At 42.9% G+C, this 144,179-nt stretch overlaps 2 long non-coding RNA genes across 3 annotated transcripts; one reads left to right on the top strand and one right to left on the bottom strand.

Moving 5' to 3' along the window:
• Positions 1 to 30,799: 30,799 nt before the first annotated feature.
• LOC137166069 (uncharacterized) lies at positions 30,800 to 108,986 on the bottom strand. Its single transcript, XR_010923547.1, has 3 exons — positions 108,876 to 108,986; positions 36,889 to 36,946; positions 30,800 to 30,932 (listed from the first exon to the last, which is right to left on the bottom strand). It is a non-coding gene; the product is annotated as an uncharacterized lncRNA (long non-coding RNA).
• Positions 58,629 to 77,908, top strand: LOC137166104 (uncharacterized). Of its 2 annotated transcripts, none has more exons than XR_010923562.1 (3): positions 58,629 to 58,788; positions 76,714 to 76,979; positions 77,650 to 77,908. It is a non-coding gene; the product is annotated as an uncharacterized lncRNA (long non-coding RNA). The 2 variants fall into 2 exon arrangements; XR_010923563.1 differs by having other exon boundaries at positions 58,652 to 58,699.
• Positions 108,987 to 144,179: the final 35,193 nt, after the last annotated feature.

Consider the following 144,179-nt stretch of genomic DNA (forward strand, 5'->3'; position numbering starts at 1 on the left):
AAGCAATGCTAAATTTGGGTGAGGGAGTTTAGGGTGTAGACAGGATGGGAGTTGGAGGCAACACTGGAGACAGAGCCTGAATTAACTTGGCAGTGAAGATGTCAGCCTCCCTGTGTTTCAGTTCCCCATTTGGATGAAAAGAAAATTCTAGTTTCCTGCTCTGTCAATCCAGTGCCTTTCATAAGCCTTCACTTTAGAACACGTTTGACATCAAATCCATAGACTGATATGACTCCTGTAGGCTTATGATACTGAGACATCTTTGAAAGCTTTCACTTTTATGTCTGGTTCAACAGCTCTTACTCTGATCTCAGCTGTGGATCACTAACCTTTGAGTCTGTGCTTTCGCCTTGTATCTCAGAAGTCACAACAGCTTAGTTTGTGTTCCAAGATGATGCTTATTTACTGGCACCAGGCTCAATAATTGCTGGGGCAGGAAAGTTATTTACTGAGTTGCCATTTCCTAATGGTCTCATAATGTAGCCCACTGTTGGCAGTTGGTTTGAAAAGTCACTTTTCATACATAAATATGTTCCAGTCAATTATTATTTGCTTTTCTAACGCCTCTTATCAACAGAATTTAAATGTTCTCCTTCATTAGAAAATGTTGTTCTGGGATAGTTGCGTGTCTGCAAACGATAAATATTGAAATTTCTGCTTTTTATTTTTGTGAAAGGGCAATTCATTTATTCAAGCCCTCAACTTTTGACCCAATGTTTGGAGTAGTCACTAATGCTGGCTGAATTATTCATTGTGAATAAATTATCCCATGAATTTCTTTCCCCCCCCCCCCCCCACTTCCCGGTTTGTGAAGCACACATTGACTGATCCTGGTTTCTGAAAACAGAATTGTTATTCCACTGAATCTGGAATCCGCTGACTAGTTTAATAGCCAACATTTGCTGTAGCAGCCACTGATTCTGAATGCCTCAGTGACTTCATGCCAATGGGTCTTATTTGGCATCAGGGTCCAAAGTCAAATCTCAGACTTTTGGTTACTGAAAATCTAGGGGGAAATGATCTTTTTAGTCACGTAAAGCAAAATCGTCAGATCCCCACAGTCAGAGGAGATAATGTCCCCTGTAATGTACAGTACCTCATTCTGATCCTGCAGTGATTTCAAAGGGATCTATCTGAATACAGCTCATTGAAGGATCAAGGCTATGTGCGTGATGGTGCAGAGCCAGCCTAGAGATTTTTATGTCTCTTCCCACCCCACTGCTGGAATAGCGGGGAAAAGTGGTCAGGGTGCCCCAGTGCTACACCAGTCCTCAGTGGTAGATTTGTCCCTTGGGGCCATTTTCCGCTCTAACTTGGTGTAGGGGGATCAGGATCAGGGCGGTACAAATGTGAGCTTTAAGCTACTTTTGCAAACACACTGACCTGTGCAGATGAGCCTCTCCCCCAAGATCTGGCTCTTTGCCTATAATTTAGGTACCAGGAGAAACTCTTAAGCACAGCAAAACTTTTAAGCAAGACTCCAGGGAATGTTTTTCATCACTCCTAGTGAAACTTTAGGACTTTCATCTTTAAATGGTTACAGAGCTGGAGATGAAAGGCTCCTGCCTGGAAATACTTGAAGGTTTTTCTTTTCTTTTCTTTTCTTTTGTTGTTGTTTTGTTTTTATCTTTCCATTCGCTGCATGCTCTGCTGAGAATCCCTGCTGTAAAACACCACTCCCCTCTTTCTGAAAGACAAGTGTTTTCTTTTTCTTTTCCCTTTTAATATTATTTCAATTACTTTGCCCAAGGGATGGATATTTATGTATTTGAGGGTCAAATATTAGGACAGTTTTGGATATCAACATTCCTGGAATACCTTGGGCAATTTGCTTTCAAAATAATTCCACTAGATTTTCTTATGAAATGAGCTTCTCTTGATAGTTTAATTCTTTGATTCTCAACAAGGCACGTAAGTGCTTTTTCTCTCTCCCTCTGTAACTTTCTTTTTAGTTTTTGGAACTGTCCTGCTTTGTTTCAATGTTTCCAAAAGGGAAATTATGGATGCTTTAAGGAGGGATTCAAAATAGCAATGCAAACAACTATGAATCCCAATTTGGAGACAAATGAACGTGAAGCTGCTGGGCTGTCACATAATGTAAGATTAGAACCAATAGGGGTGAATACTGTAGATAATCCAACAAGTGTTTCTGTGGAAAAGGAGTGTGCATGTGTATATATATGTCTGCTTGACAGTCTCACTCCTTGGAACGGTCCCTCAGATATAGTAGGGTGAGAAAGTATTGAGAAAGTTATGTTGCTGTTCTCTGTGATATCGTCATGAAGCCAAAATAGATGGATCTGATTCTCCACTGCCTTGTGGAGTCATTTACACCTGGTTAAAGTGAGTGTAAATCAGAATTCTCCACTCAATTAATAGTATCAATTCACACCCACTTTGCACTCCATTTGCACCATGTAAATGGCTACATCAGGCAGTGTTAGGCCTTGTCTACTCTAGCACTTATTCTGGCAAAACTTTTGTGGCTCAGGGGTGTGAAAAAACACACCCCTGAGTGACATAAATTTTGCTGGCATAAGCGCGTGTGTGGACACACATTCTCCCGCTGACATAGCTACCCTGCTCGTTGAGGTGGTTTTATTATGTTGGCAGGAGAGCTCTCTCCCGTCGACATAACATGGCTACACAAGCGCTCTTACAGCGGCACAGCCGTACCAATACAGCTATGCTGCTGTAAGTTTTAAGTGTAGACCAGCCCTTAGTGTTGTGTTAGTGCCAGAGGTAGACCAAGTAATTGTGCAGTTAGTCATAATGACCTGGCATTTTTTTGTACTTGTCGATAGAAAACTAATGATTGGCATAGAAGAGGTGACACTCAAGCAGTTCTCAGAAGTTGGGAGATAGCTGATCTAGCCTCAGGATCACTGATCATCCAGTGACAGTTTGTTCTGATGATGCAGGAATGCTTCTACCTTGAATTGCAAAGGTGAAAGAGATCTGTCACTCAATGTGGTGCTGGGAATTGAACTGCTTTATAAAACAGTTCTATTTCTCACTGTCCATTAGACTAAAGCAAAACAGTCCCATACAGTGGGTTGGCGTAAATTAGGATAAAAGGTGTGTTTTTGAAAACATTTGAGCTAATACATTTTAAAATCCTAGCATAGAACCGTACAAGATGTGTTTTAGCATCTGTTCACTGATTGGAGTGAACCCGCTGTTCCCCCTGGGATCCACTTGGACTAGCGGACACACGTGAAAATACATCTTGCTCTGTCTACACTAGGGTTTTTAAGCTGTGTTAATTAACGCATTTAAATAGAAGCATGTTTTCAATGAGTGTAGACAGACCCTGAGTCTCCTCTGGCAGACCTGGCTCCTGGTTTCTAAACCTGAAGATCATCCAACATATAGTGAAGCTAAGGGGCTCCCGAAAAGAGAGGCTCTTGGCCTCCTCCCTCCATCCTGCTCATTTCCATCCTGGAGCCCAGGCTGCAGAACTCCAACGGGGCTTCCCACAGGCCAGTGTCCCTAGAAGGCCCCACAAAGGGCTGCTGGGTAAGTTAATGATCACAGGGTCAACTGTACTTGCCAAACCCCATGGGTTCCAGGATGCAGCAACTGCGCTGCCCCTCCTGCCCCTCTCTCCCCCCCCAGCCTGCCCACTACTCACTTATGGCTTCTCCATGCTATGGAGCATCCACAGAGGGGCTTCTGTAGGACAGGGTAAGGGAAACAATGCCGTGGAGGTGGCACTTTGCCTTTTCCAAAGCCCCCCCGTTCCCCTCCTGGCCCAGGATCTGCCCGATACAAGATACATCCCAGCTTCCCTTCCCCATGTCGCTGATCCTTGCAGGATGCATGGGACGTTGGTCTGGTGGTGAAGGCAACTGGATTGTGACTCAGGAGACCTGGGATCCATTCCTTGCTCTGCCATAGATGTCTCATATAAGCTTGAGCAAGTCATTCAGTCTCCTTGTGCATCATTCCCTGCTGTAAAATGGGGCTGATAGGACTGCCCTGCCTCACATGGGTGGTATGAGGCTAGGTACTCAGGTACTACCATGAAGAGGCCTTTAGCTATTATTTTAAATATAATTCCAGAGATCAATCACATTGTGTCACAGAGGTTTGTTTAAATTCCCCTTTAAGATTTTTAATCCTGACAGTTACCATTTTCTCACAGTCCGTTAGCCATTTGCCAGTCCTCCACATAGAGCTGATTTAACTTTAGAAACAAAGAAAGAAAGAAACCTGAGAATTTTGCCCATGAACAGGATTGGGAATATCATACTTGGTCAGAACCCATGAATCATCTAGAAAAAGAGACAGTGCAACTAAAAAATATCCCAAAAGCAAAAATGGAATTTACTCTGCGAGGAACTCCATTATAGAGCATAATTACAAGGCAGCCCATCTCATCCATCAGTGGCCAACTCAGCGACACTTGTCTGGGTCTCCCTCCTAATGGGATTCGTCATCGCTAATCAAGGGAGAGAAATTTCACCACTTCCCACCTGGCTTTCATATATCATGGAGCCAGGTGCGGCCTATGGCAGAAAACATTTTTGACTCTTACCCCTGAGCAGCTGAGGGGGAAAAAAAAAAGCTGAGCAGCACAATGGTACAGCACCCCCGGGAAGTTGGTGCCTAGAGTGATCACCCTGGTTGCCTGTCCCTAGAATCCTATAACCAGCTCTGCATACAGTACACTAGTCAGACAGAGAGTCTCCATTTCCAAGCTTGAATACGATTGATGGTCTGTGATAGACTCCATTTAGTCCCAAATATCATACACTGTTCTTTCACTAGCTCTGCACTGAGCTCTAAATTAGTGTTGTATGATGAGCTCTCCAAAGGAGTAGCAAAGTCTTTAGCTTTACTATTGAAGATTTTACACTTATTTGGCACATTTTGCCCCATCGCATCCTACATGCTCTGGAAAACTGTACGCACATGGATGGGTATTTAGGTGTATATATTATGTGTGTTTTGACATGTTTGTGTATTAAAATCATGTTTTAAAACAATACAATTGGCTGGAAATAGCCATAATATGGTACAGTCAGCCCATGAACTCGTTGCCTCCTGGCTCCCAGCTCAGTGCACTTTCCCCTAAGTGACAAGGTATTTGGTGGGAGAAGGTACCAGGACACTCAGGTTTGAGGTTCATAGGCACCTTCCAGTACACCTGTTATTGCCCTTGGGCACTTTGAAATTGGAAGCTGCAGTTACAGGATACATGACTAGGAGCAAGCAGGAGATCAGATGTGAAAGGTCCTGCCTTTTAGACTGGTGCAGTTACTGAGAGAGGAGGCAGAGTCTAGGAAGTCCTCTCCATAGTAGCTAGGAAGTAGCTATTCAGGAGGAAAGCTATGTCCTCTCTCTCCCAGTTGCTGGAACTCGGGAAAGGCTCTGATTATTGCTACCCAGTATTTTATTTACTCTTGTTTTGGGACCTTATTTTGACAATGAAGTGGTCCCTGAAGTGCTCCAGAGAGATAGATGGAGCTTTGTTTCCCCTCCCTGGCTGGTGAATCAGCTCAGAGGGAGTCATGCGCTCCCACATACACACAGATCGTGTGTACCATCTTACCTGCTGTGCAGGCAGGCACGGCACAGCAGTGGGTATTTTTCCTTCAAGAAGAATGAAGAAACGGCCCTTGCTTTGTGTTCTGGGAGTCGGACACCAAGAGCCAAAGACAGGCTGGGAAGAACAGTTTATGTTCCTTCCGGTGACTTTTCTCTTTCAAGTCCCGCAGTGGAATTCTGGACACAGCCCCTTGCCTAATCCTGTCCCATTGGGGGTGTGCATTGCATGTCATGCCTCTTCCCAGCTGGTTGGGCAGGGTGTTATGGCTTTCTCTGAGGAGGCAGTAGAGAAGAATCCTCCTTTCTGGGCTAGGGAGCAGCAGCAGAGATACGCCATGGCTGTTGCTCTAGCCTGAGGGCTGGGTAGCCTCTGCAGCCCTTTCAGTCCTCTGTGTGAAGGTCAATGGCTGGTGGCTGTGACAGAGGTGATGGAGCCATCAGCCCAGACCTGCCCTGCCTCCTGCCTGCTTAGACCCCAGTGAGCTGCTGCTGTATGCATGTGCTAGAGCTCTTGTGCAGGAAGATCCTACCTACCCCTAGAGGAGGGTGTGTGTGTCAGAGATGGAGGCATTGTGCATGCACAAGGGCTGAAACAGAGTAAACAAATATACCAAAAAATGACACCATGGGAAACAGCTCCCTGGGGCTTCTATGCAGACAACTTCCTTTGCTGCCTTCTCCCAGAGGAACATTACGGCTGTTGTCTTGCATGTGTTACTGTAGGGGAAAAACAAACAAAAACCCAGCCAGTGCTTTACTTTAGCTAACTGTGTCTTTTTAAGAGTAAGATATTGACATTTTGTTTGAATGGAGACACTGTAGGAGCCCAAGTTTGCCATACAGATATTTCCATAACCAGCACTTTGTGCAGAAACATCAAGGGAATACATTTGCATGGAAATAAATTCAACTATTGCCTATTGATGCAAATGAGTAATTTTGAGTGCATTAAAGAATGCAGGCTGCAATTGCCAGAGACGCTTGAGCAAACAGTCCAGATCACATCTTAATTAAGGTATTTTTTTTTATTTGCAGACTCAATAGCAAAGAACCATCCCAGCACCTAAGACGACAAAATTACAACTCAAGCTATGCAGCCTAAAACATGTGCTTTGATAAACATATATGGACATGCATTTAATTGTGCCTGTGTGCTTTCACTCTGCAGAGGTGACAGCTGAGCCAATCAGCTTACTAATTAACATACACTGCAAATAAGAATCCTCTTTTCTCAGGACCAGGACAGATGGCCTATGCCACTCAACCAACTCCCCTCTCCTAATCCCCCCACTCCTATTTGCTCCAGTGGCAGCAGACATTTGCATTCACTCAACAATAACCCATTCAAACAAATCACTCCCTTTTTCTTTTCACCTCCAAGAAAACACTGCATGCAACTGCCAATGTATGAATGCGGGCACAATGGAGCCAATTATTATTTACAGAAAAATATCAGAAAAAGAAGGAAATATGATCACTATTAAAAGACCCCATCCGTAGAAAAAGGAAAGAAATAAAACAACCAGATGTCTCAGTTTTTCAATTTAGTTTAGTTTTTATAAAGGCTGCACTCAGTGTGGAAGCAAGTCTTCATAATTTTTAGCCTGCTCCCATTGAATCCAATAGCAAAGCTTGCTTGTTAACAAGTTTTACGCCTTATTTTAGATCTGGTTTTCCTTGCTAACAATAGAGATTTGGGTTTGTTTCCTAACAGCCAAACTTTTCTGTTCTCCACTAATTAACTGCCAAGAAAGTGAATACAACTGAACAGATAAGCATGTTTTATTTTAGATAGTATCTTTCAGTATCCCCAGATGCTCCATAGAACCAATACAGGGTTCAATTGTGTGGCCTAAGATTCGGGCTTCAGCAGGGGTGTCGTCCAAGTGAGGATTGCAAGATCAGGCCCACCATTGCAGAATAAGGTTAGAAACTATGAATATGCAGCAGGCCTAATGGGAGAATCCTCCCGTCAACTTAGAGTTGTCTACACCGTGGGTTAGGTCAGGTTAACTGCGTTGCTCAGGGGTGTGGAATTTTCACACCCCTGAGCCACGTACTTATCCCAGCCTAATTTCCTAGTGTACACCAGGCCGAAGGAATAGGCTGCAAGCTTTTCGCTGGAACCTGTGGAGAGTATCGGGCAGAGACATTTAAAAAATATCATTGTCTGAATGCTGATCTAAAGGGTGTTGGTCGAGACATGAAGGCTGCCCCCAGGCAGCAAACAGTGTACTTACTGTTGCTCTTTCAGAGGGCAGCTAGCTGCTCCCAGAGTCCTGCTGGAGAGTGCCTGGAGCAAAGATGAGGCAGTTCAGGAGAGAGAAAGGCAAATCAAAACAGGGAGAGGATGATTTTGGAGAGCAAGGGCAAGACTTTCTGGAAAGTCCTGGTTTCAGTGACACAGCACGGGGAAAAGACAAGGGCTTTTCACCCTCGGAAGATGCACATGAAAGAACTTTCTTACTGATTTAAAAGCATGCTTGTCACTGCATCTTGGCGTGCAGGTTAAGACAATACCAAATTAATACAGAATCAGATTGTAAGATCTTTTGGGCAGGGACCATCTTTTTGGTCTGTGTGTTTACAGTGCCTAGCACAATGGGGTTCTGGTCTGTGACTAGTCTGGGGCTCGCAGGTGCTCCCACAATACAGATAAATAATAACCATAGTACCAGAGATTCCGCTGTAACAACCAGAAGTCTTAGATTCCCTTCTCACCTTGTTAGCCCAAGAAAACAGGATTTGCCCCAGGCCTTGAGGATTAGAAAACAGCCTGTGTTGGACCAACAGGAGAAAAGAATTCCAAAGTCCGAGCTCCACTAGACAATCGAACACTGGCACTGAAACCCCCTAGACAGTAACACAGTAACAACTAGAGAGTCAGCAAAGCATTTAAATGGGTGAGCAATTCCCACCCCTGTTCAGAACAGCACTTGAACACATACATTTCACCCCTCCATCGGGGTCAACAGGACTCCGGCATGTGCTTACGCGCTTTGCTGGCCGTCCTCAACTGATGCATCAGCACACAGTCAGAGAGGCAGTTTCTCTGGGAGGTAGTGGGAAGCAAACCTGCAGCCAGACCAGAGCTACCATTACTCACCCCTCCAACAGAGCCTCCAGTGATGCATCACTCAGGCACGCTGCAGCAGCTTATCCCTGGGCAACGTCTGGGTCAGATGGCCCCCGCCAGTCACAGGCATTTCACCGACCCCACAAGAGCGGCAGGTTAGACTGTACAACAGAACTATTTGGCCAGGAACCTTCCTGCTGCCCCATGGTGTTACAGACTCTCTAGGCTTCCAGCCTGCCCTTGATCCAGTTCTTGTTTTTGACTGAGCCTTGCCCCTGCCCTACTCCAACTGTACTCCAGCCCTGCATCTGCCTCCTGACCCCCCCAGACCCTTGGACTGACTCCCATCCTTTGCCTGCATCTGGTCTCCAACTATGATCCTGATTTGACCTGTCTGTGGATTCTGACCTCAGGTCTGACCCAGGGCCTATCCCCAGACCTCAGTTTCAGTACTGCCCTCGGCCTGGTCCTGACTCTACGACTGGCTTTGGCTCTTGTACCTATTCTTGACTACAGCTCTAACCAGCAGGACTGACTGCCTCAAACAAGAGCCTGACAGGTAGGACCAAAGTCAGAAAGGTTAATAGCAACACCTGGAGTTATAGCCTAAAGTGAATAAGAAGCCAGTGCAGTTCGTGGAGCACGAGTGTGATGTGCTTTACATACATAGCAGCCTTTAACTACCTGAAAGGGGGCTCCAGGGAGGATGGAGCTAGGCTGTTCTCAATGGTAGTAGATGACAGAACAAGGAGCAATGGTCTCAAGTTGCAGTGGGAGTGGTGGGGGGAAGGGGTCTAGGTTGGCTATTAAGAAAACCTTTTCACTAGGAAGGTGGTGAAGCACTGGGATGGGTTCCCTAGGGAGGTGGTGGAATCTCCATCCTTAGAGGTTTTTAAGGTGTGGCTTGACAAAGCCCTGGCTGGGATGATTTAGTTGGGATTGGTCCTGCTTTGAGCAGGGGGTTGGACTACATGACCTCCTGAGGTCCCTTCCAACCCTAATCTTCTGTGATTCTATGGCTAACCTCACCAAATAGTCAGATTACTTCCTTGTCCACTAGGTGAAGCTACTGTTTGGGCCCAAGAGTGGCCCAGCACAGAGATATCTGAAGTGGAGGTCACGAAGGCATGAATAGGTGTGGTTAGGTGCAACTAGGGAGAGACGATTCACAACAGATCCTACCCTGCATAGCTACAAGGACTAGACAAACCCAGCTGGACCAACAGCACCTGCACTGAAGCTGCAGCTGGAGCTCAAATCGAACTCAAAGTGTAGTTTTTCAGTGGGTCAGAAAAGCGAAGTTACTCTTTTGGTTTTCATTTTTGTGCTGCCAGGTGCCAAAGCAACAGGGGAAAGTCTGCTCTCCAGGTTTTTCCAGCCCAGCCAGAAGCAGGAAGGAGCAGCCATCTCACACCACAGCATGCTCTTGTGAAATTGACACCTCTGTTGTGCAGGCTCATTATTTTCAGACAAGCATCCAAGCTTTCAGGTGCTTATCTGACCCAGAACCGTTTGTTTGAGATCTTCAAAGCTGCTTAAAGGATATGGATGTTCAGCATTGGTTAAAAAATAATAAGAAATGGGTGTCCCAATCAATTAGACAGCTTCGAAAGCCTCTGCCTGGACCTCTCCATGGTTCTTCTGCCATTAATACTTTCTCAGCATTCCTCAGTTTGTCTGGCCGTCGACTGGCTGCAGGAGGGTTGATTTGAAGCCTATTTATAACAGTGATAGGCCTGAACCAATCTGTCCATCCCCTCAGCCTCAGTGGTGTTTAATTCTGGTTCTAAATTTTGCACCTGGAGCCCAGCTCGAATGTGTACTGACATTCCCTTTCCATAAGGTGTACAAATTGAATGAATATGCAAGGGGAAGAGGCCACAGCCCCATACAGAAAAGTGATGTTGTGTGTATCTTGACTGACTTTCTGTCTATATATAAAGATAATAGCTTGGAGGAGGATTAAATTTCACTATTTGGTTCTTTAGTAATTTTTTAAAAAGCTTTTCACTTCCAATCAAAGTTATTTTTCAGAGCAGAGCTTTAAAAATCCTTATTAATTTCAGATGCAATTGGCTTCTCATGAAAACAAAAGCGCTTGGGGCTTAGTTCTCTGCTGAGAGCGGAGAAAGTGCCCGTGTAGGAATGGAAGAACATTCAAATGTGCTTGCCCCTGACAGCTTTATAGCCTGGGATACAATGGGCAGAGCCTCAATACTGATGAGTCTAATTTAGGCTGCTCTGGCACCCGCCCCCTACTGCTCTAGTGAACATTAGTGCTGTCTTCTTCAATTCTTCTCTTCAGCTCTACAGAACAAATCGACATATCAGTCACAGTGGCTCCATTCAGGAGGCCCGGACACACCTTTGTGATACTCTGTGAAGAAAAGCTGCTGCTTAGCAAAACAAAAGGAGTCTCATAATCTACTTATTGTGCCTCAGTAGGATTGCGGGCGCCCTCTTCTAATGGGAAAGTTATAGGATCAGGCGGCCATTGCACTTCAAGGTTACCATTCTGGGTAATAAAGACATTTTTTTTCTGTTCATGTCCAAGCATGACAAGACATACCAGCCCTCTCCCAAGAAGCTGCCTGACATCTTTATTGTTCTACCTTCTTTGCTAAAGTTTTATTATTTGTCTGCCGTTTCGTAAAATAATCATCATCCAGTAAAATATAACCTTCTAACGCCACACAAGAGGTATACTTCGCTATCACTTTCATTTTGATTTATTTTAGTCTGTGTTCGGAAAGATCAGATGTTGTAAAAGGGAAACCCACTGTAGCTGAACATGATCTTAGCACATTTTCAAAGGGGGACTTTGGTCAGATCTTATCAAGGATAGTTTATATGAATCCTAGCCTAGGTTAATTCAGAAAATATGCAGCTGTTGTCACAGCTGTAAACCACACAATGTTATCGTGCTACTGATACATGGGTTCTTAGATACCATGACAGTCTCTGGCTGATATGTTCATATCAACCTTTGATGCCAAAACACGTGTAAATTCCCCTTAGACTTGGAAATTGACTTTATTTTCTCAGCCCTGTTTAAAAAAGATACAGTTCAGATAGTGATTTGTCACTATGGTTGCAGTTTCTCTTTCTTGGGGCAGGGGAAGTCTCTTGCATGTTATAGATGTAATTTACAAAATGTTTTTAAAAATAATTCTGATTCATTTTAAGGAAATATATTAAATGGATTTGCAGAACTTTAAAAAAAATACTTGGCTAACTCTAGAAACTGCACAGACAAGCACTTAAATAAAATAAATAGTAGTAAAATATCCAAGGTTACACTGCAGGAAACATTTGCTAAGTGCTGAATATTTGACTTTGGTTTCATATGTAAGATAATAATAATGGGTCAGACTGTGCCATCAATTTTTAAGCAGAATTAAAATCCCTCAAATGGAACCAATGGGAAGTTTGCTAAAAATCAAGTGCACAATATGGACAGCAAAGATTTCAAAACCCTTTATGATTATAAAGGGCCCAATCCTGTGTACATTACTCAGGCAAAACTCCTATTAATTAATTAAATTAAACTAATTAAGCCTCAGAACTCGGAATCATGTGAGGTAAAAAAAGAATTATAGTGGCTTACAGTGATCACTTCACACATAACTAAGATGCCATTAGTTCTAGAGCGAAATGCATGAGTTATCCAGTGGCTCACAATAACACTGCATAGTTTACCACTGAGATTGAAAAATACCATGTCCAATGGAAGTCATGTGTTGAATTTAGGGGGGTATAATATAATCCCCTTATTTTTCCAGGATAAATCTACTCTTTACAACCCCCCCTAATCTCTGCCGTGCTTATAAAAAAATTGCTGTGAGTTCTTCAATGATCACAAGTGGCCGGTACCTTAGTCTTATGTCTCATCCAAAACATGTCTTAGATTGCAAGCTTGTTTGGGAAGGCACCACGTCCTTGTATGTGTTTGTGCAGCCCCTAGCACTATGTGTTCCCAGTCCTGACTGGGAGCTCTGGGTAATACAGCAATGTAAGTGTTAAATAACAATGATACTAATTTAGTTAGTCTGCAAATATTTTGAAGGAGTCACCCTTTTTCTATTTCACACATCTCCAACAACACACGCACACACTCATATGTGCCTTTACTACGCCAGATGTAATATGGATGCCACCTGAGTTTGAGGTTTCTTGGTGTTATCTAGCCCCAGCATAGAGCAGAATGAGGCTTGCACCAAACCCCCAGATCTGAAGACCCTCCAACATCAGGGGATTCAGCATCTAGATTTAGTTGGGGTTGGTCCTGCTTTGAGCAGCGGGTTGGAGTAGATGACCTCCTGAGGTCCCTTCCAACCCTAATCTTCCATGATTCAATGTTTCTATGATAGATCTATATTCATGCGTGGGAGGGACCCTTCTCCCTACCTCCTCCCCCTCCACCTTTTCACATATTTTTTTCTGCAAAGATTAACTATAAGAACAATAGACTGAGATGTTCTTCACTCAGTCCCTGCTAGTACCTGTTAAGTTATTGATTTCAAGTAGAGCTGATTGGAACATTTTTGCAGAAATGAAATTTTGTCAAAATACTCTGTTCCACTGCAACTGAAATGTTTTGTGGCAACATTTTGGTTTGAACAAAGACTTAATTGTAAAGATTTCTTTGGGTCAGAAAGAGAGCAAGACACTGACTGTGGCACATGGGAAACTTAGGTTCAAGTCCCTGCTCTGCCTGGGTCTCTTGTGCCCTTTGAAAATGGAATGAAAATAAATTTCAAAACTTCCAGAGTTGCTGTGAAAGAGAATTGTCATTCTCGGGTCAGCTCTAATTTCAAATACAGAGAGCATGTACCTCTGTAAGCAGCATCATGCCTAAGAAAAAGGACACCAGAGTTGACCTTTATTGATGTTCAAGGAGCAAGGAAGTACATTACTTGTGTTTGTTTATAAACCATCCACGGTTGTGGAACGGGGTGGGGAGGGTAGTGAGGACTAATGCCCCCTGTGTAAACTCGTACATGCATGGGATTGGGATGCAGAGCAGGTAGGAAAAGCTGGGGCCCCCTGTCCTACCAGCTCCCTGTGCTAGCCCTCTGCCCCCTCTGAAAACAGCACAGCTGCAGCAGAAATAAACAGCTAGTGTGAAAGTGTAGGTGGGTACAACTTTGGAAGAACCTTCTCTTTTGGATGAACCAGGTGCATTTTTGTATCTTGTATTTTTAAATCGAGACTCGATGTGCTTCCAAAATATATGATCTGGGAATTATTTTGGGGAAGTTCTATGGTCTGTGTTACATGGGAGGTCGGACTAGATGATCTCAGTGTCCCCTTTCAGCCTGGGAGACTATGAATCTATTTCATGATACTTGGGGAAATAAGAATTCTTCAGCAGTTATTGGTAATATTTCAGCCTGGAGGCAGTGAGGAGACCAAATTGCTTGGAAAGAAAATGTTTTTCATAGGATTCTTATAAACGTGTCATTTTGCGCACTTCCAGCACAGTGTCCCTTCCTAGGAAAGCAAATATACTGGGCAGTTCAAACCCAATCAAAAATCAAGCCAAGCTACATTGGTATTAAGAAACCAACACACCAAATGAACCTGGATTTCTGCCATTTCTCTTAATCTCTTTACGGGAGGCACCTAATGTCCATTTTCTCTAACAAATCAGCAGCTTTGAAATCTCTTTGTAAACAAAGCTAAAGTCAAGTGCATTTGTAATCCGTGTTATTGTCACAAACAGCAAATGGAGAGAGAGCATTGGGAATGCTGCCTACACACCAAGAGAACATAAACCCTGGGTGCATTTATAGCCCAATAATTGCTTGCTTGTGTAAAGTAATGATGTCTCTGTTTGGCTTTTAGGCCAATTAGTGGTGTAAAGGTGGTAAAAACACCAAGGTAATTAGGCTAATGACTATAAAGCACTGACACTAAGTGTAAAATCTCTGGCCTTTTTGAGACCACGCTTTTATGGCACTGAGGGCAGCATTATTTGGATGTGCGAGATCTCCTTTGCTTTTGCATCCTTTATGGGTGCTGTAGCTGCATGATCTGACATATGTAGATCATACACCATGGATGATCCTGGCTTTACATCAAAAACGATTAACGTATGTTCTCTCTGCTAATTATTTCTTGCATCTCACTCTCTTTTCCTTTATTAATGCAGAGGGAATTGCCCATAATTCTTTCCAGTGGTTAAAAAAACCAAAACAGGCTGAAGACAATATTGTTCCCATATCATCAGGAGCTGCATTACTTTATAAATGTTACCAGATGAGATTACAGGAATTTGCTCTAAATAGCTGAAGGCACCATGGATCAGACCTAATGACAGTCATGATGCCAGAGCAGTGTTTGGTGAATGAACAGTGGAAAAACTGGCTGCTTTGCTACTAATCCTGAAGATATTCCCTGATGTAGTTAAGGAGACAGTCAAGTTTGGGAAGCCCCGTATTTGACTTACAGTAATTTTCACCCTTACACCCTCTTTGCTAAACCAATGCAATTCCTTTCAATGAGGTTTCTCCTGAAAGAAAGGCTTATTTCATTTGCTAATTCTTTTTGCTCAAACGTATCCTTTTTTGCTAAGGCCAGCCTGGTCTACACTTGGAAGGCTGACACACCCATGCCATCAAAAGTCTGTAGTGTAGATCTGGCTTAAAAGAAACAAAACTCAATGACTGACAGCAGCATAACAGTGACTATGGAAGAATATGCTGCAGCTACTAACTCCATTGACTCTGACACTGTTGTAAGTAACAGCAATCAGGAGCGACTCCACTTAATCAAATGTACAAGTCACAGCAGTGTATGGCTGGTATAAGAAAGCTCAGAATTGAGTAGCTGGGCCCAATTTCTAACCTTCCTCCTGTGCAGCCCGAATTCAAACAGCTCAGAACAATAATGTTACAACACATACACACTGCAACACAGAGGCACCATCTACACTAAATTGTTTGTAGTTGAACCCTTTGGACAGAACTGGTTTAAATACTCTTCAGTGTGTCCTGGCTGGCTAGCACACTCACACTTTTGCTTCATGCCCACATTAGCGCTGTGCTAAACCATTTCAATTGCAGTGCAGTCTGGGTACCTATTCCACAGCTCCTGGAACAGATGTCAGAGGCAGTGGATTCAAGGACATTTCAAAAGGCCACTGGTGCACTGTGGGCTAGCAGTGGGAGGACTAGCTCGGCTGTTTCAGCTCTATCCTGGCAATAAATTGGCTCAGACTGAATTGGTTCTTAAACCTGCTCACAGCTAATTCAAAGAGCTGTTAGAAAGCATGTAAACAGGTTGGGGTTCTTTTGTGTGTGAGCACAAAGTGTATTAACAGTTGTCCATGGGGTTATGAATGGTTCTCTAATGTAGGCAAAGGTGAATTTACCAGCGGTGTTTGAGTCTTGAGTTTTAGTTTTTAATTTCTCCCTGATGTTTTGGGACTTCAGTAAATGCCTCAATGATCCTGTAATGGAGGTATATGTGTTTTCAGCAGATGGAGAAAAATATCTCGTCTGACTAAAAAGGTAAGAAATCTTCTGGTTGGGCACCTCAGTCTGAGTGTTTCTCAGCATTTATGTTTAGCTGAAGGTCCCTCGTTCTCCAAGCCTCTGATGAAACAGCCTGTGTGCTCTGGCTTGCTCTCTTTCCCCAGGTTATCTCAAAAGATTCTGTCTTACTTCATTCCTCTCAGATCAAAGGGAACATTATCAATTCACAAAGGGTCCCCTTTTGATTCCTATCTCCCAGCACCTCTGTCTCTCTCAAACCCTTCTCCAGAAGGAAGGAATTGTGAGGCAGTCTGCTAAAAATCCTTATGGGAAGATTCTCCTACCCTGACAGACTGAGGAGAAGCAGTTTAGTAAAGTTAACATCTCATCCCTCACAAAGAATGAAAACTAAGGGGGAAATCTGTGCTCAGAATGTGAAGATTCTGGCTTCAGCTTCAAAAATGCCAAGAAAATTGACTTTAATTCTGTTATGCTGGGCCATAATCATTCCCGGTGGAACTTCATTGACTTCAGTGAAGTTCCACAAGGGATGGATTTGACCCCCTGTCCTTAATTTGCACTGTTGAGAAGAAAGGAATAAAAGGCATAAAAATGTAAGTTAAAGACAGAGTGTCACCCTTTGCTTTGAATTTCCTGGCTTTTGTCAGGCTAAGTGCCATCCTTCTTAAAGCTATTTGAATGCAGTTTTTGTATGGGGGAGACCTGTCTTTTTCCCCACCCCCTTTCATGGAATGTTTTGAAATGCACATTGCTTCCATGGTCTGCAGGTTAGGAGAGGGGTCTGAGCCAAACTGTTTTCCTGTCAACTGGCTTCCTCTCCCCCTCACCCCTCATTGCCTTATTTTTCGAACAAATTTAGTTTAGTGATTACAGCAGGGGAAGAAGAGTCAGAACTTCTGGCTTTTATTTCTGGTTTTGCCACCAACTTGCTTTGTCCTAGGGCAACTCACGTAACCTCTTTGTGCCTCGCTTAAATTGATATAACAATGCCAAGCTTGTGGGGCCGTTGTAATTCTTTTATAAAGTTTGTGGCCCTCCATAATTAAACCCCACAAAACCCTTTTGAGTGGTAAGTCAATATTATCTTCATTTTACCTATTGGGAAATGGAGGCACAGAAGGAGATTAAGGCCAAACGTTTCAAAGACGGGTGCCTAAATCAGGCACGTATTCAGGAGACTAAATATGGATGTAAGTTATGGCCTGATTTTTCAGAGATACTGAGCCACACGCGGCTCTCATTGACTTCAGTGAGTTGCATGTACTTAGCCTCTCTGAAAAATCAAGGTACTTACAGTGTTTAATAGGTGTGTAGGTTTCTAACTTAGGCACCCAAGTTGGAAAATTCTGGCTTAAGTGACTTGCCCATGGCTACCTGGTGAAACAAGGTGAGAATTCAGGAATTCCTGCCTTCCAGTCCTACTAGACCATGCTGCTTCCCTAGCGGCCTGCTTTCCCTGTTATTTTTGGTGGTGTAAATCAGGAATGACTCCACTGGAGTCTAGGCAATACCAGTGAAGCAAGAGGAGGCTCAGATAGATGTTCAGACATCCGAAGCATCCAATAGTTCAGGTGCTCATTCAAATGAAACACTCTGAATTGTCAATTGATTTGGAAATCTAATGGAAAAAGGGTTTCTCAGGAGGTTTCCAGTTTTCTGGGTTCTACCCATACCAGAAACACCCCTGGAATAGCCTTCCCTATGATAATTTGTTTCTCTTATTATTAATAGTATTACTGTAGTCAGGGATCAGAACCCCACTGTGCTGTGCCAGGGCAGAGCAAAAAGCTGGTCCCTGCTGCAAAGAGTTTACAGTCTAAGACAAGAAACAACAGATAGACAGACAGAGAGTACAAAGAAACAATGAGACAGTATTAGTCAGCATGACAGGCAGTGGTCTCTGCATACTAGCAGCCTCACCATTGTCAAGTTTTTTGTAAGCGTCACAAAAAAGGAGGGTTTTGAAGGGGAGGCAGTTTTGAAGGAGGCTAATGAGTTAATTTGGTAAGTGCTTACAGTGAACTCTTCCCAGGTACCAGGGGCAGCATAGGACCAGCCCTGGACAAAACCAGGAGGCATGCAGATTTATTTTTAACTTAATTGTGCCTTTACAAAGCTGAGGAAAAGTTTGATTTGTTCAGAGGCTCAGGCAAAAGTCCTTATTTATCTGCACAGACCCGCCACACTCTCACTTTAATCTTTTATTATCTGAAAACCTGCCCTCCTTTGAGAGTTTCAGATTGGCTTTGGCAAACCCCGACTAGGCCCCGGAGCACTGTGAGTGGCAACACAACCTATTCCTTGGTACTGAGAGTCTGCGGCTTGGTTTTAAGCACTGGATTAGCCACAGAATAGCTGAGCTCCTGTCCGGCTTGGGAAAACATACCAGGTTTCCATGCTAGCCGGCTCTGCCAGGCTCTCATGTTGCTTGGAATGAATGGTGAGAGAAATCATTATTTAATTATCTGGGAAGCCCTTAAAGACTAATCGGCAAAGAATTTCACTTCAACAACAACAGCCAGCTCTCCAACGATGAGTCACAAAGAGAGATAGTAAAAGGGTGTTTTTCTTAATTAGCCAGTGTATTAACTGTGCTCTTTTTCCTTATAAAAATAGAATATTGTTTTAGAGCAATGGTCCATAAACAGAGTCTAGGAACACTACTGTATGCTCAAGTGTTCTGGACCCTGGAGGCAGGCTTGCTGTACCATTCCAGTAGCACAATGAGAGGCAATTTTGTCTAGTGGATTGGGTTTGGCTCATAGCCAAGAATCCCAGCCTTCTCATCCCAGTTGTACCACTTGCTTTGTGATTTTAGGTGAGTTACTTTTCTTTGCTCAGCCTCAGTTTCCATTTCTGTAAAATGGTATTAATAATAATGACCTGCCCCACAGGAGAATTGAGAAGATTAGCTAGATCATCATGATTCACACTGGTAAAGCACTTGGGAGATGTAAAGCGATTTTCACCATCATGGGTAAGGGTTTGGTATTGCTCCATGAATTGCTCTGCACCTTGTAGCATCAGTTCTAACAGTACATAAGGAGTGTAAAATGCTGCTGAATCAGAATGGCAGCATTTTAACCCCCTCAGGTTGTGCTGGTGCAAATGACAACCCATAGATGCAAGGTAAGGGAGAATTAGGTCTTATGTATGATTATAGATTAAAAAAGACTAAAGGTTGGGTAGTGTGAACTGGAAATGGTCCTTTTCACAAGAGTAGGGGAGGTCAAGGAGAGAAGGGAAAGAACACTCCCCCAGAGCAAGAGGTCAATAGCTCTCTGTTGCTGTAAAGGCATAGCTGGCAGCTCTGAGTTTTCATTTCAGTCCGGAAAACCCGACACTATTCTTCTAATCTCCAGGAGTCATTCACCAGGAAGAAACAGATTTAAAAAATGCTTTGCCAAATTTCTGATAACATCAATTATATCCTAGGCCTGTATTCTGGGCCCAAGGTTGTATTGCAAGACTAACACAGGAAACCTATTTCTGGAGAGCAAGTGCAACTTCAATATCTTTATATCATAGCTCAGAGAAGATGCTTCAGCTAGAAATATACCCTGGGAAACCTTCACGTGTACACACAGTATATTGATGTTGCTAGATACAAACTTTATCCAATGAAGGGCTGCGTTGGCAACTCACTGGGAGGTTGAGAGCTGGATTTAGCTCTCATATAATGGACCAGATTGCAGCTGCTTTCATCCCCCAAACCCGACAGGCACCTTTAGCTGAGCATAGACTAATGTGACCCAGAGGGAGTATTTTGTGTGGTCTCTCCTTCTTATTTGAGGTGAGGGTGGCCACAGGCAACTCTGCAGGACTTGGAGGCTGCATTTTATTTCACCCATAGGCCTCCACTGGTTACCCTGGTGTCAGAGCTTTCTAACAGATTTTGAACTGATTATGGGCTCCAAATATTGTTTAAACCTTATTGCAATGAAAACAGCTTGTATTTAAATTCAGATCTACCTTGGTTCAGAGGAGTACGTGGTGGGGATTAAGTGAGATTAAATGAAAGAGATGAAGTTTCAGACTCTGATCTCATTTACCACAGTGAAATTCTCAGGTAGCCCCTTTGACACTCCTGGATTTACAGCAGTGGGACTGAGATCAGAATATTAAAAGAACCCTCCAAGTATATCAGTGTCATCCTCTTTTGAAATTCATGGAGACATAATTAATGTTTCAAAATTTGACAGGTTCCTGCTGTCTCTCCAGATCAACCAGACACTTGTTCTTATCAGAGCCATGCAGAGTGAATAGCTAGCTCTCCTCTTAGAGCTTGTCTTCTGTCTCTGATGATTTAAAGGCATAGCTGTCCAAACACCACTGGTTCAACAGTACAATCTAATCACTGTGGGAGCACAGAGCCGGGAAATATATCTCTCCAGTAAACATGGGGCATGAATGCTTGCTGTGGCATTTGTTCTAGGGGAGAACACTATTCTAGCTGGGGTGCACCTGCTTGAATTTACCAAGCGATTCAGGTATGTGGAAATTAAAGTTAACTGAAAAACTGTGTTCCAAATGCAGTGTTTTGCTTTGTTTGCTGTTTTAAAAGTTGTTTTTTTTTAAAATGGTGTTGGGTCTTTAAAAAAAAAAAACCTGTACATCAAACAGCTCAAACATTTAACTCAAAGTCATTTGCGGGGTGTAACTCTGCGGCAAATTAAATTCCTAGCATTCAAGCAAATGCCTCGGCAAGACAGAGCTGAGGAAGCCCTGCCCAAATGGCCCTGGGCTTTCAGCTACAGGAAAAAAAAATGTTTACTTTGCACAGTGGCAACAAAGACATTAACACAGCTACTCTCTGCCTACAGTGGAAACAAGAGAGAACAATCTATCTCCCACAGGGATGTTGTCCTCCAATACGGGGCAGGGCACAGCTAAGGCCCTTAATGAAGGCAGTCAGGAAGCACGGTGATTGAGCAGCGGTAGCCGAACCTCAAAGGGCCCGATGCTCAGGTTGGACGAGTTGGCCTGGCTCCCTAACAGAGATACTCCAGTTTATTACAACTGAGGGTCTGGCCCAATGGGTTCAGAGATTCTCCTTTCCACTTACACTGAGGTAAATCAGGAGCCAGCCTCTGAAGTAACTGAAGTACACCAGTGCTAGAATCAGGCCTATTAACATGGGCATTGCTTCAATTATTTCTGTAGTGTTACTCCTCATTTACACCTGTTTCAGCTGACTCATCTTGCATACACTGGTACAAATCAGGAATAACTTCAGACATCAGTGGAATTATACAAGTGAAAAGCTGGTTTAAATAATAGGAGAAACAGGTTCAATATTTGGACAAACACCACAAAGTCTGGATGCTTATCTGCAACTTCTTCAGTCTTAGAGGGCAAGATTGCCCAGTGGTTAGAGTGTTCACCTGTAACCCAGGAGATCCAGGGTCGGTTCCTTCCCTCCCCAGACTTGTGTGACCTTGGGCAAGTCACTTTGTCTCCCATCTATGGAAATGAAATAGCACCTCCCTACCTCACAGGCAGTTGTGAGGATAAATACATTAAGGATTGTGAGATACTCAGATGCTAAGTAATAGGGGCCATATAAGTACCTAAGACGGAGAGAACTTAGCATGCCCTGTGGCCCCTTTGCACTAGCTAGGTTATTAATGGTAGTATAGTGCTGTGAGAACCTTGGATGGGAGGTACTATAGAAGAGTACAAAGTCTTGTTATTATTAAGGTTTAGATGGAGTTTCAGAAGATGCACCACACACGGTAAAAAGAATTCCCACTTACACCCTCTGCAGGTTATCCAGACCTTGGGTCCAGATGTGTAGGACTAAGTGGGACCATTCATGTGCTTACTTCCTCTATGGAGCAAGTGAGTTATGGTGGGTAAGGTGGGGAATGGGTAGAGGCATGGCTCCATTCCCCCCTGACCAGCGCAGCCGAACTCGTGCAGTGTGGATAGTAATTTGCTGCCGGTAATGATATGCAGTCAGTTACTTTCCCCCGGAGGAAGCAGGGGAGGAACTGTGACTCAGAGGTGTATATCTAAGACACAATCTGTCCTGGGTCTACTCCCAAGGTGGAGCGCCTACACAGCAGCCTTTGCTCAGGGCTGTGCCCGGAGCCAGAATCTAGCCCAATTGCTTTAGCAGAAAATAGAGATCCTAGTACGCAGGTGTTTGTGCCTGTTCAGAATGGGTGTTCGCTCTTCTGTTTCTGCTCAGGTATCAACCACATGTTGTAACATGTACGCTGTTATAGTGCAAGTTACCATATTCTATTGGAAACACATTCAATTCTTCCCCACTCCTTCCCTCCCGATAATTAGATGTTGAGTGCCTTATCTGGGACACTTGGAGAAGGATGAAGCACTACTGTGATAAATTAAAATGCACGCACCACCTGATAGCCACAGGGAAGTCTTCGGCATAGCAGAATTAGAATGGCTTTGCATGTACCTTATACATGTTGACTGACTCTGTGGTACAGATAAGGAGCAATATGCCAACAAGGTTTTTTTTTTTTAAATGTATTCCAAACAAACATTGTTTCCTTCACTTAGGAGTACTATATGCGTTGGTAGCTTGCCAGTCCTGTGGAATCGGAAGGCCCAACAGACCTTTAATTAAAGCACAGGGAAAGTTGCTTCCTATAAAATACTGTTGTTATCTGTATTACGGTAGTACAAAAAAGCACCTACTCAGGAAGGGCCCATAGTTGATGTATGCATAAAGGGACACAGTGTCCCCGAGACCGTACAGTCTAAACAGACAACAGATAGGAGAAAGGAAGTATTATCACCCCCACTTTACAGATGGGGAACTGATGATCCGAGAGGCTAAGTAACTTGCTTAAGTTCACCCAGGAAGTCTGTGGGTGAGCCAAAAATTAAACGCAGGTTTCCCGAGATGTAGGCCAGTGCCCTAGTGACAAGACTGACCAACCTTATCCACAGAACAAAAAAATTAACATGATTGGATGTTGTACAACGTCAAAGGGGCTTTTAGACTGGTCTGCTATGAACGCACTCTAGTCAGATCAGTGAATATGCCTTTATATCTTGGCATTTGATTGTGAAGAGAGAAATTATTATCAGCATTTGTCAAGCTGTCTGATAAATAAATCGTATGAGAGTGTGATGCATTACAGTCTAATCAGCATTGCACAGCTTTGTTAGTGCATGAATTACAGTGACTAGCTCTTCTAAGGCTAAGTTTTGAACTTCTTTCTCAGCATGTACTCAGGGAAAACTCCTAATGAAGTAAAGTATCACTGAAATCAATGGGTCAAATCCCAAGATTCCTACTCAGGTAGATTACCACTGGTAAAAGCTGAGTCAAATCTAATTCAAGATGTGGCCCAATGGGAACTTTGCTCAAGTAAGGATGTCAGGACCATGGTGAACTCATAGATGCCATAGAACAGCTTCATAATGGGCCTGATCCTGCACACTGCTGCATGGACTCATCTTTAGTGGGAGCTGAGGGGGTACAGACCCCCTCAGGTGCTGCTTCAGCTTCCTGGGGGCCTGGGTCTGATTAATAAGGGAGTCTCTACAATCAGAATTGCAATTTGCTCAGTTTGGGGTATTGAAATGATGTGGGATTTTCTTCATATTTCTACAGAAACTCATACTGTGAAAAACTCAGGTGTTTTACGTCACAGGGACCCCTTGCAAACGTTCTCCTTAGTGTTGATCCATGAAGCTTTGCACCCACTCATATGTTTCAATCTGAAGGAAGAATCCGTTGAACCTGCCACGTATTGCCTAGCTTTTCCCTGAAGCCATACAGAATTGTTGAGTTGTCCAGGCTTTGGTTGCAAAGCCATAAATCAGCAAGGTTTGCTTAACTGGTCCTCCAAAGATTCATGACTCTTGGTGAACCTTGGAATTAATTTGGTCTGACTAGTAAGTTAATGACAAAATTTAGAACCAGCTGACTTGCAAGGGGCAGCTGTCATCAATGTAGTTTCATTACAGCAGACTACATCCAAGTTCTATATAAATGGGTTTCCCTGATGCATTTCTCTCTTTAAATTTGCGTTGTGCAAAACACAAAGGGTTTAACTGCTCTTGGATCTAGTTCCACTGAAGTTAGTGCAGTTATGCCAAGGATGAATTTGGCTCAAGTTCCTCTTTTACAAACATTTTATGTATAAGACGCTTACAATTCAGTGGCTCATCCTAGAGAGACAAACACCCCATGAATTCTCAAAATCCAAACCTATCCAAACTTTGAAACTGGCCCCAAACTCTATAATGGCAAACCCAGATCCAAACACCACCCAACTTTGGAGTGTTCAAACTACAGATTGGGATCTGAATTCTGTGGCTTCAACCCATCTGTAATCCAGCTGGCAATTGGTCAACCAAAAACATTTCTGCAGAAGAAAATTTGACACATAAAAGTGACATTTTATTTTTGCACATTAGTTTTTAATTTTATTTGTAGCTTTGTCCCAAGAAGTGATCAGAAGGAGCTTTCCTTTCAGTCTAAAATCTCTTTTTCATGCACTGGCTTTCAGTGCCCCCGAAAAGATTAAATAAGGCATATATAATGTAGATTTAAAGGATTTTCCAGCTGAAGTACCAAAGCACTTTGAACTGAAGAAGAAAGGTTGCCGTGCAAGGGCTTCTTGTTATGTTGGGAAAGACTATGTGGAATTGTTTTGCACGCTGTATTAAAGTAAATATTCCACGTCTTTGGAGTTGCACTCACAGGAAAAGTGCCATTAACTCCTTCGAGTGGAGCCCTTAGCACACTATAGCTGAGCATTGAGATTTCCAAGGAGTGCTAGGGAAGGCCAATGGAATGGAGCATGTTGTTCACTTACATACACGCAGAAAGGAAGGTACAAAACACGACGCACACATTAAGAGCAAGCTCTGTCTAGAAATTCAGCCTCACAAGTCACTTGAGACTCTTTCACCACAGCATCATTTTAGAAACTTAGGACCAGCTTTTCCACCACACTGTGGCTGCACTAGGTTGGGGTGAAGTGCCTGTAAACTAGGTAAAGCCAGCCAATGGAGGATAACTCCTGCCTAGGAGAACTACCATGATGGCTCCTACAACATTCTTTCTTCTGGCTCCTGGCATTTGGCATGTGTCTGGGGTGTCCCTCTGCTCCTGCAATCCCTAGTTGCTGTAATGGCTCTTGGAGACTGTTGGCAAATGGCACAAAAACCAGAAGCCCTAAGGCTGGGTTATTTCACACTAGCCATCTAGCCCTGTGGCTGGAAGGGTCATAAGGTGACTTAAAGGGCTACATGTGCCCACATCCTGAGCTGCAGCAAGCCCATCTCGGATGCAGCCTACAGTTGGCCAAGTTTCTACTGGAACCTGTGGTGCATGACCCTGGGAGTGGGAAATCTGCTTGGGAGGAGGATGCAGCTGCAGCAGAGTAAGGAGCTGCACCTGCAACCTGTCCATTGCCAAGACAGCCAGTGAAATCCCCACATAGGGCGGTGCTGGGTTGGGAGAAGGAGTTGCCAGGATGGCAGGGTGAGACACCGATTCAGTGCATCCCTTTAGCAGCCTCCATTTGACTATAATTCAGAGCTTCACCCACCATCAGAACACCTCAAAGGACAGCAACTGTGTCAGCTCTACCTACTTGACCTTCATTGAAGTCACCCTCTTATGTCTCCATGCAGCAGCACTGGTGAATACAACATAGTATTTCTACTTTACAACTTGAATATAGGAATTGCTGTAATGGATAGACTTGTGGTCCATTATTGTGTCTCTGACAGTAGCAGGCACCAGGTACTGCAGATGGAAATGCAAGAAACTCTGCAAGGACCATTTATGGAGAAACCTGCTCAATAACCTTCCAAGCAAGAATTAATGACAACTTTGGCTGGGAAGAAGATCTACTAAATAATAAGACTTTGCACTTCTGTCACACCTTTCCTCCAAGGATCTAGTGGAGCTTTATGGACACTAATGCCTACAGCACCCCTGGGAGGGAGGGAAGAATTATATCCATTTTGCAGATTGGCAAATTGAGGCTCAGAGACTAAAGCAATGGTCTATGATCACACATGGAGGCAGTGGAATTGCTAGAAAAAGAACCCAAGAGTCCTAAATTCCACTTCTCTTTTCCCTCCTACCTGCAGATCACACACCCACAACAGACTAGTCTGTGGACATGTTTTCCTTTATCTTTAGGGCTAATTTGATCTTTAGGTCTAAGGGTTAGGTTGAGGGGTGCTGTGTGCTCTTGGGGGCTACATTTTCAAAACAGCTCAGGGTCAAATTTTTCAAGTGCTATTTTCAGACCCTACAAAGTGGGGCCGGATTTTCAAGTGAGATTAGGCATTGTAATAAGGACTAGATTGTCTGGAGTTCTTAGCACCCAGCAGCCCCCAGTCCCTATTGTGACACTTAGGGCCAGACCCAATGTGCTGAGATCCGCTAAATCTGGCCTGACTCTGGGTGTTGAACACGTGAAAAATTCTGGCCTTGACATGTACACATTTTAAAGCAAAACCCAGCCCAAGAACGGGGTACATAAACCAGATCCATATAACAAACAGATACAGGATGTATTTAAAATCCAAACATATTTGGATTGTCCTCATCTCCTTCATATGTTCCTTATCTTTGGGGGATACAGCAGCACCCTGATAACTTTGCCTGTATGCTGTGCCCAATCCTCTTCCTCCTTGGTCTGTTCTTTATCTATTTAGCTTGTAAGCTTTTTGAGATACGGACTATCTTTTCTACAGTGCCTACTGCAATGGGGCCCAGATTCTTACTGGAACCTCTGGGCACTACTGCAATACAAATAACAAATAATAAATAAGTGCCTGATTTCCAGGGGTGCTGAGCACCCGCAGATCTCTCTGATTTCAACTGGGGTTGTGGGTGCTCTGCAGTTCTGAGAAATCAGGCCCCCAAAACGCCATAAGCCTGGTCCTCCTTAACTAGTGCAAACCGGGGTTAATTTCACGCAGGTCAACAGAGTTAGAGCTGCATAAGCGAAAGGAGGGTCGAGCCACGTGTGTGGAATGAGGTGACCAGTCCAAACATGCAACGCAGAGTGAATTACAACGTGTGCTGGACTCTAACTTCTCACAAGGCGCCTGTGAACAGATATTCTTATCCCACTTTTTGCTGCATCACCCTCCCCCCCGGATCCACCCTAACCACTAACTTTCCTTCTCTCCTGACAAAATAATTCATGGAAAATTCAGTAGGACAGTTGGCTCTTGTTCTCATTTTTGGTGTTGTATTCTTGACAAGCTTTAACTCTGGAGGAGGGAAAAATAAAAGAGCAGCCCAGCCCCTGGGTTTCACGGCATCCTGCAGCAGTGCCCATTTTACATGGTACAAAGGTCATTTAGCATAGCATGAAGCCCTCAGTGAGTTGCATAAGGCAATTTCAGCTGATCCGTGATGGAATTTCACTCAGCCAAAGTCCTTATTATTATGCATTTTTTACACATTAGGATTTGCCTTTTGTTGGCAGTCAGATCTGTTCACGAGGTGTTAAAAAGTGCATAGGGGCTTTCTGCTCCACTTTGGCCAGCTAATCCTGCTTTTAAGGATAGGATAACTGTTTCATTCCAGGACTGGCTCAGCTTTAGAACCTGGTGACATCTGTTGACAAGGTTCTCAGAAATCAGTATGAAGCTCTTAAAAGGAAGAAACCCCATAGCTGTCTATTCCGGGATGACTGGATCCCCGGAAGGGCTGAGGGTTCGCTACAGATTGACTGTAACTTTTCTTTTTAAGTGCTAGCCCCTACTTTTCTAAATATTTTCTAAGCTGGAAAACCTTTGATGACTCATTTGCCCCTGTTAAAAGAAATCCTCCCGCTTTGATTGATTAGATGTTCCTTTTGTTCGAGAGAAGCAAGCTGCAAACCTTAACTTCTTGTTTAAAATTCTTTGTGTTAAATACACAGATCCCTATAACTCTGAGTTGAACAATGTCACAGGCAGAGCAGATAACTTCTTCACGCCAATCACTGAGTAGCCACTCTGGGCTAGACACTTTATTAGTGTCTTGCTCCTTCTCTTGCCTGAAGTAGTAATTAAATCATACCTGAGTCTAGAAAATTGATAGCTTTTCCCCCCATAACTATTATGAAGTAAATTATCAGAGACCCTGAGGCATTTGTGAAAAAAAACACAGTGCTTTTGGGTAATGAAAAATTTCAGTCATGATTCTGAAATCTATTTTGATGAAAATATCAGTAAACATGTCTTGGAAAATTTGGAAAAAAAAAAAAAAAAACCCACATGGAAAATTGCAGCCATATTGACAATCTTTTGTGACAAGCTTTGTCTTTGGGCAAAAGCCATTTTTTTAACCAGAAAACTGTGTGAGAGAAAACCTGTGACCAGTGATATTTATGGGGGAGGCACAGACAAATAAGCTGTGCCCAGTTGATATAGGAAGCAAACAGCAGAACCAGGAATGGTGCTCAGTCTTCTGTTTTAAACCCCAGGCTAACTTTCTTCCCTCATCTCTAGCAAATCAGGGGAAAAGCTATACAGGGCAAGGTCCTGTAATCTTTGTTTGAGGCAAAACTTCCATTTTTAAACAAATATTTTTTTATATACAGTAAACAAATACTTTATTAAGTAGTGAAAAAACAATTCGTTTTTACTTTCTACCTAATTTTGATAATCTAAGGCGCAAACATCATAGAATCATAGAATATTAGAGTTGGAAGGGACCTCAGGAGGTCATCTAGTCCAACCCCCTGCTCAAAGCAGGACTAACCTCTGCTATATCATCCCAATCAGGGCTTTGTCAAGCCGCAGCTTAAAAACCTCTAAGGATGGAGATTCCACCACCTCCCTAGGTAACCCATTCCAGTGCTTCACCACCCTCCTAGTAAAAAACTTTTTCCTAATGTCCAACCTAGACCTCCCTCCCTGCAACTTGAGACCGTTGCTCCTTGTTCTGTCATCTGCCACCACCGAGAACAGCCTAGCCCCATCCTCCCTAGAACCCCCTTTCAGGTAGTTAAAGGCCGCTATCAAATCCCCCCTCACTCTTCTCTTTTGCAGACTAAACAAGCCCAGTTCCCTCAGCCTCTCCTCATAAGTCCTGTGCTCCAGCCCCCTAATCATTTTTGTTGCCCTCCGCTGGACTCTCTCCAACTTGTCCACATCCTTTTTGTAGTGGGGGGCCCAAAACTGGACACAATATTCTAAATGCGGCCTCACCAATGCCGAATAGAGGGGAATAATCACTTCCCGTGACCTGCTAGCAATGCCCCTCCTAATGCAGCCCAATATGCCATTGGCCTTCTTGCCAACCAGGGCACACTGCTGACTCATATCCAGCTTTTTATCCACTGTTACCCCCAGGTCCTTTTCTGCAGAGCTGCTGCCCAGCTCGTCGGTCCCCAGTCTATAGCTGTGCATGGGATTCTTTCTTCCTAAGTGGAGGACTCTGCACTTTTCTTTGTTGAACCTCATTAGATTTCTTTTGGCCCAATCCTCCAGTTTGTTTAGGTCACTCTGTATCCTATCCCTACCTTGCAGGGTATCTACCACTCCCCCCAGCTTAGTGTCGTCCGCAAACTTGCTGAGGGTGCAATCTACCCCATCCTCCAGATCATTAATAAAGATGTTGAACAAAACCGGCCCCAGGACCGACGCCTGGGGAACTCCGCTTGTGACCGGTTGCCAGCTAGACATGGAGCCATTGATCACTACTCGTTGAGCCCTATGCTCTAGCCAGTTCACTATCCATTTTATAGTCCATTCATCCAACCCATACTTCTTTAACTTGCTGATAAGAATACTGTGAGAAACCGTATCAAAAGCTTTGCTAAAGTCAAGGTATATCACATCCACCGCCTTCCCCACATCCACAGAGCCAGTCACCTCATCATAGAAAGCAATCAGGTTGGTCAGGCATGACTTTCCCTTGGTGAATCCGTGTTGACTGTTCCTGATCACCTTCCTCTCTTCCAAGTGCCTTAAAATGGATTCCTTAAGGACCTGCTCCATGATCTTTCCAGGGATTGAGGTGAGGCTGACCGGTCTGTAGTTCCCGGATCCTCTTTCCTCCCTTTTTTGAAGATGGGCACTATATTTGCTTTTTTCCAGTCCTCAGGGACCTCCCCCTGTTGCCACGAGCTTTCAAAGATAATAGCCAATGGCTCTGAAATCACCTCAGCCAACTCCCTCAGCACCCTCGGGTGCATTGCATCCGGCCCCATGGACTTGTGAATGTCCAATCCTTCTAAATAGTCTTGAACCTGTTCCTTCAGCACTGCGGGATGTTTGCCTCCTTCCCATTCTGTGCCACCCAGTACAGCAGTCTGAGAGCTGATCTTGTCTGTGTACATGAGTAAGGACTCTCTCTTTCACACGCAGACACAAACACAGCCATATTCCTGATGCAAATTGGTATACCCTTTTGTGCCAGTTGAGGTTCTGTCCCATCATTTTTATCTTGACACCAATTACTAAGATAGAACAGAGAGTGTCCATTTTCTTTAGATTCAGAAAAGTGAACAATAGTTAAGAGAGCTCACCAAAAATGTGGTGGCATAGTTTCTCCTCGTTTTTGTAGGAGAAAACAGTGGATCTGATTCTGATCTGTCTTACATCAGTGTAAATCAGGAGTATCCCTGCTGAAGCCAAAAGAATTACAGTGGTGTACTATCAGTGTAAGTGAAAGGAGATTACAGCCTGGTATGGTTAGTTGCAGTTACATTTTTACTGAGTCACTGATGGCTTTGTAATAAAACAGAGTATTTCTCTTAGGATAACTTTCACATCTTGTTTTTCTGGTTTTTCAGGTACATGTCCAACTTTTTTTTTTTTTTAATACAGTCAAGAACATACTGGTCTCCCGTCTGTATAATAAAAGCAAAGAAAAAAAAATGTAAATAGTTACCAATGAAACAAACAAGAAGAGTAAACAGAGAATGACGCCTCTGAATAGCGTTCAACAGACTAGTAACACTGGGTATCACACCTGCAGCATATCAACCAAAACATGCATCCAAGTCAGTCAATATTATACAATCTTTGCTGGACAAAAAAAACCTCACCTTAGTTACAACACACTGTGTCTTGCTTTTTTCCCCCCACAATTCAATTGTTAACTACTATGAGAAATGAGTCAGCCCTGAGAGCGGACACTGAATGATAACCAGGTAGCAACATAGTCCTAATAGTTATACTTCAAGGTCAAAGTCAGGCTTGTAAGGTACATGTAATGCAGGTTGCTATATTCAAATACAATTCCAAATGCACAAACTGACCACTGAAATAACTGTTTGATTGGACCTGTTACTATGTGGGGTCTAATTAATCTCTGGTGCAATTCAACTGACCTAACTGAAGTCACACCAGAGATGAATTGACTGAAAATGTACATAATCATTTATATTATTTGCCACTAGTTGTCTTTATGAGTTTCAGGTCTGGTGCGGACTCAAGTTTTGGATAAGAATGTGGAGACTCACACAAATGGGTAGCCAGTTTTGAGAGACAGTAGTGGCTTCAAATGTAGTTAGAAAACAGCATTATAATATAGTTAAAACAGTAAGTCCTGTGTAAATCCCTCAGGAAAGTCCTCTGACCTGTGTTTACAGGAGGTCAGAGTAGATCAGTGATTTTCAACCTTTTTTCATTCGTGGACCCCTAAATATTTTCAAAGTTTCAAAACTTTGCAAATCTTAGACATAGTCTGTGGATTCAGGAGTCTGCAGACCATAGGTTGAAAATCACTGGATTAGATGATTGAAGTGGTCACTTCTGTCTTTATAATTTATACAGGGCCAAGCTCGATGGGAAATCCACAGTATAACCTTGACAGTAACAAAGGGGAGGCTCTGAGTCAAAGTTTAGAGATGGAATTTGATCCTAACTTCAGTGGGTTTTGGATTAGTTCTTTAGGCCCAATTCATGAAATCTGGATCTGGGTCTGAGTCCAGATGTCCCCCACTTTCCAGGAATTCAAAGCCAGTGCTCTGGTTTGGAGTCACCTTGCTTTGGAAACTGATTCTCTGTGTGTGTTTTGTATATTTTTTGCAATGTTGTCGTGGCAGCGTTGCTCCCAGGATATGAGTGTGTTTTGTACAAATGGGCAGTCAACTGCATAAATGAAACCTAAAAGCATTAAATCAAAATGACCCATCTATGGTAGCTCTATGGCCCTGCCCCTGTCACTATCATCTTTGAGCACTTCAATAACTTTAATCCTCACTATGGAAGTGTATACTCATCGCAGTACCCCCACGGCTGGGCGTGGTGTTGCAGCTCTCCTATTCCTTTGGTACCCCGTGCCGACAGCCACTCTGGCCCTGCGGTGCTCTCTCTCTTCCCAGTACTTGGCTTTCTGGCCAGGTCATATTTAGTCCTTCTGGGGAAGCCTGAGTCCAATATAACACTGGGCTGGTGGCATCATGCCAGTGATATGGCCCAACTTCATGCTTTTATGCCCGCCAGTCCTTGGCTCTGGGTTCTCCGTGCCCTACTTGGATCAGGAGGGGCACCCAGGCTGACCCCGCCCAGGGGGCCCTGTATGAAGCACATGAGGGTGGTCTGTTCAGACTCTCTGCTGTATCCCTGGGCTACTTCCTACTGTAACCTACAGCAAGGCTTCTCAGTCTCTTCCCTGGTCCCAAAACAAAGTGAGCCAAACTTGTGGAATAAAAGAAACAAAAAGGTTCTGCACCAGGCCCACCAGTGCTGCCACTTAGGAGTCTCTCATTAGCGCTAGCCCAAGCTAATCTTTCCTCCCAGGTTGCTTCAAGGCTTTCTCTGGTTAGACTCTGGCCCCAGCCAAGCTCAAGTGGTCTTCTCCCTCTTCCAGTCAGCCACTACTGAACTGGGCTTTTCCTCTTATTTCCTCCCTCCAGGCCTGACACCTTGCACTGGTAATGGGGTGGAGCTGATTGGACCCATAGGGTCTCATTAATCTGTCTTGATCTGTGTGGGGTCACCCCATCATCATGCCCCTGTGAGGTAGGAAAGTGCTATTATCCTCGTTTTACAATGCACAGAGTCTAAGTGACTTGCCCAAGGCCACATGGGAAGTTTGTTGCAGAGCAAGGTATTGAACCCAGGATTTCCAAGTCCCAGGCTGAAGAACCCTTTCTTTCAAAGTAATGATACCAAGAGCGCTCTTGTGGAATATCCAGCCATACTTCTTTGTGGTGTGGTTTTATTGGAACAAGTATGTAATAGCTGCAGTATTCACAAATGGCAAAGCCACAGATAAGTTCTGAAGGCTTTCATTTAGGTGCCTAAATCTGGATGTAGGCACCTAACTCTCAGAACCCATATGTGAAAATGTTGGCCTCAGGCCCTTTAAAGTTTCTGTATGGGGTGTATTAGTACATATTATTTGTATTTCCATCGTGCCTTGCAGCACTAGTCATGAACCAGGACTCAGTTGTGCCAAAGTGAAGAACAAAAATATGGTCCCTCTCTCAAAGAACATATTTAGATCAACTGGTTTGTAAATTCTGACAACACACCGATATCTTCTGTATAGCAAACCCACATCAATCAGTGCAGCACACCTCACTGAATTAATTTAATCATAGCATGAGGAGTGACAGCGTATTTTATTTTAAAATGTGATGGAAAATGACATTGTCACGAAGCTAGCAACTGGACAGCTACAACGAGATAAACAAACAGTGACGCTTTAGATGTGCATGCTGCATAAAAACTATCCACTTGAGGAGGAGATGGTGGAATTAATCTAGCAGTGATGGCAGGATACTAACCCTTTAGTCCCACTGATCCTCAGAATAATGCATTTAACTGAAACAATCTTCCACAGCAAACAGTATATGGAACAGCATAACTTCATAAGTGAATTTCCTATTGAATGTATGTGGCGATAAATGTCATATACATTGATTAGTTATTAGACTGTTGAAGAAATTTGTATTGATTGGTATGTGCGGTGCTTTTTTTTTTTTTTGGTACCAGAAATGTCCTTGCTGCTTTTGTACTTCACTTTAAAAAAAGTTTCTTTGAGAGGAGAAAACCTCAAACTAAATCAGTAGGCAATTTTGAGCTTGTGCCACAAACTTTATATTATTTAAATATAGTTTCCATGTCAATTTTCTTTTAAACAGTAAAAAGAAACCCTCCTGGAAAGTTAAGAAACATATAATTTTATGAGATTTGGCTTTGGGCAGAGAGAGAATGGAAAAGAATAGGAGGAAGGAGAGAGATTAATATAGAGAGGAGAGAAGTTTGACAGAGGGAAGAGAAAAGGAAAACAGAGGTAAGGAATCAAATGGTCAAATTCAGATCCATTTCTGGGACCTGATTTACCTCTGTGCCACTCCAGTTCAAGTTGGTGTGCAGTCACATCTGGGTTTTTGCTTGCGCTGATTATGGCGACAGAGCAAAATTCAGATCAAACTCTGGACTGGGATTTCAAGCATCCCCAAAGCCTAGGTGTGTTCAGATGCAGAATTTCATGCGAGAACATTTTTAATACATATATATATATCTGAGTTAATCCTAAATCACAGTGCCCCAGGCATGCCAATCACAACCTCCACACTCCTGCATGAAAAAATCCTGAATAGGCTCTTACATCCCTTCTTAGCAGTTAAAATTAAAAAAAAAAAACAAAAAAAAACTTGGATGACAGTGTTGCATCCTGGTAATGGACTCCTCCTTGCCCTACTTTCACACATTGTGGGTTCCATGATCTTTGTTAGCTGCTGTGTTTGCTTGCCACTCTCCTACAAAGTTGGCTTTCCTGCAACCGCACTTCTTGTGTCCCCCACACTCAAGGGATGGGGTGCCAGACTCCAAGTTGTTCCTCGGTGATCACTTGCTCCTGAGAACATCCATCATCTGCTGCCTGCATTCCAGGTGTGATGGGGTCCCACAGCAAGGAGTGACCCCTTCCCTCTCACTACCCTGACCTCGGAAGGGCTTTATGGCCTCAATCCACCAAAGGATTTAGGCAGGTGCTAGTAACGCATGGTCCAGTGGATAGGGCACTGCCCCGGGACTCAAGAGACCTGTGCTGGTTTCAGTGACCACTTCCCCATTGTCAGTCATTTGTTATTGTTCTCATCCCACACAGAGTGTCCTGGGGCACAGGGGCCGGAAGCACAGTTCCTGGGGCATGAGTTATACATACATCAGGAATTGCATGCAAAGATTCAGTCTTAGCTCAGCAGGCATAACTACAGCATGTTCAGGTAGGTTCACCTATGCTGTTTCCCTACAGTAATATCTATCTACAGGTCATCAGTCTGTATGTCTGTCTGTCACTATACAAAGGAATAGGGGCTGTATTTAGGTCTGGATCAGGATTAGATTTAGGTTGACTGTTCAGGTTCAAGGCTGAACCAGGGAATATGGTTTGAGTTTGGATTTGACAGCCCTGCAATTCTGCTATCTGTTCTCATGAGCGTCCAGCCTAAATGGCAGAAATCCCACATGGTGAGCTGCTATTGCAAGATTTCTTGACATCTACAATCCGTGAGGTTTTCAGCTACATCCAAACTAGAACCAGAAAATACACCTCTTCAGACTTGAAACCAAAACCAAATAGGGTAGATTTAGACTGTCAAAATCCAAAGGGTCTAGACTTGAAGTTCCTGTTTGGGTCATATATTTATTTATTAAAAATAAGCTGAGATTTAGTGAAAACACCCTGAAAAATGGCTAATACAAATATTAATAAAACATGGCTGCCTGCCTCTAGATGATTATCTGTGAGAGCCTAAAAATGTAATGCTAGCAACATGTATTTAAAGATGAATATCAGTTTTAAACTTCAGTTCTGATCACGCTAGATGACACTTAATAACCATGACCACCTCTCCTCAAATCATTACCATTCGTATAGCCACAAAAGGCAAACTTGATGAGAGAATGAGGAGATAGTAGGAGTCTCAGGCTAAGCACACAAGGATGGGAGAGCTATAAATGAACCTTTTCAACCATGAATTACATTCCCTTTTCTCTCTCTTCACCCTCCCCCCCTTCCACTCTGAAAACCTCAGGACAAAGGCTTGCCTCGCTGAAGGATGCCTTTCTGGAGGATTAAGCGGCTTTTGTTGACAAAATACAAATTACAACTCCTTTACATAGTATCCCGCCTTCTCAGCTGGGCTCCAGTCCCTGAGGGACAGGCTCTATTACGCCTGTGTAGATGAAGAGCTCAGAATGGGCAGATGTAATTATTAACACCATTCAATGGGGTGTCTTTCTGAATTATCAATTAAAAATCTCTACTGTTTTTCCTTGCACTAAATAGAATGCCAATGCCAGATAATCTATTGCACAGTGCAGTGTTACATGCATATTTAAGCAGCGTGCTGCTTTGCTTTTTATTTCAAGGGCAGTGTGGGGTGAGGAGGACTCCCGTGAGGCTGCACAAAGAGCCCCTGTCATTCGTTTAAACCAAAATCCTTTGGAAAAATATTGTCGCCTTCCACCCTTGCAAACAGGTCCTGTAGCGATAGCCAAACAGGCAAGATGTGCCTCGTATCTCCTAAAGCGACAAACGAGCATTCGCCAAAGCGCATCAAAATGACTCTTTTGATGTGGCTCCATGAAACTGCATCGTTCACATTAGAGCTTTTGTAGGCAACAGACACACGAGCATAGAATAAAAACAGAACAAAACCAATGTGATCAAAATTAAACAACAATATGCAAGTGGTGCCGAGAATGATCGCTTCTGGGCTGAGGAGAAGTGTGATAAATTAAGCTGTAGGGGGAAGGGACTGGGTTCACGGTAACAATGGTACACAGGGTTCTGAGTTAGAGTGCTGTTAACTATACCTCTTGAAACTGCATACTTATACTTACAATCTTGCAAGACCATTCTTTCTTGAAAACTTGCTAGGATATATTTCTCCAGTTGCATCTGGAACCCCAAAATACACAATTATGTGAGTATGGGGGAAAAAAACCCCTTATCCAAACATTTTAGAATTAAAAAATTAAAAAAAAAAAAAAGCTTCAGACCCAATCCAATCATATTTTTCTTAATTCTTGTCTCATTGACAACAGTTTAATTTTGGCCAGAGCCTCAGCTGGTGTGAATGGGCATTGTTATTCTCCCTGAGCAATGGCTATTCACAGTATTTGGCCTATTGACTTCAACAGAATTATTCCTGATTCACACAGGCATAACTGAGATCAGAATCTGGCCCAGCATGCGTATGCTTGTGTATGCTGTTTTATTCTCAGCTAGTGTATCAGTCTGTGATTAATGGTCCTTGTCCATTCCATTCCAGTTAGTGTAAAGAAAAGAGGGGTTTCCAAATGATCATTTAAAAGATGACGCTTTCCAGGCAGGAGGAATTGCTGCTCATCAGTTTAGCTTTAAAAAAAGGGAGCAGATGAAAAACCAGCCACAAATATTGGGAGTGCAGCATCAGACTCAGAAATAACGGCTGGGGAAATGGAAAGCACGGTGGACTGGACATGCTCCTTAAGCAGTTTAGGAGCTCATTTTATTAGCACTTAAGGCCTAGAAGTAGCATCGAACTCTTGACATGCTGGATCCTTTCCATCCATTGCCTAACATAGTTCCAGTTCCCTTCCCGCAGCTTTCCAGAATCATGCTTATTTAATAGTAGGCAATACCTGGACTCCTGTTTTGTTTGTGTTATTCTACTCCAACCCTTCTATAAAAGCTTGCTGACCATAATAAACATGTGAGTGCTTTTAAGCTGCATCGCTCAACTCCAAAGACTTTCTCCAAGATGAATAGCAATTGAACTTTATCCAATATTTTTTTAATGTGGTATGTGCCCTTTTCTTACTCCATCATTTATATGTCACTCCATTTAAAATATTCACAGTTTGTTTTTAATACTATCTGGCTGGGCTTCAATCTGGGTTTAACAAATGTTAGATGTTATATTCACTTGCATACTTCAGTTTTTGTCCTGGGGGGAAAAAATTGCCTGCACACTGATTTAAATAATATGTTCACGTCCTTTATTTTTTATTCATTTATTTTTTTGTTTTAAATGCCTTCATCTCTTGACCTTATAAGGTGCAGACTGTCTTGCACTGAACTCTAGCTGGGTGGCCTGACTCAGCCAACAGCCCTGCAAACTCATCCCATTAAAGTCATTATGTTTATTTCTTATTTCAACAACCCAACCTGGATTTCAAGGCAGGAAAAGAAAGGGGGGGGGGGGGAGGAGGGGGAAATGCACTGCAGGTCCATTTGGACACCAAGCGAAGATTTTCATATTTCATGTGTGCAAGTTCCAGTTGCCGATATGCCGCAGAGCAAGAGCCGTCTGCGTTCTTTGTTGAGAATGGGTTTCTCCTGACATGGAGGGCCTGTTCGTTTTCTTACTGTAATTTGGGAAACATTTATTACAGTTAAAAAGAGATTAAAAGAAATGGCTACAACCAAAATGGGGTCATTTCATCAACACCACCACTTAGACCCCCATCCTCTAAACACCGACAGTAGGTTTCCTACAGGCAGCTGGTCTCATTCTCTCCAACAGAACATGTGCACAACAGTGCTGATGATACTTAGCTCTCACTTAGCACTCTTTACTTGCAGATCTCCAAATGCTTTCCACAGTAAGGGAAATGATCATTTCCCCCATTTGATAGATGGGGAAACTGAGGCATGAAGACTTAGCTTGGCTCCAAGCCCATTGCCCTACCCACTGGCACACATGAAGGTTTACTTCCATGAGAATGGGTTAAAATGCAAGCCATTCAGGGCAAAAAATGTTCTTTAAAATTCCACTCACACTCAGGGCAACATAGGAATAGTAAATAACAACCATCATTCCACACAGGGCACAACCGGCATGCATAATGCTTTACGGACATCACAAGACAAGGACCTTGCACGGAAGGGTTTGCAGTCTAATGCAGAGAGAGGACACAATGAATAAAAGCCAACAAACCATCAGTGGTGGGGAAAGTGATAGAAAACAACAGTGGAAAATTAATACAGCTGGTAGGAGAACTGAATGGGAGATAGTGCATGGTCCAGTGGATAGGGCTCTGCCCTGGGACTCAAGACCTATGCTTTGTTCCCAGCTTTGCCACTGACCTGGTGTGTGACCTTGAGCAAGTCATGTCAACTCTGTTTGTCTTCACTTCATCTGTGGTGTTTATTTAAATTGTAAACTCTTCAGGGCATGGACTGTCTTTTATACATTTGTACAGTACCAAGCACAATGGGACTCTGACCTTTGTTAGCCAGTAGGCTGTACTGTAATACAAATGAAAACAATAACACGAATCCTGCTTACAGCTGTGTTAAACTCTGATGAAGATGGACATAGCTCTACCAAGACCCATATTGCTACATGTCTTTTTTCTGGATCAATGATTATATGCCCCTCTTTAAGTTAAGTATATCAATAAAAAGAAGGTGGAGGGGTGACTTGACTACAGAATGTAAGTATTTTCCAGGGGAGAAAATACTGGGTACTAAAAAGCTCTTTAATATAGCAGAGAAAGGCATAGCTAGAGCCAGCGACTGGAAGTCAAAGCTAGACAAATTCAAATTAGACATAAGGCACACATTTTTAATAATGAATATGATTAACCACTGGAACAAACCAGAGGAAGTGGAGGATTCTCCATCTCTTAAGTCAAGACTGGATGCCTTTTTGGGCATTTATATATCTCAGGCAAACACAAGCTATTTGCCTTCAGACAGGAGTAACTGGGTGAAATTTTATGAAGCCTGTGATATACAGTAAGTCAGACTAGATGACCGAATGGTCTCTTGTGGCCTCAACATCTGTGAATCTGCTAGCTTTGTATATTAAAGTTTTTGATGAACCCAGTTTGATCAGTTGAACAGTGAGAAGGGCCAGCACTGTCCCAGCCTGTCACACAGGGACTGTTCTCCTTTTGTTTCTAGTAAGTGTCTCTGTGAACATGCAGAAACTGAGAAAAACAAGGAAAACTAGTGTGACTTAATCACCAGCATTCAAGAACAACGCTAGTGAATGTCTGGAGAAAGGGATGCATGGTGCCAAAGTAGAGAGAGATTGGGAATTGCTTAGCAAACCATATTAGAGTGAGTGACAGAGAAGCAAATACAAATGGTTGAACTGGTTAAACAGAGACATCCCCTATTAAAATGTCTCTAAAATGGGTATCCTCTGTCAGATAATTCAGTGCTGCCGACTGTAGCAAATCTATTATGAGTAACACTGTGGAGTGGTTATAGCAAAGTTTCCCAAAAGGGTCACAAGACTATTGTGAGGGTAGAGAAATCAGGGTCTGCTGGCTGGGCGCCCAGCTCTGAAGGTAATGCTGCCACTAGTAGCCCCGCAGAAGGAAGGGTGGCATAGTATGGGGGGGTCATCACTTTTTGGAGGGGGGTTGTCACAGCCTGAAATATTTTCAAAGGAGGTCCCAGAAAAAAAAAGTTTGAGTAGCCCTAGGTGATAGTCTGGGAGTCTGTCGTCCCCAGTTACAAAAGAGGACCGGGATTAATTGCAACAGGGAGCTTAATGCTCACAGGAACGTCCTCATTGGGGAGTTCTCTGGTCGCTGCTTAAAGCATGGTTCTTTGTGTTTATCTCCTCACTGAACATGGTGTTAGCAGTGAGTGAATCCCTCTCTCTAAAGGAGTAAAGGAAAGAAAAGAGGCCTTCAAATTGCCAGATTGGTGAGTGAGTGGGGAAAGTGGAAAATCAGGGAGGAGACCTGTGACAGCTGCAGCAGGAAGGAGGCAGAACCCTGTCTCAGGGCAGCAGTGGCGCCCATAGACCAAAGAGCTCTGTTACAAAATTTAATTTTGGCAACTCAGGGGGGCCGCGCTGGATCTGGAGAATAGAGTGATTCCGGATGGCTTCTGGTTTAACAGAGAAAGCACAAAAATATGAGGTGAATGCCCTGATATTTGCCATGTGTTATGCTACTGCTGATACCCCTTTCTGATGAGGAAAAGGAAGAATATTTCAAATTGAAAGAGGCTTTTGATGCCCTTGTCATAAGCAGACAGAATATTTTATATGAAAGGGCCACATTTAATAGGAGATGCCAGAAACAAAGGGAAACAGCTGAGACTTTTATTACCGCAGTTCATAGTCTTGCTGTGAACATTGCAAATATGGAATGTGAAAGGAAGAACTAATAAGAGACAGGTAGATGTTGGTATAAGAGACACCCATTTATCAGCACTGCTTCAGTTAGAGCCAGATCTTTCACTAGCAAAAGCTATAGCAAAAGTGAGAATGTGAGAAACCATAAAGAAACAGCAATGTGACTTACGTGCTAACAGCAGAGGGGAGACTGTGTCAAACAACACTGACACGGTAAAGAGAGAAGTCACAAATGTGAAAGGAGCAGTCAGACCAAATTTATAACATAAGAACAGTGCACAGCTAGAGAGTGGGGCAGCAAAGAACCTTAGTAGGAGGGAAGCTTGGAAAAGCAGTGGAAGATGTGGCAAGATGCCAAGCCACTGCTGGCAACAATGTCCTGCAGAAGAGGTGGAATGTTGGAGATGCCACACAATGGGATATTTTTCAATAGCATGCAGGTCACCAAGCGTGGTGGAAACAATCCAGGATAGTGTGTTATCAGATGGCAATGAATCATACTTCCTTAATAGAACAGACAACATCTTGACCCACAAGCATGAATCTAAATGGTCAAAACCAATTAATACTGGAACAGCAGTCACTTCAATACCCTCCTCCTCCTCTAAAAAAAAACCAGATTATAATCAATCCTGGGATAGAGATTGCAAAAACCAAATAAGATTCTATTGGGGCTAGTAACAATATATTGTAGATTTGTGGAAAGTTCCTTGGGAAACTGGAGAAAGGACAAAGTTCTTCAACAAATAATATATGTAATACAAGGACTGACACCCTCCCCCCTTATAAGGGTTGCCAGCATTCCAAGACTACACCTGGTAGAGAAACTGGAATGCATTAAATGGCAAAAAGCAAACTGTATTAGAGATGTATCCACATGTTTTCACAGGGTTAGGGAAGCTGTCAGGGAGTACAAAGTAAAACTGGTGCCACAAGTGATTCCCTTTGCTTTCACAGCCCCATCCCTATGCCTTGCTAGGAAAAGTCAAAGAAGAATTAAAGAGAATGGAAGATACGGGGGGTTATTTACCAGATAGAAAAACTCACTGACTAGTGTGTGGGGATGGTTGTAGTACCAAAGACCAATGTCAAAATCTGGATTTGTGTGAACCTTACACAACTCAATAAAAACATGTGCAGAAAAATACATGTGACATACCACACCCCATGTACACCCTTTTGGTATGATTATGTATCATTCATGTTCACCCTTATAACGTAACCGTGAATTGTTTAATGCAAAGTATGTCATGTCAGGTGTTTTTGGAATGCTCATGACATTGTTATGGTAGTTTGTTTCTTGAAATGTCATATGTGTGGTTATGAAGCTCTGCTATGTAGTATTCCCAAATATGTGTCTCACATGTTTTAAGGCAGATTCAGGCAAACACTAAAAGCAGAGAGGTGGTTCATGCCTCACTAAGGCATGCATAAAACAACCCAGCTCTTCCAGGAACAATGGACTATCCCAAGCAACTGATAAGGCGATGCTCATTGACTCGGGACTATGGAGAAGACCATGCAGGAATACTGTTGGTCACCTGACCTTGAAAGTGCGGGGTGAGGCCCCGATGGTGGCGAATGTTGAATAAGTTGGGATATTTTGTTCTCTCTCTCTCTCTCTCTCTATTGCAACCCAGCTGTGAAAAGACATCAACCAACTGAGGTATTGACCACAGGGGAGAGCCTGGTTGGAGGCCGACCAACCAGCCTGTGATGACAACCATCCAAGACGGTAAGGCTACTGGAAGTGTTGAGCTTAGTTTAGAATGCGATTTGCCTTTTATTTCACCCCGATCAAATCTGATTTATATTCCTCTGTCTTATAATCATTTAAAATGTATCTGTATTTAAAAAACTTTTTTTTTTTACACTCTAAAGCAGTGCATGTAGTTTGGGTATGTGTAGAAACTTCATTTAAAGTGACAGAGCTGGTGAATATCAATTTATTTGATAAATTGATGAATGCATGAGTTTGCAGACTCCAGTGGGCCACACTGAACTCTGTAAGACAGCAGTTCCTGGAGTTACATCTGGGACTGGGGGTGTTTACTGGGTCATTCTAATGCATAATCCCATGAGAGCTTGGCCAGAAGCACTCACTCACTAAGTTAAGGACTGCTTACTTGCAGGAGGCTGTGCGTGGGTTGACCCAGGAATTGGGGGGGGGGTTCACACAGTGGGGGCAAGTGCAAGACAGGCCCCAGAGGTGAGGGATTGGGGTGACACAGTGATACACCAGTCCAGATTGCAGAGGGAAATGTCACAACACGCTTACAATTGACCAGACATTAACTCTGTTATCAGAAGCCAAGTCTTCTCAAAGTCATATGCTACAACAGGCTTCTGGCAAATCCTCCTTGCTAAAAAAATCTATACCATAAACATATTCATAATCTCCTTTGGAAAGTACTTGTTTCAGTTGTCTTCCATTTGGCATATCGTCAGCCCCAGAACATTCCAAAAGGGAATCTCTCCTACGGTGTCTGATTTACTTGGCATCTTTAGACATGCAGATGGTGTGTTGGTATATGGCAGAGATAAAAATGAACATGATGAATGACTACATGCAGTTTTGAGATGCTTTCAACAAGATGGCCTCACTCTGAATAAGAAATGTGAATTTGTAAAAGGAGAAGACCAAATTTGTAGGACACAGTTAGCAAACAGGGAATTCAGATGGATTCAGGCAAACTGAAGGCATTACTCACTTTACCTGAATCCAAAGATCTTTCTGCTTTAAGAACATTCCTGGCCATGACAAATCATTTTTTTAAATTCTTACCAAATTTAGCTCATTTAAGAAAACCTTAAATTAGCCCCTTAATGGTCACAATATGTGGATCTAGGGGAGCACACAACAACATGAATTTAATAAAAAAAAAACGACTGACATCTCCACCTGTTTTGGCAAAATAGTCAATAAAATATCCATAGCAGATGATCTTATGGTTTAAGAGCAGTGCTCACACAATAGCAGCCAGAAGGAGACCAGAGATCTATTGCATTCATATCAAGAAGTCTCACAGAAACAGAGCAGTGGTATGTTCAAGAGGAAAAGGAAGCTCTAGCAGTCACTTGGGTTTATGCATATCTGTTTGGCTTGATTTTTATCACAGAAACAGACCACAAGCCTTTAGTGATATTATCGGGTTCAAAACCACTGGACAACCTTCCATGTAGTATTTAAAGATTTCAGCTATGGCTGATGCGATTTTCTTTCAACACACATCAAGGAAAGGAGTAATAGTGTCTAGAGCCCCAGTTTAGCAGCCATCGATGGAAGAAGTATAGACTTTAGAGAAAGATGTCAAAGTCTACATTGACCATGTTGTGGTAGCAATTCCAGCATCTGCCCACCAAGTTCAGCAAATTAGAGATGAACAACTAAAACACAAGACTTGCCAGAAACTGACTCAACTCTGCCAAAGAGGACAGGGCCAAAAGAGTCAATTTCCAAGGACCGAAATGACCTTCACATGGCTGACGGCCTGCTTCTGAAAGGACAATGCATTCTTACCCCTATGGTATATCAAGAAGACATGATCTCCCAAATCCATGATGCACACCAATGTATAAATAAGTGAAGGGCATGAACACAACCCATACAGTGGCCCGAGCAGGGAAATTCAGAATTTAGTAGAAGGCTGTGAGATATGTAACGAGGGGAAAAAAACACCAGAACCATTATTCTCTACAAAGCTACTTGACAGACCTGGGCACCAGGTAGTCACAGATGTGCTTTTCTGGAAAGAACACACTAACACCACTGTAGTTGATCAATTCTCCAGCTGTATTGACTTGGCTATATTGTTACAGACTTCATCGGCACTAGTCATCCAGAAACTAAATGTCAATATTTGCAAGACATAGAATTCTGAAATGTACATATCTGATAATGGGCCTCAATTTTACCTCTGAAACATTCCCGTCATTAGCACAGGACTTTGATTTGATTTTGAACGTCTTACTAGTAGTACACATTACCCCCAGAGAAACAGGGAGATGCAGAGAGCAGTGCAGACTTTAAAAAGACTTCTGCAAAAATCAGTGGACCTATATAAAGCACTCATGGCACACTAATCAACACCACTTGTGTCTGGACTATCTCCAGTAGAATGTCTGATGACAAGACGACTAAGGACAACTTTATCTGTGGTACTGATACAGCTTAAATCTAAGTGACCCAACCAAAAGGAATTTTGAAAACAGGATGCTGAAATAAAAAAATTTGGCAGCAAAAAACTTTAATGTTTGGCACAGAACAAAAGCACTACCTGAACTGAGACCTGGGAACAAAGTTTGGCTCAAAAGCTCCTAGACATTTGGAACTTGGCAGAAACTCCCAGATCTTACCTAGTGTAGACTCCAAAAGGACTTCTCTGGAGGAATAGTAGTTATTTTTGGTATTCCCCAACACAATGAAGAGAGGATCTGGGACCTGTTGCTGCTCTACTGAGAAGTGAGTCCCCTCCACAAGGAACTCCATGCACAAATTCAACAGAAATGAGAACATAGGTGGGAAAATTGACCAGACCCTCTCCCAGAATAATGATCTTTAAATATTACTCAGGACTATTTAAATGCAATTGATAAGAGGACACACCGGTGTAAATAGTTTTAAGGAATTTGAAGTTTATTTTGAATTGTTGTGTGTATATACACTGGTTGTTAATTTAAGTTAAAATTCTTTATTATAAAGAAAGGGAGATGTGGAGTGGTTATAGAGTTCCTGGTCCTCCACCATTATCAGAGAAGACTGGGATGTGTTGCATCAGGGACCTTAATAAATATGGAAATTTCCTGCATGGGGAGTTCTCTAGTTGCTGTTTAAAGCATGGCTGTTTCTGTTTATGTCCCCACTACAAACATGATTTTGGCCCTTGTTGCTGGCAGTCTTGTGACGATATAACCTTCATATGCAGAGAGCAACTCTTTCCTTGTAGTCTAGGGGAAGGTGTACTAAACTGCAATCCCAGAGACTGGTACAATTCTAGTCCCAGCTCTTTCACAGACTAGAGTAAATCCCTCTATGCTCCTGAGAATTCCAAGAACCATGGCCTCATGCTCCTAGTATATAAGGGAGGAGGAGATCATGATCTTTTAACAGATAGCTTGTTTAAGGTCACTTCAGGCAGAGCTGGAAATAGACTGTAGGTTTATAATACAACACAGCCAAATCTCATCCAATTGGCTACAAAGTTTTTCAGAAAGAGTAGGCTAGATTAGGTGCTGCTGTAGCCCACGCTAGCATGGTATGACTCTGTCACTCTCTAATAGTTAGGCCACAATGAGAAACAGTTTTATGAAGTTGTTCGTAGACTCATAGACTTTAAGGTCAGAAGGGACCATTATGATCATCTAGTCTGACCTCCTGCCTAACGCGGGCCACCGAACCAAACCCACAGGTCACAGAACACACCCGATTATAAGATATGTAGTTCTTTAGCTCAAGTTGAAGAGTGTTGGATTGGTTTTTTTTAAATCCAGAGATCCCAGATTCTGTACCTGTGGACAATCCAAATAAGACAGTAACCTCTAGACCTCAACTCCTCCCAGAAGCAGGAACAGAAGCCAAAAATCCTGATGCTCAACATTGCACTCGGTCTCACAAATACCAGCACAGTAATTGGCATTGGGTGTCACCCTGAATTGGTTAGTTCGTCTAGAGCAGGGGTCCCCAAACTTTTACCTGTGAGGGCCACCTCCCTCAGTCTTCCTCTTCTGGTGGGCTGGAGCGGCTGGGCCCATATCATGTGGAAGGGGGCGGGAGGAAGGGGTGGGGCGGGGAGGAGGGAGTGGCCACCGCATGGCACTGCTTGGGGCCGGAAGTGACGCGCTGGGCCCATGTGGGAGAGTGGCAGGGGGAAGTGGCAGGGCCAGGAGGGGAGAACAGCCGCTATGCGGCGCTGCTTGGGGCTGGGAGTGGTGTGGTTCTAGCCAGGGCGCCGCCAGGCCCACATGGGACCGGAGTGGAACGGGGAGGGGCTGGGTGGTGGGAGCGGGATGGTCAAAATGTGTTGGTGGACTGGATGCAGCCCGCAGGCTGTAGTTTAGGGATCCCTGACCTAGAGGATAACAGTATGCTCCCCACTGTTACTTCTACAGCTGACGTGAAAGAGGACTGTATGATAGATCTGAAAGTTGTAGGGTCAAACCCTGCTGATAACTCAGGTGGGGCTGTAAAAAAATATTCAGTTATTGCAAGGAGCCTGGAGTAATTGTTAGAATGATTTTGTATCGTAAAACATTTGGGATGAATTTGAATGTTGTGCTAATATTTGTTTTATTGCTGGATTTTTGGGGTTTGTATTTTGGTTAATAGGAGCTATGCCATTAAGAAGTGAGTTTGGCACTTGATTGTGGGGTGTACTGGAGATTGAGGGTTGTATGTGGGAGATTTTGCCTGTGGGTCCAGAGAGAAGAAAATCCTGCCTGCGTACAAGGCCAGAACTTGATGTAATAATTTTTCTTTATAGAAAGTAAGCCTCCTTCTTCAAGGTATAACGTGGACTAATGGACATCTCAGGGCTAGATGAGTTTTTCACCTGTAAGGCACCACTCTGAATTTAGCCCAGCTGAACAGGGATTAAAAGCTGTTCCCATCTAGTAGTGTTTGGTTATCCGTATATGGGATGAGTTTGTGTCTCTGCAACAGCTCCCATTTCTCATCACTATGCTTTGCACTAGAGTGTTCGCTCTTTGGGTCAAGGACTGTCATTTGCTATGTGTTTGCACAGCATCTAACATGACAGGACCCTGAGCTCAGCTGCAGCTTCTAACAAGAGCTCCTACAGCAGGAGCAGCCAAGACTGCTACATTCACTATGCATTGCAAATGGTGTCAAACAGTACACTTGTGACACACACGTTGAGGGATGGGCAGAGGGAATACAAAATCAGAAGACAGGCAGAAAATCCTAATAATTTGGGGAAGGGGGAGTCTAACTCATGACTTTTGAACTTTTGGGGTTGATAGCAGGTGGAAATCAGTGTAGCTGTGATGATGTCACTGATGCATCGTCAATATGCATCAGCTGAGGATCTGAACCAATAAGAACTGGTTTACAGAGTGTTTGTAATGTTTAGACCATTATAGGGGTTACAGCATTTTGAGGTTCTCTGATGGAGGATGGTATAAAGTGCTTCAGAAGCTTGCTATCTCATAGTCCAGCTACGTTAGAATGACTCACTTTTTGCTGTAATTACAGTACATGATCCATCCCTGTATAATTTCCCAGGGGGAAAAAAAAGTAAAAAATATTCAACAAATTGAGAGGTTTTAAGGTTGGCTCCCAGTATGTTTTACCCACAAACATGAAGTTGGCAAAACAGAAAAGGTGGGCCCGATCCTCCAGCAGTGTAAATAGCAACAGCTCCTTTAACAGCAATGTAATGATGCTGATTTACACCAGTTGAGGGGCTGATGTATATACCACAGTGAAGGGGGAGGGAATTGGAAGTAATTTAATTAGAGGATCTTCACTGCAAAATTGCTCTTAGGAATTAGAAAATTCAGGCGATTAGATTAAAAAATCATGTGTCATGCTCTTTGGAATCATGAGATTGGCTTAAAAATCACAAAATGTTAAAAACAATACATGGATTATTTTTATTTGTCTCAGGTTTCTGAGCCATTTGGGTTCACATGTACAAGCTTTCAACCATAAGAGCTAGAAACAACTTTTGTAAATGAAAGCTGAGATTCTCAGGCATCTCTTTTCATTCCAGTAGCTGGAACTGTACGAAAAACACCAAATATCACAAGACATTCAATAAAATTGTGAAAGTTGGCAACTGTGTGCAGTTATGCATCTGACTAGACATTTGCATATGCTGATATTGCTAACTTCGGTGATTTTATCATGAGTCCCGTGGTGTTTTTTTGAAGACCCAAACCTCTGGAATCAGGCAATTACATGGGAATCTCGGCTTTCATTTTGTGGTTGAGGGGAGGGGAGAGAGAGTATGTTTCTAAGCCTCATGGTTGTGAAGAAAAAACTTGAAAATATGAACCACAAAGTCTCAAAAATCAGAAGCAAATTAATAAATTGGCTTCCTGTTGCTTTTTAAAAAGAAATCTCATAATTTTTAAGCCAATCTCATGAATATCGGAGGGTCTGACTTTTGATTTTTAAACTTTTGGGGTTGACAATTCAGTCATGCAAATACCCATTCTATCTGCATGCTCACTCTTAAGGCACATGCATCTGAGATGCACATGTGTTATATGGGTGCCTTTGCACATGCATGCTTTTTTTTAAATAAGGCCATTAGTGTCAAAGGTACTAGAATAGGGAAACTAACATTCAAGACCAGTGATGGAAAATGAATTTGCCAATATGGCCAGGTATTGCCACTCCTGTTTCCGAGTGAATGTGACTTTCCAAAGGCCAGAAGGAGTACCTTTGCACTGCAGCAGCAACAGTTTCTCTGCCCAGGCTATTACGTGCCATGTGTCATGAAAAGCACAGTTACATGGCCTTGGAGATCAAGTGACAGACGCTTTGACGATTCAACTCATATGTTCTCCCACATGTATTTCATTGACTTTTCCCCCGCCTCCTCACAAGTAGTTCAATAATTCATTAGTGAACAACTGAGCATGTGAAATCTTGTGACCTTACAGTGTTGCATTCTGGAAACTGTACTCCCCAGTCAGCTTCACTCTGAATTTAGAAACCAGACTATTCTATTTATGATTCATCTTAGCAATTTCCAAACACTTCAATGTACTGAATTCTTCCTGGGAGGGACTTTTGATGATATTTATGGGCAAGGTCAGGCAAACATTATTAGTGTAGCTGTGTAGGCATGTTTTTCATTAGAAAAGAAAAATATCTGCTTTCTTTTCCTATTAGTCTATAAATGTCACATGATCAGATACCGGTAATCTTGTGGCTGGAGAGGACATTTACAATGTATCACTTTGTTGTATGGCCAGTGTTTTATAGTTTGAAAAATATGAGAGAGTTAAGTCCTGTGTAAATCTCTGTTGCAGGGGAAGGGGAGGGAGGAAGACAGTGGAATGTTTAGGGATAGTTTTACACTCCCTCCACCCCTCAGCTACTTTTGGGATTGTGGGGGGTTGGTGTTTTCAGTGCTTTTAAAATTTCAGGGCTGTGTATCACAGTTCTACACAAGCAAAGCTACATTGATTTCAGTGGAAATATTGCCTTCATAAGAACTGCAGATTAAGTTAAGGTTACTCTTGAGAAGCAAACATGTATTTAAAAGTGTGGTAACAGTTCTGGTCATCCAAATAACCTTAACTCTGCCCCAATATGACTCAGTGTGCATGAGAGACAGAGAGAGAGATCCACTATCTTGGATGACACCAAGTATTGAACGAGGGACCTCCAGAGCTAAAAATAGGAGTCGCTACAGTTTAAACAAGAGAACTAGGCTTGCTAATGAGAGCTGTTACTGACTCACATCCTCTGTGCCTCTGGTACAGAGGGTATCCTATATAACATATAGTGACCAGTGGGTTAAATGACCACTGAAACACAAGAACTGTGCTTATTCCTGAACACAATACAGCCTCAATACTAACAATAAGAGCTAAACCATTGTAGGGTATCATAATGGATATATTAAAATGCTAACACACCCTCTCATCACTTTATCTTCCATTCACTGCAGAAATAAAAAATAATCGGACTTACTGTGATTCATAGAGGCATTAAGGCCAAAGCAATGGGCAAAGCCCTTCAAAATTAGCTACAGACGTGGCACTATCTGGAGACCTGAGTGTATAACTGCATGGCTCCAATACCAAACCACTGACCTAATGGCTGAGTAGTCAGACTCCAGCCATGCTGCAAGATGGCAGCTCACCAAGAGAGGAGGCCATGATGCATCACTGGAATTTGTTCTGGGCTTCATAGCCACTCTTCCTCTAATGATAACCTAGGGTTTCCCCTCTTGCTCAGCCACTGCAGAGCATTATGGGAGACAGTCTGCCTGGGGAGCTGGGCTCATACAGGAGAACGGGGCCATGAGACACCTCAACTAAAATTCCCGGGAGACACCTCAGTGAAATTTCTGAATCAAAATTTTCAGTTTTAAACTGAAACTTTTCAGCCAAAAATGTTCAGCCTTTGATTTTTTGCCCCAAAGTCAAAATTTTTCATAGGAAACCCTCCTTCTCCCCCCATTTTTCCAGCTAGCCCTACTTGAAAACTAGTGAAAGGCATCATCAATCTGCATTTGAATGTCCTTAGCGCTAGCTGTCTGAGATACGATGAGCCAAAAAGCCCACAAACTGGGCAACCTCTCTGAAAGTGAAAACACCTCATTTGTTGAACCCTCATGTCTGAAAGACGCTTTGTTCACTTTTCAGAATGAAGAGTCTGTTCTGTCAGAAGACCATGTATAGAAAATTCCAGGTGGATTATTATAGTCTGAGAAAAACTAGGGTTATAATTAAAAAATCAATCTTGTAATGCTCAGCTACTATAGAATCAATCCTAACTGATGTCCTTCTGCAAAACGCCCAGAAGAACACAAGACTGCCACAGACACTATTTCATTGCTTAAACAAATCAGCTGAAAACAGTGTTTTCAGTATTTAAGCCACACAAGTTGTATTTATCAGTTATAGAAAGACTGGATACACTATGGTACATTTAAATACAAATTTTACAGGGTATTAAATGGGGCAGCATTCAGCTGGCTTTGGCAGCAGACTCACAGACATAAATTTATTTTAAGAAACACAAGCTTTTTCATACAGCTGAACACTAATTGAGCTTTCTGGCAAGAGGATAAGTAAATGTTTAGTCATCTTGATTAGTAGGCAATGAGAACATATGGCTGGCTATACACCTCCACGTATTGTCCACCTATTTCCCATTACTTCTCTCCCCATTTGCCTTCTTCCATCAAATACCTCTCCCTTATCTCTGGTGCTGGACCATCTCTCTCTTCCTTTGATAATACAGTTGCCCTTCTACGTGCAGTAGTCCTATTGATGACGAAAGGCCTGAAATCAGTGGGCTTCGAATCAGGCCATAACATGACCCTGTTTCCAGTTAAGATGATTTAGCATTTAGTGGACAGGCTAGCCCGTACGAGGGGCTTTAAACTCTGCATTTGGGGTGAGGTTTTTTCTAGGCAGAAGATATAAAAATTGCTCAGTAATATGCTTGTTTTAACACTCTGATGGCTCAATTTTCAAACACTAATGGGATGTATCTCAAAATGCTGCTTAGGTGTGTAAAATGAGCTTTTATTCATCTAAGCACTTATATGAACTTTGAACAGGATTTTGGCTACCTACTAAGATTCCCCAGCTGAAAATTGGGCTCCCGTGTTGGCAACATGAGTTCAGCCCTCTCTGTTTCTCCCTTCTCTTGTCATGCAGGCTAAAACCTGGCCGGATAAATATTACATCAATATGCATAGACAAATTTCTAGGGCTAATTTCTGACCTCCCAGACAATGCTCTGTGTGCAATTTCAGACAAAGTGTGTCCTGCTGTTGGTTGTTTTCATCTCTCAATGAAATTTTCAATTTTTTGTAAACATAAGCCTAGAAAAATGATCAGTCTGAAAAGTTAATCCAATACACACTCTCTGTTTGATATTTTCATATCAAGATTTTTATTAAGCACTGCGGGGGCGGGATGAAGAGAGGAGAGAAGGTCATTTTGACCTATTCTGCACCAAAAAACTTGGCATCAGTTCAGAAAGTGCCTGCATTCTAAAACCTACTGAAAACATTATAGTTCTATGGTGCTTTGATCTCTGTACAATGCAGTCAATTGCCGGGGGGGACGGGGGAGAGTGGGAATTCTCAAACAGAAGCTTTATTTTGGTCGCTTTCAAATTAATTATTTTTAAGGGTGGCGGTTGGAAAGCACCAACTGAAGGAAATAATGGGTCACTATATGCACAGACACTTTGCTAAGATGTGAAAAAGTGTGTGTGTGTGTTGGGGGGCGAGTCAGTGAGGGTATTGTTATTATTATTTAAGAGGTAACAGTGTGTTGAGTGCTGTACAGGACCTTGAAGATGATCCTCCTCTCTCTTACACCCATTTTACATTTTATAATGATGATACCTAGCTCTAAAATAGCACTTTTCATCTATAGATATCAAAGTGCAGCACAAAAGAGGTCTCATTCTTCTCCTTTTACAGATGGAGAAAATGAGGCACAGAGAAGTGAAATGACTTGCCCAAGGCCATCCAGCAACCCAGTGGTGCAGCTCTGCCTTACCTCAGTGCCACTCTTCCTGACTGAAGTGAAAGGATAAGCCTGCCTATTATATTTAGGGCCCATTTTTGCCACTCTTATCCATGCTGAGTAATGCCAATGGGACTAGTTGGGAATAGAGTACTGCTCAATGTGGGAAAAGTGGTTAATTCAGACTCTAAGAGCTAGATTTTAAAAAGGTATTGAGGTGCCTAACTCCCATTGGTTTGGGAGCTAGGCAACTAAATATCCTGTAAACATCAATGAGGTAGGAATTATTATACCCACTTTCTGATGAGAAAACAGAGGCACAGAGAGGTACAGATCCCACAGTGAACGAGTTGCTGAATCAGAAATATAACTGAATCCTGACTTTCTGATGCCGTTTAACCAGGACATCACGCTTGCTGCTGAGCAGAGGTTACATTTCAAATGTGCAGTATAACCCCAGTTCTCCAAATGTCTTGGGACACATTTAACATTCAGATGATGGCTATGGGGAGCAAGTCCTTTGAATCTATGCTTAGGGCAAGGGAGTGGCAGCTCTTGCGAAACTCATTCCTGTGAATCCTCTATGTTTCCAAGAAAGAATGACACTCCTAGAAAGGAGCTCTATGGCTTGGATGCTTAGGTTGAAACAGAGGCACATGTCCAACATTCAGATATCCAAGAATCTCAGTTAATAGTGGGTCACTTAACAGAGGCCTGACTCGTCTCAAATTTCATCCTTTCTTTAAAACGGTCAGTTTTTAATTCTAAACTGGAAAGTTCATGTATTTTATCTCTCTCATTTCATGCGGTTCAGCTGCAAGACAACTGAAACACTGGTGGATGATTATGGTTTTATGAAAATGTTTTCTCCTCTTTCTTTCCTTTTGGTAGAGATGTCTTAATTTAGATGAATATCTGTTACACTGCATAGTAATATTTGTTTTTCACTTCTGTATAAATAGTGGGGCTGATTCTCCACTGCCCTGCCTCAGCCACACCAGCGCAAAGTGGATGTGAAACACAACCATTCTGTGTCTTGACTGCCTTTGCTTCATAAAAGAAGGCGCACTGGGTAGAGTAGGAAAGGAGCTCTTCAGAGGGGAACATCACCAATGATAGTCCTGTCTGAGGCTTGGTCTACACTAGAAAGTTATATTAGCATAGCTACATCAGTTGGGGTGTGGAAAAACACACACACCATGACTGACGTAGCTATGCCAATATAACACTCAGTGTACATGAAGTTATGTCAACAGAAGAATGCTTCTGTCAATGGAGCTAACATTGTTGGGGAGTTGGTGTTCCTACACTGGAAGCAATACCATGTTCTGTTGGTGTAGGCTGCATCTCGCTATAGGGTATGCTGGCGTACCTCTGCCAGTATAGTCTCCATAGTGCAGGCACAGCCTTAGGCTGTGGCTGAAGTCTCTTGTACACAAGCGAAACGATGCAACCCTTATAACAGAATTCTTGAATCAAGCTAGTGAGTGAGAAATATATCTGTCACAGCATGTCTCACACTCATTCTTCCTGTGCAGCTTTCAGGCCAGGTTCCTTTTGTGGGAAGAATAGAGCTGAGCTTGTGAAAATGCTAAATTTTGGTAGCAAAGATACTTTCACTGAAATAATGTCCTTAGAAATCCTTCCACTCTTTTTGAAGAGCATTAGTCTTCCATGGGAAAACCTGAGTGTCATGGGCAAACTCTGATGTTTTAACTGGGAGTGATGGTTGAAACAGAAACCTTCCTTCCCCATGAAGCATCTTGGAAAGAGACATATAGTAGCTGATCGCTAGCTCTGTTTCAGGAGTCTGGTTATCACACTAGAAGTGGGTTTGAACCAAAGCCTCAGATGGGAACACTCACTGAACTGTGCGGTGTTCGAAATCCAAATCTGGATCTAACTTCTGTGGCTGGCTTACTGAATGTTCCTGACAACGGGCTCTCACAAGCCACCTCAAGCCCCCTTCAGACGACCGCTGCTCTTGGAGTGTGGCACAATGGAAGGGGCATGATGTTTCCCTACATTTAAGACAAGGGGCAGAGAAGGAGCTGACAAAAATGGGGCAGCATTAGCATAAGGAAAGAGGAGGGTGAATTCATGGAGATCATGTAGCTGGTTGGGTGAATTTTGCTTAGTGTAAAGCTGGCCAAGTTGCTGGCACATTGATTGATTGCTGGCATTTTTATTTATTGACCTGGTGAGCAGGATGGGTAAGACAAATCCCCTCACTACAGACATGTGGGCCAATGGGCAGGCCATTCACTGTGTTCCTGCATCTTGGCAGGGGGTTAGACTAGATGACCCTGGCAGTCCTTTCTGACCCTGTGGTTCTATGTGTGAGCAACCACTGGGTCCTTTTGGAAAGGATATGATAGAAGTAGATACAGTAATGAATGGTTTAGAGGAGGTAGATTGGGAACTTCTGTTCTCCCTGCCTCGTAACATCAGAACAAGAGGACAGTCAATGCCATTAAAAAGTGGTACTGTACATTCAAAACTGGTAAAAGGCAATTTTTACCCAACACATAAGTACACCGTGGAACTCCTGGAGACCAATAATTTAGCATTTTGAAATGGGTTTAGACATTTTTATGGATAACAAGAATATCAGAATTGTTACAACTAATAACAACATTTTTGGAAGGGATATTAAATCTCATGCTTCAGGGCTCATCTCTGTTAGCCTGCATTCTTGCTGTGTTCACACTGGGTTAACAGTCCAGACTGAAGTGAAACAGGAGCTCAAACCTACGCCCTCAGCCATGCCTGCTCTCCTGGGTTTAAGACACGCTCAAGCCCTGGATAGTGGTTTTTCTTTGTGGATGGAAGGCAGCTAGGGGCAACAGCTGGGCAATAGCCTAAGCTAGCTCTGCAGTGAAGACACATCCTTGAGCAGATTATCCCACATCACCCACGGCAGGGTTTGGGTTCGTACACCTTCTGAAATATCTGGTACTGGATCCTGCCAGAGACAGGATATGGGATTAGACAGACGTTGGGTCTGATCTGATCTGATGGTTCTTAGGAAATGTAGATAGATCTGTAGAAGCAGCATCCAGAAGACAAACATTTTTTCTCCCCCATTCTGCATTTCCCACCCCCAGCTCATCTCATTTACTCTGTATGAAGGGTGACATTCACACGGGGGTAGAGCACCGACACAAAGGCAATGCACCAAAGCCTTACAAAAGATCTAGGCCCCATGTAAGCTTCAGAGGGTTGAAGCAGGACTTAAGTGGTACCTAGGCCTTGTGCTGGCCTTCTGCAAAGGGGTGAATCGACCTCAAGGAACCATTTCAAAGATGGCCACTCTCCCATGAACCTCCCCCGCCATTTCTGAATGTTTCAAGGAGAAATTTTTGTGCAAAATGTAATGAAGAGAGTCATAACTTTTTCAGAGTCTTTCCACGTAAATACCTGATCCTAATGGACTAATACCTAATGGACTTTGGATCAGGACCGAAAGCAACCTTAGTGGATCAACAGCAAATAGTACAAAGTTAATAAACCACTCCCACAAAATCCAGATAGAACCTGACTGCTGAGAGATGCCAGTAATTTATAATGGAGCTCAGTCTTTGATCATTATACCATTCTTTTCAACTCTTCAGCCACGCAGGGTGTAAGGTTAAAGGGGGGAAGATTTTCATGGTCAGGCAAAGCAGGAGGATATATAATTTTTTTCCTTTCTAGTTTTTTTTAGCGGACTGTGATGACAGTAAATATACCAAAATACACCAGTTTATATGCTTCCCTCCTCCACCAAACATTTTTCCCATGAAGGGGATGGCAAATGATAGACAAGATATGTTCATATATCCCAGATGTTATATAAATGCAGTTTCATGTATACAGTATGTCAAATAGGACTTTGGCCAGGTTTAATGATGCAGGTATTTAAAATACATACACTAAAAACTTTTTAATTATACAGATGCCTACATTAGAAATGGGCCTAATTCTTTGCTCCCCCCACCAACCAAAACAAAAGCCCACCCAGATCCAGCTTCTTCCCCAACCTAAACAACCCCATCCCCCCCTCCAGGTCCATCCTCCCCACAAACGTTAGGAACATCCAGGCTCAAACGTTGCAGCTGAAAACTCTCTTTGAGGGGGCAAATGTTCCCCCAATCCGAACCGCACTAGACTCTGGGATCTTGATCTGGAAATGAACTTTATGACTCTGTTTCATCTCTAGTCAAAATTTAACCCAAGTAGGAACCCTGCTATGGACTTGGAGCAAATCTCTATGAGGGGCCAAAATGAAGCCCTGCATGTGAAATCTTCTGTAACTGGGAGGGGGAGAAATATGTGTCAAAATTGCTCTTCAAAAATGAAATAAAAACCAGTCCAAAGGAAGGTAGTTTGCACACTTACAGCTGCTAGGCCGAATACCTTATACATACAACTAAATGCTCTGGTGCACATTACTGCATTCTGTACAGTTAAGGGCTAGGCCCTCAATATTCATCTTGCAGGGACAGGATGAATAAGCAGGCAGTATACAGAGGAGCATATGTCTAACAAAATAGATATAACCTAAATAGCAGGCTAATGGTGAAAGAAGGATGATCTTGTGGTTAAGGCAGTTGGAGGAGACTCAGGAGACTGGAGTTCAATTCTTAGCTTTGCCACAGACTTGGGCAATGTTGCAACCTCCTTGTGCCTCATTTCCCCCCATCTCTAAAATGGGGATAATACTATTTTGTAAGCTTTCTAGGGGCTGGGACCATCACTTCCTGTGTGCAGAATAGGTCCTTGTCACACTGGCTGGATAAGGGGGGCCCTTGACGTGTATTCAGGAGCTCTGATTACTCCCTTCTACACCAATCTCGCGTTGGGGGTGTCACACTGGCTGGATTGGGAGGGGGCATTTATTATATTGTTTGACATCAGTATGTCAAAATCATCGTAATTCACGTGAGATATGCCATGCCAGGTACTGTTAGAAAGGCTATAAAGTGCTAAGTAAGCTGATCATGTTTATATTCATGTGTTATATGTGAAATGGAAGTTAGGGATATGTTTGATCTATCTGTATTTCAAACTGTGCTGTCTGGGTCACACCCCAGACAGGATGGCTGCAGAACAATAGCCTGCTTAATGGCCCATTAAGAGATCCACAGGTACAAGGGGCCAGGGGGAGAATCCAGGGATATACCTGATGAGTCACCAGGACTTGCTCATGTGACTCTGGACTCTATTTTGGTTCCTGTGAAATTCCACAAGCAGCATGGCAAGGGCCAGAGGACATAAAAGGCAGGTGCCTGGGATCCATTTTGTCTTCAATCCTGTTCAGCTTCAGCCACCTATCTACCTCTGGATCAAGTCATCTGCAACTGAAGCTGTGAAACAAAGGACTGAGACCCATCCAGGTACTGGATGTATACCAGAGGGGTTATACAAGCCTGCAAATTTCACAGTTCTTCTAGAAACCTGATATATATGGACTTTCAAATCATTTGTATGTATCTGATTGATTTAATCCTGTAACACTTCTCTTATAGTTTGTTTCTTTCTTTTTATAATAAACCTTTAGTTTTAGTTGCTAAAGGATTGGCTGGCAGCGTGGTATTTTGGGTAAGAGCCAAGCTTATATTGATCTGGTACTGGGGCTGACCCTTTGGGATGAGGAGGAACCTTTTTGGTAAAGAGCATAGAGTTTTAAACAATTAGTCTCTTTACTGGACCTAGTGGCTGACTGGGGGCCGGAGACTGATATGCAGTAAAGGGATCTGTGTGTATTTGTGTACAGGCTTCTTGATAACCGGTTTGGGGAATCAGAAGCACAGTTTGTGCTGTTTGGGAAGTATGACTTCAGTGTCACCCACCAGTGTTGGGAGAATCTGCTCTCCTTTTGCAGCCTGCCCTGACCTTGGCATTTTCAGGTGGCTACCCCGGGCACGGAAGGGTCACAGTCCTGATTTCAGTCACTGTCTCTAGGTGCTACCATAATTTAAACAATAATAGACATGCACAACAATAGAATTCTTTGCATGGTCCATTCTATTCAACAAAGTGTTTCATCACAGGCATTTCTAAGGTGCCTGTTGTTGTGGTATCTAGGTGCTAAATCAAGATGTTCAGCCTCTTTCATGGACATGGATAGCTCTGATCATTAAGGAAGCAGCCTGGAATACCCCAGGTGTGGCAGGAAAGGCTGCATGAAGATCTTGATCTTTAAACATTAAAAAGAGTTAAAGGCAGAATTATTTCTGAACATACCAAGCATTGAAAAATGGATTTAAGAAAGGGCAGATCTTGACAGTGACTGTCAGCACCCACAAAAAAAGCCCCACAGAATCACCTTGATCCCAGGCCTGACTAATCTGTTAGCTCCATGCTGAATCAGAACACATTAAAATACACGTTCTCCTATTGCAAGAACATGTATGTTTGGGGTTAGACAGGTGAAATGTGTAACATCTGTCAGCATTGTCTGCAAGCTTTTGGTAGGAGGACTTTGAGGCGGATTTGCACTGGGCTTATGGCTCAGAAATTTCTAAACTGCAAACAGCTGCAGGCAAGTTCGCTCTGATAACCAACCCCCCCACTAACAACAAACCCATCAGGTAGAGAGAGCTGTAAGCAGAACAGGACTTGTATTGCATCAGGTCAAAACAAACTCCAACATAATTCGGTGATGAGCATCAACCTGATGATGAGTCACCTGCAAGTGGAGGCTCTGGACTGTTATCACGTGACTTTATGTAAAATGTGATCAGTTCTAATGCAGGGAGGGGAAAAAAGCAAACAAATGAGTGCATTGCCAGTGATTTCAAACACAGCTCCAGTTCAAACCTCTGAAGGAGGAGTTTGCCACATTCATCATCTATCTTATCAATGCTGTCTTAAACTAAATCTTGGCCCAGCCTTTGTGAATGCCAGAGCACATGAACAATGGTGAAATCCCCGAGGATGATAAAAGCAAATTGAAAAGCACATGCTTCTATTGCTACCTTTTTAACCAAGTGTTGAGGCCAGGGATCTGAGGCTGGGCTGAGTGCCAGCATTTTCTGCAATTTAATCACACAGCCCTCAGATCAGCAAGCCTGATATGCTAGCCCTATGCCAGTGTCTCCCCCTTATCTCACATTCTTAATTCTTTAACCACTTCAAAACAAAATATCACTGAGGAGCACTTCAGAAAATGTGTTTTCTTTTGTCTCCAGAAAACACTGATGAGAAGAAAAGCCCCTTTGTTTTGTGTAAGGAGGCTTTCAACATCTCAGTTTTAAGTGCTCTCTTCTGTCCATTCACTTTCCCAAAAGTCTTACTTGGTGTAAGACGAATGGCCCTTTCCCCACAGAAAGATGAAAACCCGAGAGCCCTGTATTGAAGAATGGGAAGCTTAGGCAATGGGCAAAGCACCATACAAAAAAAACATTAAAGCAACACCAAGGGGCTGAGCAAGACCCAGAACAACAATGAAGTAGACACGGAGTGACCTGCTGTCCTTCAAAACCCTCCTTAAAGCTCCTCTTTGCCGTGATGCCTACAAAAAACTTGACAACAGACTGCTGGCATGCTGGGACCACTGCCTATCAGGCTGGCCAATATTGTCCCAGTGTTTCCTTGTACTCCCCCATCTGTATCCTTCTGTTGTCTCTTGTTTTATACTTAGACAGTTCGTTGTTTGGGGGTAGGGACTGTCTCTTTGTTCTGGGTTTGTGCAACACCTAACATATTGGGGCCCTGGGTAGGACTCCTAGCTGCTAAATAAATACATAATAAGAATAATCATCTGTTAAAGTGTGACTTCAAGCGGGAAAGTCACTCGGTAAAAAAGGCATCTCTGGATTCTTAAGAGTCCTGCTCCTTTTGTTTCTTTGAGAAATACCTTACTAGGAGCAAGCAGTTAGCCATTACAGGGACATCTACACTGCAAAAAAAACCCAACCAAAGCAACTCCTCCCCCCCCCCCCCCAAAAAAAAAATCCCCAACCCCCCAAACAAACCACATACACCACAGGAGAGCATCTCAGAGCCCACGTCAGCTAACTTGGCTAAGAATAGCAGTGTAGACATTTTCGCTTAGTCTGGAGCCCAGATTCTGAGACCCATCTCCCTCCCTGAGTGCCAGGGATGTCTACACTGCTATTCTTAGCCCTGTAGCACAAACCCTGCAAGCTTGAGTCAATTGAGCTAGGCTCTGAGGCTTGGTGCCGTGGTATATATATATATATATATTTTTGCAGTGTAGACATATCCAGAGAGACAATCAATGCAGCTATGGAAAAGCCAGATGGATTCTGTGCTGCCTAATGTTTCAACAGTGTTTTTAGCTGAGGGTCTATTGCCAAGCTGGGGGAGGTTGCAAGTGCTTTGGAGGACAGGATTAAAATTCAAAATGATCTGGGCAAACTGGAGAAATGGATTGTAGCGAATAGGATGAAATTCAATAAGGACAAATGCAAAGTACTCCACTTAGGTAGGAACAATCAGCGGCACACATACAAAATGGGAAATGACTGCCTGGAAAGAGAACTGTGGGATCTGGGGTCATAGTGGATCACAAGCAAAATATGAGTCAACAGTGTAACACTGTTGCAAAAAAAGCAAACGTCGTCTGGGATGTATAGCCAGGAGTGTTGTCAGCAAGACACAAGAAGTAATTCTTCCGCTCTACTCCACATTAATAAAGCCTCAATTGGAGTATTGTGTTCAGTTCTGGGTGCTGTATTTGACCATCTCTGGCACCGGTGGGACTATTAGGGATGTGGTGGATTCACCATCCCTTGCAGTTGTTAAATCAAGACAGCGTATCTTTCTAAAAGATATGCTCTAGCTCCAAGTTATGGATTTAATGCAGAAATTATTGGGTGACGTTCCATGCTCAGAGTTGTGCAGGAGGTCAGGATAGATGAACACGATGATTCCTTTTGGTCTTAAATCTTTGAATTACTGGAATACTGCGACCCCCTTTGCAAGTGCACACTTCAAAAAGGATTCTGAAAAACTAGAGAGGATTCAGAGAAGTGCCACAAGAATAATTTGAGGACTGGAAATCCTGCCTTATAGTGAGGCATGTGTATTTCTGAACCCATTAAAATTGTTTTACTAAAAATTAAAAACATATTAAAAAAATTAAGAGAGCCTAATCTACACGATGGACTTGTGTGTAATATTACATACTTATACTTTAATGACCAAAGTCCCTCTTAAACACTCGTGTGCATTTAGAAGTAGCCAATTGAATTTTAAATGTTATAACCTAAAAAAAAAAAGAGGTTACTCCCTTGTTGAGGAGCTGTGTGAAAAGTTTCATTTGAGAGAAAAAAAATTACGGCTGACTTATAGAAGTCCTAAAATACTGTGTTTATGACCTAAGTGCTGACACAGGCTTTACCTACAGCAACACGAGCAGGCTCAACATACAAGGTCTTTGTCTGGGAAGATATATATATTTACATGATGGCTGAGATGCTGAGTTTTCAAACGTGCAGTAATTAGTTTTTATAATTTTGTTACTGTGCTTTTAGCGTTATGGACTCATAATATGCAAACGGCTGCTATTGTGTAATGGCAAAGGAGTTCCTATGCCATATGGTTATAGTTCTGAAGAAGCTGTTAGGGTGTACACTCATATGACTGTGTGTGAACAAACAGCACATGAAACCTGACTAAATCTTAATGGGTCCATTGACATGGTAGCCAGGGTGACCCCACAGCATGTTCAAGTTACATTAAAAAGAAAAAAAGTCAAGTGAATTTAGAGCTTGTAAAAAGCTGGTTTGACAGCACCAGAGACTAACGTCCTCTATTTACCTCCGAAAAGAGATCACACGGAGAGAGGCAGTGCAATCGTAACTCCCACTTGTGAACGTGTTACAGGGTCCCCTTTGTGCAGTCCACAGAAGAGATGAGTTGTTACAGCCCCTCACTACAAAGCTTTGATCCTCTAGTTCAGGTTGCAGCAGTTCATGCTTTTAAGTCTGAAGGTCACTGATTCAATCCTCGGTGTGTCGGCCATAAAGGCAGCCATCAAACTTTCCTGCCAAAGTCTTCCTGACCCAGAGAAATCTTTTCTAAGGGCCAAATAATATTATTCCATACCTGGTAAATCAAAACCACAGTGGGAGTGATATACCTGTAAAGCAACAAGAGAGCTGGGAGAAATTAGGTAGGAGCTTGCAATGTGGGGTGGAAGCTCAAAAGAAAAATAAATCCCTTAAACCAAAAACCTATTGCAAAATAATACTAAAGCGCTGCAGTCCAGCAACAGCAAAGTCAGTCTGACATACATCTACCAAGGCAAAGGAATTAAGAACACTGGCAGTCACTCTATGCATGCTAAGTAGAGGTTTCCAAACTAGCGCTAGGAGAATCGATGGAACCTCCGGTTCTTCACTTTTGCTCATGCAAAATTTGCGAGATCTCCCAAGGGAAGCAATGGGAAGAGCCTCTTTCTCCTATTACTGGGTCCTTTAGAAATGGACAACATAAAAGACTAAAGAAATTAGTTTTGCACTGGCAGGGGGATGGATTAGATGCCTGCTGGCCAACTCCCCCAGTCATAAACAGATAGGTCAACTTCCCAAAAGCAGTCTGGTTCAGGAGAGCTCCTAGAGAAGGCTCCCTAAGACAGGGCAGAAAATGGATGGATCTATGGAGGAGGGCAGATGGGTTCATGGAGCTCATAAGCAGAGCTGATCAAAATTTTTTTAGTCAAATAGTGTCTTTACTGAAAAATGCAGTTTTGGTCGACCCAAAACTATACACAAATTCAATGAATATGAATGTTTGGGGCAAAACATTGTTTTTCAGGATTTAGATGCCATTCACAAAATAGCAGAGGGCCAGGGGGATGAGGAAGGCACCTTTCTTGTAACTATTAGGCCACCAATCCAGAATGCAGGAGAACCAGGTTCAATTCTCCCCTCTGCATGAGGCGGAGAAGGAATCTGAAGAAAGGTCTCTCTCTAGGCCACTGACTCTGAATTGGCACAGTGACAGACAATAGTCACTGGGCCAGAGACGGTGAGAAAGACTACAGACTGATGGTTAGGGTATTCCCCTAGGATGTTGGAGACCCAAGATAAAGTCCCTGCTCCATTGACTATTTATACAAAGTGGAATAGCTTCAACAGGAGAGAAAGACCCCCCCCCCCAGAATATGCCATAGCCCAATGCTTAGAGCACCCTCCTGAGAATAGGGAGACCCCTGTTTAAATCCTTTCTCCACATTAGGTGGAAGAGATAATTGAACCTGGATCTCTTTCACGTCCCCAAATGAGTGTCCCAACCCTTGGGCTAAAGGGTCAATCTAGCTCTTTAAAAATGCCTGGACACAATATGTTTTAAGTTTGATCCGACATGGACTTTTTTGATTTGCCAATTTTATTCTGATGATCTTTGGATTTGGTTCAACCCAAACTAAATATTTTTTTGATTTTTGAGAACTGCTAGTGGGAAAAAAATCAATTATTTAGCAGCTCTATTCGTAAGCGCCTCTGGGCTAACATGCAGATGCTTACGTAGCTGTACATTCATGCACAGTGGATCTACATTTTACTGCACCACTATTGACTTTTGGGCCCAATCCAACTCCAACTGAAGTCTGCAGAAAGGCTCCCATTGACTTGATTGGGATTTGGATCAGTCTGTAGGGATGTGTTGTACTGCAACATACAGTTTTCAAGCTGCCATACATTTGTTTTAAAGCAAAGCTAAGATTTTTATTTCATATCAAATAAAATTATCAGTTTCCATGAGGACTATGCCAAGCCAACCTTCCAATGACAAATGGTTTTGTGTCTTCCTGGTTAATTAGATGTGGCTTGACATTCTTTAAAATAGGGGAAATGTTTCTTTATTTTATCACTTTCCTATAACTCAGATGACTGAAGGAATTTCCTTCAAGCTTTTAAAAAAACAAAAAACAAAAAAACAAACCCACCTTTGGGTAGAGACCAAGCATGGAAATATTAAATGTAGATGGAAATGGTTTAAAACTTTGGGTCAGATCCTCAGCTGGTAGAAATGTGCACAGTTCCAATGATGTTCTGGCACCTGCATTACAGCAACTGCCTAAGACCAGTCCTGGGGATTCACTTTGCTTAACAGTCTGGTTTTGCTACACTAATGCAAATTGGGAGCAACTTAACTGAAGTCAATAGAGCTACACTGGTGTAAGTGAGGAATCAGATATGCAGTGCTGTGAAACTGCTGAGAGTTCAGAATCAGCCCTCTTTACTTATATAGTAAGAGTGGATGTGAATACTGGAGTCTTTCTTCCCCTCCCCCAAACTAAATTTCCCTCTGATACTTTGATCCACTGTGTTATTTATTTTAGATTTGGTTGCTGCGAAAAGGAAGAGATTTAAAAGCTTCTGACATTTTCAAGCCTGTTTTACTGCGTAGCTCAGATTCTGATATAATTTAACCTGGTGTAAATGTGGAGTAACTCCATTCACATCAGTGGAGTTATTTTGGAAACAGAGAACCGAATCTGGCCCTGTATGTTTTGTTTGGAAGCAGTGGCAGAGCTATATAGCAGGTATTACACCCATTTGCTTAATGAAAACCCTCTTTCTTACTTACGAACTAATCACAGGCATCTTTCACAAGTAATTGCTTCTAAAATGTACAGCATCAGCTTTCTAATTAAAAGGTGAACTACAGAAGTAATTTTATACCCTGGCTCTGTTTGGCTTTGATTGCATCAGCAGCAGGTAACAAGGGTGGATGAACAACATTTCACTGTTTGGTAAAATAATTAATGTCATAGCTCAACATTTCAATTAATCCTTTCAGTGCTGCTGAAAAACACGTGGGTCTTTATGTCCTACTCATTCATAATCAAACTATTTTGCATAGCAGTCTCTCATGCACACCGTGCTCCCAGAGAGTGAGCAAATTAAATACAGTTCAATAATAAATAGCAGAAGAAGAGAGGAATTTAAAGGTACAGACAAGGGAGAAAAATACATGTTTTCAGGTGAGATCTGAAAGTAGATGGCTTCCAGTTCTTTTGCACTGCAGTGCTCTGGCAGCACAAATAGACCCTGTCTACACTTACCTCCAGGATTTGGTGGCAGTCGATGGGAGTTATGCAAGCTACACAAAAAACTTGCATAACTCCCGTTGACTTCTGGGCTTCTCTTCTGCACGCCGTCTTCCCTGCACTGCGCCGACGGGAACTGTGTTCCCGTCGACGCAGCGCTGTGCCACTTGCGAAGGTGGTCTTAGTATGTCGATTTCTGGATCGACTGAGCGGGTCTGCACTTACCACTCAGTCGATCCAGAGAAATCGATCTGACAGCGGCGACTTTGCCGTTGTCAGTGTAGCCAAAGCCACAGACTGTAAAACGTCCCTACCAGACAGCCAAGGATTTCCCTGGTAAGGAGATATCTGGTAGTGGCCTAGATCTAGCATAGCAGTATTGTATTATTTCCACTCCTTAGAGGAATGTCAGGGGCATGAGTGGTGTCTGGAACATCCCAGCACTCTGGCAATCCCAAGCTGGTATAAAGCCCACTGAGGACTGTTAACAGCTAGCATCCATTAAAGTAGCTCTATGGTTGCTATAACTTGCACTGGGGGTTGAACTTGGCAGTACCTGAAGTTGAAGACTGAAAATCAGGCCAGAGAATCAGTGAGATGGAGAGTTACAGAAGAATTGTTCCAGACATCAGAAACTGCAGAGGCAAAGGCTCTTACACTAGTAGCATGGAGGCTGTGTGAAAGGACACAGAGGAGCTCAATGCTAGATGAGTAGAGAAGGTAGAGATAGGACCAGAGAGGGGCAAGGTCTATGGTGTAAGCCAGAGCAAGTCCATCGAGGTTTTTTTAAAAGAAAAGGAGGGGGGGGGGCAGTGGCAAATTCTGCTCAGTTACACAGGTATAAATCTGGGGCAATTCCAAAGGAAGCCAACAGAAACACTCGAGATGTATAGAGCAGAGCAGAATTTAACCCAAGGAAAGCAGTTTTGAACCAAATTCTGAAATGCATAGGAAACCAGTGGAGCTGTTTGAAGATTGGGCGAGGGGTTGGGGGTGGAGAGAAGGCTCTCTCATTGGATAGTATTATTCATTATGTATTGATTGCAAATGGTATATTCAGACCCAGACAATACAGTTCAAATACATAAGGTCCAGTTCTGCCACCCCTACTCACTCTGCGTAGTGTGGTGATCAGAGATCTTGCAGTGCTTGAGGAGCTTGGAAGAGATCAGCTTTATTCAATGTCTGGTATCAAATGGATGTGTGCATCACAAAAGCGTCGCAGTGCCCCACGTAGACTCTCTGTCTGGGAAGCTCAGCCCTTTTAGGCACAGTCCCCAATACTACAAATAGTACCATAGGCTATTCTACTGAAATCGATAGGACAGTTTCAGAAGAAAGGTATCGCTCAGTGTGAACAAGAAAGGCTGAATCAGGCCCTGAAGGATAGAGCACCAAATAGTTCAGTTTTCTGTTGGGGGTACAGAGGAGACATTCACATAAAGAGAGTTCTAGGACTTCTCAGCCAGGGAATTCCTGTTTTCTGAAGTAATAATTAATGTTTGAACTAATCATACACAGACTGTACAGAACCTTGTTGATACCTATGAAGATTATACCATTGCATTCAAATAAATAGCAGGTGACTATTTGAGCCCAACTTGATTAATAGATTTTATAACTAGATAGGACCATTGGACCATCTAGACATAGCCATAAAATTTCACCCATTCAGTAACTTGTTTTTGAAGACATCAAGAGATTCAGAAAGTACAACTTCCTTTGGTAGTTTGTTCTAATAGTTAATCATCCTCACAGGTAAAAAGTTGTGCCGGATTCTCTCAGTGGCGTATAAGAAAAAACATCTGTGAATATTTTTAATTTGACTTTGACTGTGTTGACTCCCCTCTTCATTTGCTTTTTGTGAACACTGGTGTGAGTGCAGTTTGTTCAGATTAATGGTCAGAAAAATGTGACATTTGGACCTGAGGCTGAAATTCACTTTTAAGACTGAATTGAAATTGGCTTTAGCTGGGAGCAAAGGTAATTTATAAAAGTTGGGACATCCCACTAGGAAACCAACACCACCCTCTGATGTAGCGTGTCAGTTCACCTCATTGGCATGGTAATGCGTACTCCTGCCTGCCATATGAGAGACCGGGAGGTTGATTCTCTGGCCAGGAAGAGATTATTTTTGGTTGTAGAAAGGATAGTCTTGCAATTAAGGCACAGACTTAGGAGGAATGGGTTCTATTCCTGATTTGGCCCCAGTCTTCCTGTGTGACCTGAGGCAAATCACATGATAGCTCCATGCCTCAGTTTCCACATATATAAAATGGACATACGAATTGCCTACCTCACAGGGATGTTGTGAGGATCAATTAATTGTTTGTGAGGCCTCCAGAGATTACAGTCATGGAGTATTTAGATAGATACAACACTGCTTGGCTAATAAATGTTTGCAACAAGCAGATTGTGAGCAGTCCCTTTGCTGACATTTGTCCCTATGAGACATTCACTGAACAGTTCTGGAGAGAGAACAAATTCACAAAAATTGCAGGCTAGTCATGGATAATTAACACACAGAGGAAAAGGCTGAACTCTCTGAGTAAATCGTTTGCTGCAAACTGCTCACCCAGCTCTAATCCCAGGATAAAGCTACTTTCATATTGCATTCATAAGGCCGTCACCTTGCTCCGTATCTGTCAGCACAAGAGATTTCTGTCTGTGAACAAAAGTCTTCACACATTCTGGCTCAAAATGTGTGTACTGTCCTTTCAAAGCCAAGAAAATCTCTCTCCTTGTGCCAGGATGCATTTCCAAAGTCACTATGCATCTTCTCACTAGCCAATCTGTGTTGAGCTCCTGAACTGCGTTTGTGGAGTTATAAAAAAAAAGTTGCTGTAGAGGAGGAATAAGGACAGGTTTTACTTGCACTGGGCCAGACACTGCCAGCCTTACACATGTTGAACAGTGTTGTACTCCAAGAGTAAGGGACTAGGCAAGGCGAGTACAGCTGGCAGCATCTGGCTCAGTTACACCAGGTTAGATCCAGCGTCATTCCACTGGACTTCAGTGAAGTGACTCCAGATTTATGGTGGCATAACAGAGCAGGATTTGGCCCAACTGCTGATCAGAAATATAATATCTAGCTCTTATCTAGTGCCTTTCATAAGTAAATCTCAAAGCACTTTACAAAGAAGGTTAGTATCATTACCCCAATTTACAGATGCGGAAACTGAGGCAAAGAGGGGTGAAGTGACTTGCCCTAGGTCTCTCAGGAGGCCAGTGGCAGAAACAAGACTAGCACCCAAGTCTCTTGAGTTCAGGCCATTGCTTGATCCAGTAAGCCACAATGTCTCTCATGTTAGTATACCTATATCTATATTATATTGTGATAGTTTGAGAGGGAACTATTTACACCTTGCTAACATTTTTGCATTACACTGTACTAACATCTCAGCATGTCACTTTATTTCTAATAGCTAATTAAATGTCACTTGCTAGCGCTCAATAGTGTGTTAACATCGTATTGTTTGCACAACTGGTATTTTTTTATTTACGGCTATATGCAAAGTAAAGCGATCATCTGGCTGCTCATCATCTGTTCAATGGTCTGCATGAAAGGAGTTTGGTGATGTTAGTCTAGCTCCTAGGAAAGGTGTCCACTGAACCTTGGCAGGCTTACTGGCTGTCTCTATAGAGAAAGATGGAAGATTAAATAGACACGGACTAGATCCCGGCTCCCCTAGATCCTCACATGGATGGGATCCTCTGCATATGGCTCTGTCTCTGCAGCATGAAAGAGGTTATTGATTGGCTGCTTCTATAGCACTGTCCACCCTCTGTGGGGTCAGGGACCCATGCATGGGAAAGGGAAGGCTGGGGGGGGGGGGGGGGGCAGAAGAGAGGGGAAATAGGGCAGGCTGAAAACAAAGCCAGGGCAGATACACCTTTCCCTCATCATCCCCATCCTTGATCTGCATTTGCCTTCCTGGGCCATCTCCTCCTTGCTGTGCAACCCTTCCTCAGGTGTGGGGCTGGAGCTGGGAGTAGGGTCCTGGGGAGCACAGCTCCATTAGAGCCACACTGACAGGTTGCTGGAGGGGTATAAAGTGCCCGTAAGCAGATGTGGAGGCAAAAGGCCTGTGTGCAGGTGGCGCTGTGCCTCCCTTAGATCAAGTGGGTCTTTGGGATTCTGTAGGTGCTGGGAGGCCAAACCCCTGAGTCCATTTTGTGTCAGGGGAAAATCCCACCTCCACCATGGTGTGCCATGGGGAAAAATCCAGGAAGGGAAATCGAGAGAGTTTTCCTTTCCACTTACCACCGCCTATGGGATTTTTCTGTAGGTGAGAGTGAATCATTTATGCTTCCTTCCAAGGCCCCTTTAGATTAGAGTCTATTTGGGCATACTGGTACAAAGGAGTTTACCTTCCCATTGCCTAGTCTGAGGATACACAGAGGAATTTAGTTTCCACACTGTCCACCTGGCACTTTCCATGACTGCCAAACTCACTAAAGGGGACTCCCCCCATCCTCCAAATCTATTCTGAAACACAGGAAATGATGAGTACTGAGCTCTCTCCTATGGAGAACTCTGTTACCTCCTCACAGAGGTCATTGAGTCTAAACTTCCAGTGTCCCTGCATAATCATCACAAAATCTTACTCTAAGTCGATTGTTATTTCATGTGTGGGAACCAGCCATGGTTCATAATCCACTGTCCTTAAAACGTTCTATCATACATCAAGGATGAGAACAGTAAGAAGCCTCTGAGGTGTGATGTGCGTGGGATATAAGTAGGAAATACCATGAACAGCTCTTCAATGTTTAGAATGAAGAAGCTTCAATGAAATAATTTGTGCACAAAACACATCTGACTACAGGCTAGTGAAATAGTATCGCTAATGAGGTTTCTCATTGGGGATATTTATAAAGTAATTATTAAAGAGGTAGCCACTGTTACTGCTATGCTGTTCCCCACCCCTTACCTCTCCTTCCTAGGTTCAGACCAGATTGAAATTGCCATGCAAGGCTGTGTGAAGAAGAATCAAAATTAGTTTCATGATAGTTTAAGATTTCTTACTTTTTTCTTCATTTAAGAGAACTGTCTTTGTTGTGTCCTCAAATGTTTATCCTCTTCTTCCCACACACTATTGTTTTAAATCAGCCACTGAATTTAGTTTTTTTAAATGTACAGAAGTGATGGTCACTAGGGCATACATTTCTTTTCCTATCCTCTATACTGTATTTGAGATCGAGGGGTGAAATGCTCTGTCAGCTAAATATTGATTATTGACTTTATAATAATATTGCATTTTTAGCGGTCAAAAATCGCTCTGATTTAAATCATTGCACAGACCACATTTAATGAAGCTATACATAGTGCTATAAGGAATTGCTGAGCTAGATGAGACATTATTCCACCTACGTGGGAATCCTACCTCTGGTAGAGGCCAATACTGGACTTTTCAGAAAAAGGCAAAAGCAGGTCTCATTGCACCTAGCTCAGTGATACACTGGGAAATTCCTGAATGTAAAATGGGAGTTTGGCGAGTGAAGTTAGGGAGAGGAAGATATCCAACCCTACCCAGAGAAAACATCCTACCTGGCCCATTCCACAATGCAATCTACTCTGATGGAGCGTTGCATCATGGAACAGGCCACCCAAACACCCTGAGAAAATCTGCTTCAATACGGAAATAAAATCCCCTCCGATAGCACATCCGTAGTTGTCACCTACCACCCCACACTAAATCCATACATGGGGTATCATCAAACAATTACAACCCATAATCAATGGAGACCACATCCTGAAAGAAATCTTACCTGAACTCTTCTTCTGACCTTCCAACAACCCGCGAGCCTCTCCAAGCTCATCATCAGAAGCAAGCTCCCCACAGACCAGGACACACCAACTCAAAGCAGCACCAGACCATGCCAGCACAACAGATGCAAAACCTGCAGACATATCTCCACTGCTATGATGATCAACACCTCACAACACACCTTTCAACATCCATGGGTCCTATTCACAACATGTGGTGTGCCTCATCCCATGCACGAAATGCCCTGATAACTAAGTGGGTGAAACCAGACAATCACTGCGCTCTCAAATGAACTCGCACAGAAAAATAAGACAAAAACACCCTGTGCATGAAAACTTTGCATAAAACAATCACTCTATGTCTGTCCTCTCAGTTTTCATCCTCAAAGGAAACCTGCACAAAAATGAGCCTGGGAGTTTAAATTTATAACTTAGTTAGACAGTAAAAATCATTGACTGAATACGGACAGTATATTTATGGCTTCTTATACAACAATCTATAACCCACTAATGGCCCCGCTCAGCTGCCTTCCCCCCTTATCTTTTCCCTTATGACTGGAGGGCGTTAAGGGGCCATTTCACCTTGAACGGTTCCTTGAAATGTGTTAGCTACTTCTGCTGAACAATCTGTTCCACCTTGTATTTAGCTGAGACACTCTGAGTACATTTCCCAGACTTGAAGAAGAGCTCTGTGTCTTGCTCGTCAACAGAAATTGGTCCACTAAAAGATATTACCTCACCCATTATGTCTCTCTAATATCCAGGAACCAACATGGCTACATCGCCACTTAAGTCATGTGAGATGTTTAGGTGCCAGTTCTGCCTTCAGATGCACACATTCAACTGAAGTCAAAAGCAATTGGATCCGTTTGTCTGAGATTGGTTTCTGGTTGTGTCAGGGCAAAATTTGCAAACATATGGTACGTGTCTACTTTGCATCTGCAAAATGCACATTTGCATGCACAATAAAGGGAAACAGTCTGTGATGTTTTGGGGTTCAACCCAGACTAGTAAGGGACTGTGTCACTACCTGCCCTGCAACCCTAGATGCCTTAAATGCTCTGCTGATGGGGCTCATAGCCTGGGCATCTACATTCAGCAGGAAAGCAAATGATTCCCTCAGTGTCTGTATGCTGTGTAGCCCTGGGTCAACTCTCTGAGCCCCACAGCCTGCTCACCACAGACCAGCCCCACTCTGGTCTCCACCAGTCTTGGTTACTACTTGAAGGGTGATCCCAACACACTCCCAATCCCATATTTCCCCAAACTGTCTGCCCTGGAGTGTCCAGCCCTCTCCTGGAACACGCTGAGAAGTAATAAAAAGTACAGCGTATTTCTTTAACTGGAGTTGACAGGCACTTCAATTCAAACACAGCACTGGGGTAGTTTAGATTAAAAGTAAAACAAAACAAAAAGAGAGGTTCTAGGTGAGCTCAAGTACAAGGGATAAAGACAAAAATGGCTATAAGCAAATAAAAGTAAAATACACTTTCTACTGGCTAAGACTTAACTCAACAAGCTACAGTTTTGGTTCAAGGTATATTTCTTACCAATCTTTCTTCTTTCCAGCCATGGCTGACTTTCTCTCTGTCAGGACCTTCTACAGAAGTACAAGGTGCTGGTTTCTCTTGTCTTCCTAGGTGAAAGATAATTTAGGGGTTCTCTGCTCCTCTCTTCATAATCCAGTAAACCTTTGAAAAGTTTCTCTCTCTAAGTTCATTGACCCTGTTTCAAGAGGCAGGAATGATTTCACATGCTGTTCTTCCCTGCCTGTGGACTTCCCACACCATTGCTGATTCATGTGTAAATGGGGCTTCCATTGGTTTGATTCCATAATGCTTACTTTACATTGGAAACAGGCAGATAGTTTCCTTCCCTGGAGGAAAACATTTTTGTCCTTGTGTTTGGGTACAGACTTTAAAGCATAATATCAGTGAGTATCCATAATTCTTCATATAGTTTTAATGCATACATTTCACAGTGATATTAATCACCTGTGTATCATAGGCTTTCATAAGAGAAGTTACTTAATACACTTTTATAATACAATAATATTGTATGCACAATACATTGTATACCATCAGTTGATTCAGTTGCTTCTCATTAGTGGTTCAGGCCCCTGAAAGAGGCTTTCCCCACACCCACACTTGCTAGGTTGATGGCTTTGTTTATCTTTAATGTAAATCCACCTTCACTGACTCTACCTGACAACCAGATTGGTCAGACAAACAAATACCTGTTCTTTTGTCTAGGGCAGAATGGTCTTATGCAGTGCTTGTCAAATACATTTTAAGAACACAAATGTAGCACATATCCATAATTTGTGCACACCCTGTTCTTACATCACACAAGAATATTAATGATTAGTGAGTTATTAGTTTTCCAATGATATATTATATGCCACTTTTGAGAATATATCATCACAACAGTGTGTTAGGTGCAGTGAGTATGTCAGGCCTGACAAGAGTTGCTAACAGAGTAGTGAAGCACAAATGGGTCTCAGTGTCACACAGCCCATTACACCCAAGTGCCTGCTCACAAATGTAACTACCTCTGCGTATGTGTGTGTGGGGTGGAGGGGGGGGATATGCTCCGGGTAAGATGTAGGCTCCTATGGTTGGAAAAATGGCCCTTTAATGCCATTTTAATACAATTTTTGCTTTTATGGCCTGCTCCTGAGGGGAGTGGAGTGCTCTTTGGCACTGACCCCAGCGAGAGCTGAAGGCTATCAGCATTTGCAAGAAGTGGCTCAACTCCTGCCAGAACACCTGGTCTCTAAGTGTACACAGTGTATAAAGCAAGTCGGTAAACGATTATGTCCTTTAACATGCCCTTTCAAAGTTTCTTGCCAAAAGCTAATTTCTTAACTTCACTGAGCACGAAAGAAAACACCCATTCTGAGCTATTTCCAAAATGCATATTATGAAAATAATAACAGGGTATTAGAGGCGGCAATAGTAATTATGAGGCACAATATATGTCTCCATGGAATATACTGCTGAGAACGAAAGGGGCTGCACTTCCAGCAGTCAGGTCTGCTTATTAAACAACATGGAGGTGATTCATCCTATGGACCATGTGATTCATTTTCCTCACTGCCTCCCTGTAACACTGCCATAAGTGAACTAGTTTGCATAACTCCTCTCTTTAGAGCTTGTGGCATAGTCAGCAGTGCATTCCAGATTGCTTAATCCAGTTTGTGATTTAGGCAGACTCCGTAGCACAGGCTGGGCTGCTTGTCTGACAGCTAAAGAGCCAGGGCCAGGCACAGGTTAGGTGTGTGTCCAGCTTTCTGAATCAAGCGTTCCCCTTGTGCATACTGCGCTTGAGCTCTGTGTCTTCTCTGTGGCAAGGGACACTACAAACCTAATCCCACAAACTCATTTCCCAGTCACTTGGCCCACGTCAGTGTGGGTGGGTCACTGGTGTCAGCTCAGCAGGTGCACCTGGAGTCTTCCTAGGAGAAATCAGCCTGCTGCGGACACCAACCGCCTCTTGTCCCCAAGCCATTCAACCACTCTGTGCAGGGCTGTCTGAAGGACTCTCAGCTTGACTATTGTACACTCCTCTCTTCCTTGGTTTCTCTGCCTTTTACCTCACTGTCCGGCAGACCTGCCTTCATTAGTGCAGCTAGAGCCTGAGATAATGTGCACATAAGAAGTTTGCGTATATTATGCAGAATGAACACCATATGTTGCACAAGCCCTCCACAAATCCCACTCTCCCTTCCCATTAATCCACCCTCCCCACCAATCCCTCAGACATCCTGCCTGCCCCAGGCAAGCAGTCCCATTCCCCTGCCCTCCACCAGCAGCTTCTGACATTCCTGTCACGCTTGATGTTCCCACCCTCTGCCATCTCTTCAACAGCATCTTCCCCTCCCTCCCTCTCAGTCTCTCACTGGAGGAAGGAGGAGAAGCCAAAGCTGCTGACCGGGCAGGAGGAAGGGGTGTGAAGTCTTTCAGCCTCCAGCCCTGGGCAGCGCCCACCCAGGGGGATGGTCAAAAGCAGATGGTTGTGCAGATCTGTTTGCCTTCCGTCTTCCCAAATGCTGCTGTGAAATTCAACTGCCTTGCCCGCCGCTCGAAACATGCCTGTCTTCTCAAGGGCGGCCCCTCTCCTTCCACATCAGATTCAAGCTCCTTCAAGGCCCTGAACAACTTAGCTTCTGCCTCTCTTTCCATTCCACTCTGCCAAGCACATACCACCTCAGAGCTAACCATCTCTGAGCTTGCTTCCACACAGACTCCTATCCCTGAATCCTCCTCCCTGACCTGCTCCACCATGTCTTTGATCTCTCAACTGTCAAGCCCCACCTTTAAAAGAAACTCCTTCCAAGATGCCTATAAGCACTAGTCCTCCATTCATTGTACAGTAGGGTGACCAGATGTCCTGACTTTAAAGGGACAGTCCTGATATTTGTTCTGATATATCCCCTTTTTCTTATATAGGTTCCTATTACACCCCACCCCATCCCAATTTTTCACACTTGCGCCCTGGTCACCCTATAGTACAGGTATAAAAATAGACTTTCAAAAACAAGGGGACGATTTGGACCTGTGTTTTCTCCTTTCTGGCATTTGGCAAGTTAACCTCTGTGCTTCCATTTTCCACAGGTAAGAGGGCTTACACCTGCTACTCACAAAGACGTCACGAGGCAAAATTCATGCATGGTTGTGAAGCGCTTTGAGCTCAGATGGCTGGTGTAGAGCAAAGTACTAGTCACTTCTCAGCATCTCCTTTCAATACAGCAGTGAGGATGAAAGGCAGACAATGAGATGGAACTAAGAAGGCCTGAACTGGTTCCAAGAAAGAAAGAACTGCTTCAAACTTTTGTCCAACCCTCTAAAAGGGACCCCAAGGACACCTTGTTTTTGTTCCCGTAAGTATATCTCTAAGCACTGAACTGCAGTATTCTGCACCCACTGCTTCTTCAGCAAATAACCTGTTTATGGGCTTGATTTTCCTTTTGCATAGTTTACACTATCATAGTTCCTTTGATTTACAGGAGTGTAAGTGGGAGGAATATCAGTCCATATGTTTGTAATGAGCTAAACCAAACCCCCAGATCTGAACACCCCCAAATTTGGGGATGGGGGTGGTCTTGAAATCCATCATGTTTTGTGTCTTAGACCTCTATTTAACATTTATCTACTAATTTGGCCTTAATTTTTAACAGGAGACTTAGCTGGCAAGTAGAGGATTACTCCTGTGTAGAGAAATCTATGGATGGCACAAAACTAATGTAGCAGCTCCTACACCACCCCTATTCCTGACTATCATTGCAAAGGGCATGACTGGATGAAAAGGGGTGGCACCAGCGCAGTGCTACAATACGACAATACTCAGCTGCTGGATCAGGATCCTGGGGACCTTTGGCAACAAAGTAATGCAGCCAAAGCTGCTTTAATTTATGCTGGGAAGTGGTCCACTACCAGGATGGCATCAGAACTGGGGTGATTTTGAGTCACATTTCAGGATCCTCCTCCTGAGTTGTAGTAAGGTTTCCTGGATGCATCTGTGTCAATAAGATTTAACTGCTTCATTTTCAGTGATAAAACAGCTTTAGAGATTGAAGATGATTCATAACTGCAGCACACTGATGGGTTTGTTTGCTTTCCTTAAGAAGAGGCTAAAAAGCAGGGGCTTGACAAGTCGACAGACGCAAATCTGGCAAGGAGCAGCACGGAAGAAGGTGGAAAGCGCTTTCAGAAACAGAGTGAGACAATAAAAGTTTGGAGAATGAAAAGAATTGTACTGGCATGTGACATTTCAAAGTTAATCCCCTTGTTGCTAATTAGTTATGTCCATCTGTAAGAATGCATCAAGATGTTAGCAATGCCCATAGGAATTATAATAACATAGAAACAAAGAAGTTAAAGTAATTGGTTTTATTATACGTTCACCTGAATCTAATTTTCCCCACTTCTGCAATCATCCAGTCTACTGTTCTCCGGGGGGGATGTTTATATCTTCCTTCGAATTTATAGGGATTTCATCTGAGATTTAATAAAGCAGTAAAACAGTTGAATGCAGTTGCAGGCTAAAGAAAAATCTTACTATACACCACTGGCACTGTGTGGTCTAAAACCCTTCCGAGGCGATAATCCTCCTTGGAGTCAGCTTGAAACAGTGGTCATTTTTGAAATGACTCTTATTAAAGTCCTTTTTCGGAGTGTCAACTTCAGATTTAGGAGTTTACTTCCAAAAGGTAACACTAGGAAATTAAATTATATCTACACCAATAAAGGGTTCGCTCACAGCCTGTATCTGCCTGGATGGAATTGAAAAGCAAGTAAATTAAGGATATATGTGTAAGTCAATGAAAAAATAGTTTTAACATTTATAACCATATGTTACTAACAGTCCCTTGTGCTACAGATTAGAGGCCTAAGAGTTCGCAGGATTATTTGCGAGTATATAGTTTACTAATGTGAGTTCACTGAAAATAAACTAATAGGGGAAAGATGGTTCAGTGGTTTGACTGGTAGGCTGGGACTAGGAAGATCTGGATTCAGTTCCCTGCGGTACCACAGACTTCTTATGTGGCCTTGGGCAAGTCACTTAAGGTATGTCTACACTCCAAGTTGGAGGTGTAAATTCCAGCTTGAGGAGACATACTCACTGTAGCTCCGATCAAACTGGTATGCTAAAAATAATGTGCAGCTGCGGCAGCAGGAGGGTCTGGCTGCCCAGAGTATGTACCTATTCAAGACACCAGGTACGTACTCAGGATGGCTACACTATATATTTAGCACACTAGCAGGGTCAGAACTGGCGTAAGTGTCTCCTCAAGCTGGAGTTTATACCTGGATATAGCCTAAGTCTTTCTGTGCCTCAGTTCCCCACCTATAAAACGAGCAGGGTATCTCCCTACCTCACAAGGGCATTGTGAAGATAAAAATGATCAGACGCGGACGCTACAGTAATGGGGGCCAAAGAGATGGACCCCATGGGACTGAGCACTGTGCCCAGTAATAAGTAGTTGCAAAGGATGTCATGTGGACTCAATTTCACATTTTTGGCTTTCGATGATGCTGTAGTTAATTAACATTATGTAAGGCTACATCTACACGACCACTTACGTCTGTAAAACTGATGTCACTCCGAGTGTCAATAAGCCACCCCCTGAGCAACATAGTTACACCAACCTAAGTGCTGGTGTGGACAGTGCTATGTCTGTGGGAGAGCTCCTCCCGCTGACATAGCTGCCACTACTCATTGGGGGTGGATTAATTAAGACAGCAGGAGCGCTCTCTCCCATCAGCTTAGAGCAGCTCCACTGGAGAGTTTACAATGACACAGCTGCATTGATGTAGCTGCACTTCTGTAAGCTCTCTAGTGTGGCCATAGCCTAATAAAAAACCTTTCATAAGAATGGCAGGTGTTCTGGATCCTCCATGTTTTGCTGGGCTATCAAACAGTGAACAGTGTATTTCTCAAGATCTTTGCTGAAGTTGTCTCACAGAACACAGGCTTCTCAAGGGGAAGCTGTATTTAAAAATGTATTTGAATGCCTCCATATGATAAGCAAATGTAGAGAACCTGGACTGAATGCAGCTGTAAACTATAAAGTACATGTTGTTAAACTTTTCCATGGCCAACACTGTCCAATTGATTAAGGGTAGGTCCCATTTTCAGAAGTGACTTAGGAGCTTAAGAGTACATCTACACTGCACACTCCTTTCAGAGGTCTGTAGAGTAGGTACACTACATGCTGCCCTAGCATGGGTATAAATACCAGTGCAGATGGTGAGGAACTGCTTGGGCGAGTAAAGATACTCCTGAACCCTTCGAGTATGTATCCTATATGGCTCTCTACATGTCCAAGCAGGGCCTCCCCTGTCTACATTGCTATTTTTAGCAATGTAGTGTCCTGCTATCTCTCTGCTACTGAAGTTTCCCCTCTGCCAAAGACTTTCTCCACTGTTTCCCTCCTGCCCAAGCCTTTCACTGATACCTACAGCAATGTGCACAATATGGATATAGTCTACTTTTCACTGCAGTGTGTAGCTAGACATATTCTACATGCTATTGACAGTGGTGTGTAGTGAAGACCTAGCATAAGTTTCAATGAAAGTCACCTCCTTAGCGTCTAAGTCACTTTGAAAATGGGGCTTAGGGAGCCTAAATCACCCTAAGTGTATTAAGGGTTTTTGCCTTCCTCAGTAGTCTCAGATGTTAGCCACTGCTAGGAGACGTGGCACTGGTGGCTGGACAGATTAATGGTATGATCCTGTCTGAGATCATTGACCTCATGGCCAATACCAATGAGCCATTATGTAAATATCACAGTATGCTGCTTCTATGATTATGATTTGTGCCAATTTTGCTGGGAAGGATGGAGAAAGTAGCTCCACCTAGGTAATAAAAAGCAACCATGTTTTTTAAATGCTTCTCAGTCTTGACAAGCTGAGTGCAATAAAATACAGAGTTACAGCATGAGATTAGTTGCTTCTAAGTCCCAACGAGCAGCCCATAGATCAAACCTGCTGTGTCCCCGAGGATGGGAGCAATGCCAGCATGGGAAATGGAGTTGTTCTATGATGACACATGCTCCTGAGGGGTCGTACAAAAAATCAGAAACATCTAACACTTGAGCTGATATCATTCCTGACACTTTTCAAGCACTTAGCTCAGGAATGGAGGAAGAAAAATGGAATTCGTCTATCTTAGGTTCTTAGATGGGTCCCATTAGCATAATATCTGAAGGTAATATTTTCAATACTCGACAATAATATCTTTCTGCGCACACCACTTGCTAATCACAGAGTGACTCGATTCCAGCACTTATACTACCAGGCAAGATCACATGCAAACAAGGAAGAGGGAGAAAGAGAAACATCAGAAACCTTGTCAGATGAACTGGTATCCACAGGAGAGTGTAAGTTTTACAACTCTGTAGCAACTGCGAAAGACAGATGGTATTGGTCAACAACCTCCTTATCAGAGAAGTCACTTGAAGAAGAATATTTTCAATAGTGATTTAGGTACTTAGAAGCCTAAGTCAAATAGAAAGTCAGTGGGTCTTAGACTCCAAAGTATCTATCTAAGTCACTTTTGAAAATGCAACTTGATCTCTCTAGAAAATTTTACCATGAGCACCTCACAATCTTTAGTATATTTATCCATACAACATCCATGAGAGGGAGGGAAATAATATTAGTCCTATCTGACCAATTGGGAACTGAGGCACGAGAGGTTAAGTGACTCGCCCAAGGTCACACTGGAAGTCAGTAATGGAGCAGGGAACTGAATTTGAGAGTCGATGGGTTCTAGACTAGCACCTTACCCAGTGGGCCATCTTTCCTCTCAGCACCTGGCATGCCCAATTTCTAAGTCCTGTGCATCTTAGTTTTCTAGGACAGGGTTAACTGGGGATGGGATGAGGGAACCTGGTGGAGTGGTATTTCAAGATCCTTACAATTTCCTGCATTTACAAAATTAATTCAAATGTGTGAAACTTTCTTATCTAAAATAATCCTGTACTTTACCTCTGAGTAATGAATTTAATTAATACAAACGTCTTTTTGAGTTAGCCTGGATTATGTTACTATGTTCATTATTTATTTATATTCCAGTAACACCAGAGAGCATCCAATCAGGGATTCATAGATTTCAAGGCCAGAGGGGCCCACTGTGATAATTTAATTTGCCCTCCTGTTTAACACAGGCCAAAGAACTCCCCCAAGACAATTCCTAGAGCATCTTTTACAAAAACATCCTATCTCGATTTAAAAATTGCCAGTGATGGAGAATCCTCCATGATCCTTGGTAAATTGTTCCAATGGTTAATTACTCTCACAGTTAAAAATTTACTTCTTACTTCCAGACTGAATATGTCTATTGGCTCATGTTATACCTTTCTCTGGTAGAGTGAAGAACCCATGACTTAAATATTTGTTCCACATGTAGATGTTTATAGACTGTAATCAAGTCACCCCTTAACCTTCTCTTTGTTAAACTAAATAGATTGAGCTCTTTGAGTCTATCACTATTAGGCATGTTTCCTAATCCTTTAATCATTCTTGTGGCTCTTGTTATACTTGTAAAAGAAAAGACTACAGGGGACAAGGCACGTTTATTGTACATGTAAGAATATCAAAAAGCCGTCACATTCACACACACATTCATAAAGTTCTGCAAGCTGGTGTGATATAATTACCAGTCCTTTTATGTGTTGCTGGAGCCATCTTAGTGGCCAACTAGACTCAGCCTCTGTCAGTCACAATGTCCGATGCTCCAGCTGACAATTGCAGAACAAGACCCAAAGTTTCCATGTATTTATCCCATCTTTTATACTTGCTGGCTCTCATGTACGTCTCTGGGCCTTGCTGTGTCATGCTGCCTCTAGGTTCAGTATAGTTGTTAATCACCAGCTAATTGCAAGCATGACTATTCTCTTATTTCTGTACTTTGTCTGTTCCCAGGGTGGATCCTTCTGTATTGTAGGATCGTTTATTTGCACTTAAGGGTCATTGATAGGTAATCTTTGGCCTTCAGGGTTAGGATGGCAGTTGGTTTCTTTATTCCCCTTTCTGTTGTTAGAGCAGTTTAGGTTGATGTCTTTTTATGCCCTGCACATACATTTCTCACTCACACACACAAAGAGAATTCATCAAGATATTTTTAGGTTCAATAGTACAAGTTTCAGGAAAAAATTCACTTCAAGAAACTAACAAGATGGAGTCCACTTATGCCACACTAAACAATGGTACTATACCATTATCATAACAGTAAAGGAAACGTCTCTACCTCTATCTCACTTATACAATAAAATAAGGAGTCTACATCTGATTTGTTTGCACAGCTCCTGAGGGTGGCTCACGCTCTGAACCCTCTCCAATTTATCAACGTCCTTCTTGAATTGTGGGCTCCAGAACTGGACGCACTGTTCTGGCAGTGGTTGCACCAGTGCCAAATACAGAAGTAAAACAACATTTCTATTCTGAGTCAAGATTCCCTTATTTATTCATCTAATTAGCTCTTTTGGCCAGAGTGTCACTCTGGGAGCTCATGTTCAGTTGATTATCCACCACAACCCCAAATCTTTTTCAGAGTCACTGCTTCCCAGGATAGACTCCCCTGTCGTGTAAGTATGGCCTATATTCTTTGCTCCTATATGAATATATTTAACGTTTAGCCGTATTAAAACACATCTTGTTTTCTCAAGTCCAGTTTACCATTCCCCCAATTTGTGTGTCATCTGCAAACTTAATCAGAGGTGGTTTTATGTTCTCTTCCAGGGCATTGATAAAAATATTCAATAGCACAGGGCCAAGAACCGATCCTTGCAGGACCTCACTGGAAACACACCCACTTGATAATGATTCCCCATTTACAATTACATTTTGAGACCTATCTGTAAGGCAGTTTTAAATCCTTTTTGCAGTGGTTCTCAATCTATTTACCATTGTGGGCCACATATGCAGCTTTCTATGTATTATATGGGCTGCATCCACAAAATATATATGCTACCTGTATGGCCCTAAGGATGTCACACGGGCCACAGCTGTGTGCTGATTGGGTCACAAGTGGCCCTCAGGCCACGGTTTGAGAACCATTGATTTAATGTGTACCATGTTACTTTTATATTGTTCCACTTTTTAATCAAAAAGTCTTGCAGTACCAAGTCAAATGTCTTAAATAAGTCTATGTATATTACATCAACACTATTACCTTTATCAACCAAACTTGCAATCTCCTCAAAGGAGATATCAAGTTCGTTTGACAGAATCTATTTTCCATAAATCCATATTGATTTGCATTAATTACATTACCCTCCTTTAATTCTTTATTAATCATGACCTGTATCGGTCACTCCATAATCTTGGCTGGGATCACTGTCAGGCTGACAGGCCCATTACCTGGGTCATCCCGGTTACCCTTTTTGAAAGCTGGCACGTTCATTTTCATCCAGTCTAACTGGACTCATTTGTGCATGACACTGCACAAATAAGACACGATCCCTAGAGTCCCTCCCACACACACACCTTTTTCTCCCTTTACCTTGGTGCTCATTTCCTTAGACTCCCTCCTAAGTGGAAGATGAACTGCAGAATGTCCACAGTTGACTTGAACTTTCAAGCACAGTGTCCAAGTGGGCTCAGAATACAGGAAATGGAGTTTGACCATATTTGGAACTTAGATAAATGTAGTATGTAGTTTAACTGTCTGTTTATAGCAGACCTTCAGGGCAAGTTTAGAGCTGATGCATGAAGTGGTGTAAATTAGATCCCCCTTACGCTGATTTTGACTCCTTTATATTCTCTAATTAAGACCTATTCCTCTGCTGTGTGGATCTAAGTCACATGCTGCAGAGTCTGAAAATGCAAGTTAAAACAGCTTTTATCTTGGTCTTCAATCCTAATCTTGTTTTAAGCAAAATACAAATCCAATAACTTTCAAGATCAAGTTGAATTATTATTATTTTATTTCTAAAATGATAATCAGAGATTCCTGCAAAATCCCAGAGGATTTTGATTTTAAAAGCAATGATGGGCATAGTCTATTACACACCATTGTATTTTGCTCAAAAACCTGTCAATTTTTGGAAAAAAGTTTGGTACTATTTCTCAGTTTTTCATTGGTAACATTCTACAAAATTCCTGAAACCCATTTGCATGCTCTTGGGCTCTTTTCTGATTTTCACTATTGCACATTGGAGTTCAACTTTTGAGTCCAAGATGTTCAGGTAGGTTTGAAATGAGGAAAAGTGACTTTGTTCAGGTCTAATAATGACTATATTGTGCCAGAATAAGTAAAAACCCTTTATTGTTCCTTGCCAAATTCTGGAACTGAACCCAGACTAAATCCTTGTGGAAGGTTCTGAATTATTCAACTCTATTTTTATGAATCGGCATTCTGGGGCTCCAATTTGCTTCCAAAAGACAAAGTGCTGGAGGTTTCTGAGAAACGCTGTTCTTGCAGGGTGTCCAGTGTGGCTGAAAGCTAGAAGTACTGGAGATCTTGCAAGAAAGTCCGTTCTCATTCAAGCAAATTTAACAGATTCAAGGGACATGGGCAGTTTGCCTGAGCATTTAGGACTTTGAGCACTTATCCGAACCAAACCCATATCTGGTGTGGTGGCAAGTAGTCCCTTCATTGAGAGCTAAGAGAGGTCAGCACCTCTCAGAATCGGGCTTCTTTTGACGTTCACGCATCACTGCTCCTCATGTCCTGTATCCCAGTTATTTCTTGGCCTTCATGATTGCCACACCTGAGGTACAGAGGGTGGTTTTACTGGCCTACACAGTCTAGTGAATACAATCCCAGCATTTATTAAGCAGAGTCTCAAAACCAACCTTTAAAAAAAAAAAGTATCAGATGACTTATTACATCGAAGCAAATGAGGAAGCAAACATGAATGAGTAGTTGTGTCATTCAGATCCCTCCCCCTGCCTTCCCCAGAGGGAAAAGAACAAGCACAGGGTATGATACATTCACAGTGTTTTCTTTCTAGTTGGACTAATAGGTTTTTGGAGGGCTCCTTTGCCACAGGCTCCTACGGACGTGAATGTTTTGCTGAACTTGCATGCACTTCCTCCAAAATGTAGGTAACTGAAGAAAAGTTTACATTGATGTATGAACGCCTGGGTGGCACCATGCACAAATTCCTTTTAGAAGGTTTGTACAGTTCATATTACAAACAAGCTATTTTACAAGCATTTGTCAGGGGGCAAAACTGCACCATACCACCCCGTCCTCAACGGGAGTTCACTGAAAAATGACATTAAATATTAGATAGCAAAAGGGCCAGATTAAAACTCAATAACACCGTTACAGCTCTCTGGCACTAATCAACATTAGTTACTAAAGTGGCATTGGTAAACCTAATTTTCCACACTGTTGTCCTGTCCTGAATCAGCAATGACAGACTTGATTGATTATAGCTACACCACATTTCCACTCAGTAGGGAGAATTCCAGTAGGAAATGTTAATGCTATGCACACTATAAACAAACTTCTTGCAAGAGGTGAATTCTCTACATGAACTGGAGACCACAGAACTTTTCATGTCTACCACTTTTTCTTGTTGTCATCTTCCTGGTTCTGATTGGCTGAAAGAGGCTTACAGAGACATCTATAACCCTGTATTGTTATGCGGAAAGTGAGGCAATCATTCGCAAAGCGCCAGATCCTAATAATCTTACACTGCAGGCAGGCCCGTTGTAATGAAGTGGACGTCTTGTACAGTAAGATGCTACACAGAGTCTTCAAAGGTGGCAGGATGAGGCCGCATGGCAGATATTTGTCATTGAACACACTCAGACATAGAATGATTAGAAAAAACAGGACCAAAAACCCCCAACTCAGATCCATCACAAATGGCTGACATGGCACAAAAGTCTTCTTTAGATCCACCAGTACTCTGTCCCCCTTCCATTATTGGGAACTGATAGTGTGGAGCAGGCGCTCTTGATCCTGTGAGATGATCTGAGGAGGACTACAGAATCACAGAAATATAGGGCTAAAAGGGACCTTAAGAGGACACCTAGTTCAGCCCCCTGTGCGGAGGCAGGACCGATAAACCTAGACCACTCTTGTCAGGTTTTGTCCAACTTGTTGTTAAAGATATCCAAAGATGGGGATTCCACAACCTCTCTTGGAAGCCTATTCCAGAGCTTAACTATACTTACAGTTAGAAAGTTTTCCTAATATCTAACCTAACTCCATTGCTGCAGATTAAACCTGCAGTTTAACCCTTGTCCTACCTTCCGTGGATGTGGAGAACAATTGATCACCAACCTCTTTGTAACAGTCCTTAACATATCTGAAGGCTATTTTCAAATCTACTCTCAGTCTTCTTTTCTCAAGATTACATATGCCCAGTTTTTTCACGTTTCCTCATAGGTCAGGTTTGCTAAACCTTTTATCGTCTAGACTCTCTCCTGTTTATCCACATCTTTCCTAAAATGTGGCACGCAGAATTGGACACAGTTCTGTCAGAGAGGTGAAGGTGAAGATTTCCTACACAATGCCCTAAAGGCATCAGGGGAGGGGAGGGAAATTTCTTTCTGCCCCTCTTGTAAGTGAAGCTCTGCTGTTGAGCAAGAGGAATACCTGTAGTTAGCCATCTCACTCCATTTATAGCTGATTAGCAGTAAGGTGGATTGTTGCAGCTCTCAGGGAACAGCCCCAGATGAAATTGTCCATTAGCAGCAATTATGTGATAACATCAGGGTAAGAATGAGGGGTTATTGCCCATCCTGCAGAAGGAAGGAAGGCATTTAAGTGTCCTATATTGCCCTGAACCAATCACATTCTAGAACATTCCCAGTTCACTTGTTGCTCTTTCTGTAGCCCAACTTCAACACAAACAGCATTGTTATGCTCAAGGCAAGTAAGTCATGGGTAGAATTGGGCATTTATTTTTCCTGTTCTGCATCGGGATGAATTTTGAAATTTTTCACAAAACAGAAAGGTCACCCTAGAATAGTCTGGTGGCTAGGACACTCACCTAGACTGTAGGAGATCCAGCTTCAAGTCCTAGATCTAAATCAGGCAGGGCAGAACCTGAACATGGGTCTCTCACAGCCCAGATAACTGCTATAACCATCAGGCTATTGACTATTCTGCAGTAGTCAGGCTCATTTCGACAAAAGTAATATCCTGGAGCTGAGAAACTGTTTCTTGTCTCAACAGGTACATCTCTGCAAAAAGTTTCAGTCAAAAAATTCCTGACCAGACCTAATCATGAGGTAGAAACAAGCATTTCTGCTTTTCTCTTCCTTTGGAAAATTGCTTTAAACTCCTTTGGAAAATTGCTTCAAACTCCTTCTTACTTGCCCACTGTTGCATGTCACTCACCTACCATTTGCTATTTGGCTGTTGTATTAAAGTTCTTCACCACCACAGTTCCACTGCTCCCTCATTCCCACAAATAATCCACAGCAGTCACTCCAGTCAACACAAAATGGTTCAGACTTTTACTGCTCATAAATCAAATATTCTCATAAACACACACTCGAGATGGGCAGATAAGGGGTTCTTACCTCCTGCCATCACCACCACCCCACCCATCCATGGAACTTTTCCATCAGAAAACCAAAAAAGGTTTTGGACAAAAATTGAAAAATTTGCAGCTGAAATGTTCAGGTTTTCTGACAAAAAAACAAACAAACAACAAAACAAAAAAACCCACACACTTTAAAGGAAAGGAGATGCTTTCCACAAAAGTTTTCATTTCACTTTCATTCATTCAAAGATTCAATTTTCCATTGACAAAAAGTTAATGGAAAGTTTTCAGTCAGCCCAAATAAAAATAGTAGTGAATATACAGTCCTAGCCCTTTAAAATATCTCTTTGTCCTAAAGGAAGGGTATATTTCTTTTTTTAAAACAGGAACTCTGATAGTCATTGGAGAGCAGCCTGCAGGTCAGGGAGAACTGTAGGTGGCCAGGAATGAACCCACTGAATCAGGACCTTGGAAGATCTCACCTGTGTAAGGGGAGCCTCAGACAGCAAAAAGCTACTATAATGGCTATTCACACTACACACCTCCTGCCTGCTGGCGTAAGGGGTATGGCTGGGGTGTCCCTACATCATGGTGATCCTCCATTGTATTAATGGCACCTTGAGGCCATTGGCAGCTGATGCAGGTTAGAGCAGGTTGCTTTCCCTGGCACTGAGGGACTAGCTCATCACACAAGAGCCCCATGACTGGAGAGCAAAGGGAACCTTTGCATGCCTTTTCCTTAGCTGGGCTGCAATTTGGCCCTGCATCTTTTACATAAACTAATAAAAAAAAAAAAAAAGAGCAGTAGCAGTAAAACACAGTTCTCTGGACAGACGTCACCTGGTGAAATAATACTTTAATAAATCAGGGCCCCATTGTGCTAGGTGTTGTACAAATTCCTAGTAAGAGACAATTCCTGCCCTATGTACAATTTAAATAGACAAGACAGACAAAAGACTGGAGAAAGGAATTATCAGCTTTGTTGTATAGATGAGGAACGGAGATAACAGTAATTTAGAGGCTAAAGCTATGTCTACACTATGAACTAGGAGTGTGAGTTCCCTGCTTGCATACACATACACATGCTAGTTCTCATTGAGCCAGTGCAAGTATAAATAGCAGTGTAGCTGTGGTAGCAGAGGCATGGCTTAACAGTGCTGAGTATGTACCTGCCTGAAACCGGTTGGTACATACTCAGCTTGGCTAATCTGTGCCTCCACTGTTACTACCCCTGATATGGGGTGACTAGATAGCAAGTGTGAAAAATTGGGACAGAGGGTGGGAGGTAATAGATATCTATATAAGAAAAAGCCCCGAATATCAGGACTGTCCCTATAAACTTGGGACATCTGGTCACCTTTCTCTGCTACCATGGCTACACTGCTATAGAGTGTGTGTGTCTGAAAGCAGGGGGATCACACCCTAGCTTACAGTGTAGATGTATCCTAAATGACATGTCTGTGGTCATAGTATGCCTATGGCAGAGCTGGGAATTGAACCCCATACATTAACCACACGGTTCTCTTTCTTCTGAGCTCAGACAATCAAGGAAGAGGAACAACAGCACAAGACTTATTTGATGAGTAAGAACTAGCCAATACAGCCTGAGTCAAAAATATGCAGTGTTAACAATACATAAATCAAATAAGTTTGAATAATGAACAAACCCATTAAATGTGTCTTCAAAATATCTACAATACTATAATCTCAGCATTCAAGGCATTTCCTATAGTTGTAAAGGGAAGTACAAGGGCATACTGCAAGTTCTAAGATAACTTTATTTAGTTATTTAAAGTAACTGGCAATATTTTAGATAGGTAAAACCTGCCAATTTTAAGGGCTATCACAGTATCAGTTCAAAGTATAATTATTTGCTCACACAAAATTGCACCCTGAAAATGAATAGCAATCAGAAAGAGAAATGTACAGATTTAGGGCAACAATTCTATATTTTTCTCTTAAAGAAAGGATGAAGAAGTTTAATGTTAAGCCTTTTTCCTGTCTCCATCCAAGTTGCAGACATGACCAAAAGCCTGAAGTGTATTTGACCAGTAGCTGTTTTGGAATGTTTTCTCTTCCTTAACTAAAATGTGCTATTTCTCTAAACCATTTGTTAATTAATCTCCACAAGAATCTCCTTATAGATAGGATATAGCTGCAACACTTTCAGCTGGCGCCAGGGTTTGGATCTAGGCAGAAAATTCCACTGGATTCAAGTATTTACTTATTTAGTGAATCTTTCCAAGGTCATATTTTTGAAGCCGTAAGGGAAAACCATCCTGCAGAGTAAACGAACTGACCGGGGCACTGAAGAACAGAAGCTTGCTGTGGCAGGACAAGCAATGCCGACTTTAAACAGCAGCCCCACTGAAGAATTGAACTTATGCGCCTGGGTGCAGTAAAGCCGACATATTGTCTTTGGGAAGCATTTGCAGCTTAATGGGGATGGAGTTTGCTTTAGACCTGATGCAGCAGCTCATTCGGTTCCACAGGTTTCTTTTCCCACCTACTTAAGCAATTAAATTGAAATGAATGAGACTATCAGATGGATACTATTTCATCAGATGAATATTATTTCCTTAAAGAAGCTATAGAAACTTCAGCCCATTGTCCCCTCTCCTATCAATAACCGCCCTCCTGGACTTTGCCCTTTGGCACAGCCCTGTGCACTGGCATGTGCCTAAGCCTTACCACCTCATCGGTAGTCCAAGCCAGCCCTCCTCCCTGCTTCTCCCTTGCGGGCCTATTTCAGCAGCAAATTACATCATCTGCTCCCTGCCTCCACGGTAGCTCATTTGAGCAGGATGTTGTTTTCTGGTGAGGAGTGGAGCTGAGGCTCTGCTTATTCCCCACTCCTCCTCACCCAACAATGCTTGCTGACTCCTGTGCACTCGTATCCAAGGCATGGGTAGCCCGCACAAGTGTTTGACGGAGGCTCTTACTCACCCACTCTGCCTTGCAAGTCGTAATCTAAGCCTATGTAATAACGACCCCTTCTTATTTGACAGATCTGCCCCCGTGTGTATTCCAAGGCCACTCTGCTTCTTTGTCATGGCCAGAGGAAAAGGAAGGAAAGAGGGGAAAGCTCATTCATGAAGGGGCAGAGAATGGATGTCCCTTTGGACAATACAATTTCAGGGCCCAATTCTACTTCTTTTGCTCATGTTGATTAACTCCAACCATGTGAGTTGTCTCAGACTTCAAATGAAGAGAGCTTACAGTAATCACTTTGTAAGGTGCTCCTCCAGGTGAGCAAGGGACAGAATCAGGCCTAATTTGAGTATGTTGCTTAGCTACCACTCACTCGCTAGAAAGATCCGAGACAGACAAGGTTACTTATGAAAATAAGTGTTAATAAATGGTTATCCTTTTAGCCCTGCAATGACAATACAGTTCTGGAAGAAGGAGCTGGATTCTCTCGGGTTCATGTCCCATCAATAGCATTGTAAACTAAGTTATAGAATCACAGAATCATAGAAGATAAGAGTTGGAAGGGACCTCAGCAGGTCATCTAGTCCAACCTCCTGCTCAAAGCAGGACTAACCTCACCTAAATCATCCCAGCCAGGGCTTTGTCAATCTGCAGCTTAAAAGCCTCTAAAGATGGAGATTTCACGACCTCTCTAACCCATTACACATTCCCAATGGGGTAACCCATTCCAGTGCTTCACCATCCTCCTAGTGAAAAACTTTTTCCTAATATCCAACCTAGATCTCCCCCATCGCAACTTGACACCATTGCTCCTTGTTCTGTCATCTGCCACCATTGAGAACAGCCTAGCTCCATCCTCCCTGGAACCCCCTTTCAGGTAGTTAAAGGCTGCTATCAAATCCCCCCTCATTCTTCCCTTTTGAAGACTAAACAAGCTTAGTTCCCTCAGCCTCTCCTCATGTCTTGTGCTCCAGCCCCCTAATCATTTTTGTTGCCCTCCGCTGGACTCTCTCCAACTTGTCCACATCCTTTTTGTATTGGGGGGCGCAAAACTGGACACAATACTCCAAATGTGGCCTCACCAATGCCGAATAGAGGGGAATAATCACTTCCCGTGATCTGCTGGCAGTGCTCCTACTAATGCAGCCCAATATGCTATTAGCCTTCTTGGCAATCAGGGCACACTGATGACTCATATCCAGCTTCTTATCTACTGGAACCACCAGGTCCTTTTCTGCAGAACTGCTGCCTAGCTCGTCGGTCCCCAGTCTGTAGCTGTGCATGGGATTCTTCCTTCCTAAATGCAGGACTCTGCACTTGTCCTTGTTGAACCTCATCAGATTTCTTTTGGCTCAATCCTCCAATTTGTCTAGGTCACTCTGTATCCTATCCCTACCTTCCAGGGTATCACCACACCCCCTAGCTTGGTGTGATCTGCAAACTTGCTGAGGGTGCAATCTACCCCATCCTCCAGATCATTAATGAAGATATTGAACAAAACCTGACCCAGGACTGACCGCTGGGACACTCCGCTTGTTACCGGCTGCCAGCTAGACATGGAGCCATTGATCACTACTCGTTGAGCCTGATGATCTAGCCAGCTTTCCATCCACCTTATACTCCATTCATCCAACCCATACTTCTTTAACTTGCTGATAAGAATATTGTGGAAGACTGCATCAAAAGCTTTGCTAAAGTCAAGGTATATCACGTCCACCGCTTTCCCCACATCCACAGAGCCAGTCACCTCTTCATAGAAGGCAATCAGGTTGGTCAGGCGTGACTTGCCCTTGGTGAATCCATGTTGATTGTTCCTGATCACCTTCCTCTCTTCCAAGTGTCTTAAAATGGATTCCTTGAGGACCTGCTCCATGATTTTTCCAGGGATTGAGGTGAAGCTGACTGGTTTTAAGTTCCCTTTCTTGAAGATGGGCACTATATTTGCCTTTTTCCAATCATCAGGGACCTCCCCATTTGCAGAATCTTTAATCGTGGAGATGCATGAACCAGAAAGAATCCAGCTTGACTTTCAGATCTAAGGCTAAGATTGAGGCACAGGGCACCTAACATAATGGGGCCCCTGCTCCAGGACTGGGGTCTCTGGGCACCAACGCAATAGGGAGAATAAACACCACCGCCACCACTTAGGAAAGAACAATTAGTTACTTGCAAACTGAATATGATTGAGACAATGAATATGCAACCCTCAGATCCCATTTGTAGAGTCACCTTTCAGAGTAGAACTCCACTTTAAGACTGAATTTTCAAATGTGGATTCTTAAAATGCTCCAGCAAAACCTACATTTGCTTGCTCATCTCAGGAAAAGGCACCTATCAGTGAAGGTGTATGGTCTGCATGATCAAAGCCTCCTTTGCATATGAAACAGGAGTACGCACTTTTCTTAGTGGGTGCTTTTTAAGTTATGAGAATTAATCCATTATAGACTAAAGGGTATTGTCTCACCTTGGTGCAGGAGAAAGACTTAATATAGTCTGGGTTGCATATCGGGCCAAGAGAGAGAGAGAGGGTTTGTCTACACTGCAGTTGAAAACCTGTGGCTTGCCCATGCCAGCGGACTCAGGCTGAGGGGCTGTTTAATAGCTACATAGACATCCAGCCTCAGGCTGGAGCCTGCCAAGGGAGAGGGTCCTAGAGCTTGGGCTGCCGCCTGAGCTGGAACCGCTACACCGCAATTGAACTGCCCTGCTGCCTGAGCCCAAGTCAGCTGACACATGCCCAGCTCTGGTGTCGAATTGCAGTGTAGAGGTAGGCAGAGAGAGAGAACTCTGCAGCCAGTCTCAGCTGGGTGAGTTACTGGGGCAGTGACTTGGTTGACAGAGCATTTCACTAGAGCTGTTTGGGAATTGTTGGATGGAAAATGCCACTTCATCAAAACCCAAATTTTCACGGAAATGTATCAGCTGTAATGTAACTTTTGTTGGGAAGTTTTCTGCGGATGGAATTTCTGGAGGGTGGGGATGGTGAGACCTCTGCCCATAGAATAGCCAATATCCCAGTGGTTAGAGCACTCATGGGTACAGACCTCACTGGAACCTGGTCTGCCATATCTCCCTAACCTCAGGCTAATGGCTATCTGGGGTTGGTTGGTCAGTCTCGGTTTTCATGAAAATTTTTGAAAAATCTTGGTTTCACTCTGATGCTTGAATGAAAACAGATTTCAAAATCTCAGTTTTTATTTTTAAAGAGAATTCTTATTTTCCAGCCAGCCCTACATTCCACAGCAGTGAAACAGGTGGTACAACACAGCACCAGCCATGCACCAGCCATGCACCAGCCATGGCCAGGATGCTTTCATGTAGGTTTCCTAACTTTTTTGGGATGTGATACTTCCAGCAATGCTGCCCTAACATATGTGCGTGGAATGGAGGTCTAACCCACATTATCACAGTGTTGCTCTTTGAACCCAGGACCTCTGGATCTAAAAGCACCTAGAAGGAGACAGTCAGCTGACTGGGGTTCAGTTACAGAGGCGTGTGCCCTGGAAATGGGGATTGTTTGCATTTCAACTTAGAACAGAATCCCATGGGTGTATTTTTCACTGACTTCTGATTTTTGACCTCAGGTTTGGCTGTCAGTCAGAAACTCCTACATCTGATTCTACTAATTCTCTGCTTCAAGTCCACCCCCAACAAGACCCTCAGAGGGCAGATGAGGTCATGCCAAACTCTAACAAATTCACTTCACCTCTGATTCTGCCATCTAAAAATCAGTTCCCTGCTCCCTCGAAAAAAAAGAACAGCATTATAAACAGAGACCAGCTTTTGCAAGCAGAAATATAGACACTTAAGTCCATACTTAGGCTCCGAAATAAAAGTTGTCATGATTTTTAGAGGTGCTGTGAACCCACAGTCCCCTAGTAATCAATACTAGCTATGGATACTCAGTATTTTTGAAACTCAGGTCACTCTAACTTTGGGCACTCAAGATTGAAAATTTTGGGCATGCTGAAATCCACTGTCAGTAAGTGACGGACCTGCAACTTCTTGCCAATACATTTAAGCCCTTGTTGTTCACTGAACAAACTGCACCTGAAAAGGAAAATTTTCCCCCAGATAACCTCCCAAACACTCAATAGTTTTCACTGAATTGTCTTCACTTTTGAGGGTGAAGATTTCTCTCCTGGAAGGAATTATTCCAGTAGCAGTGCTGAATCAAATGCAAATGTGCAAGGTTTATATCAGTTGTTTTAACTAACACTCTGCCTAGATTTAATTTTATGTTTTTACAATGTCACTGTGATTTCTCAAATCCTGCCAAGTTCAATCCACTTAAAATGTGAACTAAACCGCAATGATCCATCCAGCAATGATTTCAGGACATGCTTGCTTTCTGATGGAAGCTACGTTATGAAACCATAACTGACACGGGGCCAAGCTATACCCAGGTGACATACCTTATGAAAAGATGGACCATCACTCAATTGATCCATTAATCTGTAGCACTGCCACATGTGGCTATTGGTGTTGTGACACCAGCAGACCCAGCAGTTGTTGATACTAGGCAAAGCTTTATGGAACTTGAATTTTGGGTATATTTCATGTCAAAGTATTGTCAAATATGCTAAACACAGAATAGAGGTCAGATATATCTAGCTGAATAAAAGACAGGTAGATCCTGGATGGATTTGGGAATTTAAACTAAGCATGAATTTAGAGGTAATGAAAATAAAGGACATCAGCAAGAGCATGAAATGGACTCTGGCAGAGGGTGGGCAGGTGGAAGAAGGACTGCTTCCCCACACAGCTCAGCAACATCTCTATTATTCCATCCCCATCTTCCCTTGCGTACAGACTGCCAACCTTTCCTAATCATGAGGGGATTGTGGGAGGTAGGCTAAGACAAGCAGATATTATTTGATTTGTGGATGCCTGTGTTCAAATTTTCTCTCCAGTCTAAAGAGGAAGATCTAAAGCGCTAACACAGGGATTCTCCAGTCTGACTCATTACCACCATCTAGAATCACTACGGCTCAGCCAGTGAGCCTAGCATGGATAGGGAAGTATAATATACCTCTCCTTGTGTCAGCTTTTCTGACTACGTTTGCAAATGTGTGTGCATTTTGGTGGGTGATTTTCCCTGCAAACATGTTCTGGAATTTGGCCCTCTATTGGGTAGAAATGCAGTGAGCCTGCATTACCACGGGGGAAAAGGACTGGTGCATAGTGGCCTGCAGACTCTCAGAAACAGATCTCCTGTGGGAGAGCGCTCAATAACGAAAACACTTTTCATGAGTGGCTTCATGATTATAAAATAGGCAACGCTATGAAATACGTTCAAATATTAGCCTCAGAATTGCATTAAGAACATAGGAATTGCAATACCTTAACAGACCATCAGTCCATCAAAGGGTTTGTTTACACAGCACTTTGGAGCAAACCTCCCAGTTCGGGTCAACAGTCTTGGCTGTAGTGGGGTTCGCACTGGTATTCTAAAAATACCGTTGTGTAGCCAGCGCTTTGAAGTTGCGGTTTGGCTGGAGCTTGGGCTCAGAAACCTAGGAAGGAGGAGGAGTACAGAACACAAGTTGCAGCTATTTTTTAGAGTGCTTGTGCAAGCCCCACTAACCCAAGTCTGTTAGTCTGGGCTGGGAGGATTACTCAGAAATACTGTGTATGCATACCCTAAGTCAGAGAATGTAAATTCCTCAGGGCAAAGATCTTGGCCACGATTTTAAAAAGCAACTGGTGACCGACTTGAGACACCTTGAGGAGGGCTGATTTTCAGAGAGGAAGGGCTCAGCACTTTTTGAAAATCGAGCTCCTTTAAAGCATCAGTATGGGATCCAAAAATGGAGACATGCATAAGCAGTAGCCGCTTTCTCAAGAGAGCACCAGGAACACTTTGATCACCACATAAATAATATCCTCTTCCCAACTGCACCCCTTGCCAAAGATTTAGGACTGCAGAAAAAATACTTAGTGCTTCTAGTAATTGTGCAAGACACTACAAATCGATATCGGAGCTTTCTTCCCAAATTTGTGAGGTGATCAGCTTGTGTCCTGGAGCATGAAGACTGATAAGCCCAATTCTTTGTAACCCTTATGTATTGAAAGGCAGCTGATATTCACGTTCATGTGTGCCTAATCCTTTCTGAAACTTAATATTATTACCCCTCTGAACTAGCTATCTAGGAGCCTATGTTGCACCCATCACAATAATATCAAACGGAGGGCCTATGGCATTCTGTGCTGAAGAAACCCTAAATCTTTAACACCACCATTTATGCTCCTGAAACACTCTACAAAGCTTAGTTGAAATATAACTTCACTTTTTGGACTGACGGCTGCTTCAAGTTCAAGTTTATATTCCAGGAGCTAGCTGTACTCTTTCCATGGATACTCAGGAGTCATTTCTTGATATTATGATCCTGTTAGTCCTTCAGTTATCTTCAGAGTTTCCATGCCATTTGCCAAACCCTATGAATGCATTTAGCCTCCTATTGACCTATGTTTGTGACTATTTCAGGGTGACTTTCATCTCACAGCATCCTTTGAGTTGCTGGTAGTAGTCTTTGACTTTGCCTGTTCTCACGCTGTGAGTGAGGTTCATTATCGTTAGGGAGTCAGTGGGATTGAAAGGCTCTGCAAATCACATGCCCAAAAATCTTGGGAAATCTGTCTGCCTATCCAACGAGGCAACTAAAAGTGCCTTTAATTATGCAGGGCCAGATTCTGGCACCCTTCTTCATGTTGAGTAACAGCTTACTCCACAAGTAAACTAATTGGAATCAACGGAACTACTCATGGAGCAACAGACTATGCAGTGTTAGACAGGCAGAATCTGGTGTGAAACAAATGCACATAAAAGGTGCGCATTGTTGTGTGTAGGACACGTGCACAGGTAAATGTGCAATCAGTGGACCAAATTACATAGAGGCAAACTGAAGTAACTCCAGCATGGAAAATGGGTTGCACTTGTTTATACTGGCCGTAAGTTCTGACCTCTGTTTTTTAACATAATACAAGCTGGTGCATCTGGGGGACAAAATAAACTAAAATACAGATGTTTTCTGAGCGGGAGAAACATGAAAAGCAGAAATTCCAAAGAGAGGCTGGGGGTGATGGTGGGAAACAAGTTAGACAAAAGTGTATAGTGCAGCATAATGGAATCAAAGCTAATGCAATTGGGGACTGTTTGTGAAGAGGTGTGATAGTTATGTATTTGTATTATAGTTTGTAGCACCTAGAGTACCCAGTCCGAATTGTGGTAGACCCTGTAGAAACACATAGTAAGAGACTGTCCCTGGCCTGAGAGAATCTGCAATATAAATAAGACACGATACACAAAGAGAGGGAGGGAAAAGTGTGGCATAGAGTAGTGAAATAATTTGCTTAAGGAGGCAGAGTAGGTCAGCACTAGAGAACAGAATTCAGGTCTTCCAACTTCCACCCAGAGCCCTACCCACAGGACCAGACGCCTAACTTCAGTTTCCTCTCGCTATGGCTCTTGTGAAGTGTATTTGGAAAGTGTGTTCAGTTCTGGGTACCTCGGCACCCAGACAGTCTCCCCAGGTTTAGTCAGAAGATAACACCTCTCCGTGGTAGCTGAACAGTTGGCAAACTTCAGGGAGTTTAGAGAAAAGCAACACAAATAATTAGGGGGATAGAGGGATTAATTTATGAGGTAAAACTGCTAAAAAGAGCTGGCTTGGTAAAATGACTAATGATGAGCATTATAATGATGAGTTTATAAATATCTGAAGAGGGGGACACAAATTAGGGTGAAGAGTCACTTAGGGCCTAATCCAAAACCCACTTAAATCAATGGAAAGAATCAAATGGATTTATGTAGGGTTCGTATCAGCCCCTTAGCACACACATTGGGTGTAACCAAGAGTGGTGACATCAAGTGAAGACAGGGAAGGTGAATTGTTGGTGTTGTTTCTTTTTGTGCTGATTATTCTTATGATATAACTATAACGACAAAAGCTATAATCAGTGGTGCAAATGCAAATCATTGCTTCCATTGGTAGCAAACAAGTGCTACAGATAATAGCTCATAGCCTAGCGTGGAGCAGATCAACAGCATGACTGAAAACCTGTAATGTTCAGAGTGAAGCTTCCCCCTCCCTGTTCCTCCCCTTCCCCCGATTCAGAGAGCCCATGCACAGCCTCCACACTGCAGAATACCCGTGAGAGCCTGGTACAGGAGGAGGTAGGGTCAGAACGGCTATGTCAACTCGACACCCTTCAAGCACCGAGCAGGCACTCTCAATGCCAGCTGAATAGGCCACTACGGCATGGAGCACTGGGGAGCGAGTCGGGGGAGGCTGTGCTGGCAGGTCCACATTTAGGCAGTTCCAGTGCTTGGGAGCATTGTTTGTTATTTGATTTCAATAACACCATAAAGCACGCCAATCCAGGACTCCAAGCGCTCTTGGTGAAACACAGCATCAGAGCAAACTCAACCCAGCAGACAGGCACCTCCTTCCCCAAACACCCCATCCATCCAACTGTTCAAACGCATGGACTTTGCAGCGTACATGCAGGGTCAGCAAACTTAGGAAAGGGGCCCTGACGGAGGTCCAATCTCTTTTATACTGAGGAAGATCTCGCTTGAGCACCTCCACTGATCTCAGTATGGCACAGGGAAAGATCGCGTCTCAGCTCATTTATGGCCACAAATAAGCAATGGCCACTATTGTTGTGCAGTGCTGGAAGTGCACACCAGCCCCATTACCAGACCTTAAATAAGAATAATAATTGGTACTTAGCTTTTGTATAGTATTTTTTATCAGCAAATCTCAAAGTGTTTTACAAAGGAGGTTACTCTCATTACCCCCATTCTACAGATGGGGAAGTGGAGGCGCAGAATGATGAAGTGACTTGGCTGAGGTCTCCCAGCAGATCAATAGCAGAGTTGGGACTAGACTACAGGGTTCCTGAGTCCCAGTCCACTGATTTATCCACTACGCCACATGAGGTTGGATTTTTATCCTCCCACCAGACATTGGCATAAGGCATAAGTAGTAGTAGATGATAGAACAAGGAGCAATGGTCTCAAGTTGCAGCGTGGGAGGTCTAGGTTGGATATTAGGAAAAAGTTTTTCATTAGGAGGGTGGTGAAGCACTGGAATGGGTTACCTAGGGATGTGGTGGAATCTCCATCTTTAGAGGTTTTTAAGCTGCGGCTTGACAAAGCCCTGACTGGGATGATTTAGCTGAGGTTAGTCCTGTTTTGAGCAGGGGCTTGGAGCAGATGACCTCCTGAGGTCCCTTCCAACTCCAATATTCTATGATTCTATAAGTGCCCTGGCTTTCTGAAGGTTTCCAGACTCGTTTTAAGACCATTATTATTATTTCTTTTAGAAGAATACTTGTACTTGATGGAATTTATTAAATGAATATGCAGGTAACTGCTTTGTTCAGTTCTTGACAAATTGTTCTAATTCTGTCTTTAAATCCAAATAGGCCAGGAAATGAAAATATATCCCCATTTCTCATTAATTATTCATTTCCTGTCACTATTTTCCTTACTTCAGGAATTTGGATTGGCTAAAAGGCTTGATTAAGGAGTGGGGGATGAAGGGGAATAGGGAGGGGAGAAGAGAAATGTTTCTGAACACTAAAAATAGTTTTAAATTCCCACCAAGAAATGACAAATCACTACACACACACTCAGACGTGGAGATGTATATTTTGTTTTAAATTCCAATTTCAAAATGTGCTGCATGAAGAAAAACCACAAATTGAAACTCCATGTGCTCCTACTGGCAGGAACTCCAAAGTTCGTATATTTAATAAAAAAACAAAGCAAAACACCAAAATCCCATCATTTTTCTTTTATATAGGTGCACAAAGTTGTTTTGGCCTGTCACTGCTTTTCCCCCCTCCTCATCTTGAATTATTAATGATGGACCTTATTCTAAGATCCTTATTCAGGGAAAATTCCCATTGACTGAAATGGGAGACTAGCCCAAGTGAGAACTGCACGATTTGGCTTGCCATTTATATAAACCTAGGAAGCAACAGGAAAGATCTTGGCAAGAGGGCTAAAAGCAAAAGCCATTTTAAAAAGAAATGGATGTCATGGGAGGAGGATAACAATAACTTGGAGGAGCTTTTAGAAAAATGTGCACCCCGTATCTCTCTCATCTTAGCAGAAGGGACTCTGAATCCAACACAAGTTTCTAAGGAAAATAAATCTTTGGGGACTCAATTCAGGCCACAACAAACAAGCCACATTAAAAAATCTAAATAAATCACCTCTAATTTGGGCACAGCTATCCCAGAGACTGAAGACAAAGTAGTCCTTTCAGCTCTCGGAAACACAGCCAACATCAAAGTCAACAGACGAGGAATCCAAAGGGGAAAACTGACTTTCAGGGCTTTGTTGGTCTCTTCACACTCAGATTTTCTCTCCCCTCCAAATTATATATATATATATATATATATATAAGGAAAACGTGGTCTGAAGCAAAGGGATTACTTAGTATTATATACTAAGGGGTCACTTGTCAGTGGTTGGGGTGATTGAAGAGGCATTGTAAATAGAGCTGGATAATTTTGTTTTTCCTAACATTGAATGCCCTGACTTGAAAGTGTTACTCAGACGTTGCTAGCTTTGCATTCCATTTAGTAGGGAGTGCGAGAAAAGGACCTGAGATAGGGGAGAGGGAAAATATCCATTGGGTACTTACAAGAAACTTGGGCTGGTACTCAAGTGGTCTGAACAGTCACCACTCCTATTAGCATGAGCAGTAGTATTATAATAGCCTAAAAGCCCTAACCAACATTAAAGACCCCATTGTTGTAAACTAAATTACACATAGTAAGGGACAATCCCTTCCCCAAAGAGTTTATCATCTAAATATAGACAAGACAAAGGAGGGACGGACACGTTAAGCAACTTGCACACAGGGAGTCTGTAGCAGAGCCAGGAATTGAACCCAGAGCTCCTAGGTCCTGGTCCAAGGAAGAGTTCCAATGATACAGTCCCTCAAGAGATTGATGCCTTATTTTGTGAGGTTCCACAACCATTTTAAGTTTCACCCAGCCCTAAAGTGAACCAATACCTGTATTTTGCGGGCGGGATCCCAGAGGGAAATGTTACTAATGTAACATGTTCCTACAGCTAAGCATTTCATTGTGAAGAGAGCCAAATGCAAGAGGGGGTGATGAGATTGAAGTAAAAAGTTTATAAATATTGATCATGCATATTGATAACTGCTCCCTAGCCACCTTGGTAAAACATGGTAACAGGGCAGCAGATTCAGCTCTCTGCATTGGAATACAGAGCTCCTTTGTTTGCCACTTTTAACCCAAATGATAGAACACTGCATGGAGACAGAGAGGAACTACTGCTGACTTATGGTGTCAGGTGGAATTTGTGAGCCCCAACCAGGAAATAAGAGGGTTTGCAATGTCTTGCTGAGGGCAAAGGTAACTAGGGAGAGGGACAAGGATGGTCCTGCAGAAAAGAGCTAGGCTTGAGGAGAAGGTTTAAGATTATGTTTGATTGTTATTTGATTTAGCAATAAAGCTAAACCCTAAGTGAGGGGTCAGTTTAGCATGTACCCTGTGGGTATAGACTCTGCTCAAAGCAGGATGGGAACTTCACTTGATTATAAGCACTTATATTCATATAAATGGAACTGTGTAATTCCATTTATTGTTGTTGTTCTTAGGCAAGTCACCAGACGAAAATAAATTATTCTTTACATCATTGCTCAGAAAGAAGCTGGAACAGGCCAGTGTAAAAAAACATGATACGGTACTGTTAGCATCTTCAAGAGATATGGCTGCAATGAAAAAATATACATTGGCAATTCTGCTTGGAAGCTATGTGAACTTTGCATTATTTCTTGACATCAGCCACCACTGTTATTAACTACCAAAAAGTGTAACACAGAAATAACCGTTCTATTTAGGGCAGGAACAATAACTAATTGACATGAAACCACATCACTATCATTCTCTTCAATTGACTTTCTGATTGGTCTTACAAAAACAGTTTGTATTTTGCAGGATGAAAAACTCCACTGCTGTCTAAGGAGAGCTATGTGTGTAGAAGAAGTATTCTCTGGTAGTTACAAATCCTCATAAATTTTAAGTTGCGATGCCAGCTGACATTTCATTAACTGTATTTTTTTACAACTAAGTCTTCCTCCGAATGCACAGTGGTATGCTGGATATGGGATAGCAGACTAGAAGCCAAAGAACCTAGGTTTAGTTCACGGCCTTGACACAGAATTGTGTTGGGTCAGATTTTGAAAGTATGTAGATGACTAAAGATGCAAATAGGCACCTACTGGAATTTACAAAAATGCATAAGCATCTTAGGCACCTAACTCACTTAGGTGTTTTTGAAAATCCCATTAGTCAACTATCTGCATTCTTAGGTGATTAAATATCTTTAAAAATCTGTCCCTTTGTGATTTAGGACCATGTTTTCCTAAAGTCAGTTGAATTTGCATAAATCATAGGTGCACAGAGATTCTACTTAGGCAAAAATGACCCATTTGGGAGTGCTCTTTCACCCCCACCCCAGGAACAGAAACTTCTCTAAGTAGATGGGCTGGTATCTCAAGCCTGTTAGCATCTGCCTTCCAGTAATTACATCAGAACACACGTCAAAGAACAGCTCCCAAAATTTCAACATGCCTAAAACCATCAGCCAAGACTTTCAAAAGTGCTTAGTGATTTTGACTGCCTTAATTTTGGCACGTCCAATTTGTGACACTTTAAAGGGGCCTAATATTCAGAGGGTGGGTGCTCAGCACCTTCTGAAAAATCAGACCGCTTCAATTTACTCAAAAATAATCGATCTGAAAATCATGGCTATTGGAATTACACTGTGTGCACATTTTTTCAAAAATAAAATTTCCGCTTCCTCAGCCAATGCTTTGATTGACATAAAGAAGTACAGAGATTGGTCCCCATGTGTCAAGGAAAGATGCTGAAGTCCCTCTACATTCAGCCTCAAAATCCCCATGATTGTGTTAATAATTATCCTTTAATACAGGTGCTGATGCCTGGAAATCTTGGCGGGAACCAGTGATCACAGCAAGGATGCTAAAATATGATACGTACCGAACATCTGTTAGTGGCCCTCAGCCCAGCAGGAACTTACACTTTCTTCCCCCTCTGTGGTTTCTCAGATTTTATTAGCCTATAAACTAAATCTACAAATAAGAACATTAGGGAGAGTTGGCCAGGAGGTGATAAAGACTTTCGTAGACAAGGATCTCCAGCCAGTGTCTTAGTAGCTTGCCAGGTTTTGTGACTGGACAGTCAGTCCTCAGCTGCCTTGCATTCACACTGGATTCAGGAGGGGACGATGCACCCAAGATCAAGTATTTTGACATAGTAAACACATTTGAGTCAGGAAAGAATGTTGTTGAAGGTCTCATTGATCCGAGGCAACCTATGGCAGCATGTGGCACATTAGGTGGCTGCCAGGCTGCTACAAGTTACTCCTTGCAGCCCGATGATGCAGTTCATCCAAGAAATTATTAGTAACCGAAGCTTTAGTTTGCAAGCCAGGGAGCAAAATCAGTCATCTTAAACATCTCTGCAGTGGCCTTCCACAAGGGTCAGTTTTGGCTCCCCTCTTGTACAATACACATGTGTAAGGGTGCTCTGTTGTGGCCCCTCCACTCCAGACACCCTGTAGCTCACAAATGTCTCAAAGACCCTCTGGTTTAGCCGTCACCAGTGCAGTTTATTTACAGTGTGTTTGTGTGTCCACCACCTTCATACAGTGCTTGGCTAGGGCTAGCAGCCTCTGGGACTTCTCTGCTATCCGTGAGATACGTAGAGCCTCTTCACTACCCTGAACCCCCTCCCCTTTTCCTTCCTCCAGCTGGCATATAAGCCCTACTTAGTCAGCCTGGCCGCTGCCTCCTATCCACTAATCACGTACACACAACTGTCAGCTGTCTCCCATTCCCTAATCAGGTACAGGTCCTCCTAACCAGCTCTAATGCACCTTAGTTAGCTGGGGCTGGTGAGACAGAGGGCTGGCTAGGGAGTCACCACCCAGTGCTCTGTCCATGCATACAACTTGCCTGAAACACAGGCCAAGAAGTATGTCTATGCTGATGATATCTGTATTGCTGACACTGGAAACAATTTCCATACGGCTGAAGGAAATCTCAGCCAAGACATAGACATTTTGACCATTTAGTTCCAACAATGGAGACTAACCCTTTGTGAAACCAAGACAGTGGCAACTACTTTTCATCTAAATAATCTCCTTGCCAAGTGACCTATCTCCATCTGTGTACAAAGACAAGCAGTTCTCACATCTTGGGAGTCAGCCTGACATACCAACCTTACCTGGAACATCTGAAAATGAAGATCTCTTCCTGTACCACCTTGATATGAAAACTATCTGGAATCTCCCTTCGGTCCTTTGTCCCTCTATATTGTCCCTGGTGTTTGCTCTAGCTGAATGGCGCTCTGCGGTTGCAGCTGCCACACTCAGCTTGTCTACATCGGGGCTTAAATTCAGCTGGAGCTGCCTGGAGCAGAGCTCTGGTAAATATTTTCAAACCCGCGGGGAGCCCCAAGCCCCAGCGCACCCTTCCGGGCTGAAGCCTGGAGCCGTGCCGCCCAGCTGCAGGGCAGAAGCCCTGAGCTCTCCCACCCAGCTCAGTGGCTGAAGCCTGGAGTCCCACAGACCCACCGCCTCTGGCCTCTACAATTTTTATAGCATGTTGGGTGAGAGGGGGGCTCTGGGAAATAATCTATGAGAATTTAAGCCCTGGTTGACAAGGAGCTGAGTTTGCCATTCACATTGTTAGTGGCTGCCTGAATTATACACCAACTCCAGCCTAACATACATAGCTCCAGCAGACCTTCATCGAGATGCTAGTACTGTTCACTGTGCCTGGAGAGCTATGACAGATGAATCCAACTTGTTACATTTCTGGTTGACTGACACCTCCTTTTCAGAAACCACATGCTGCGCCATCTTGAAGGTCGGCTCGTATTCAGGGGAGGAATCCCGCTCCTGTGGACAGGGGTGTGACACCATGGCTGATCTCTCAACACCCCTTTACTAAAGGAACTCATGCACCCTGGGACAGGCCTTTTATGAAGCACAGATGGTCAGCACGGCCTGGGAGCTGAAAAACTACATTCGTATAGAGAGGAAGCATTGGTGGAAAAGAGAGTCTAAGACACTAAGTATATTTAGGAGCACTTCACTGCACCTGTTTCCTTGTTCACTTGACCATAGATCCTGGACCAGGCTCAACAGGTTATTCTCTGTCTCTCAGAATCAGAGTTGACACAACTATGCACCAGCGTGGCCTGGTTTCCTCTCCAAACTGTGACCAGGGGACAGCGTTGCAGACAATAACTCATGTGATGGAAAAGTGCCCAGCTTGATATCTGGAGGATGGTTTAAGCAGCAGTCAGTAATAGAAAAGATCTGATACCCAGTTTTGATCTGATTGGCTGAGTTAAAAAAATAAATGCCCACATAGCTAATTTTTTTTAAGCTCCCTCTATCTTCTGTCAGATGGGAAAACATCCACTCCTTCCCCCCCACAGCTTTTAACATTAAACCACGTTATGCATTATTCTCCACGAGGTCTGACTTACTCCACATTAAAGCCTTCCCTTCATTCGCTCCCCCAAACTTACAGCTTCTGTAAATAAAGTGTCATCCACGGGCATAACTCTTGAAGAGTTAATATGGGGGAATGGAAGACGAAACCTCCTCTGTGTTATAATGGGAAAAAATAAGCCTCAGCTTTCATAATAATTTTTTAGTATAAAAATCAGATTTTTTCCCAGCAGAGTGTTCAGTTTAGCTTCTTGTTTGATTTATTATTTTATCTTTAAACTGAACACACTGTCTTACTCTCTCACTCTTCCCCTCTCCTGAAATACCACAAATCCTTCCTCTTCCCACACATTTTTGTTCTGCACCAAATGTATGCATCTCAGTTAGGATTTGCTTTGGCTGATTTCCAAATACATTTATATAACTGATCTAAAAGGTATGAGGCTTTTCTCAGTGGGACACAGTGTGCCCTGGTTCTGAAGTACTACCAACAAGCAATGCTACTGGAAAAGACTCTATGATAAACAAACAAACAAGCCCACAAGACAATACTTTGGGCCGAAATCACACACTGCATTTAAACGTTGCAGTTCTTGATCAGAAGACTTTGTAGCCTAAATGACTTGACTGACATTGCTACTTGTGAATCAGATGGATAATAATGACAAGCTATTGCTGTGGTTATCTGGGTTAGCTCTCCTTGGCTTTCCTGCAGTTAGTGCCATTGGTTCAGCTCCATAGGTAGCCAGGTTGGAGCCATAGTGTAGATGTGGTTACAGGTGGCCATCAGAATTTTAAGCTCTATGTTGTCTGACCCTGCTCGGAGAAGGCCTACACAATGTGGTGGATATAGTAACAGCTGACTGCCAGCACCCCCCATCTTCATATTGACCTCAGCAGAGGCAATGTGGGATAAAGTACTAGAACTAACTGGAACTCAGGAGACCTATCTGTGCCCTGGCCTGGTAAGTGACCTGGGGCAAATCACAGCCCCTCTGTGCCTCAGTTTCCCCTTCTGTAAAATGGGGCTAAAGATACTGACCTCTTGTGAACCAATTTGAGATCTACTAGTGAAAAGCACTATGCAAGATATAGGGTTTATTATTATTGCCAGCCCCAAGCATTCAAAAATCACAAGTCAGACCCCCAAAAGTCATAAGATTGGCTTTAAAATCATGAGATTTTATAAATAATACATTTGGGGTTCGTTTTATTTGCCTTCTAGGTTTTGAGTCTTTGAGGTTAACGTTTTCAGGCTTTTTCTCCACAACCAAGGGGGCCGGAAAAATCTATTTTTTAAAGTGACGGTTGAGATTCTGGTGCGTTCACATGACTGCAGTCTAGGGTTTTAAGGACGACACCAAAGACTGAGAGATTTGAAATGAAATCACAAGAGTTGGCAGCAGTGTTGCCTACATCATGTGTTCCCCACCATTGCTCCCACTGAAGGAGCAACAGAGGAACACTTGGCAAGAAAAGCTTGGTTTCGACAAGGCCTTAGTTGCCTAGTTTCTAGTATTCTGCCTGTATCAGTGATGTAAGGAGGTCTGCCTGCTTTGGAGGGTGTGATTTGTCTGTAGTTATAAATAGGGGAGTTTGGCTTAGCAGCCTTTCAGATGTAATACCAGTGGCCTCACATACAGATTCTGTAAGATGCGGTGCTTTCCCTAACTGAAGGGCATTACTTCATGAATGCAGGCAATGTTAAAGCCTGAATACTGCACACAGTCCTCCATTTGCAAAATACCTCTACCTTTCCCTTCCTCCCTCCCTCCCCCTACCATGTGGTTTTGCTTTTAAAGCTTCCATAAATGCTTCAGATCAGCATCAGTTCTTGTGAAGATTAGAACAGGAAACTGAAACTCGGAGTCATGTTCAACCCTGTTGCCATTGTTTTCAGTGGATTTACACCACAGTGAATTGGTCCACACAGGCAAGCATATGTAACGATTTTCCCTATACACAAAAAACACCCATATTCTTTCAATCTGCATGAAAAGGAAAATCTTAATGAGAGCGCAAAAACAAGTGATTCATTAGTAACACGTCACATCAGCTTTGCCTCACAAAATGGGAGCTGCTTTCTGCAGACAAGCAGGCTGCTTAGAAATTTAAAGATGTGGTATATTAAAAAACAAACAAGACCCCTAATGGTTACATGACTATACACATCACAGTATAGTCCTAGAAAGATTTTAAATCCAATCTCTGTCTCTCACGGAGAGATTATTCAGTTTGCACTTCTACTGGGCACCAGTTCTTAGTTAAGAAACAACCACAATTTTTGCCAGACTCTAGCAGAATATTTGTGGTGCTTTTATGATGCAAGAAGCCATCCACCAGAGACTGACCTGAGGGCCATCACACTCTTTTCTCTCAGGAGTCAGATCACAAGGTCTCCAAGCCAGCTCCCAGAGCTCAAGGCTGGTGCCATCGATTGCACAAAAACCCCCAAACGCCATGTCTGTTTGCTCAGAAAAAGCCAAGGGCTTGAATGAAAATAACTCTACACTAATGCCCTGCTCATCACATCAGCTGCTTACTTACAATACATTACAGGGAATTAAAGGGAATACAGAACTTAAATACAGCTGGCCAGATCCTCAGCTTGTGAGTCCATAGAAATCAATGGAATTAAACTGACTCTCAGCTGGTTCCATTGACTTCAGTGCTAATGCACATAAACTAAGGATCTGGCCCAGCATGTGCACATCAGTGCATACTTCTACTGTTCTAATGAGGGGTTCCAACAAAAGCGTTTCTTCCTTGGGCAGTGGTATGCTCTGTGTCCCAATGCGGTTGGGCATTGATGAATGGGGAGGGACTGGCAATCTAGTCATTTGTTTTCCCAGTTAGACAATCTCCCACCCCCAGAAAGAAACACAAAAAAACTTGTATGAAGCACCCCTTGCCAGAAAAGCTTATACAATACTCCTAAAATATATATGCTGAGTGTACACAGCTAGTATGGCACAGTGTTCAACGTAAATCATTTGGAGTGGAGTGTGTGTATAAAGATGGGGATGGGGAGTTGGAGATGCCTGTTAAACTCTAAGAATACTTATTAAATTACCTGCCAATTGTTGCATTCTGAACCATTCTATGGTGGGGAGGGGAACCTGCTGTTCAGAATTTTGGAGTCACAGGGATGGTTTAAGCAGATTTACACACAGCTCCTATTCCTATTGTTATGATAATTATTGTAATTATGTTATTATAATGAATTATTATTAACTCTGTTAATGCCTAGGAGCCCCAATCATGGACCAGAATCCCTTCATGCTCAGCGCTGTACAAAACCAAAACAAAAAGATGGTCCTTGCCTCAAAGAGTTTACAATCTAAGTAGTCCATTCAAGCCCACATATTCAAACTGATGGGAGTTTCTGTAGTAGAACATACCCCACGTGAAGCTGCTGCAAGACCATGCCTTTCTTTCCAGAGCAGTTTTTATTGCTAATAGTAAATAAATAAATAAAAATTCCTTCAGTCATAAGAAATAAGAAAAACCTTGTTTAAATGACAATTAAAATATACAGGCACTTACAAAATGTGGCCGTTATTAATGCATGGCTGCCGTCCAGCATATAGAAAAAAAACATCTCTTTATAGACTTATCAAAAAAAAGAAGGAAAAAAAATCAATGACTTGCATTCCTCTAAAGCATGATTATAATACAGATGTTTCCAGAATACAATATTTCAAGCAATGTTGTAATTGGATGAGCTATTTTTAAACTGGCTTCTTAATTTTTTTTTTTTTTTACACTACTAATAGCTTTGTCTTCTTTGCAGAGGCTCTGTTCGCTGTCAGACATACTGACTCCACTTAATAAACTCACTTACAGCAGAACTTTCCTTAAGTCACAGTGTAAGTATATAAATTAGCTGTTTCAGCACTAACCAAACACGCTCCTCCTCCACCATTTTCTCCTGTGCACTGAGCTACAATGAAGAAGTCACAATCAGTAGTAGTCTGTTAAAATATAATGCTTCCATTGCTGGAAGTGTCATGCATACCACAACTCAGGTTGATTTTAGTGGGAGTTCCCTGGGTGCACTACACTTCTGAAAAGCAGGCAACTTATTTATGAGCAGAAATGGGGGTTTAGGAGCCTAACTTGCAATCCTGTTTTTGGAAAATCTTGGCCTTTACGCTCAGTTATCACAGTGACGGGAGGGGAACAAAAACCTACGTACGGACAGATTTCCAACTAAGGCTCTGTCTGCACTGTACACCACTTGTAGTAGTGTGTAGGTACGTGTAGCTACACACCACAGTGAAAAGCAGGCTGCGTCCACACTGCAGTGTGTAGCTCCACATGTCAGTGAAAGGCTCTGGCAGGGGAGAGGCAACAGGGAAATGCTCTGGCAGATCCCCATGGCTGGAGCCTTTCTATGGGTCTCATCACCATAGTATCCAAGTACCTCATGTTAAAGATATGTCAAACCAATTACCACTGGAGTCCTAGAGCATGAGGCTAGAAGGGGCCCATCACAGTCACCGAGCCTGACCTCCCATTAATTTAGCTTCAGCACCATGTGAGGTAGTGACATGTTGCTATACCATTTTTATAGATGGAGCACAGGAAGCCTGAATGATTTGCCCATGGTCACACAGGGTGTCTGTAGCAGAGCCAGAAATTAAACCAGAACTCTCCAGTCCCACATGAATGCCTTAATCACAAGACCATCTTTCCTTGCACCACTGTTTCCCATCTGCAGGGCCAGGGCCAGGGCCAGGGCCAGGGCCAGGGCCAGACGAGTCTTCCCAGGCACAGGTGCAAGCAGAGAAGAGACTCTTAGGCTTGCTAGCAGGTAAACTATTGAAACCCACAGGCAGGTGCATGTGAACTGCTCCCACAGCTGGCCAATGCAGGACCAGAAAGTGAATATAAATGACTTTCATGAAGCCAGTTGGGGCAGCTGGGTGTTTTTTGGGGACATGCAGCTTCCCACTCCCATGGCTTCTCTCTTTTGCTTTGTTACTACACTTGGATTAGCCTAGTTGCCTCAAGTTGGGAAACACAGGGTTGTAGACTGCTGGCAATTTGCAAAGCTACTAGCTTGGTGCATTTGCTTCTTGAACCAGGTATAAAATATAGTGTAATTGGTGGTTTGTTTTTCCAATAAAACGCATTTGATTTTAATACCTGTATGTTATCTCTCGGGCTAGGTTGAGAATCAGGTCAGGTCCTTTGGTAATTTGTTCTTAATTAAACGTTTAGCTTTCAGTCCAATTCCTTTTTCTACTTTGTGCATTGCAACATTCGGTATTAATCAAAGAGCAGATATTCTTAATCTCTGAATTTGCAAGTATAGTGGTATTTATTAGGGGATGCTGACAGCAGGGTTTGCCCTGCCCAGTCCTCCCACTAAACTGAGTCATAATAATGCATGGAATTAGTACAACTCTGTAATATGTTGTAACGCTCTTCAAGATTTGGCAGGCAGGCAGCTTTTCCTAATCTTATGTGGCTCATTTTTTAGACTGGAGTAGTTGGCTTAGATGCCTCTATTTTGTTTAAACTATTGTAAAATATGCTTCTCCAAATCACATAATTTCCTCCTTCTCACTCACTCTAACCTACCACCCATAAATTAAAGCAGGAGGGAATAGCCTTGCCTTGCAGCATTAATGTTTTATAGGGATACCTAATCAAAGACCTGATGGGGGGCACCAAAACTATAGGCTTTGACAAGGGCAGGTATCAAACACAGGGAGTACAAATTTAGACAAAGATTGCGTCTCCAATGAGCCAAGCTCTTGTGTTTTGGGTCACGTGTGTGTCATAATCTCCTTGGTGCTTATTTAGCATGCCATGTCACATTAGTACAAGGTTATCCACAGAAGGTGATTCCTCCCCCTGCCCTGAAATGGAGCTGCCAATTATTTTTGGCCAGGTTCTTGATTGCAAGGTAGCAGCTGCTGCTGAAATACCTGATTGAACCGTTTACCCAAGTATAACGTCAGCAGTAAGGAGGAGCTGACCTCATGGAGCTCAGGGTGTTGTGATCCACTCCAAGTGATAGATTTTTGACTCCGATTATGTTACTGCGCAGGATCCTCTGCATAGGATGCCTAGAGATCTTGAAACTGGGCATGCAGTGGTATTGCATGTTGGCAAACTCTCTACCCAGTTAATTACTCTTTCAGCACATCAGTCAGAGGAAATGAGATGGTAGAGAATGGTGGGAGTAGTAATTTGCTGCTTGGAGTATAGTCCATCAGGAAACCAGGCCCCTGGAACAAAAGGGGGATCAGGCAAAGGTTCCCTGAGTTATAGTTCCTTCCCTAGGATGTTCCTATGGCAGCTCACAATGACACCCTCCCTTACTATGGGTTCTGTGTTCTCAGGACATAGTCTAGCTCACACTGTTTTGGAGGGGGATAGACAAAACTCATTTGAATTCACTGATCTTTCTTCCTGTGACTTTAATTAAAAGTAGCAAATCAAAAGATGCTTATCAAGCTAACCAGTAATGTAATAGTTCGAGAGGGGTAGCCGTGTTAGTCTGTATACCGCAAAAACAACGAGAGTTCTTGATTACTGCATCTGAAGAAGAGAGTTGAAGTCTCTCGAAAGCTTATGCCTACAAATATTAAATTTGTTAGTCTTTAAAGTGCCACAGAACTCTCGTTGTTTTTGCAGTAATGTAATGTGCTTTGTAATGAGGAGGTAAAGGTGGGATGGCATAAATAGGTGCCCTCATGTACTTTGCTGTCCTCTTCTTTCGGGGACAGTGCAGCCTAGGGGATAGGGCACAGGACTGGGGGACCACAGCAGAGCTGGTGCCATTTCCAGGTTGGCTACTGGCCTGCTGTGTGACCTTGGATAAGTCACATCATCCCTCTGTGCCCCCTCACCCTTTGTCTAGTTAGACTGTCAGCTCTTTGGGTCAGGGACTGTCTCTTCCTATATCTTTGGACTGTGCCCAGCACAAGGGGGACTTGATCTCAGCTGCAGCCTCCAGGCATTACCTTTTTATAAAGGTTTTGTAAAGTCAACAAAAATAACACTTTACTTCCAGGACTGCAGCCTGTGAACGTCCTGCTTTATTCAACAACATCACAGCAGAGTGTATGTGTGTTTGGGGGGGGGGGGGGGGAGGAGAGGTGGAGGAGAAGGTCACACTTACAATAGAAGAAGTAAGGGAGGGGTGGAGCATGGATCCATCCCATAATAAAGTGGGGGACCCCCATTAACCCTATCATGACCACTTCACTCTTAGTATAATACTACTATTAATTTGTCCTATGGCAGCCCAGAGAGGCTCAAACAAGATTATGGCCTGTGTGTGCTAGGTGTTGTATAAACACACAGTTCCTGTCCCCAGAGCTTGCAATCTACTTTTAAGACAGGACATAAATGGATTTAACGAACAATCAAAGGGAGATGGCTCAGATCCTGCAGTAACATGGGAAATTTTGTGCAGTTTGTCAAGTCAGATTTATTTCTACATAGAAGGTTTTATTCACTCATGTTCAGTCTTTCTATTTGCTTTTCATTCTTTGCTCTATTATGTCCCTTTTCGCATAGTCTCTTCTAACCCACTAGCATTTGGAGTCAAATATTCAAGTGGGCTCAGAATCAGAGTAAACAAGTTTGTCTGGGTTCTCTCTTTAGCATGCAATTTAATTGTATGCTTACAGTAGATATTTTGCCTTAATTTGCTTTTAAACAGCTCCTTCAAACAGCTCAGAGATTTGGCCATTGTTCTTTGTGCATTACAAAAACATCATTAATTAGTTGGGCTCCCCTGTGGATTTTCTCAGATTTAACCCAATCTTTCAGCCAATTTGTAATGACCTTCCCACTCAGTGGCTTTACATCTGTAAATGCCAAAAGCCATTCAGAACTTAGTAAACAAGTGGCATCTGAGCAAAATATGCAGAGCTAGAAATCAAACAGTTTACTTGTTTATGCTACAGGACCCATTGTCAATCTGTGTGGCTCTTAGCACCTGCAGTGCCTTTTGTTCGCTGAATTTTGGCTGTTTGTCCTGTACTGATAAAACTTGCGATTGAGTTATTTTATCCTTATATGAAGTTGGGTTTGTCAGGAAATCTGTCCCATAGAAACCTGATTTTTTTCCCTCCCTCTCCTCTTCTTCCGTTTTTAAAGGCAAGAAGCAGTACTTTGTTCATTGTTTGAGCGAAACTTGCCTGGAGCTCTATAGAAAAACCACAGAATTATCAGCCAAGCCACTTTCAGCTGCTCTCCATTCCTCCTGGCTCTTGGCCAACGTTCCCCAGCAGGTGTCAAATACCACCAGATAGGAACAATTACAAAGAAAAGAGGGAGAATTAAAAAAAAGAAAAGAAATCATTAAGCAGGATATCATGCAGGTACAACCCATCTCCCAGCTTGCTTAAGCAATAACACCAAATAGCACAGTACAGGCAGGGGATCATTGTGTGGATCTTCACTATTCTCAAAAGCCCCTTTTTATGTGTTTTACCTTTATAGAGACCAATTCATACCAAACTATATGTGTAATGTAGCCACTTCCTCAGGTGGAGGGCAGCAGCCAGTGGTACAAAGAAGACTGCATAACACTGATAGAAAGAATATTTTGGTTAAGGATATTGAGTGGGACTTCTAATGTTTTATCTCATGTGAGGAAGGGTGGTTCCACAGTTAGGATGGTGGTGTGGGACCCAGGAGACCTGGGTTTCAATGCCTTGTTCTACCATGGACTTCCTCTGTGACCTTGTATATCCCTGTGCCCCAGTTTCCTATCTGTAAGATATGAAGCTAAGGGCGAGAAGTTTGCTCCTGGGTGGACTGCAGAGGGGGATCGCCTTGCATCTGAATATGAGTAGCCGGGGTATTAGAGGGGCACAATAGGGGGCCCTATGCAGAAGGGAGGCATTGAGGGCCCCTTTTGACAATGAGAACCCATCAGGTGTTTTTTGAAACTGCACTGTGACATTCTATGACCGCTATACAGCTGAACATGTGCGTCGGTGGTAGGTGCACATATGTTCAACACATAAATAAAGAGTGTCTCTTGTTTTGAGAGCTTACTTTTATTATTAAACACAAAACAGCACACAACACAAACAAATCCTAGAGGGAGGAAGGTAGTGGGTGGCAGTGCCAGCTATGACAGCTGCATGTAAGTCCAGCTGTCGTTATCATAGCTGTCTGAGGGGGTGGAATGAAGGGGGTAGTGAGATGGTCCATGACTTTGCTAGGAATGTGTAGGGAGAGTTGGTGAAATGCAGAGGAAGAAGTTCTGTCGCCGCTGAAGGGGGGGAGGGAGGTGAGCTTGCATGAACTGTGTCTGCAATGACACTATTGTCTTTAGAAGCTCTATCTGATCCTCCATCGACTTGTTCATTCACTCATGGCCAGCTAAAATTCTCTCCTGGTTTTCCTTCTGTTCCTGTCTGTCCATCTTCTGAGAGTCTGACATAGATTGTCTCCATGCCCTTTTCTCTCTTTTGGACACCTCAGAGGACAGGAGGAGTTCCTGGAACATCTCCTCCTTGCTTCTCCAGGGTCACTTCCTTATCAGTTGTAGGAGGTCTGCTGGCGTAGGGGCCTTGGTTGCAAAAGTCATCATCTGTGTAAGAAGAAGAAACAATGAACAAACCATTATTGTGAATGCCCTATCAGTACACAAGAATCACTGTGAAACACCCCTCATTTTCACTGTCTCGCTGCGCAGAGTACAATTCCTTGATCAGCCTGAGAATGGTGAGTTGGAGGGGGGCAGGGCAAGACCATACAAGTAGGTCTGGGTTCTGGGTGGGTGCTCGCTTGGGGCATAAATGCAGATACATAGGGAAAACAAATTTCAAATTGTGCCACCATTCTCCACAGGCAAGGGCCATAGGAGCAGATATCTCGAACCTTAGAGTCAGCAAGGATGCATCTCCTCCACGCAAGCAGCTTCAAACCGGGTCCCTCTGCTGCACAACTGTGCACTGCTTTGATCCCCACTTAAGTGATTGCCAATTGGCGTGGGAAAGTGACCTACGACGGGGGCAGAAACACAGCTGCTCTGCCCAGGAATCTGAGGCAGAGAATCGGGGAGTACCTCCAAGAAAGTATCCTAGAGGTCACACTGGAGGATACCTGAGAAATCTCAGCGTGCATTAATGTGCTTCTCCGCCATACTGCCTAGATGTGCAAGGGAACAGGAAAGCACATGGAAACACAGCTATTCCTGGGCATTTCTATCCCTTCAAGCACTAGAGCTCCCGTCTCCTGCATCCTGAGCTGAAGAGTTGGAGCTGGTTGTAGCCTTCTGGGGTTGAGAGCAGCTCCTGACTCCCAACCTCAGCAACCGGACTGTTCCCTGGCTCTGGGTCATCTTCCAGCTTCTTCATCGTCGATGACCTCTTCGTCGGGGTTCAGTTCGGTATCCTGTGGCCCTGGGGCCACGGAGGGGTCTATGGGCGTCTTGGGGTGGATGTGGGGTCTCTGCTGAGGAAGGATTTCAGCTTTTCGTAGAAGCGGGAGCTCATTGGCTCTGCACCTGAGTGGCGGTTTGCCTCCCTGGCCTTGTGGTAATTCTATCACAACTCCTTAATTTTAGCTCGGCACTGCAGCACATCCTCCTCATAGCCCTTCTCCGCCACAGCACGAGAAATCTGGCCATAGGTATCAAAGTTTCTTTGGCTAGAGTGGAGCTGGGACTGCACAGCAGGCTCCCCCCACATGCTGATCAGGTCCAGCAGCTCCGGTGTGCTCCAAACGGGAGAGCGTTTGCTGCATGAAGCTGGCATGGTCAGCCTGGGAAGATGAGATGCAAGCTCTCCACGCCCACCAAGCAGAAATTGGAATAAAAATTTCAAATTCGCCACGACTGCAAAGGGGGAGGGGCAGGTGGCTGCAGAGCAGGGGAGTGCAAATGGATGTCCAGAGTGGTCAGGCTTGGCATTGTGGGACATTTCTGGAGGCTGATTACTATGACAAAAACATAGAGCAGTGTCTACACTGACGATTGTCGCTAAAAGCTCTATGTCTCTCATGGAGGTGGTTTTATTTTGTTGACAAAACCAGGCAGTTTTGTCGACAATAGGGTCATTGCAGTGTACACATCAGGACTGATACTCTCTAGTGTAGACCAGGTCAGAGAGAGAAGAAGAACCAGTGGGGACTCGTTAGATGTATATAAAACAATGAGCGATGAAGAGAATACAAACTGGGTGCTTCTCCAAGCAGTCCCTAAGAAGACATCATCCAATGAAACTGAAAGTCAACAAATTTACAGGTGATTAAAGGAAAATATCTTTTATTACGCAATGCATAACTGACTTCTGGAACTCACTGCTTCATGATACCAAAAACTTAGTAAGATCCCCCCAAAAGAATTAGACATTAAGGGCCAGATTTTCAAGAGCTCAGCTATCACTTAGGCACCAAATTAACTGGGCATTTTGGCTGATGAGCTTTTTTGACAATCTGACCATGAATGGATTCATAGATTCTAAGGTTGGAAGGGACCGCTGTGATCATCTAGTCTGACCTCCAGTATAACAGAGCCACAGGAGTTCCCTAAAGAAATGAGCATACACATAGTTACAGGAGATGAGCATAAAAATATGTGTGCGCATTTAAGGGGAATAAACCTTACTACTAACTAACTGGGGCAAGAGAGAGGTTTCCCCCATGGGCAGGTTATTCCATCTTTGAACACTCTGGGATTTCTTGCCTCTTCCTTTGAAGTATCTGGTCCTGGCCACCCTCAGAGATAGGGTACTGGACTAGATGGAGAACTGATCTGATCTGCTACAGCAATAACTCTGCCTTTGGGTGCCTATGTTTTCTATAAAGAAAAGATGGTTGTGATGGTACTGAGGAAAGGTTAGTAAATCAGGTGTGTAGTACTAGAAACCCTCTCCCTTCTCATTCCTCTCTCCAGGCAGGACACACAGCTATTTTGTCAAGTTCCAGTGAACCAAGTAATAGTTTCAGGACACTAACATACTGACTGAGAGGCTGCAGGCTGAAATGTTGGTGTTGTTGGCCATTTGCCATCTGAAATCATGATGATACAGCCAGTTCATAGCTGCATTTATGTGCCAGGTGGGGTGCATGTGGTGGCTGCTCTCCCTCAACTTCATTTACAAAGGCTGAGCTGTCTCTTTCCACATGTTCAAAAGGGCACAGTGCAAAAGCAGCTTCTCCACCTCACCCCCTTCTTTTGGAGACTTCACAGACAGAGCAGGGATGCACACAGGCAAACAGCACCTAGGCACACAGCCCAGCAGGCTCAGAGAAGATGACTGTGTATCTTGAGAAGCAGGGTGGTGTGGCCTAGTGGATGGGATTATTTTTTATTTTGATCTCTGTTTGGCAATTTCCATATTAAGAGAGATTGAAGTTAGAATTTCACACTTATTTAACACCACTTAACCTCTTAGCATTGGCTGAAAGCATCCCCAGTAAGCATAATATTTGCTAACATTGTCTGGACTTAGTGGCTGTCATTATCTGTCATTAGGCTAAATACGTTTCCCTTGATATGCCTCAAGGAAGGGTCTGGTCTTGCAGCCCTTACTCACATAAGCAATCTTTACTCATTCAAGTAGTCCTTGCAGGCTTACTCCAGTGAGGCTGGGCTGACCTAATCTTGTCCTTTGTATAAAAAGCACCGGGCCCTGCATTTTTGAGAGCCCCCTGGAGTAGCTAACAGGACAGAATTTTAAAAAACAAAATAATTCTTTACAGCAAGTGAGCACATAGTTAACACTCCCTATCTATATAGAGAATAGATACATACTTATAGGTCTGTATAATTATTTGTACTACCATGGTGCCTAGGAGTCCTAGTCACGGACCAGGACCCCATTTTGCTAGACATGGTACAAACTCAAACCAAAAAGACAGTCACTATCCCCAAAGAGTCTGAAGTCTAAGTAACGTAACCACCAAGATATACACATGGCAAATGTAAGTAATTGCCTAACTTTATTATTCCAGACCTCACCCTCTCTTTTCCAGTGTTATTTCACCACCTGTTCGATGAACACCTCACTTGTGTCAGTCTGGAAGCAAGATGTATCTATCTATATGTCCTGTAAGGACAAGGGCAAAATGTATCTATCCATATGTCCTGTAAGGCTCCTAGCATGCTACTGAGTACTAGGAATTCATAAGCCAGGGTCATTTTTATTTGTAACAGGTTTTGCTTTTTGGGTCTCTTATATTTGCTGAATGCTGTCACGTTTGGGTTTCTAAGACTCGAGGTGGATCTTGACAATCCATCTCCTGCTGCCTTTTTTCCATTTCCATTTAAAAGAAATATTCCTGTAAAGTCCTCCACATCCCCCCTACTTTTAAAGTCCCCCCTCCAAAAAACTTAAATCCAAGGTCTAATCTACTATACAGCAGTTCTCTGAACAGCTTTGAATACCACAGTTAATGAATGGCAATTTGTGAGCTAACTCATGCAGCAAAATCCACCTGTTCATACAACCAAGTGTTGATTTACCAATACTGGTCAAGCAGAAGGGCAACATTTTACAATGAAGTTCCTTTTATTCTGCTTTGATAGCTACCATCCCCTGGGAATCTATTGCATTTTAGCAATGGATTTAACTTTCAATAGCCCCCACCCCCTTCCCAAAAAGCATATTAATATTTAGTTAGGTATTTACATTGCCCCTATTAGTAGCTGAGCACCCAAATTTTTACTGCAGTGGAGGCAGAGTATCCTAGTGCTACCTAGGACTCAGCAGAGCAGGGTTCTATTCCTGGCTCTGCCACTGACCTGCTGGGTGACCAGGGGCAAATCATTTCACTGCACTTTGACTCAGTTTCCCCATCTGTAAAATAGGGGTAAAGATTAGGGAAACTAAATGACCTTGCTCAAGGTCACATAGGAAATCTATGGGTATGCAGGGAATTAAACAGAGGTCTGCTAAGTCCATGACTGTCCTTCCTCTTTGTGCCTTAATATGCACTAACTAAGTTTTAATTAATGATGGTAGAAAGAGATCATGTATTATCTAATAGAAGCCATGTTTTCATGCTGATTTCTGATCTTTTTTAGGATCAGAGACATGATTTTAAAAAGAAATTTCAAGTGACCATTTGCACTCCAAAATGTGCACAGGGTGTTTCAGATACCTCACCATGCTCCACAGTCTGCAGCAAAACACAAAAACCACCAAAAATGTAAAACACAGAACTTAAAAACAAAACTTTTGAGGGGGAATAGGGACATGTGGGATAGTTTCAGAAAAGAAGAATGGAAGGGTTCCCAGAGCTCAGTGCCTTAAGGCATGGAGAGGGGTTACCCACTGGTCAACATACCCTTTTCTGGGTGAGCATGGGGGTAACAGCCTCTTTGGCTCAGGTCACTCTGAGCTGGGCCTGTTTGCCCTTTCACATGACTCAGCCCTCCAGACAGGTCACTTATAGTCCCATCTATTCCAGAGTAATAAAGAGTTAAACAAAGCAGAAGTCTAGTAACCCCATCTCAGTTCATCAGTCCTCCCCTGGGCTTGATAGTCCTTATCTCCTTTTGAGTCAGGAGTTCCCCCCCGCCCCCCAGGCCCACTCTCCCCCTCCTCTAGGTTCCAGCCCAGGGAGCCTGCATTAAGCAGGTAGGGTCTGCTTTCCTAGACTTGCTGCTGTTTCCTTGCACACTTCCTACCTTCAGGCTGACACAGAGGACCCTTGTAAGCTGGTAACATCCATAAAGCAATCAGAGAGCACTTCAGTCTCCCAGGACACTCTGTAGCGGACTTGAAAGTTGCCATACTTCTACCAAAAAAACTTCAAATACAGACTTCAGCGAGAAACTGCAGAGCTGGAACTCATATGCAAACTTGACACAATCAGACTGGGTCTGAATCGGGACTTGGAATGGTTATCTTATTACAAGAAGTAATTGTCACTGTTCACACATTCTCGCCTTCTAATCAATGGTTGTGAATAGGCCTCATCTACTCTAACTGAATGGGCTTTGCTAACGCCTACCCTCCCCATTGTTGTTCCTTACCCTTGGATGTGTGTGTATATATATATATATATATATATATATATATATATATATATACCCCCTATCTGATTTCTATTTCTTGCATCTAAGGAAGTCGGTTGCAGCCCAGGAAAGCTGATGCCTGCAGAAATTAAATTTGTTAGTCTTTAAAGTGCTGCAGGACTCTTGTTGTTTTTGCTGTATACAGACTAACACGGCTACCCCTCTGGAACTTTTCTCCCTAAACTGCTTTTCCCGGGAGCTTCTCTGCTAGATCTCCTCTCTTTTGAAGGCTTCTTTCAGCTGTTGCTGGTCAGCCACCTAGTCACAGTTGGGGGGAAAAAAAACTGTCCATTAACCCCTTTGTGGCTGCTATAGTGTGAGGTTTATATACCGCTCTCCCCCATGCCCAGAACATGGCAGCAACAGGGTCCAGTAGATAGGGCACTAAACTAGAAGTCAGAAGATAAGGGGTCTAGTCCTAGTTCTGACACTGTCCTGTTGTGTGAGGTTGGGCAAGTCACTTCACCTCTCTGTACCTCAGTTTCCCCAGCTGTATAATGGTGACAATGATATTTTTTACCTTCCTTTGTAAAACATTTTGAAATCTATGAATGAAACCTGTTACATAAAGGCTAAGTATTGTTATTTCACTCATTTGTCCAGAGAAGCTGGAAGGAAAGCTCATAGAACAGAAATGTTCACAATAAAATGTTTCAGCTCTTTGTATCTGACTGGAAAAAATTCAGACTGACCAGACTTAACGATAATCCTGCTGAAATTACATAGCCTCTTTCAACGGAATGGATGTCTGTGCTTTCCAAATGTTCACTAACTAAGGCCCTGCAACTGACTCCCATGCAGACACATTCCTGCATCCACATCGTGATATCAACGGACTGTGTAGGTGTGTAAGATCATGGCCTAACCATATGAATTATGGAGCAGATCGCACAGTCTCAACCCTGGCAAATTCCCACTGAATTTAACACCAGGGAAGAAGGAGCACAGAGGAATAGTTCGGTAACACTGAGTGGTTGGACAAATGCCCGCTTGGAAGGCTTGAGCTCCATAGTACTTTCTTGCAGAGCTCACGTTTGATAGGCCTCACCCCATGCCCATCGGACAAGGGGAGAGTATGTCAAAGTGGGGGCAAATCCTGCCCTGACCTGCTGGAATGAGCTGTAGGAAATGTCCCAGTCTCTGTGCGGATTTTTGTTTATTTTACACAGGGGAAGATGTGCCATCCGAGCATCTCCTACAGAGTTGAGGCCCTCCTTTATATTCCCTGGCTGGGAATCATCAGCCCAATCACTAGATACTGTGCAGCTGGGTCAGATGATTCCCAGCACCTGTCTTCTGGGCTCCTCTCCAGAACAGGGTTGGCTGCTCCCAGGCCCTTAAAGGGGCAGACTGTCCTGTTACAGTTGGTAATCAGAATGACATTGTTTTCAGGACAGTGTAGTTATCTTGCACCTGTGACTTTGAATTGTGCAACTGGCTCTTTTACTTTCTTCTGTCATAGCTCAGGATAAAAGCTGTAAGGGCAAAATTCTGTGCCCCCTCTCTCACAACAGGCCCTGGTTCCAGCATGCAGAAAGAAGCCCAGGCCCAATAAACCCAGCAGATGTTCCACAGCTCCTCTACGCTGCAGCCCAGTGCTCTTTGGGACTGCAGAAGTGGCCTTTGCAAGACCATGGCCTAAATCTGTGATTATGGGACCAAGCTTACAGTCTTAACTCTGGCAAATGTCCACTGAATTCACCATTGGCGAGAAGACGGCACAAGCTCTGTATGGGTTGGATCAATGGCCTACAGCTGTCAGGCCAGTCTCAGCATTCCACTTACTGACATGCTGCATCAAAATTAGATTCCCAATCAACTAAAAAGTTTGCAAGTATTTTTCTCTCCCCAGTCACTCGACTATTCCTGGCCTAGAACTTCCTACCTATCTGTAGGGAACCCAACAGAACACCTTCCTGCCAATTACCACCAACCCTGTCTAATCATGGGAGAAAATGAAAAGTGATGGGCACAGGACCACAAACAGAACAGAGAACCTCCACCTCCTGCCGTGTAATAGATATGAAGAGACAAATGCGCCTCATTAGCAGCAAACTCAGAGTAGACCAACCTTGCAGAGCAATCCCCAGACAGACAATGATTTTTAATCGCCAGCTCCACACTAAGAACAAAGAACTGCTTTAAAGCAGACGGTCATTAATCCTGGCTTACATCTGTGTGACTCCAAAGTCAGAGTGGACTCCAAATAATGTAGAAAAAGCAATTCCGTCTAGGAGCGCGAGGAAGGATAGAGCTGAAAATATCTATTGAGTCTGAGAAGGTTTTCTTTTGCCCTATTGTGTCTCATCAAATATTACAAAAGGCATTCTTAATCTCACACTGTGCCTCATTTATATTTCAGTTCTGTACAGCAGAATCACAGGGGGATACTTTATTCATTACTCAAGGGAGGAAGAATTTGGCCTATTTATATTGTTTTGTGCCTACTGAAAACACACTTGCATAAGTACATTATGATAAACAAAAATCAAACCCCAAATAAACATGTAGATACAAGGCCAAATTGTCTAGACTCATTCCCAGCCCCTGATCCAGTTCTCTTAACATTCACACTGAAAACCAACCAAATCCTAATCCTGGACACTCCCTATTTCCCTGTGTTCACTCAGGCCCTGAGCAAAGCACTTACACACAGGCTTGAGTGTCAGCTACTTCAATGAGAGTTGAACATGTGCTTAAAGTGAAGTGTGCTTAAGTGTCTTGTTGAACTGGAGCTCCAGCCTCTCTGCCTGTTGCACTTTCATATCACTCCTACAATACCCTCAGGTGCTACAAGAAGTTGACTGACATAATTGAAATGTAGAGAGACAAGGTGGGTGAGGTAATATATTTGACTGGACCAACTTCTAAATGAAGATAAAAGAGATGACCTCACCCACCTTGTCTCTCTAACATGCTGGGACCAACACGGCTACAACAACCGTGCCTACAATAATTGACTCATAGCCAGAAGGCTGTGGGAGGACAGGAAAGCTCTGTGGACCCCTCTATGTTGAAGGGAAGGTTCAGCACGTTAAGCTAGCAGAGGCCAGAGAGCCTCACCATCTTAGCCTATGAACAGGGTTGTTGTTCTTTGTTATTGTTCCAGTGTCTTTGTGTGTGTGAAAGAATAAAACAGATTCCCTGAGGAAAGGGTTACAGACTGAAGTGGGCATGGCCAATTGTTTGTCCCAGGAGGGTGACTGGATCCACCAGCCTACACCATGTCTCTGGTCTCTCCTCATAACTTGTATTCAAGACATGAAGCACCAGAGCACACACTAGAGAACCAAGCATATCATCCTTCTGGGACCAGCCGCTTAAACCAATTCTGGGACTGAAAATTACACTGATTTGAGGACTGGCTATGGTAAGTGCTGGGTCAATACTAAAAATACATTATGAGAATAAGGGATGGTCTGGAATGTCTGATTTTTTTTTAGGAGCCAGCTATATAGAAACTAAAGTCACATGACAAAGCTGGGATTCCTATTATGCCAAAGATCTAGAGCAGATAGCAGCAGCTATGGCAAATTGGGACACATTACATCCCATCACTTTGAATTTCAACTAGTTTTTGTCTCCCTGCTGCAATTCCGGCCGATTTTCGTAGCAGTTACAGCATTTCCAGAATGGCTATAGCTAGATACCAGGGCTTTTGTACCTTCAGAAGACAGCTGGGAATCCCAGCATTCTTGTGACTAAAAAGCATTAGGGCCAGGTTCAGATTTCATTTACATCAATGCAAAGCCAGGATAACTCCGTTCACTCAGAATTTACAGTTTTGGTACCAGAGCTGAGTTTGGCCCCAGGAACTCAGTGACAAACCTGCAGCAATAGAGGAATGGACCAGTGGAGTCTCAGTGTGAGGCAATTCCCAAGAGGGCTGGGCTTCCATCTTCCAAAGGAACAGGCATTTGTTAGGTTTACAAAAACATAGTTCAGAGCAGCAGCTAGAGTCTATTCAAATGTGTTCACCACAGACATAATTCATCTCTTTGGAGAGAGCCAGCATAAGATCTGTGCTCTATTTAACTCCCTCTGTGCTCTATTTAACCCTAAATTACACCCTGTTACCACGGCCGGATTTCCAATTAGGCACAGTAGGCACGTGCATAGGGGTTTCGGCGTTCCAGGGGCACCTAAACAGTAGTAGATAATCACCTGTGCCCAGGGGCCCAGCCAATTTGGGGGGCCTGCCCTAGCACTGGAACTCTGGCCCTGCCACTCTCCTCCTCCTCTTCTCTCCTGGGACCCCGCTGCCCTGGTTCTCCTCTTCCCCCTGGCACTCTGACCCCTAGCCAGGCTGGAAGCCATAGCTCAGAAGTGGCATATTCCCCCAGCCTGGAGCTGGCCGAGCCAGTTGCCCCAGCCCCTCTCCCCTGCCACCCCATGCAGAGGTGGCTCAGCCAGCCCCTCTCTGCTCCGTCCTCCGCCCATGCGGAAAACACAAAGCTCAACTGTAGGTAGGGGGTGCTGAAGATGCTGTGCCTATGGGCATGCAGCATGTAAATCTGGCCCTGCCTGTTACCATAGTAAATGAATACATAAAAGATATTTTGAATGAAGAACAATAGCCATATCTTTTGATATTTTTATTTTTTACTCTACTTCCTTTAACCATGGTCAACCTGTCACTTGCTAAAACTCATCACAAAAACTTCCTAGCCCTATGCAGCAGCTCACACTCATACAATTTGGATTTTATTCATTGCAGAGCAGCCACTTGCCAGCTGCTGATAGAAAAGAAAAAAAATCCATTCCTTTAGATCCCATCATCTGTCGGCTTTTAACTCTCTGAAAATGTAACATCTGCAGAACAGGAAGGGAAAGTCTTTGGGAAATCAACAGGAAAGTTGATCAGAGAGGCAGAGTTTGAATGTGAAGTCTGAGGTGGAGTGACTTACCTATGGAGAACAAACTAGGATAATAAGGAAAAGGAAAGGGCTAAAGTGAAAAATCAAAATGACACCATACTAATAAACTAGGCAAAAAATAAAATAAGATAAAAAGGAAAGGAAAACATTCTTAAAATGTTCATGTCAAACTATTTATCAGCTCCATATCCCATCCAACTGTTCTGCTTGCAGCAGGTGTGCTGAGGCTTACGTTATAAAAATTTCCCTGAAAGATCATGATCTGGAGTGGGTGAAGGGTATTGGAGAGAGACTCATTTAAGGATGTTAACTACCATAAGTTAGTCAGCTCGAGCTTGAGCCAAACTTTGTTTTATACACTTCCTAGTTCCTGCTGGGACCTGCAGTGGAGGTGCCAAAGTACACCAAGAAAGACTGTTCCATCAAGATTGCCAGCCCATTTTTGCAATCCCAGGAGGCTTGATATTTTGGAGAAGTATCTGCGTTGTTGGGTGCTTAACCCGACTGAATTGCCAAATCTTTTGAAGTTCACCCAACATGCACCCACCCTGTTAATTGGCCTTACTCATAGCATAACATCAGGATACAAAATCCAGGAGGGTGGCACTACGGGAGATCAGAGGGATGAATCCAAAACCCATTGAAATCAATTCCATTCCTATCCCAATGACATAATCGGTGTTTGATCAGGCCCAGATTGCTTCAGACTCCACTCACTCAAGCCATTGCTGTGCATAAACATCCAATTTACAGCTAAGTATGGAACATCTGTATAATATTTATCCCTTTGCTGGCTGTTGAGGTTTAAGTATGGTTCCTAGGTTTAGATTCAACCCCTCCTCTTCCTGACCCTTTGGCACCCAGGGTCAACAATGACTCTTCCCCCATTTCCTCCAGATTCTCTATGATAAATTCAGGAGTAAACCCAAAACCATGAGTCTGACAGACTTGTTGTCTACTGCCCAGTATTTAATCTATCTCCCCTTGTTTATTTCTTGCTAAATGCTGCTGATACGCTCAGCACTGTACAAGGCACAAACTGAAGGCAATCCCTGCTCCAAACATCTTGCAGTCTAAAAGAGAGAGAAAACAAAGGTTGGAATTTGTATATGGATCAAAGGGAGTTGGGTATCTAACTCCTATTGACTCTGAAGCTTAGTTATCAAACTGATTTTGTGGAGTCCTCAAGGCTTGGTTTTCGGATCCATCTTGTTTAACATTTTCATTAATAACCTTGGCACAAAAAGCGGGAGGGTACAAATCGAATTTTTGGATGACACAAAGTTGGGAGGCATTGTCAAGATGGCAGAGGACTGGAATACGGTAGATGCTTGTTTGCAGCAACACCGTGTAAGAACAACCACTGCTTACGAGCAACACTTCTCCTGAAACACTTTCCCTACTGTGAAGTGTCCACTATACACAGTCGCCACATAAGAGCAACATTTGTGACGTTACAACTAGGGGTGGAGATGGGGGAGACATGTAGGGGCACGGCCCCCCACAAACTGAATCTTCCCAACCCTGGCCCTTCAGCGCAGGTCCAGGGCACACAGCCCTGTCCTCTCACCCTGCCTGACACAGCCTGCATGGAGGGCAGGTATAGGTGAGAGTTGGGGGGAGGGTCTGGAAGAGAGGGATTTTTCGGGGGTGGGGAGGACAGGAAGCTGGGGTTGGGAGAGCAGCAGAGGCACAGCTGGATGGTTTCTTCCTGCCTTCCTCAGCATCTGGCTTGCAGGCAGCAGGGTGGAGGGATTGCTATTTTGCAGTGGGGAATATCAGGGACCTCCCCCCTCCGTCTCCGCTGTCCATGCTAGAAGCCACTCCCTCTGCACTGCAGGCTGTGTATGGTGCCCTTCCCAGCCAGCCAGCCATCCCTCACCAGGGTGAAGCTGCCAGCGGGCGCATCCTCAGCCTGTCCCTGGCAGCTGGGTTCACCCAGCCATTTTGCCGACTGGGGGCTTCCCGGCCAAACCCAGGTTTCCCATGCCCCATTCCCTCCAAACTTGGGGTTCCCCCCCTCCTTCCAAAACACCTTTAACTCTTCACATGCCTTTGGTCAGATGACACTCCCCATAACAGCAACAGCCACTTAGGAGCAACATAGCAAAAGTGCACCAATATGTTACTACTAACGAATGTATGGTATTACACAAGATTTGGACTACCTTGAAAACCAGAGTAATAGAAATGGGATAAAATTTAATAGTGTGACGTGTACTTAGGGACTAAGAACAAGGGATTTTGCTATAAACTGGGGACTTACCCGTTCGAAGTGTGATGTGACCGTGAAAAAGGCTAATTCAGTATTAGGATGCATTAGGCAAGGTATTTCCAGTAGAAACAGGGAAGTGTTATTACCATTATGCAAGGCACTGGTGAGACCTCATCTGGAGTACTGTGGGCAGTTCTGATCTCCCATGTTTAAGAAAGATTAATTCAAACTGAAACAGGTGCAGAGAAGGGGTTCTAAGATGATCAGAGGAATGGAGGATCTGTCTTATGAGAAGAGACTTAAGGGGCTTGACTTGTTTAGCCTAACCAAACAAAGGCTGAAGGGAGATATGTATTTATAGAAAGCAATCATAAGAGAGATAAACCCAAGGGAGGGAGAGGTGTTATTAAAGTTAAGGGACAATGTTGGATAAAAAAAATGGATATAAACTGGCCATCACTACATTTAAGTTTGAAATTAGACAAAGGGTTTCTAACCATCAGAGAAGTGAGGCTGTGGAACATCCTTCCAAGGGGAGTAGTGGTGGCAAAAAAATCTACCTGGTTGAAAGACTGGGCTTGATAAATTTATGGAGGGCATGGTATGGTGAGGTTGCCCACAATGGCATATGGCCCATCTGCATCTGCTATTAGCAAATATCTCCAACGGCTGGACATGGGACACTATTTATTTGGAACTCTTTCCCAGGTGTCTGGCTGGTGGCTCTTCCCATGCACAGAGTTTAACTGATTGCCATATTTGGGATCTTTCCCAGGTGTCTGGCTGAGTTCTGCAACATGGGCCTGGGTCACTTGCAGGTTTAAACTAGTGCAAACGGTGGATTCTTTATATAGACAATGCCAGATAGATGGAAGAATTCTTCTGTGAATCTAGCTACCACTTTTCAAAGAGGTGGATTTACTTCAGTGATGGAAGAACCCCTTCCCTCACTGTATTTAGTGTCTACACCACATACTACTGTAGTGTTTCTAATGTAGGCGTACTCCCAGGAAGTACCAATGGTGTCAGATGGATGAGTGCCTGGGCAGAGTAGTGGGACCTGCAATGGAAGAGGTAAACCCAATTTAACCAATGGCAGCCACAAACTGGAGGGAAGGCAAAGGGAAATGAGCCTCTGCATTTTCTCCTACAAGAACTATCATGGCAGAACAAAAGCAACATGGTCCACATATGATGCTTGACAATGTCTCCTTAGGCAAGAAAAAACAACACATTATAGTGGGGAGGAAGTTCAGGCCATTAAGAGTACCTGTAGTGGTTATGATGTTGTTGTACCGACTCTTTGAGAAGTACAGTGCCTGATGTTTGCACGAAGGAAAGAATGACCTGAACTTTGATAAACAAATCAGCAGATTAGGAACTTGGAATCTGAGGCGTATGTATGAAAGGAAGCTTGCCCTTGTGACCAAAACATTGGATAGATGTAAGATAGGTATATGTGGAACCTCAGAGCTGCGATGGAATGTTGTGGGGTCATTTCATGCCAATGGATGGATATCTAGTGTAGTACTCAGGATCTGAGAAAGTGAGAGAAAACAGAGTTGCATTCATCTGATTCAAGGAGACGTCGAAGTGTGTGCTTGGGTGCAATTCAATCAGGAATAAAATCATAAAATTTCACCTTTGAGGGAAGCTAGTTAATATGTCTGTCATACTGGCTTATATCCTATGACAGCAGCTGATGCTGCTGTGATTGATGAGTACTATGAATGGTTTAAAGAGACCCTCATTGACACACCAAGCAAAGACATCATCCTGGTAATTGGGAACCTGAATGTGAAAGTTGGAGTGTTAAACTCTCATGAAGAAGTAATAGGAAATATGGTCTGGGTTTACAAAATGAGAGAGGAAGGAATTTAGTCAAATTTTGCTGCTTTAATCATCTGGGTATTACAAACATCTTCACCCAAGGTCCTAGACATTTATATACGTGGCGATTACCTGATGGGACAAAGAACCAAACAGACTATGCGATGATACACAGATGCTGGAGATTGAGCATCCAATGGACAGACTTTTCTGCATGTAGACTGAGGATCAGACCATCAACTGTTAGGCTTAAACATAAAATTAAAACTTTAAAAGATAAGATTTTTGGCAGGTCCACTGCATTTGGACTCATCCAAAATCAACAAAACTACATGACATCTGTACAGAACAGGTTTGAGTTATTGTCACAGATGAAAGAGGAGAGCAACTAAACACACATTCTGAAAAGTCAATGTTGGACTGCACCATGCTTAATAGAGAAGGTGAGAATAGTTCAAGCTGGTGAAAAAATGAGGCAGAGTGAAATATAGTGGCTTGGAAACTGAAGAATATAAGAGAGGGTATGAGGAATTGAGCAGACAGATCCAAAGGTGACTAGACAAAAGCGAATACATCAGAGTAAAATGTGAGGAACTTGAGAATGATAGGTTCACAGTGGTCAGACTTCATACTAAAAGGTTTCCCCCACAACTAAGAATAATAAAAGATCATGCTGGCAGAGTCCTTACTGAAGGTAATGATATCACATGCAGGTGAACAGATTCTTGGGCCAATCTGTATACCTCATCAGAGCTACTTACAATACAGGATGACAGAAAAGAGAATATGGAGCTGAAGCCATCATCCTGGGAGTGGAAGTGATGCATTATATTATGAAAATGAAGCCTGGGAAAGCACCAGGGGTAGATAATATACTAGCAGAAATGTTGAAAGTGATTGATAACTATGGTATTGATCTCATGTGGAAACTTTGCAACGAGGTAGGGATGACTAGAAATTGGTCGGACAACTGGATGAAGAGAATCTTTTTTGCCTCAAAGAAAGGGAATATAACATGGTGCAGTAACTATTTACTATGTCCCTGATATTGCACATGAGTAAACTGCTGTTCTACATAATTCAAGATCACATGAAGTGAGTGATAGAAGCAGAACTACCACCACAGCAATCTGGCTTTAGAAAGGGATGAGGCATGTGATCAAGTCACAAATATCTGTCATGCCATTGAAAAATGACGGGAATATAATCATTCATTGATTATGTGTTCCACTGACTACTCCGAAGTGTTTGATACCTTCCAACATGACAGTCTCTAGAAGATACTGGCAGGCTTGGGGATTCCAAAGCATCTCATTAAACCAATTGTAAATCTCTACTGTCAACAACAGACAATGGTGTGAACAGCAATGGGCAACAGTGAGTGGTTGTTCATTGAGCAGGCTGTGAGACAAGGATGCATTCTGTCCCCACATCTTTTCAACTGAATAACATTCTGTATGCAGAATTTATTACGAGATAAGCCTAAGAAAGTTTTGATAACTTGATGAAGTGGAAAGAACTGGGACTTCCAATGATAGATACTTGTTAACCAACCTCAAATATGCTGATGAAACAACGCTCTTTGGTGCAACCATCTATGCAATGAAATGAATGTTAGAAACAGTAGAAACTGTTAGTGAGGCTATAGACTATCTCTGAACATGGTGAAGATGAAATGCACGTATGTTGACATGATTAATAATAAAAAGATGCAAGCAGACATCACAATCAATGGTCAAGCTGTAGAGGCAGCTGATGAATGTAATTATCTGGGATTACATATATCCATCCAAGGAGGCTGCTCCAAAGAAAGCAGAAGACAACTAAGGATGGCTCACTCAGCATGGCCTCTTTTACGAAAGTATGGAAAAACTGTGGCATCTTGATATATACAAAGGTTCAACTGTGAAAAGCTTAATTGTTTCCATAGCAACTTATGGATGTGAATCCTGAACAACTAATGCTGCTGACAAGAAAAAAAATTGATGCCTTGGAGATGTGGTGCTGGCAAAGATTCTTGTGTATCTCTTTGTTGGAAATGATGACAAACATATGTTAGAAATATTAATGGAGAGAAGTGGACTCTGTCAGAAATCAGCAGGGGCAAACTTAGGTATTTTGGTCACATCAGGCATAGAGATGGAAAGTTATTATGGAAGGAATGGTGGCAGGGGAACCAGTGAGGAGATGGATGGATGGTATGTGACAGATCACTGGTAGATCAGCTGCTGAATGTGTGAAGTTAGCAATGGCTTAAGAAGGCATCTGAAAATTCTGCTATGATATCTCCAATATTTAAGACAAGAATAAATGAACTTTATATTTGGATCCTGGGATCGACACAGCTTATCACAACACTGGAACAATGGAAGATATCTAATTTTGCCATCTGAAATGGAAACTCCATAACACAAAAAAAAGGAAGCACAAATTAAGAGTGATATCTACTTCCTAAGTTTCAGAGGCCCGAAGAAGAGCTCTGTGTAAGCTCAAAAGCTGTGTAAGCTCACCAACAGAAGTTGGTCCAATAAAAGATATTACCTCACCCACCTTGTCTCTCTAAATGGACTTAATATAATTTACTGCGGTGGAAATACTGTTGATTTAAACCAGCATAACGAATATCAGAATGTATTATTAGTATTTATCATTTGTAAAGGGGTAGCAGCTAGAGGCCCCAGCTGAGAACAGGGACCCATTGTGCTAGGCACTTCGCATACACATCCTGAGAGAAGGTCCTTGCCCTATAGAGCTCACAAACCTTAGACGGTAAGATGTCTGGGGGAGGGAACGTCTTTTTATTCTGTGTTTGTACAGCACCTAGCGCAATGTGGTCCTGGTCCATGACTGGGACTACTACATGCTCATGCAATACAAATAAACAACACCTACATAGACAGGACAGACAAGTTGGGAGTGGAGAGGGGATAATTAGCCATAGATAAGTGAAGTGACTTGCTCAAGGTCCCACAGCTGATTAGTGATAGAGTCAGGGTTAGAATCGATGACTCCCAACTCCCAGTCTGGTGCCCTTTCCACTAGATCACACTACTTCCAGAATTTGGCCCCAAGATACTGTGGTGTTCTCAGGGGTTACAGCTTGGTATTGTTATTAAGTTTTAAACAATGCTACAAAAATGCATTATCGAAGTGACAGATTGATAGCACTTCTTAAAGCAAGGCATGATGCAAGCTTCCCATAGAAAGAGTTCATGAATCCTGATCTGTGGCATCTTCTCATTCCAGTCTTTGGTCTTGTTTAGATGGAGGAATATCAGTTTTTCTGAACTCTACTCCACTTTGGGATGGTTTCTGATCTAGCTCAGTGCCCAGCAGAGCTAAGGTCGAGAGAACCAAACCTATTTCAAGTTTTTCAACTGTGATTATGGCAGATTTGAATTCACGTCTCCAGAAGGAGGAGGTTTGCAGCTTTTTAGTTAGAAAGAAGCCTTTTACAACATTGGTCCTGTAATCGCAGAGCAGTTGAGCAGTTTGCCTCCATACATCCAAATGGGAAGAGGAAGGTGGTTTAACCTCAAAGGCTATATTCGGGACAAAGTTACATTCATGCCACTCCATTAAAGCCAATAGCACCATTTGGACCACTGGACCAAAATTCAAAAGTCTATCAATGGCTATTAGCCAGGATGGGCAGGGATTGCTGTTGACCAGAAGCTGGGCATGGACGATGAGATGGATCACTTGATGATTACCTGTTCTTGTTTGTTCCCTCTGAAGTACCTGGTATTGGCCACTGTCGAACACAGGACACTGGGCTAGATAGACCATTGGTCTGACCCAGTATGGCCATTCTTATGTTCTTATTCACTGGTGATATTCACTCCTCTGCAGAAGGCCAGTACAAGTTCTAGGCACCATCTAAGCCCTCAAAACAAATAGGGGTTAAGTAGACCCTAATAATAATGTGTGCATAAATGGAGCACATGGCTAGTGCTAACCTTTTGCTGTGGGGTGAATTTCACCTTCAGACTGGAAGAAAAGGTTACTGTTGGGATTTACTTTTGAGAAAAGATGAAGTCAACATGTACATCTCAACTGGATCAGAGAATCTGGCCTGTTGTGGCATAAACACACCATTGATTACAGTGCAGTCTGAGCATCAGCCATGTCATTTTCCCATTTCTCTTTCCACTATAAGTCACACCTGTCAATCTCTATAACCTGTTAATTAGACATTTACTATCTGTTGGGGCTAAATGTGTCACTTTCATGTGCTAGCTGGAAACCTGTAATTACCTCACACCTTCTTATCAGAGACTAAAACTACATTTCCCCTGCTGTTCTTACCTTTTATAGCAGTTTGCTTGCCGTAAATCTGTCTCCATTGGGGATGCCTCATTTAGATTCATTTATGGCTAGAGGGACTGAGTTTATTTAACTCTAATTGACTCCAGTTCTTAGAAATTCAAGCCATCACCTTCCAATCATAACTGAGAGCGTCTGACTATGCAGATGTTTGTATTTTTATAAATGCTGAGCTAAATTCTGCTTTTAGTTACACCAATATCAATTCAAAGTTAAATCTGCTAATTTACACTGAAGTAACTCCATTTAAATGAAAGCAGAACCTCATCTACCATTGCCTTCTTCCAAGGTTAAATTAGAAAGCTATATGCTAAAACAATTTCTTCCTGCTAGGAAACTTGGAAATTATACTTGGAAAATATCTACCTTTTATGTCTGTACTCTGAGGCTGCTAAAATGACTTTCTAATTCCATACACTTGATTAAATTAATTGTAGTGATCTGCTTTACTCTCCATTTTCATGTGGCTGTTTTGGGGTGTGTTTTTTTTTGTTCTCCACGGTTGTTTTATGCTGTGAGAATGGAGATGTACAGAACTAGGTGGACACCTGGTCTTGGATCATTATTGGGTGAAGCAATCTCTTTTCTGTTTTTGATTAGCTACAAAAAAGGTCGTGATTTTGTCACAACTTTGTTCTTTATTGGCAGCTGTTCCATGAATCATTGCTGGACACAAATGTTAGCATATGTTTGTGTGTCTCATTTGATTGTCTCCTGGCAAGGCCTTGAGGTAGGCAGATTTGTGGAAGTGCTATCATAAGTATACCACTCCCATCTCGATATATGCAACAGCACTTTAGATATTTGCCTTAGTCATTTTACACTGATGTGCATTTCTGTCTCTTTTATCACTGTTCACTTCAGTCATTTGTTATCATCAACTGTTTAGTGATCATGGGAGCATGCTTTGGCCTAGCTGGACAGGCGACAGAGATTTTTGTGATAGCTGTGTCCCTGGGTTTGGAAAAGAAGCCGTATATTGGTATATTAATATTAAAGTGTCTGTACTATTCAACAGCGCACACATAAGGTGAAATTCACACGTATGTAGAAGTCCAATGGACTGAGATGGAATTTCAGTGGCACATAAACCTCATACTGCCACTCTGCACAAGAGTGAATTTCATGCATCAACCTGATACCCATAGTGTGACAGCTGCCATCTTGTCCAAAACATCAGGGATCTTCAGAGTTAAACACATGAGCGACTACAGTTTAAGCTACAGAGTCAAGGCTTCTTAACTAAGCTTGTAACAGATTCATATCTCCTACAGATTAAACATAGAGAGGCACCTATCATACACACTTGCCAGTGGGTTTCAAAGCACAGCTGAAGAGGATATGAAAGATGGGATCTGTGCATTCCAAAGATAACAGGAACTTCTAGGAGCTATGTGGATGCTCTGGGACACGGGTGACATATGGGTTCTGATAGAATAGTTTTACTAGGAAACAGAGGAGTCAAGGAATGGGTTGGGGACATTGTTTGAGTACAGATGTGGTGAAAGCTCCCATCCAGTTGCAGGTGTTGGATACAGAGGCCACTGTAGTTGGGAGAGTGAAGACTGGTTATCCTTTTTGCATCAGCAAATTGGATACTAATAAGAACTCTTTGTGACATGCATGTATTCGTAACCTTCATACTTCATCCCTGTAAAATGCCATATGCCTAGCAGTAAACCTGCCAGCCTAACAAAGCTACATTTGGTTCACAAAACATCAGCCCACTTAACCAACATCACCCCAGTGCTGTGCCCTATTCACTGCTTCTCCACTAAAGAGGAGGTCAATTCAAGGTTTCACTTCTCATCTTCAAAGCCCTCCATGGGAATGTCCACCCCACCTACCGCATCTTGTACAATCACGATTTCCAGTTACAATGGAACAATCACTCTCAAGAGTCCGCTTTATGTTCAGGAGACACAGCTTTCTTGGTGACTGTCCCACGATGCCAGATCTCACTTCGCCTCTGTGGGAAGGAGAGGAAGATACAGATCTTTCTATGTTCACTTCAATACATTTGTGAAGTGCTCAGATACCACAGTGTTGGAGGAGGGAATACAAAACTCTAAATTGGCAGATAGCATTGTCAAAGGGCCTCAGGATCTATAAACATTCTGAGTGGGATGATGCTAGCATCGGCCATGTCATGCCATTGATCTATCTGCTGGGGACAATATAAATATCCAGTGGTAGAAGGATAATGACTACATATGTGGAGCGTTAGCACAAAATTGTTTTGTGCACTGAAACCAAAATGCCAGCGCAGGACTCCAAATGGAGGGCTTCCATGGCATTTCAATAAAAGAATAGAAATAAAAGAAATAAAAATTAAAATGAACAAACCAATTAACCAAAACGTTTTTCCAACCAGCTCTCGTTTTATTCCATTTGGAGATTTGTTCACAATGGAGAAATCCTTAGCTGCCTGCGAAGGGCATCTTTGTGGGCACTTTGCACCACAAGAGAAGCACAAAGGGCTGTATTGAGGATAAGGATCTGGCCTGTGGTCTTTCACTGTTCTATATCCATTCTGGATAAAATGCCAGAACTTCATATTTTCCACCTTCTGTCTCTTTAAGTCAGGGGCTGTTCGCCAAGGTCAGCAGCACAGAAGAAAGTGTTTTGCTGGAGGGGTCTGAGCTCCCTTTAACTTGAGTTGGTTGAAATTATTTGACCAAAAAAAAATTTCTGTCAGAAAAATGGAATTTCATCAAAAAATGAATTTTTTTTCATGGAAAAACTGGTTTTCAACTGATTTTTTTTAAAATTTGGATGGAACATTTTAAAATAAAATGAACATTTTTGTTTTTAATTGAAATTTATTTTGTTTCTTGAAAATGGAAATTTAAACTTGTTTTTGAAATTTCCTGTATTTATTTCCCCCTTTCTTTTTTTCTCGTTTTGCCAAAGAATTCAGGAGAATGAATGATGTCCAGGCCCACCCCCCTTTTTTTTCCTGTTTCTTTTTTCTCCCCACTGTAATTTTTCAAAAATTCCTCAACTTTGGAGAAGTTATAGATTGGCAAATGTGGGGGGGAATGTTGGATATTGTTAATTTTATTGCACTCAGTTGCAAGAATGGGAAAACAGAAATGGGCAAAAAGGAAATTAAGAGAATTCAAAAAATTATTTAAATATTTTATATTTAAAATAATCCATTTTGAATCCTGCAAACTGGAAAGAAGTTTGATAGTTTTTGCAAAAAATTATTTTTCCATTTTAAAACCAGCTCTATTTGTAACACTTCTAATGAAAGCTGTGTTCTCTTTGAATTTGCAGTTGCTGTAACTATTTTTAGTTAAACTTTTACTGTTGTTAGCAGAGATACTATAAAACGTAAATAGCTGCCACAGAAGTAACAGTCACAAACTATGCCTTTGTTAAAGTGGGAATGTATTTGTTAGTCCCATCAAGAAGTCACAGAACACAGTTGTAATATAAATCAGAGGGTTACAAAGAGAAAAGGATTCTGACTCAGAAAAGTGGTTATCCCGCACAGGAAATACTAGGCAATTGTGTTCTGTTTACAAGTGAAGTTCAGTAGCACTTTTGGATTAAATCTTAAGGAAGTGTATTGTGATCACTTAGAAAAGTGGTATAGTTACTGCAGTGGACATAAATAGGCAATCTGCATACTGCTGGGAGATATTTATGTAGTACATCTCCTCATCTGTGTTTTTGAAGTAACTAGCACAATGATAACCCAATTCTGGTGGAAGCCTTTGAACATCATTGGAATATAAATGATCATTAATAAGCAATCTAGGCTTGCAAGAGGCTAAGATATGCCTACAGCCACTACAGTCCCTGGAGCAGCTCAAGGTCAAGAGGAAATTAAGGTAGCTTGAAGCCAAGGCTGTGAGTTGTGCGCTGTGCTTTTAGGGTACCTCTACACTGCAGACAGACACCCACAGCTGGCCCATGGCAGCTGACTAGGGCTCAGGGGCTAAGGAGCTGTTTAATTTCAGTTTGTAGATGTTTGAGCTCAGGCTGGAGCCTGGGGTCTAGGACCCTACAAGGTTGCATGTCCCAGAGTTCACAGGTTGTCTATGTCAAATTAAACAGCCCCTTAGTCCCAGTCAGCTGGCACAGGTCAGCTGTGGGTGTCTAATTTCAGCATAGACATACCCTAAGAGCTGCAACATGGAATGTCACCTCTGGATTCTAATGCTAATCTTGTCAATGACCTGCTATGTTACCGAAGATAAGTCATTTTGTCTGTCTGTGCCTCCATTTCTCCTTCCTCTGCAGCTGAGTGGGGAACTGTTTCTTTTTTCCCTTCTGTCCATTTTTTTTTTTTTTTTTTTTTTTGAGATTTCAAAAATTTTTCCAGACCCAAATCATGATGACAAGTTCAAGCCTCGAACAGTTTCTCAAACTAAAAATCCAAAAACAAAATCTTAGTTTGGTTCAGTTGAAACATTTCATTCTAATAATTTAAAAATAACCCCAACATTTATTTTGGATTTCAAACAATTTTGTATTTATTTTTTTTTTACTATAGTTATCTTTAATTTCAAAAAGAAATCATTCTGAACCAAAAACCAGAATTTTTCATGTAGAAAATATCATAATGAAACATTTTTCACAGTTTTAAAAAACTCCTTTTCAAAAAAAATTTGAGCTAAGATGTTTCTATTTGACAAATCAGCATTTTCTTGATGAAAAATGTTTTGTCAAAAAATGTCAGACCAGCCTTACCTCCCACCCTTTGTTTGTCTCGGAGATTGTTAATTCTTTGGGGCAGGGACTGTCCCTTGCCATATGTTTGTTAAGCACCCAGCACAATGAGGCCGCAGGGGAGGTTGGGACCTCCAGGTGCTACCATACTGCAAGCAATTATTATTGGCAACAGTTATAAATGTGGCTATGGATGTGTTACAATACAAAGCTGAGTCACCTACCATTGGCCCATCAGTATGAGCAACCTGGAGTCAGATAATGAACGGTGCTGGGGCAACCTAATAAGTGGATTCTGCAAATGAAATTGATGGGACTCCATGCAGGTACTGGGGTCAATGCAGGGAAGGTCAGTTCTAGGATCAGGGTCTGAGAATTCCCTGGATTTTCATAAACTCCAGGAAAAAAACCCCAAAAACCTGCATTTCCTTATTCCAACCCATACTCCCACTTAAGCTTCCTAAACAAACAAACAAATCTTCCCAGTTTATAAGTGCTTTGGACACTTGTTAACTTTTCCAGGGGACTATTGCCAGGAATTTTAAAAATTGTATTTATTAATTAAAAAAAAAAAAAAAGAGAACAGTAGCTTTTTACACTCCTATGAACAGCTGTACAAAAAATATAATTAACTGTTCATTGATTTGCTGACAGTTGGCAGCACGATTTGAAATGTCAGATTTATAATGATTCAGACTTGTAAATAGCAAGTCACTTGTGATGACAAGGGGTTTTAAAAATTGTATTTCCTTATTGGTGGGATACATGAACAATTTCATTTTTCGCTGCAAATATCCACTCACACACTCCCTGCCCTGCCTGAAAAGAATGGGAAGAAAGCAACAAAACTCCTCTTCATAAAGCATTTACTGCCTACATTCTGTTGACATATTGTGGGATGGCAATGAGCTTCACAGTCAGTACAAAGCTGAAAGACCTTGCTTTTATCATCAGAGAGAACATCTTTCCTAGGACTTTGCCTTGTCAGGGTAATTATCCCAACCATACAGCAAAAACAAATTCCCCCAGTGAAAACAACTGTTTAACAAAGTAGATGGAGAAAACAATTCTTTTTTTTTGCCATGCAAGATATCTGACATCCTGCTCTTTTAAGAATAACCTCTCATCAACATAAGAATGGCCATTCTGGGTCAGAGCAATGGTCCATCTAAGCCCAGTATCCTGTCCTCCAAAAGTGGCCAATGCGTGATGAAAAACTGGGACAGGGGTGAGGGGTAATAGGCACCTATATAAGACAAAACTCTGAATATCGGGACTGTCCCTATAAAATCAGGACATCTGGTCACCCTATGGCTAGGAGATCAACCAAACTGAGTAGCTAGAGAGACACGCACCCTCGGCTGCTCTACAATGGAGTTTTTCCAGTTTGCTTAGGGATGTTTAAGAGGAAGTCTGGCAGTCAGGGAGCTAGCCTAGGACTTGGCACACTGAGGTTCACAGACTTCCTGTGTGACCTTGGGCAACTGCCTTTGAATTTAACTACATAGGAAGTTATAAAGGAATAGTTAAACGGTATAGATATAACTCCCTGTGTGAACACTTATTCTGGAATAAGGGTAACTCTTTTTGGTTTAGCTTCAACCTCTTCCAAAGTGATATAAACTAAACCAGGGCGTTCTACCAGTGTAACTATGGGAGGGTAAATTCACATCTTAGTTTATACAGGTATACCTGTCCGATGTAGACAAGCCCATCTGTACAGTGGTGATAACTGCACTTCCCTACCTCACGTAGGTGTTATGAGGAGAAATATGAGAGAGGTGTGCAGATATATGGAAGTGGGGGCCGTATAAATACCATAGATAGTATTCAACACCCAAGTCCCATTTAAGTAAATTTAATCCCAACTCCCTTACACATTTTGCAAATCTCAGCTGTGAAAAAGCTTTCCTCATAAAGATGTGGTGAATCAGTGCCCGCTATGGGATCTGACATGTTTTCCTAGCAGTTTTGTGCACTTGGCTGGGCCAGCTCCCAAATGGATTTTAGATCTCAATGCTGGTTTTTTTTTTGTTTTTTTTTTGGAAATACCATTAAAAAGACATTACCTTCATACCAGGCAATCAAAGGCTGAAAACAGGTTAGACTTCAAATAATTTCATAGCTAAATTCCTAATTGTGTTTTTGTAATGTTTCACATTACAGTTTTTCCTTGTCTCCTAAGTCTCTTTCGCTTGATAAATATACTTGTATCACGAAACTGCCCACTTTGTGCATTCTCTTTTAACTTTCTTCCTTCACAACAAAGCCAACATAAATAAAGAATAAATTGTTCAGCTAACAAAACTTTTAAGAGAATACACTCTCATCCCTCCCCTCACCCCGGAGCTGTAAAGATTTCCAATAGCCTGGCAGAACTGTCTTAGATCACCAATTGTTAATGGAATAAAACAATGTCAAAAGGCAAACACTTGTTTGATAAGTCAGGTTGACTGTGCCTTTCTGGTCCATGTCTCCCGCCTGTCTGCTTTTGTTTTGTTAAGATTAGCTGTTCTTAGTTCAGGGGAGTAGCCAGAAAATGAATTTTGTATACACAGCTCTGTTTGTAACCTCTGTACTCTTTCATTTTAACACTGCTGCTGATATGCAGAGCCCACTTGAGAACAGCTTTTGCACTGCAGTGTTTCAAAACTTGAGGTCAGCTGGTTCTTATAGTGTAACAACAATACAAACAAACGAAAGCCATGTAACTTGAACACTAGAAACCTGTAAACAAATTAGCAACCCAACAACTCTGACAGGGCAACAATATGACCCTGCTCAGATAAAAACTGCTTGAAAAACTAAGAGGTTGAACAGGCTGGCAGTCTATTTTCCATATGTGAAGTCCTTTCTGGTGCCTCTCTCTCCTCCAAGGGAGCAGATATTCATAATTTTTACCAGAGAGAGCTGAAAATTGGAACCTTGAGTCTGAGCCCTGACAAATTATTTATTTATTGGGAGAAAAGGATCCAAACTTGCCTCTAAGGATCTGACTTTAGTGACTCTGTGGAAAGATTTTCTAACCATGAGTGGAAGCAGTGGGGCCATTTAAAATGAAAATGGATAAAATATGTGTAAATGTCTAATGGACAATCCTGCATTGTAAGGGAGAGAAGTGATTCTAGCCCTACGGCCAGGCCTGCCGATGAGGGGGGTGGAAGGGAGAAATTGCCCAGGGGCTCAGCAATTTAAAAGGGCCCAGGCCTCTTCCACCCATGGCCCTGACCACACTCCACCCCAGGCCCCGCCCGGCCCCACCACTCACTGCGTCATTCCTTCCCTCCCTCCAGCTTGGCCTCCCCACTGTCGCTCGCTGCTTGCATCCCATCTCTCTTCACCTGTTCGGCCCTCTCACTGCATTCCCCCCCGCACTTATCCCCCCGCTGGCTGTCGCTCACTGCCTGGGGGAAGGGGGAGTGTGGAAGAGAGGAGGGGGATGGTAGTGCCATGGCGAGTGGGCCAGAAGAGTGGGGCAGGGACGGGGCCTGAGGTGGAGTGGGCTGGACTGTGAATGGGGATGTGGGCAAAAGGGAAGGGATGGGACTGTTCTGCCCCACGGCCTGAAATGGCTGTCGACGAGCCTGCCTTCAGCCCCAGCCTTAAACACTTGTTAACAACACAGTGAAGTTAATGGGACTTAAATTCTGTTCTGAATGTGAGCACTTTTCTGAATCAAGGCCTATGTTCTTATACCCTGACTACCATCTTAATATTTGTGTGCATGGATAACCTAATAATAGTCTTTCTCATCTATAGAACTTATGATTCTGCTGTTAAATACAGAAATAACAACTGAAAGCACGGTCTTAAAGAAACCTTGAAGAAACTGGAGTTTCATCCTCCAATTTATCCCTACTAAGGCCCCGCTTATATTTTAGTCCATTTTCTGTAATAAGAAACACCTCAGCAATGCCAAGGGGCTATTTAGTTAAACAATTATAGCAACATGAACATCTAAGAGCTAGGTTGTACACCAGAAAGATAATCTGAATGTAAACTATCCAACGATCACCATAGTATCTAGGCATGTCTGTGACTTGGCAAACATCAGCATCTTCTAGCATTACGCAGTTTTCTGTTGGAAATTGCCAGTTCTCCATTGAAAAATTTACCTTACCTTTGAAAACGAATTATGATTTAGTCTGGTGCCCCTTTGCAGTCCTAGATGTGCATATTAGCCTGAATGTATTGATGGATAAAAGCAAGGCTGGGGTGAAACTTTTTTTTGGCAAAAAATGCAGATTTGGTGACACTGAAATTTTTTGCAAATGTGTGTTGATGATGTTGAATTGTTCACTTAAGAAATGAACAAAAAAAATTCTGAAAAAAAATCAAAATGTTTCATTTGACATTTTCTGAAGTAAACATTTAGATTTTTCAGGTTGAAATGACCTTTCATGTAAAAATTAATTTTATTTAAAACAATGTTTTAATACGGTTGAAATTGAAGTGTTTCGATTTTGTTGAAATGTTTTGTTTGACCCTAAACTAATTATTTTTTAACTTTTTGATTCACAGAAAATTTCAAAATTTTTCATTTTCTGTCCAACCTGAAACCATTTTTTTTTTTTTACTTTTAGAAATTGCCAGTGAATTGAAAAAAAAGCATTATTTGTCCAGTTCTATTACTGGTGTGTTCTGATGATGGTGTTCTATTACTGATGATGGTGTTCTGATCTGATGGTGTACTGATGATGGTGTTCTATTACTGGTG

Source organism: Emydura macquarii, unplaced genomic scaffold, assembly GCF_026122565.2.
Source record: "Emydura macquarii macquarii isolate MOO-44397 ecotype Brisbane River unplaced genomic scaffold, CSIRO-AGI_Emac_v2 contig_2795, whole genome shotgun sequence".
Taxonomy (NCBI): domain Eukaryota; kingdom Metazoa; phylum Chordata; order Testudines; family Chelidae; genus Emydura; species Emydura macquarii.